The sequence below is a fragment of the Rhea pennata genome, chromosome 5, assembly GCF_028389875.1.
Source record: "Rhea pennata isolate bPtePen1 chromosome 5, bPtePen1.pri, whole genome shotgun sequence".
Lineage (NCBI taxonomy): Eukaryota > Metazoa > Chordata > Aves > Rheiformes > Rheidae > Rhea > Rhea pennata.
The window spans coordinates 62,041,560-62,183,987 of NC_084667.1; the positions used below are offsets into that span (position 1 = coordinate 62,041,560).

Consider the following 142,428-nt stretch of genomic DNA (forward strand, 5'->3'; position numbering starts at 1 on the left):
TGTTATACAAGTGCTATTAGTTTAGTCTGTACTTTATACCCTTTGCATGAGCTTGGTCTTTTGCACAGCCGTATTGAAGAATAAGCAAAATTTAGAAACGCATGACTTTGACAAAACAGGGTGTCTTTCTCTGTGAGTCAGAACAGTACAAAGGATGAGATGCATTGAATGTGGAAGCAATGAAACTGCAGATTTTGGACCAGATTATTTTCCTGGCTTTGCCAAACTCATTTATTGTGCAACTGCTCCACAGAACTACATGTATGCTTGAAATATGCCTACTTACAAATGAGACGCAGCATTTTCCCCTCTGACGTTTACTTTATTTCTTCAGGAAATAAATATATATATATATATAGAGAGAGAGAGAGAGAGAGAGAGAGAGAGAGAGAGACAGAGAGACAGAGAGACAGAGAGACAGAGAGATCCACTGGAGTCAATGGGAAGTCACCACTAGTTACAACAGGACCAAAGTTTCACTCTTTAGCAAGTAAAATTCAATATACTGAAAATAAAACTGAAGTTATTCTTTGTTTTATAAACAAAGTAAATAAAGGTAAGAAATCTGGCTCTGAGTGCTTTAAGTTTTCTGGCTTTCATGTTTTGGGGGTTGTTTACATATTTGCAAGGCTACTTGAAATCTTCTTCTTGAAAATCTTTTTCCAATCTTCTAAGTAAATGTAAGTTTCTAGTCCTTTACACATCCCATGTAATATAAGTGCCCATACCAAGAACCATCTCTATTTTAGGGAAAAATAAAAGGGGGGGGGAATTCCCTCAGTGTTAACCTGTTCACGTCAGTAATCCGCGCAGCACGTGAACTCTCAGCATCTGGGCAGGTATTTCACCTGTGTGCCCTCTCTTACCCTCCGCCTGCCCCACTCCGAACACAGAGACACCAGCACAGCCCAGAAGCAACCGAGGCGAGGGAAAGGCCAGACGACAGAGCAGACACAGGGCAAACAGGCTGCTGCGTGCATCTAACTAAGTTAGCTGTGTAATACGCTTAAACAGACACTTGAGAAAGACAAGAAATTGTGTTTTAACAACCGGGAAGCGACACTGAAAAATCCTCACAAAGAACTGAAAAGCAAAGGAAACTCTGTGGCTAGGACAACTACCAGTCAGTTAATAGAAAATATAGTTAACCCTAATTCATAGCGATCACAGCTGCTTCCTAATCCTTATCATCATCCCGTAATTACAGAATTCCAGGTAGAAATACAGTGAACCTCACAAAGTATTACAGCTCGCAGGAACAACTTTTCACTTGCAGATGATCTACTGCCATTCACAAATCTATTTATTAGCTCCTGGGGGAAAAAAAAAGAGAAAAAGTCACAGTGTCTGCTCAAGCTCATGGTACACTGCAATACAGTCCAGAAATTAATGGACTCACCGCCGTGAAAAGGCTGTGTACACAACACCAAGCCACCCGGGCTGCTTACACCCCTTCGAGATTTCCCTGAAGTAGTTAACAGGTGCTTACATCGCTATAATGGACTCCCGGGTCGCACCGTGCCTCTGCGGCCATTTACAGAAGGGCTGCTCAATAAAGTTTAAGTGGTTTGGAATAATTTGAGACAACAGCTGATCAAACAAGGTTTTTACAAGCCTCACATTCCCCAGCAGCTGCTTGCCGCAGCAATGTGATAGTGAGTAGAAGCCCAGCAGTCAGGCAAACTAGCTGAGAGAAATACAAGTAGTAAAGCAGAGTTTTAGAACTCTACTAATAACAGATGGTAATTAGTATTAAAGAAGTTTATTTTTGTGGACTCTTGTAACAAAATGCGTTAATATATATATACTTCATGCATAAAAGTTTAAAAGAACGAGTCCTAGAAGTTCTCTGCAGTTTCGAGAAACGACGCTGCCGTGCCTGTCTGCTGTTTCCAAGTGTAAAACACTCCCCCATACTAAAGCGCAACCAAGCCAAAACAAGCTGCTGCTTTCCTTAAACTGCCCGCTGCTGCTGGGTTTTTCCCCTCGGAGGACACGGCAGGCTGAAAACGCGCATGTCACCAGGCTCTTCCCGCGGAGCTGGCTCACCCTCCGGTCCTCGCAGGGCCCCATTTTGCTCTCTGTATTTTTCCCTTTGGATAGGAAAAGTAACACTGGGTAAAAGAACGAGTCCGGCTTTCATACTAGCAGCCCAAGAACAACCCAGCAATTCGCCCAGCTGGCCACGAGCCGGTCTGATCGCCGAGCCCAGCCGCCTGGGAAGCGGGGCCGTTTCCGTCGTACTCACTTCCACGACGTTTGATTTCGGTGTCGCGCAGGCGACCAGCCGCCCCGCGTCCCCCACTGCTGCTGCCCAAACGGCTCAGCGCTACCGCCCGCGTCTTCCGAGCGAGCCCCGACTTACTAGCGACGCGCAACTCGGCGAAAACTTCCCTCCTCCCCCCACCCCTTCCTGCGGGCGAGCTCGCCCGCCCGCCCGGGCGCCCCGCGGGGCTTGCACCGTCCCCCCGCCGGGCCCGGCTGCTCGCCCGCTGCAGCCCCCCGCCCGCCCGCCGCCCCCCTCGGCAGTAACGCGGGCAGCCGCCGGCCCCGACCCCCCAGCCCGGCCTCGGAGCCCCCCTCCCCCGCCGCTACCGCCCCTTTACAGACAGGAGGGAAAATAAAATCATGCTTTTAAATACGATTTATTTATTACCAAAGTTTCCAGAAGCCAAATTTGGCATTTTTAATCTTTCGTAGAGATTTTCATGCATAACTTGAAACTTGTCAACTGCAACAGTCGAGTGGTTACTTTAGAAGAGACACTTAAACAGAGACAAACATCCAGCATACAAGTAGCTGCATCTGAATTAACAAAACTTCGCTATTACTAACCTTATAAAGCAGAAGGTGCCTTCCCTTTTATCAAAACCAAGCTGAAAGATCTGCCTTTATACACACCCAACAGAATAAACTCTGTTATTGGCAATGACGTTTTTCTTAAACGTTAAAAAAAAAAATAAAGCAGAGAACGGAGTGACTGTCCATAAACCAGTCTATACTTCAGTCCTGTTTAGTCTACTTCTTCAATGGTTGGGCCTCCAGAGCCAGCTGCCCCAGCCCCACCAGCTCCCTGGTACAACTTTGTGATGATCGGGTTGCAGAGTTTCTCCAGCTCCTTCTGCTTGTGCTCATACTCTTCTTTCTCAGCCATCTGGTTGCGGTCAAGCCAACTGATCACCTCCTGGCACTTGTCAAGCACTTTCTGCTTGTCCTGGTCACTGATCTTTCCCTTCAGTTTATCATCCTCCACCGTCTGCTTCATGTTGTAAGTGTAGGACTCGAGTGAGTTCTTGGCTGACACCCGATCTCGATTAGCTTCATCCTCCGCTTTGTATTTCTCTGCTTCTTGCACCATGCGATCGATGTCATCCTTGCTAAGGCGTCCCTTGTCATTGGTGATCGTTATCTTGTTCTCTTTACCCGTGCTCTTGTCCACAGCACTGACATTCAGGATACCATTGGCATCTATGTCAAAAGTGACCTCGATCTGGGGGACTCCACGGGGCGCTGGGGGGATGCCCGTTAGATCAAACTTGCCCAGCAAGTTGTTGTCCTTTGTCATTGCCCTCTCACCCTCGTACACCTGGACCAGGACGCTGCTCTGGTTGTCCGAGTAGGTGGTGAAGGTCTGCGTTTGTTTGGTGGGAATGGTAGTGTTACGTTTGATGAGAGCGGTCATCACTCCACCAGCTGTCTCAATGCCCAGGGACAGAGGGGTGACATCCAACAGGAGCAGATCCTGCACATTCTCAGACTTGTCTCCCATGAGGATGGCTGCTTGCACAGCAGCACCATAGGCAACAGCCTCATCTGGGTTGATGCTCTTGTTGAGCTCTTTGCCATTGAAGAAGTCCTGTAGCAGCTTTTGGATCTTGGGAATACGAGTGGAGCCACCCACCAGCACTATCTCCTGGATCTGACCCTTGTCTAGCTTGGCATCACGCAGGGCCTTCTCCACCGGCTCCAACGTGCCACGGAAGAGATCAGCATTAAGCTCCTCAAAGCGGGCACGGGTAATGGAGGTGTAGAAGTCAATGCCCTCATAGAGCGAGTCGATCTCGATGCTAGCTTGGGTGGAAGAGCTGAGAGTACGCTTAGCTCTCTCACAAGCGGTACGCAGCCGCCTCACTGCTCTCTTATTGCCAGCGATGTCACGCTTGTGCTTACGTTTGAACTCTTCTACAAAGTGGTTCACCATGCGGTTGTCAAAGTCCTCTCCACCCAGATGAGTATCACCAGCTGTGGACTTCACTTCAAAGATGCCATCCTCAATGGTAAGGATGGACACATCAAAAGTGCCCCCTCCCAAGTCAAAGATGAGCACATTCTTCTCTCCAGCCCGGGTACCTTTCTTGTCCAAGCCATATGCTATAGCAGCTGCTGTGGGCTCATTGATGATACGCATCACATTGAGGCCAGTGATGGTGCCAGCATCTTTGGTGGCCTGGCGCTGGGAGTCATTAAAGTAAGCAGGCACTGTGATGACAGCATTCTGCACCTTGCGTCCCAGATAAGCCTCAGCAATCTCCTTCATCTTAGTAAGTACCATGGAGCTGATCTCCTCCGGGAAGAAGGTCTTCATCTCACCCTTGTACTCCACTTGCACCTTGGGCTTGCCACTTTCATTCACCACACGGAAGGGCCAGTGCTTCATGTCCGACTGCACCGTGGGGTCATCATACTTGCGGCCAATGAGACGCTTGGCATCGAAGATGGTGTTTGAAGGGTTCATAGCCACCTGGTTCTTGGCAGCATCACCGATGAGACGCTCGGTATCGGTAAAGGCCACATAGCTGGGCGTGGTGCGGTTGCCCTGGTCATTGGCAATGATCTCCACCTTGCCATGCTGGAAGACACCCACGCAGGAATACGTGGTGCCCAGGTCAATGCCGATTGCCGGCCCTTTGCCAGACATGATGATAGGCTTCAAATCAGCTACTCACTCGCGTTCACTCCTCCCGCCGCTCCCACTCGCTGCTCTCTGCTGCGCGATCTGCCGTTACGGGGCCGTTTGCGCCTCTTTTATAGCGCGCGCAGTCTTCTTCTGGAACCTGCCAGAACCCTGCCGTCCAATCTAGCCGCCCGCCTTCCACTACTGACCAATCGTCTCCGCGAATGGCAGCGGAAACCCCGCCCCCTGCCTCCTGGCCAATCAGAACCGTGGCGCCCACCCCTCAGCCCAACCCTCTTCGCTGTACCGAGGTCAGAGCGCGTTTCTTCCTGTTTTTTCTCGATCCGTCTAGGACTCCCCCGTGCGCCACCTCCCTCCGCCAATCACCGCCCGCACTTCTCTCTTGCCCCGCCCCCTGCCCCGAAACTCTGCTAGAAAGTTCCAGTGGACGTTAGGCGCGGGGTGGAGGATTGACGCCAGCGTTATCCAATAGGGGCCGGGCAGCCGCCGGAGGGGCGGGGCGGCGGGCGGGCAGAGCCGTTGCGGGCGCTCGCAGCCCGGAGCGGCTCGCGTTCCCGAGGGGCGCGGCGCTGAGCACCCGCTCCCCCTACCCCCACCCCCGCCGCTCTGGGGGGCGCGTAGCTGTCGAGCGGTGCCCGCGCCTGCGGGGGCGCGCGCAGAGCCGCCGGGCGGGTGGGGGACGGGACAGTGAGGGGGCCGCGCCGCCTCCCCCCCGCCCGCGTTAGCAGTTCGCTCCCCAATGTTTGTAATTCCTGAAAGTTCAGTCCAACGCGGCCTGTCGTCTCCCAGGCAGCCGCGAGCGAGTGGGGAGTTTACCCTTATTTGGTCGCAGCGTTGTAGAAATTCATTCCTTCCCCCACCACCCCCCGCCGCAGCCCTCTGCCGCTGCTTGTCGGGGAGAAACGGCCGCGGAGCGAGCCGCGCCTGCCTCCCGCCCGCCGGCACGGACGTGCCGCAAACCCCAGGAAAACTCTCCGCGGGGCGAGCAACTTCGCACGCTCCCTCTATGGCATAAGGCAAGTCCCTCCGCGAGCACGGCTGAAGCCGTTTTTAGCCTTATTTTGGCCTGACTTGGCAGGCTGACAGCCCGGCTTGCATACACCCCCCTTCCCTGGCACCGCTGACTCATGCACCCGGCCGCCCTGCGTGCTGCAGATACACAGTTCTCCCTTTCAGGCTGCCCGCGGTTCCTCCCCTCGTCCAGCCGCCCTTCCCGAAACCGCAGGAGCGTATTTTCACTAGTTTTACTGCTACCAAAATGGTAGTTTAAACCGGCATGAGAGAGAAGGATACGGCACGTAGCTTCCCCCTCTGAAAGAAGCAGCATGGGCTTTAGGAGCCCTGTTGCTGCATATTGCTGCGTGGTGACCGTTCTTGAAATGTCTCCAAATTTTTGTCTGTTGCGCTAATATAAAATGTCGTCACGCCTACATTTAGCTACACTGCAAAAGCTGTGAAGCTGCTAACTCAGAGCTAGGCAAGCGCTTTGATGACAATATATTAAACATGAAAATCTGCTGTGGTTCCTCCAAATTACTCTTCCTTACTTTGAGACAAACACTTCAAAATATCCCAATTATAGTAGGGAGAGCAAAATACCACGTTGAAATTTTCCTTCCTCTGAGAGTTAGTGAATAGTTTCTTTCAGACAGCTACTTTAAAAGTGCAACCGAATTTCTGTCTGTAGACTTTGTGTTACATGAAAGAAGGTTTAAAAAATACTGTATGCTTAAATCATCTTTCATAAGTTTGGGCCCCAGCCTTTAGCATTATGTTACAGCAGTGCAGGTAGAAAATGTCTGCTGCTGCTGCACTTAGTGCAAATAGTCTAACTCACTTTTGAAAACATTCCTGTTTTAATTAGGGTATTTTTCAAAGCCTTTTTTTTTTACATGACATGAGAATTCTACCTCTTTTATGTAATATATGTATATATATATAGTCTTGAGACAGAATAACTTTAGTTTCTGCCAGTAAATGTCAGACATACTCAGATAACTAATATTTTTCCAAAGATCCTTTTTTTTTTTTTTTTTTTTTTTTTTAATAGAGAGGTTCTGACTTCGCAGAAATCCAGAAGTGGTCAATGGAAAATGGGAACTGTAAGCGAGCTCTCTGTAGCTACAGCACGAGGTTCTCTACATATGCTGTATGCATGTCTTTGATGGGAAGGGTGTCGTTTTCTCTTGTAGTTAGACCAGTGACTGACTCAACACTAAACTATCTCTTCCTATAATTTACTGCTCCTTCATTCAGTAGATTGTATCATATGGAGCAAAGAGAAATGCCAGGGAGCAACAGAGTGAGAGCTGGTGGATCAATTCAGCTTCAGTTGAAAATCTGATGTTATTTAATCTTTGTGAGGATAGTCCCTTAGGGACACTAGTAATGCACCGAGTAGATAAAATACAAGCTAGGACCATGTTATTCCGGAGTGAAAAAAGGGAATCCCTGCCTCAAAAACGTTACAGAACAGAAATGAGTATAAGACAGTATTGGTTAGCACAATAAACAGTCTCTGCACCAAAATTAATGTGATACCACATCTAGGTGTATCTGCAATCAAGCGTATTTTATGGTTAAATGAGATATGAATTTGTCCTGGAGTTTTTAGTTATATGACTTATCTGCGCATGTACAGAACAAGTACAGCAGCTCCAGACAAAACTTGTTTGGGGTGACAGTTTTCTTGGCCTGATAACTAAAATGGCTCCGGTACAGTTCTGCAGATACCTGGCAGCCTGGTGAAGAGCTGTTTGCTTTGGCTGGATTTATTGCTTGCCCTGATAGTGCTCCCTCCATCCTATTTATTTTATAGTTTGAATTGTAGTTCTGCTGTGGTAAATTTGAGGAAAATATCCTGGAGGAATGTTACAGGCATACCATTTTAATGCTAGTGATGTAAATGACACAACGAATCATGGGCATTCTCTGGAAGAATCAAGAGGTTTATAGACTCAGGCTATTAAATATTCCATTTATCCTGTTGCAAAGTTTGTCTTTTCCAGTTGATTACACAGGTGCTGTTTTCTCCTCATACAACTGTATGTTCATACTCAAAAGTTCACGTGATACTCTTGCCATCATCTCTTACAGATGTTCTTAAAGGAGGTCCAGTCTAAGTAGAGAGAACAACCCCTAAAATCTCATTAGACTTACTCTCTCTTCTCAGCAGAGCTGTTACAAAGCCACTTTTTGTCAGCAGTTCTCTTAAGGCTTGCAGTACAATTTGTGCACCAACTCATCTGTACAGTCATACTCTCTTACGGGAAGAGCCACATGATTTTCTTTTATGTTGCTTCATACGCAGTCATGCTACAGGTAAGCCAAACAGACTGGTTCAGAAATTGAAGAGTAAGCTTTATGGTGCATAGTTCAGCACAAGTCTGATTTTCCCTTTAACAAAACATTTGCTGTTGTTCCCCCATCTTGAATTTTTAAAACATATTTTGATAGTAACTTCCGGAACAGCAAATCAGCACTCTTGAAACTATGCAGGCCTCTTTCTGATCCATTTATTTCTGTTTAAGATCAATAATACACCCATGTCTCCCGTTTGTCAGTGTTACGTAATATGCTGTAGGCTATTCTCCGTTACACCACCCAGTCAGATAGAAGATGATACTTAGATTTCTTCAGTGAAGTAAGAGCTCAGTATCTGGAGCAGAACTGAGAACTCAGCCCTTATCTTTATCTGGATAAAAGGAAGAAAGTATTTCCACATATTTCATAGGGCAATGCAGTATAAAAATACACAAGATTTAATCAAACATCAGCTACTTGGGTCATTAAAATGATAATGTTGAAATGTAACAGCCTGTGATACACAGGATTTGAGATTTGATGATCAGAAGATCTTAGAACTTAAGCTCTGGAAATTGTTAGCCATTTGCCTAGGAAAAATATCCAGAAATTCTCTTAAATCAGATTATATTTGTGAAGATAAATGCATTATTGTTCAGTACATCAGTCACAGTTCAGTAAAGTCTAAGCAACCGTTGTTCTAAGTACAAATAATATTATGTCGCAATATCCTTTCAGCACTGAAACTATTCATCTAGTTTACATTTGCAGATACATGTATAATAATTGGAATTTAGATGTGAAGTATGAGTGGAATGAAAAAAGATTCTTCTGACAAGGTACTATTGTATTGAGAATTGCAGTGTGTTGGGTACTGTGTAACTTTGGTGTTATTTTATCCTTGTATACTTCCACTTTTGTGTACAGATACTCCCTGTTAATATGAAAGGTAGCTACAATCTTTCTTAAATGAGAAAAGTTCATTTTGTGTGGGAAAAAATCTACAATTTAGTGTAACATGTTTTCTGCAAATTATGCAAATGTGTGATCAATGCTATGCAAATATTCAGAATAGCAGAATATAGGGCACAGTAATTTGGTATTGCCAAACCTGAAGTTCAGAAATGATGAGTCAGACCTTCTAAAATTATAAACCTAGTGCCTAGTTAAAAATCGCAAGATTAAAAAACACATATGACGTTATTTGCCTTGTGGCTTATTAATCTTTTGCATATGTTTGGATTACACTTTATAAAGATTTTCTGTGTAATTTTAGGGGTTTTTTTAATTTAAAAAGTAAAGTAGTTGATGACACCATCACAAAACTGAAACAGTTTGCTTCAGATGGATTAGACTCAATAAAATCATTAAATTGGCAACACAGATTATGCTAACTCTTAGTGTTTCAAGGACTAATTGTTTTATGATTAAGTGGTTTTAGAGTGGTCTTATTTACATACATTTCTGATAGTTTGTTGAGGCATGATTAAAAGCTGAGGTTAGTATCACTAACTAGATAAAGTGGCGAGGTGTGCATTTTGTACCTTCCGTTCTTGACTGCCTTCTATAACTGCAGCCTCCTCTTACCACTGGTGCCAGCTCTACTGACAGTAGTAAATGGGAGACTTTCAAACAGATTGTCTGCAAGTAATTGTAGAACCGGATATGAAAGGCCCTTCAACAGGTCATTTAGTCCGCCCTTTGTGTCAAACCAAAATATCCTTAGTTGCATTTTAAGCCCATTATTTCTATTGCTATTCCTTGTGGATGTGGGAAAACATGTTATTCCTTTTTTCTTTACAACCATCTTTTATGTCTGTAAAGATCATCATGTTGCCCTTCTGCCACCTCTTCTGTAGGATTACCTAAAATCTTTCGATCTGTCATCAAAGACAGTATTTTCTAGACTTCTAGGCATTCTCATTGCTTTCTTCTGAGTTCTATGCACACGTTCTGTATCTTTTTTTCAAGTGCCATGATCAAAACTGGAGATACTAGCTCAGGCCTTACAAGTCCTGAAGGACTAGATTGTACTCCGGTTTAGACATTTCAGTTTTTATCTTTATTTGCAAGAGCATAGTGTTGCTGATTCATGTTTAGAGTTTGATACAGTGCAGGATAGATTCTTTTCAGTGGAAACTAGGCATACTTAGCTAATGGTTCCAACTTGCACTTGTTCTTATTAAGTCACATCTTAAGTTTTCAGATCCTGTCTTCACCTTGCCAAGATTATTTTGTATTTTAATCTTCTAGTATGAAGTCTAGCTCTGCTTGGTCTTGTATGAAAATATTAAAAGGATAGTCTCTGATGGAAGATGGTGATAAATGGTGATGGCGATGAATGGAATGAAAATACTGATTTTTTTTTTCTAGACCTGCTCTGAATGGGGTTAAACAAAATACTCCTGGTATTGACAATTACTACAAAGCTGGAAAATGGTGATAAGTCTTAAACAAGGAATATGATGTACTGTAAATACAGTCAAAGATCAATGTTTCATACTCACAAATCAATATAATTCGATTAATCACTTTGAATCACTTTAATGCTTAGTTTGAAGAACTTTGATGAAAAATGAGCTGTATCTGCTATGAATTTCTCTTATTTTCTCATTTTTACTCATCTCAATTTCCCCCCTTGTCATTCTTACTAGGTGAATGGGAAAAATTCAGGGGCAGATGAAGCAGATGCTAATTAGAACTTCACTCTTGTTGCTGGGACTTTTTTAACTCGGGCATAGGATGGAATTAAATGAGAATAATAAGCAGACTTGTAAGAACATTTTATTAAATATACTATACTAAAGCACAGGTTAAATTTTAAAGATAACGAAAACTAACCTGGAATCTCTTCACTGATATTTTACATAGACTACAAATAATTGCTAAGATACAAAACAGTCAGAGTCTGTTCTAGACTTCCTGTGCTTAAAAAAATATTGCTTTGGCCTAGTAGTTCTAGGCCTAACTTTAGGTGATACTATAAGCATTTTTCCCTTCTGACCCTGTTTTCATGAAGTTCCTAGCTGTTTTGTAACTTCCCTGGTCTCTGTGGAAAGGTCTTTCCATTTTCTGTTAGATTTTTCCAGCTAAATCGTGCCTTTTCCCAGAGTTCTCCAGGGTACCTGGCTGTTTCTCGATACTCACCCATTATTCACCTATTTCTAGATATTCAGCATTATTCTAGATCAGCCAACGTGACAGAAGTGTCAGCATTCCAGTATTGTATTGAAGGTTTTTAGAACGCCTGTATTAATCTTTAAGACATTATATGTTAAAACCAGTGATACCTTGAAGATCTATATGCTGAAATGTTCAGGGCTGTGTAATAAGATGAAATAACCACATTCAAAGATATCTGACCATCTTGCATTTATATAGCAACTTTATAAACTCAAAAGGAGTAAAGCAAGCAAAGATACATGCCCTATACAAGCTGCAGTACAGACAATATTTTACATACTTTATAACAACAATAACAAAAATAATGCCAATTTAAAATAAAATTATAGACAGGCTCTACTTGAGATAATAGTTATACTGAACAATGAAACATCCTTTTATAGTCATGACTAGAATTAGTAAGATGCAAAACTACAGCAGAATATAGTTCAGCATGTTTAGTCTGCTTACAAGTCTCAGTCTGATCCACTGTTGTCTGGGGGAGCAAAGGAAATTAGTACTGTTTTTTAATCCGTGCTGGCCCTGAATTTGAAACATTGACTGCCTTGTTTTGCCTTTTTCCCATTAGCTTAGCTGGAAATACTAGGATTCCTGAAATGTTCAAATCTGAACATAAATGCCTTATTCTCTTCTTCCAGCCAGCTTTTGCAAGGTTTAGATCCAAAACAAAGTGCACCCTGTGCCCTGTGAAGATTATTTCACATTTACTCATCTCCTTCGTGGTCACAATTTTTCACCATTCTTGTAATAAGACCAGAGCACCATTTCTTTACTCTCCATATTTAAGCACTGTGCTGCATGGAAGGTCCTCTTCAGCTTGCAAATGATGATGGTGGTGGCAAGGGGAGTCAAAGTCAGCTGCATCTTTCTCATCATCCTGTCCTCAGGGACCCTTTTTGCTCAGTTTTCAAGGTTTTTTCACCTTGTAGTCCAGACTAAAACAAATTACTTCTTTAACTCTTGTTAGTTTAGCATTGTAACTGTCTGAAAATGTGTAAGTTTTAATTCATCAGTATACACTTCTCATGTTTAAACTAAAAAGTCTGACCAGTTTTAGTCAATAAGCCTCATTTCAGAAAAAAGGGAGCAGTCCAGCATGATTAACAACCTTTGCAAACTCATTTGAGTGCTGCCCTTAACACTGGGCATCTGCCTCTTTTGACTATCTGCTCTGTGAAAGGAGACTTCAGTTAGTTTTTGACATATATAAACGATAGTCACAAGGAGGTAAGTTTTATAGTATAGAAAAGAGTCCAAAAGCACTTTTACTGGGTGTTCTAATTTGACTGCTTTGGCGCCTTTTGCAAGTGGTATGTCAAAAAAAGCAGTGATGATGCCAATTCAGATCTGGCACACAGGGTTCTGAGTTTTTAAGAAATCTTTTGCCGAACAGTTCTTCCTCATGTCTTCTTCAAACCTGGTTTTCTCAGTTGTTCAGAAGCTTAGAAGTCCCTATTTCACTACTGCCATGCAGAAAAGAAATGCAAGAAGAATATTAAAAGTCAGAAGCCCATATTCTAGTACTGTATTTGCTAGCATGATGTGGCCCCTCCCACCTCACTATGGTTTGGTTTTGCAGTAAATACCCATCCTCCAGTTATGTTCAAAGTGCCCACCAAGGTAGAGAACTGTGCTTAAAAGCCATAGAGTTCGTTTTCCTCAACCCCTAACCCACCAAAACACCAAATTAAACAATGTTCTGCTCTTGTTTCAGAAACTTCTCATTTGTTTCAGTGTTTCTTTCTCCTTTGCCTTCCATTTTAAAAACTACTAAAGATTCGCTTAAGAAAAACACCTCCAAGGCCTCCCAGAAGTTATTTTTGGTATATATTTATTACTTTCCAACAGCAGTTTATGGCTAGGTTTAGTGGATGCTCAAGCAGTTGCAAGAGCATTATTTCCCATCAGGCTGATCATCTCATAGCTTGGAACACCCACCACTCTGGAATGCTGCTTCATACTGCTTCATATATTCATTTATTTTTGTTGGTTTTCACTTGCCTGACTCAGAGATGACTGTTACATATTTACTTAACTCTCAAATTATTATTTTGGGTTAAATGCAGCCTAATGATACAAAAACATTTACGATTCCAGTACGTCTCTGTGGAACAAATCAATTTATGACAAACAGAGCAGTTCTGTAGCTGATACAAGCAGTCAATAACTTCGGGACATGTGTATGTAACACTTAAAAAGAATCCCCTCTGGTACACTACTTTTTTCCTCTGGGTATGTCAATCACATTGTACGAAGTATGCTATTGTAGTACTTACAGGTATCTACTAATTTTCACTTGATGTTTTTATACACATCATAGCATCATTGGCCCACATGGCTGTGTCTGCACTGCAGAGCAGGAAAGCCTTTGAGGCTGCAGGTGAAGCAGCTTTAGCAACTGTCTATAGTACTTACCTGCTGAGCATCCTCAAGGCCAGCTCAGGGCTGAATTTGCTGGCATACTTTTGAGGGGAAAGTCATGAGAGTGATGCTCCACACTTCAGAGAGCATTCTAGGATGCTCCCATCTGACATGCAGCTGGGCCCTTACAGCATAGGCCCAGAATCATCTGTATATGGTATCTACCTTTTATGCAGTGTCATATATTTGATGTTGGGCAAAGAAGTCATCTGGGAAGCCCTTTATTTTAAGGTAAAATGGCATCTGTAGACAGCTGGACTTGGGCTGAGTTGATGCTACCCAGGCGGGCAAAGGAGAAAAAAAAATATTCTAATCACAGTACACATGCAAACATTTTTCTTTTTTTTTTTCCTTTTAACCCAGTATTATCAGTGTTTAAAATCAATGTTTATTAAGTTACTGGCCTGCATTTTACAGTCAAAGATCTCTCTTATTTGCAGATCATACACAACTCATGAGGCATGACTGAGCTTCTTCTCTACATCACCACGCTCAAATACACCAACTATACTGCAGAGGTCATCTCTGAGTGTGGGAAGGTGAGTTGCCTTTGGTGAATATTAAATTAAAATTTTCTGATGAGACTGTAAAAATACTGTTAATTAGTGTCAGTGGTGGTGGTATGTTTCACATTGAGAATTGTGAATACAAATGAACAGCTGGCATTGGTAATAACTTTTAGTCCACAGTGAGCTAAATTAGAGATGAAATGTTGTGTCCTACTCCCAGTCTCTAAACTTGTCTAGTTACCCTAAGAACAGCAGTTGTAAAGGAAAGCACAACTGTAAGAGGATCTGCTCCTACAATCTTCCCACATTAAACTCAGCTAAACTATAGAACTGTTTCATCTTTTTAAATAGAAATACAGGTATTTTAAATTAGCCACCAGATGGAGCCCATACATCCCCATCACAGGAATATATTAGCATCTGCAAAAAAAAGTTAAGCATTTCATAGATGTTGCAAGAGATGCAGTTTCTTCCACTTCATAGAAATCACAGGAAAATTGTGATTAGTTGGAATTTTACAAGAAAGGAAGAACTGGAGATAATCCAGGATAGTTCCCTAGATTTGGCATAACCAGGTTCTTGTACTGCATGACATCTGCATGAGTTTGTTCCATTAGGTGGGTGAACTTGGCCTATCTCATAATGTACTAATAATGCTTTTTTTAATGCTTAAAGCATATATCAGAAGTCTGAAGATTCAGCCAGCTAAGGACAAAAAAGCCCCAAACTAGCAAGATTTTCCAGGCTCCACTTGGAAGAGGAGAATCCTTGTTGTTCTCACCCTGCTTTCTAGAATGTGAAGGGAATCAGGAATAAAAGGTAAGTCCTGTTCTGATGGTTTTAGAGCTTCAAGCCTAGAAAATAGTAGCAGTAACCCTCAAAGCCTATTCTTTAATGATTAAAGTAGATACGATGTTCCATTCATAGCATATATGCTTTTTATTAAGAACTTTGTAGTTCAACCAGGTTCCTAGTGATTAAGGCACAGCCCTAATGATTGGAAGAAAAAGCACATCGGAAAGGAAACATTGTGGTGAGTGAAAGGGATGAAGTTAATGTATGTGTTTTAAGGGACAGCTTTATTTTGACTCTGTGTAACAAACTAACAAAGTTTGTGAGGTCTAGAAGGCCACAGACTAGTTCTACTTTTATAGTAGTGCTCTGTTTGAAACTTGAATTTATATTTGGGGTCTAGATTGCATTGAATTTGATCAAATAAACACATTTTCCAAAGGAAACCACCTTTGAGCTATTTAACTATTTTGTTTTCACAAGCAAAATAAAACAGAACTATAGCAATTACATTGTAAGTTTTCTTGTGTCTTGTATTTTGTTTTTGTAGTTACTGTTCATCAGGAGATCTGTGTTTTGTGGCAGAAATGACCATGTTAGAACAAGCTGGTAAAATTTAAGTGAAACACAACCCTGTCCCAAAGCATAATAGGTGGGGCTTATTCTCATAATTCCAGACACCCAGACTGTAATTGGTGATGTTTTACAAATATGTTTTTACAGATATGCAAACATACTGGAATTAGGTTTAATCTACGCGATAGCAATGCAGCTCATAGATACGAACTCTCACCTGGGCTGTGAGAAATATTAAGTCCATTTCTTTGTCTACTCTAAGGGATCCTATTCTGTATTTCCTCCCTATACAGTACTATCATATCTACCCTGCTCCTTAAAAAGAGATATTCTAGATTTCATCTATTGAAATGCTTCCACTTTGTATAAATAATTAAATCATCACTGGCAAGAGACCAGAATCTCAGTAGCTGAGTGGTTGAGACTCTCTCCTGGGAGATAGAAACCTTGTAGGCAGCAGGGAAACAGAGGCACCATCCTGAATAAATGCTCTAATGACAACTTCTTGTGTAAAAGGAAGGAACATAGCAGACACCATTAGTCTGGTGTATCTAGTCTTGTTTATAGTTCACGTATCTGTATTTCCACAAAGTTTCATGGTCTTAGGGCTTTTGCTATGGAGAAGACATTACAATTACATTATTTCTCCCATTCATTTTTGAGGGAGTGAGAAGCAAAAGTCCTTCTCCCGACAACTCCCAATTTAGTGGGATGGTTACCTTATAAAAGGAGAGAGTAGGTATTTTTGTCCCCAACTCCCACTACTTTTAACATTTATATTTTAAAGCAGCAGGTTCAAATGAACATGTGAGAACCATTTAAAAGGTGAGGTTTTAGCCCTAGTCATTGCTGGAAAAGGAAGACAGCACATCATCACATTTCAGAAAACAGAAAGCAAATGAAGAGCCAAAATGATGAATTTTGAAAGAAAAAAGCAATCTTCTGACTTGGGGAGGGGAGAGAGGAGAGAGAGAAAAATACTGATTTTGGGGGGATTTTATAATTTTTCAGATTAGCAACACTGCTGCTGCAGAGACCTTGGTAACACACTAACACTGATGGCTCTGTGCCTTATAATAGGGACAGGTTGAGAACAGGTTGAGAACTCAGGCTTTCCGGAGTCCTGATTTCCAGTGGATTTCCCACAATCCACAGGGCTTCCAGGATTTGGAGGCCTGTGAGGAATGCGCTCTTCTCATTCCATGTCAGGAGTGTTGGGGGTGCCTACAGAACCACAAGACATACTGCTCTGCGATCATCTCTTATTTACACCTAAAAAATTAACATCCCAAAGTCTCATTGATGCCAGTCAGTTTAATTTCAGTAGAAACAATAGCAGCATCGGGACTTGAGAGGGAAGTTCTTTCTTGAGCAGCTCTGAAAGGGCTAGATTTTTTTTTCTCCCACAGGAAATGCTAGAAGCAGCATTGTTTTTGTGGTTGTTGCTGGAGGAAGATTTACTATAGTTCTCATATAGTCCTCTTCTGTGTCAGAAGACACAGGAAAGGATTAAACCATTCATTTTCTCTAAATTGTAAGGATTAAGACAAGTTAAAATTGCATTTTTTTTCTCCATGGTGGAACAGATGAGTATTTTATAAAAAGATTATTAATACGGGGCATGTGAAAGTACTTCACAGCTGCTTTTCAGAGGCACTTCTCTGACTTTCACCAGCATCAAGGGCACTGAACAGGTCTAAAATACTAGGTTCTGAGGACGAGATGTTCCACGCCACATAGGCAAAACAAATGGGTAGTAAAAAGCTGACCTTTGTCTGACTATGTGCTGATTTCTCAGCTCATAATTTTATTATTTTCCCTTGAATGCATTCATATGAAACTTAAAAAAAAAATGTTTTCAACTACATTTTTCATAGGAAATGTGTGCAGATTGCTGGAAACAGCATCTCTGAAAGTATGATGCACAATACTGTTTTCCTACAAATTAAAGAAAAAAAACTGCAAGACATTTGTGGACAAAACCAGTACAAGAAAAGTTCTGATAGTATTTCTCTTGTAAAGTTGATATTAGTCATTCAAGAATGCAAAAAGGAACGCAGACTGTTTCTTTCAGGGCTGAACATTTATAGTCACAATGAACTGACTCCTGAGCTATGTGCTCTATTCCACTGTAACAAATTAAGATTTGTCTTTCTTCTTGAAAAAATAAGGTCACAATTAATTCCAGAATTCCAGAAGTGTCTCTGTAAAAGTGGCAGAAGAAATTTAATTTATAAAATCTGTTTTCTAGCATCTTCTCCCTTCAAAAATCTCAACCTAATAGCACGTCTCAAGAATATACTTCATAGTGATATTTTAGGAGTTTCTTTTGAAAGTTGGAAGACAACTCAAAAAACAGGTTTACAGATACTGAGAACTATACAAGTGTCAGCGTTTAAAAGCATGTTCGTAATTTTTAGCCTTCAGACTTTTATAAAGTCAAATTAGTCATGCTTCGTCATGTAGGTCTTTAAGTCTATGACAAGCTTCAAACCAACTGAGAATTGAGGAAGTCAGAATATTTGATTCTTAACCCTTTCAGACTGGGAAACACCTAAAAGTCAGAACCAGACACACTGGAATATTAACAGCAACTACTAGTAGCTCCTTAACTTACACGAGGTTCTCGTGAGCTTTCACTATTAGACCAAAACGAGATGACTGTCCCCTGTTATCATAAAATAAATACACGTGCTCGGCACGAGCAGTGGGGCTGGGGGAGCAGGGCAGAGGGTGAGCAGAGGCACCACTGCCCAGTGAGCAGCAGCCCAGCTGCAGCCGGCCAGAGCTGGAGGGTGGCGTGACGGGCCAAGGTGGGAGCAATTACTGGTGGCTGGCCGGACACAGGGCCCAGCTCGCGCCTGGCAGGGGGCCCAGGAAACCACGCTAAGTCACTAGTATGGAGCGCTACGCAGTCTATTTCAAGACAAAGAAAGCTCCAGAGCATATTTGAGGGGTGAGCTGAATACAGGAAGGTTTCCAATTCTCATAAAGAGGGCAGATAGCGTCGATGTGTCTCATTCGTATGTGAGAGGCTGGGCTGCCTTTTTTCCTTATCAGGAAATAGATGAACTTAAGAACACAGCTTCCACGAGGATGCTTGGGGGAGACAGAGACTGAGCAGCACTCAGGCTGTGCTTTGACTTCTGGCAGTGGCTGTGCTTAAGCTCATTTAAGCCACTCACTTCTGATCCAGCTGAAAGATAGCCCCACAGGGCCGGGGAAAAAAAGTCTGTTGTTTGATCCCAGTCATTGTGAAGCTATATAAAAACTTGTGTTGGGACAACGAACGGGGTGGCACACAACGGACAGCAGAGCTAAGCTAGCCAGGGAGGAGGAAAGAGGTGCCAGTGCCCAAGGTAGCACTAGCAGGAACTCACTTATATCCTATCAATAACTGAGCTATCCTTGATCTTTTAGCACTAGTGTGTTCAAATACAATAATGTAGTCCAATTATTCACTTTTATGACAATACATTTTTAATATAGTCTCAAGGGCAGGTTATTTTCTGTCTTCAGCTTTGAAATAAAAAATATGCAGCATTGTATTTTCTCCATTAACTGAAAATACTACATGGAGAACACCCTTAGTAAAAGTTGAAATTCTTATAATTCTGAGTACTGTGATATTCTAGTCTATTCAAATCAAGATTTCTTCACAGATCTGTTAATTACAAATATTATTATACACAAATGTGAATAGTCTTTGAATTAACTACTTCCCATAAACACTTACAAGTATATATAATTTTAATATTTGAAACTGCCCCTCAGATGCTGAAAAAGCAGCTTGACAGCTTTTGTTATATTTTAAGGCTCATTCTAAATCACTATAAATTTCCTCTTTGTAACTTTCGCCAAATCATGAAAGCTAAGAGCTAGGCAGGCTACTAATAAAATATTTTGCAGAGCTGTAGCCTACACCACTACCAAAATGAGAAAAATAACAGAACAGAAAGAGATCCTCTACCAGTAGGAATAGCAAATCACTTAAAAAAACATGCGACAAAACGTCCAGCAAATCCTTGCCTCTTTCTACCTATACCTTGTAAAAATTTAACACTTAAATGTCCACTCTGAAGGATCGGTAAGTGCTTTACAGGATTTAGAATGTAAAGCTCTGCCTAGCCCAAGAAGGAGATACAAAGGAACTGTGTTAGGATGATAGAAAAGTACAAATTTGTTAGAGGAAACAGAACTCTAAATGAAGTATTTTTGCTTTTCCTTCACTACCTTTCAAGTAACCGTAAGACTTCTAGGATATTGTAGCTGTAATTGTTCTTTCAGGTCTGCTTTTCTTCTCTGTCTCTGCAATGAATAATTTTTTTAATGCTGTCACAATAGGAGAGCTGTCATTCTGGGCTCCTGCAGGCATGCTGCCACTCTGGGGAGAGCACTCCTGCTCCCGGAGTGCCCAGCACCAGGCAGGCTGGCACCCACCCTTTTCTGGGGTCTCACCACCCAAATTCTTCCTGCCACACCAGCCCTTTTCTTCAATATGCCAGTGCTGTTCCTGTGCATGCTTTCAGGTCACCATATATATTCCCCTCACCTATTCACAAGCCAGGCTGTATTGTTTATTACTTAATATCTTTGATTTGTTCTGAGGTTTTCTCCTTTATCACTTTGGGGCTATTTCAGTTATTTTGTATTTCTCTGCCTACAAACAAGGAGATCCACTCTGAGCTTCCCTGTAGTGCTGTTCATGCTCTTTTTGAGCATTAGTCTGGACACTCATGCATGTGAACGCCAGGGAACTGTTGTTGTTTCATAAGACCGGGAAAAACATTAATTCAAGTTCAGTAGGGAAAGTATTAACAAACCTTAGAGACAGCTACATCAAACCCTCCTTGAGATGGGAAAGGTTACTACAACATAGCTTAAAATGGAAAAAGAGAGATATTCCAGAGTGTTCATAAAGAAATGTAATACATACAAATACCACCATTCCTAATTCCTCAGTTTAGTTTCTTTAGTTGGCAGGCCAACTTGCACTCAGAAGTGAATTGTTTTTGTGAGTTTGGGGGTTTGGGGTCAGTTTGGATCAATACATTTTAAACAAGAGCTCTTGACTCAGAGTAGAAGTGGCTATTAGCCCTTGACTGTATTCTGGAAGATCTCTCATTTTGCAGAAGTCACCTCCTCCTTTTCTCTAGTCCTGCATTCCAACAAAATCTTTGATCTCAACTTTGCTGTTCTGCTGCAGCACCTCTAGCACTGGGCCAGTTCACACTCTGTGCTGGGAGCTTGTGCCATAGCAAGCAGAGTCCCGTCTGCCAGCTCTCCCAGGCGTACTCACTCTGTTGAGGTATCTACAGGACATTTTATCCACTCCACCAGGCTCCCTCTCCATGCCACCTTTGGAAATTTTCCCCTCTGCTCCCCACTGCACGGCTGTTTTTTTCTTCTCCTAGACCTGCCAGCCTTTCCCCACCACTCCTTCTCTCACCAAGCTTCCCAAATCTCTCAGCCCACCCAGTGCCACAAGGCTTTCCTGTCAACTCTCCTGCGCTCTCCAGTCCTCGCCCTTGCCATCGTTGGCTGCTTGTCTGCAGTTCAGCTGGAGTTGGTGTCTGGAGAGGTAACCTGAATGTCAGAGAACTGGTATGTTAAGTGCATTAACCTCCCCCAGCTCCTGCTACAGCACTTGCCTTGACCAACTATTCAAAGACCATCCTAGTAGACAGTTAAATATTTTGTCTTTTGAAGCTTATAATCACCTCCTCACCACTGATTCCAGTGCTAAGAGAGCATTAAAATAGCCATTCTGATTATTCTTTGAACACTTACATCCTGAGCTTCAGTTCAGTTCAGTTTGGAATGGGAAATGTGGCCTAAATCCCTTGGAAGTGAGAAGCTTTGAAATAACTGAAATGCTAGTGTGCATTAATGTCAGTGGTGTTTTCTGTCCCAGTGTTACTTGGGACTTTGTTGGCTTCAGCCCCATCAAAAAAAAAAAAAAAAAAAAAAAAGTAGGACTGAGCAGTTAGGGCAAAACGCTAAAGGATCAAAATGCAACTGAAGCACTCTTCTCAGGGCCAGCTGCAAGTTCAGAACTGAAGTCTCATCGCTGGGCTACTCCTTTCTCCATCACTGTGCCTTACAAGACATCCACATCTCCAACAATCACAAGAAATTCATATGCACATTTAAAAATGAATAAATGTAAGAGAATTGTTGCTAATTTAGATGATTATAATGGAGATAATCCACTGCTTTAGTTTCTTTATATAGTCTAAAATCTTGCTTTATGAGCTAGATATCCCTTGTAACTGAAACAGTGAGGTGTCAAAACTCAATTCTAACAGTGACAATTAGTGAAAGCCCTGGGCTGAGCTTCTACTGGCTTCTGCTCTCAACTCCACCACTGATATGCAAGGTGATCTAAATTACTTTTCTCTCTCCATGGCTCGGTAGGGGGACAGTGTTATTGCCCTCTTTGATAAAATGAGATCTACAAGGAGAAAGTATTGCTAGGTTTTATTTTTTAATAGTTTTCTCCACCACTTAATACTAGGATGCTTTTTCCCCCATTAAAAATCAAGCGCTTGGCAAACATTTAGACAGCTGGTGCCTAATAGTCAAAGCCAGTTGTTCTTGCAAAGGCCAAACAGCCTTGCTGAATTGATGTCAGCTGACACACAGTAGGACTTCTAAGTTCAATTAAATTAAGTGACAAGCTACAAAGATTAGGGCTATGCTAAAATCAGAAAAAAAATCTTTAAAAGGCATAAAATGTCTTTACATTTATTAAGCAAACTCTGCAGTCTTTTCTCGTTATATTCTTGTTGAAAAACAGAACATTCAGAAAGTATCATGAAAACAAGAAACAAAAAATCTAAGGTTCACATGAGCCGCACTCCCCTTTCCCTTTCCCTCCCCCTCCCCCCCAAGCAACAGAACTATCTTCACACCCATCCCACTTTTAACTTTCCAACAAAAACAGCAAGGCACCCATTTACAGCTAGGTTGAGAAATGCAGTCTTCAACGCAAATCACAATTCTGCATTCCTAGCAATCCACCATAACCACTCTTCCCTTGGATATTACGATAAGCAGATTATATATATATATATATACCCACACAGGTACAGATAGAAAACAAAAGGCCAACATCAGTTGTTCAGCAGAAGTGCCCGTTACAGTTCTGCCAGAATTTCAAGTCTGGAAAATGACCAGTCAGCTGGAAATTCCTTGGTTATCGTGACAGTCATTAACTCCCTTTCCCTTCGTGCACACCAATCCAAGCCTGCAAGGTTTAACTGAGCCTATGTGCTCTGAACAGTGGGATGCAAATTTCCACAAAGCCAAGAAGCAGAGGAATGGGACAGCTGGCACTGCCCTTACAGCAGAGTCAGAGAGCAAAGGATTATTTCTTGGCATTGTTTCTAATTTTCAAAATTAATTTGAGGATTATGAACAATTATGCTCTTGCATGTTAATCACTGTGATCTAAAATTTGCACATGAAGAAACAACACAGGGAAATATTAAAGCACTCATCTTATGGACATGGATCGGAGAACTGTTTAATAGCAGTCAGTGAAGGGGTAACATTGTGCTTTTAATCTACAGTTTAAAAATAATGATTTGTATATCTACTTAGTAAACAATAAAATTAAGAACAGAAACTGGTATTAGGAAACAGTGAAAATGTAATAATTAAACACATGATGTTTTTCAAAGCTATATACTTAATGAGCCTAAATAGACACCTATGATTAAGAGGGTCTTAAAAAAAATAATAAAAAAGAGACTTATTTTCAATAATTTTTTTCAATTTCTGTCTACTATACTGTATGCCTTGCTTTGGTGTTCTCTCTGCTGACAACTTAATGCTTTAACAGTATGTTTATGCTTATGTTCTTTTCAAATGCTTGGCATTATAGTGAGATCTCATATCTTTTCTCAAATTAAATTTTGCTCCACATACTCCACATGTATACAGATGAACATCCATGTGCTGCTCCAGTTGCTCATTATTTGGGAATATCTGAAAGCAGACCTGGCATATAGTCTCTCCAGCTGATAAGTGAGATATCATATGCCGTACATGGTCATGTTTTCTGAAGTTTCCTTGATCACAAATGGAACAGACATACCTGGCCATTCCTTTGTGCATATCATTGTGGAGCCGCAACTGGCGTTCTCTTAAGAACTGCTTCCCACATGTCTGACAAACAAACTGTTTTTCCTTGGTATGAACAGTATAGTGTTCCCGCAAGTGACACCGTTGATAAAATCCTTTCCCACAAAGATTGCAGAAATGCTTACGCCTGTGATCTCTTTCATTCTCTTCCATAATGGAATTCTTAAACAGATCTTGCTCTAGGCAGTTTGACATATGTTCAACCACTAGATTTTCAGTTTCAAAACGCTGACCGCAATTAGGACATCGGAAGGGACACGCAGAATGCTTATATAACTGTTTTTTTTGAAGACTGTTCATTTGGAAATGACCGTCCCTGAAGTCTTCTAGCATCTCTGCAAACATCATGTCCCTTATTTCTGACTGTTCCTCAGCATTTTCTTCTAAGTCCATTTTTTCCTCAGAATTTCTTATACCATTCATGGTCAGATCCTGGGGTTCTCCGCAGGTCTGTGCGTGATCCTGTAACTGTTTACCTTTGACCAGTATTTGACCACACTTGCCACAGGCACATATATTTTCTATGTGTTTGGATAAATAATGAGAGGATAGATCTTCCTCAGTGATTGTTAGCCCACAAAGTTCACAGGGAGCATTCTCCACATCTTCCTGCACTGAAGGAGCTTTCCTGCTAAGGTGCCGTGGACTTTTTAAACACTTTCTTTCATCCTCATCCATGGATAAACGGGGTTTTAAAGTCTTCCGAGCATTTCTCTTTTCCCTGATCTCTTCTTCAACATAGTATCTGTAAAGCGGCTCTTCCTGTTCATCATCAAGGTCATCATTGTCAGAAGACTCATTGCAGTCTTTATCTGTCACTTTAATAATATTAAAATCTTTCAGCTCATCTGCAGGATTGTCCTCTGGTTCCATCTTGATAATAATCCTCTTCCTCTCAGAGGCCCTACTTCCTTCTTCACCTGATGTCTCTGATGCAACTGTGCTGCTTTTTCTGCTTGTAATGTTTGACACAGGAGATGAAGAATCATCAGCAGCTTGGCTTGTGTCCCCCTTATATTTTTCTGTTTGTCCAGAGAGTATTTTAGAAGAAGAGTCTTTTTCGTTAAAGTCAATTTTGTCAGCACCATAGTACCTGGCACTTTGGTAAGAATGCCTGTTAGTGCATGTTAACACGTGCTCATCCAGTAACTTTTCACAGCTAAAACTAAACCCGCAGCTGTCACAGGTGAAGCTTCTTCCAAAACGGCGTGAATGGGACACGCGATCTTTTGTGTGAGAGAATTTAGACGTGGTGCTTTTTTTGCAGACATCAAATAGTTCAGGGAAACTGCCTAGCTGCAAAGCTTCTTCATCAGGTTCTTTGTTATGGGACGTATTTACTGTTGAACTTGGCGGCTCCATGCCCCACCTGTTTACTTCACTGCCATTTCTAGCGACCGTGTCTTCATACATTCTTACGCCAAATATCATTTTACTATTCTGCGTGCTAGAAGCAGAAGATGAACATTTTAAACTAGACGAGTCTGTATCCTGTATATCTTCTAGACATTCGGGTACATTATACAGCTGTAAATAGTTCATGGCCACTTTAAATTGCTCAAAATTGGCAGGGGCTGTCATAATTTTTCCTAAATACATGAACTGTAAAATGAGATCAAAACATTCGGCACTAATCTTCATGTTGCTTAGATTCAGCTGGGCTGTAGTGTGTTGATGGTTCATAAAAAACATCCTAAAGTAAGAGCTGCAGGCAGCAAGGACTGCTTTATGTGCTTGAAAATAAATATCATCAATAGCAATACAGCAGTCACAGAGAAAGCCCCACTCTCTTTGGTTGTTTAGCTGCTGAAGGACATAGTTGCTGTGGCTGGTTCTTGCCATCTTGTGCTTCAGTTATAGCCCTGCATAAAGAAGAAGACATGTTATACCATGAGCACACAAAGCAAAATTTATTTAAGTGTAGGCAGGAACTGCCATCTTTTTCCTCTCTAGATCTTCCTATTCTCACACTGTTTGTGGTACAGTTTACTATCTGGAGGTCTTTGTTGGTAACTACTTAAGAATACTGATGCCAATGAAAACATCTGTAATTCCATGTTCTCACAATTAGACTTACAAAACTATTAAGCTAATAAACATAACCACCACATATATGACAGAATAATGCTGCTAGAATATAATTAGCAAATATAGCTCAAAGTTTTACAGCCCAGATTTTCAGATATGAATTCTGGATGCAGAACTTCAAAAACTGAGTAAGGTAGACATCTGTAAGATGCTCCCAGGACAACGCCTGTACAAGCGAACTCTAAGAAATTGTTGTTTAGTCTCGACTTGCCTTTTTCACCTGTCAATCTAAGGGATGTGATGGAACAGATTATTGGAAAACTGCAGCTCAGGCACACCCCCCGCCTCCCCCTTTAAGGAAACTAAACAAATAGTGAAGCGTCCACAAAGGCTATATCCACATACTTTTTGAACTTTAGGGCAACTCAGAGACATTCTCAACTTTATTTGGTAGGCATCTTGCAAACTAGAACTGCAAACAAACGCAGTCTCGTAAACACAGGGTAGACTAGATCCCACATGCAACATGCATGGTCACCAGGCTAGCTGTGCGACAGCCACATGGACTGCAGAGAGGCAGGAAGTGGTGCACGCTGTGCCTCTGACTGCTCTCAAAACCACTCCTTCAGAGCAGTGTAACACAACCAGAGCGTTTAGATGGGAGACTGGACAAAGAGAAACTCAACAACGGAGGACCATGAAGGTCTGCAAGCCAGAGATGGAGCCACAGGGAAATGAAACCTTGAAAATCTGCATAGGCTAGAGGGAAAGTTCATTCAGTGCTGAAGAGTGTTACAAAATGGAAGGACTAATTTGGCCTTAACAGAGAAGAGAAAGAAAATGTGTTGTTCTTATGTTAATAAAACTATCCAGAAGAATGGTCTTGTAAACAGGAGGTGTGCATTTGATTTACAGGAGGTAAACTGTAACCACGTAAGCCAGCTACGGTAGCCAGTCACTGCTCATTTTCAGAAATCTTTACTGATGTATATAATCCCTACCAAAAACACGGAAAGCAAAAGAAGGTATAAAAAGCACTCTAAATGAAAAGAAAAGCCTAAAGCAACACTTAGCATTCTCAACATTGTGAAAGGCTATTTAAAACAATAGAAATAACTGTAGGAGAGCTGTATAAAGTACAAGCTAACAAACAACATATGAAACACAGTTTAATATGCTTCCTAATGAAATGCCTGGTTTGCTTTGTGACAGGAATATTATCTCTCCATTCTCTCAGCTGTCCAAAATTAAAACAAACAAACAAACAAAAAAAAAACACACAGAAATGCACCCTGACTTTTTTCTTATTCCCTCACCATCATCGCCCTGACAGCTTACATCTCCTAGAGGCTTGGATACGGGCAGAGAAATCCAGTTCCACAATTACAGCACTGAATTAACAAGCCAGGTGACACCACAAACTTGTAAAGCAGCAGACCTGATATTAGTCATTATTCTCTTTCCTCATTTTATAGGGGACAACTGCGGAAGCAATGCGTTTGGGCTTTCTAGACAAGAAAGCACTCACCCCTGCCCAGTCATGTTCCCTCCTGCCAATTCATACAGCAGTATTTCTGGATCGTTACCAGCACACGACCTTGGCTGGCAACAGGAAACTTAAGACTTAGGTTGAACCCAATCCTCCAACCCAAAAACTCAAAGTGAATACCCTGCCACAGTTCTCTCACCAGCTTGGCACACTATGTCCACTGTTGAAATATAATTTGCTATACAAAATTCATTAATTGGTTTTCTTACTAACATGCAAAAAGGTGGCTTTGTATATACAAAAATCTCTGAAACAATTTCTTGCCTTTTCTACAGAAAAATCGATTCTAGTCCAAGTCTTTGCTAACTTCAGATGCTTCTGTGAATAACAACAAAGCTCTCAACATCAAGCAATAATAAAAGCCACTTCACGTGTTTCCAAATGCTAAAGTGTTTGGGATTTGAGGTAATTCATCAGATACCTGACACATTGAGTTACATACAAGTATTAAGAATAACAGCTGAGTATTGGGAAAGAACTGATTGAAAAACAACAAGAAATAGTGAGAAGATGCAGTCTAAGACACTGCTGGCATCTTGGTGCGTACTGCCATCAGTACAAGAAAAGGCTCAGGACTGCTACGGGGAGAACGTGGAATTGCTAGTTTTAATCTTCTTCTTCCCCTACAATGGCAGGTTTGATTTTTTCATTTAAAAAAATAACTTTTGTATACTGAAAGTATTCCACTGCATCTTCTAACAGAAAAACAGCAGTACAAGCAGCAAGCGTGCACCAAAAAGAAGGTCACAGAGTATCAGCACGCACCTGCACATGGGGGCATGTCAAAACAATGGGAACGGTCTGGCAGCCGGCACATCTTTTCTGAGTTTCCTTCTTCTTTGAAAAAAGGCAAAAGGCATTTCCTTTTCTGACAGAGGAACTCTGTAGAGCTTTCAGCCCTTGAGTCCTGATATACAAAAATGACACACTGGCAATGCCTATCTCCTACCACCGCTCTGGACAGAACCAGCCTGAGCTTCAGCCTGCTCAAACAGGAAGGTAAGGTGCTCGGATATGTACATGGCCTCTGCCACAGAGGTATGACAAGCAAGTATTAAAACACAAAAAATGTTCAAACTTATCTATGTTAACATAAGTACTGACATCCTCCCTCTGGATTCTCTGTTAACCTGCTGTACGTAACTATGTATTTATGATTGCCAGCACTTCCCATTACGAGAGCCTGTTTTGGCCAATTTAACTAACACATTTCAGCTAGCAAAGGCAAAAACTTTCCTTGAAATTGTCTGCTTCAAACTGATATTTTTTCCACAAAATTTCACTCAAAACAGTTCCAAGAATGAGGCTAAGGGAAAGCTTTTGTATGTCTACATTATTAGTTTCTTAAAAAAAAAAAAAAAAAAAAAAACCCTTCAGAAGCCTTTGAAGAGAGACTTCATATGCAAAGGGGTGCCGAGTGTTAGGTATGTTGTCACAACATGAAAATCTGCCTAAATTTGGCCAAGCTATAAGCCTGGGGTGGGGAGGAAAAATGATCAATTTGTTTGCACTTCAGACTTGCTTTGTTAGTAATTAAAATCTCAGATTTTAGCCTTGCTGGGAGCATTTCATCATTATGCAGCTCTCCTTGGTATACAGGGGCTGCCTGAGCCATCCCACCTAGCGCGAAAACACCTCTTTCACTCAGACCTCTGCTTCGTGCCACCTCCGCAGAGTCACGAATTGATGCAGGGCTTGCTAAGACGGCTGAGCACCACAAAACCGAGCACGTGCAGAAAATCCCTGCTGCGTTTTCAGCATTCCTGCTGGCAGTCTGAAGGAAAAGACGCTGGTTCTGGTTGACGAGCCAGATCAAGTAGTCAACTTAGTGAAAATACGTGGAGACTGGGAACTGTATGAGCAGAGAGAAAAAGCTATGGGAGTTGGGGGCCAGGATGAGCCAGGCTGCGTGGAAATACTGAGGCAAGAGGAGGCAGCGATGGGATGAAAATACAGGTACAATGAGGATCTAAAACAGGGGAAGGAAACCACTTGGGTAAGGGATCAGGAAAGAGCCAAATCACAGAATCTAGGGCAGAAGTGGGGTGTAGATAAAAACAATAATTTGACTGGAAAATGGGCAGAAAAAAAATCATCACCTGCTCAAACTGGAACTGAAGTCTGAACTTGCCATTCAGCCATTCCCTCGCAGTGGTCACCAAACACCACAGGTTTACTGACAAACTCTTTCTCATTAAGAGCAAACCCTCACAGAACCAACATTTACCATTATTTTGTTACTTCAATTGCTAAAATGGCAGAGATCTGCCTTTATCACCCATGTGGGTGGTTCAGTGTTGCAAACTATTTTGAAGTTCGCTTTGGAAAGAAAAGCAAGCATTAGAATAAAAACAGGCCCTTGTATAAAAACAAAACAAGGTTTCAAATTTAAGTGCCACAATTAAGCATTCCAATGCAATATTAATTCAGCTACCTTTTACATATATATTGTAGTTCAGTGTTCCAATGCTCCTTTTACCAAAGGCTACCTTCCTCACTGAGCACGCACTCTGGATCTGTCCAGGGACGGAGCAGAGCAGTAGCGCTCTTCAGTTAACAAGTGAAAGACTCCTGTACATTTGGTATAGAATTTGGAGGATGTGAAGTGAATGAGGCTGTGGGAAGAAAAGGAGAATCTCAATAGGAAAAACACTGCCCTAAAGAACACGATCCCATCGTTGTCAGCACCAAGATAAAGTCATTTCAGCCCCCCCCCCCCTTTTTTTAATAGATAAGTCTGGCTTACATTTTTTTTGGATGTCAAATTTGTTAGTACACAGGAGCACAATTAGCGACTGAGCTCAACGGAAGTTACCCTCTGTGTACATTATACGCTGAGTATCTTGGAAAATTAATGCTCGGTGCATATCAGTTTGCCCATTCAAAATTTGTAATTACTTCTGATCCTCTCTGACTTGGTTTCCTATTTCAAAGCAATGATAGCCCTTTGCCTGACTAGCTCACTACATCTGTGAAGCACCCAAATGCTGTAGTCACAAATGTCACAGGAAAGTCCATGAGGAACTTAAGTAATTTCATCTTCAGCAGTGACTGATTTGTGCAGTAAGCCCAAAACTGGCCATGCCATGAGCAATACTGAATGATGCAGAGGTGTTTTGAAAAAAGTATGCTAGAAAAGCATGATATTAAGGTAAAAAGTGAAGATACTTCAGGCAATTTCATGCTAATCTTTAAACTCAAGGTCACTATATGCATTCTGTTTTTCTAGCAAATATTTAATTTTATACTGCTAGGCTTTGATTCAAACTGCTTCTTTTGACTCACCACTCATATAAAATTACTACTCAGATATTATCATCACCAAGGTAAGCTGCACTAGTAACACTGTCTAACCAAATATATTGTTTAGAAGCGTGCTAACCAGAAAGAGCAGGCATTTACTATAGTTCCATGCTTTTCTTCCATTCCTCAAATTTAAATCTTTTAAGATGTTTTAAAACTGAAGAAGTAAAAGCCCTCAATCTTTCTCTTTTCTTTCTTTTTTTTTTTAATCTCTAAGAGACACTGGTAAAATTCTTTTGTTAACTTGCCTTTTAAAAATGTACCACAATATTCAGGATTTAGGAGCCTTTCAGCTCCTAAAATTAGTAGGTGGTTTTCAAAACCCAGCATTTCCACTGCTGAGCAGGCAAAAACGGAGTGCTTACACGCATAGTTACTGGCTGCTTTTCTTTGGAAACCGAGAACAGACTCGACAAAAGTATAATAAATGAGCAGAGAATTTGGCACTAATAGAAAACAAGACAAAAACCTCAAGAAAACAATTCCCAGTTATCCAAAGAAACAAGAGCATGGGCAATGGAGACCAAATTCCCCATCCATTCTGACACCGTATCTCACCCCGACCTTGGTTCTTGAGAACTTCTCCTTAGAGTTACTTCATCTTGTATGGATCAGATCCAACAAAGAATCTGGATTCCTAACGACAGCATTTAGCCGCTCAGGAGAGACGCCTACATTGCACATCTAAGCTCTATGTACAATAGATGAGAAGTTTAGGCATGTAGTGGAGTTCTCAAGAGGCAACACATTTCATCTAGAGATAACCAAGAGGAAGCCACTGAGATTGCTAGAGTCTGAGGAGGTGGCTCAGTTTACACAAATTTTGCAAATAAGGGAAAGAACTTGCGGACAGATGACCACTGGATCAGGTCCACCTCAACAGCATGTATGGATAAGCTGCAATTTGTTGTTGCAGGTTTAGCCTTGATAATGAGTTAGGACATTTACAGGAATTCCACTTCCTGCCAAGGAAAAACTACACATTAAGCTCCATTATTTGAACTATAAAGGTCTGAAGGTATAATTTATCCTCCTCCCGTAGTGCTTCCAATCAGCTGCCTAGAGGCACATGAGTTACAAAGCTGTTTGCAATGATGTAGGTACTAATTTTCATACGCATCCCAGTGGCTGAATCAAATAATTTTTACGACACTTTTTGCTATTGTATAGCTAGAAGTTTCAATAGATACCTGGCTTAGATCTGAGTGGGGGAAAAATAAGGTGCTCAAATTTCTCGGACCGCTAGCCACCGGAGCCATTCAATCCCACATCTCCATGCAGGGTCGTCTTGCTGATTCAGCATCGATTTCCACAAACAAGAAACGGCAGTTGAAATTTAACCAGTCAAGATTCTCAGCTGCTGAGAATTAGTTAAAATACGTTATATATTCTCAAGTAAGAACTCCTTGAAAGATGTGGAATAGGTCAGGGGAACATGAGTGAATAAATTAAGAAAACAAAGTTTGAATTAAAGCCCTCAAAGTCACCATCCACTTGCAGCATCTTTAGATCCTATCTATGGAGTAAAAAGTATGAAAGCTTGCTTATACAGTGTTTGAGAGTAACTTTCCAGCCACCAAAGATTATTCCAGAAATAGAGTTCTCATTTATCTGACACCTTTGCAGTTGCAAAAACTTGTCAGGCAATGTGGTAGTGATATATCTGAAAGAAAGAATTAGTGGAAACAAACTCCAACACCAAATTTTAGCCTTGGAACTGAAGGATGAGCTTTCTTTTTTTTCTTTCTTTTTTTAATCTAGCTTCTTCAGTCATCCCAACTTTCAACTTCAAGAGGCAACTTGGTGGTTTAGCCATCTCTTGAGACCTTCAAATTATGCTTCGGCCTACCAAGTTATTGGAAGCACAATAACCTGTGAAACACAGGTCAGACTACATATTTTATTTACACTTTCTGGTCTTAAATGCTTCAAAATTTACTTGCAGCACTGGAAAGTATAAAGCCACTAAGGGCCACATCAAATGAAACAAGTTTAATGAAGAATTGCAGCAGCTAGCTAATTCTAGACAGTTTTGCAGTGCACACATACACAAAGAAAAAGGCACAGCATATACAAAGAAAAAAATTGCCAGACAAATCTGAGGTTATAAATGGTCTTCATGCAAATTTTGTCAGCTGCTGTGCCCACATAGCACATCTGCCGTCTGAACCAGACCTGCCTACCTGAACCAGGGCTCTAGTTGTGGACCAACACAGCCAATTCTGCATTTCAGTAGTGTTCACCATGCTTAGGCAGAGGAAGGGCAAGTAACCCTACAGCTGGGGAACTACTGGTCAAAATGGAAGATCTGCACTAGTTTGCTGACACTATGTACACGTGAGATCCAGAAAACCTCCAGTGAGAAGTCCAGCTGTAACAACTAGGAGGAAGGACGCTACAAGTTTGATCAAGAAACTTTCACTGCCTCAGTTCCAAGGAGTTTTTTTTTTTTTTTCTTCCATGAAGCAGGTAATTACTAAGGCTTCATCCGTCCTAGACTTTCAGGACTTTCCGTTGTTAATAGCAGTGGAAGTCTATGAATGAAGCGATGAACCTCACACATGCAAGTTGGAAAGCATCTAAATACACAAGGTCACAGATTTATATGAGCATTCTCATCATCATTACTGCAAATTCCTGCGCCAGTGACAATGCTGGTTGCATTTTGTGAAAAAAAAAATTGTGCAAGCAGAGCTGAAGCATCTGTTAAGCCTGTGATCTTGTTCTGCACTACTCAAAACTTTCCAGCTACTGAGGAATAAAGGCCTCTATTACTTCTCCCTGCTTCCCATGCAGCACAAATCCACATCTTCTTTACCCAAATTACTCCTTCTGCAACCATCCCTCATCCATCCAACTACCCCCTGTGCCCACCTAATGCCCTCTAGTATCTCAAACAGCAGCAGAGGGCAACTAACGTGACCTGTGACTTCCAAGTTTCCCTGACTGGTCAACCAAAATTCTCTCTGTAGAGATTTGTCAAGTCACTGTGCTGCGGCTTAGGGAAAAAAAAAAAAAAAAAAGAAAAAAGAAAAAAAATCTCTGAGCAAGGGAGGCACCGCTATGGTCTGCCAGCACTGCAACAGTTCACATTTGGCCAGTTTTTTATATAGCCATATGGTCTAAACGCTTCTCCCCCGCTCACCACAAAAGCTTATGATTGAATTCAGCAGAAGTCAGAAGCCTACATCCCCTTTGCTCACTACCGATGTGTGGGTTTTTCCAAGAGCTGTCATGAGGAATGTTAAACAAACACCTTTAATTAAAGGAATGTTTGTTTAATGTAATTAAAAGCCTGAGGAACGCACCACTGTTTCGGCCCCGGACAGTTTTGCACTACGTGCTGTACCTTGTGATACTGTAGTGCATCAGAGAAATAATGCAGGCAAATTACATAACCTGGCAGTAAACATCCAAATATCAAACAGCATCCAAACTACGCTACCCATTTACCAATGCCTACGTGTCAAGGGGAACAGGCACTCGTCTATCAGCCGGTGAGCAGGGCAACCTTGAGAACCTGAGCTAGTTACAGTCCTTAAAAAAAAAGAAAAAGAAAAAGAAAAGAAAACAAACTCAAAAAGCCACAACAAAATTTGGAGTCCCATCTATTCTTTTCACTACCTTTCTGCCTGGGGAGGAAAAGGAGAAGATTGCTTTTAGGAAATCAGATTTTTAACGCTGCTCCCCGAGCAGCAGAGGGCTTGTTTTCGCGTGACAAAACTGCTCCCTTTCCTCCCCAGCTGCCCCCAAGGCAGCGCCGAGCGCCGCCGGCCCCCGCTGAAACCCAAGTCTCCGGGCTGGCGGGGTGGAGCGTCCCTTCAGGCTTCAGCTCCGCTTCGCCTTTCACTGAGCTACTGCGACAAAACTAAAGTGGGAGGGAAAGGGGAAAAAAAAAGAGAGAGAGAGAGAGAGAGAGAGAGAAGGCAGCTCCGACCGAGCCCGTGCGCTCGGGGCAGCGCCCGCGGCGCTCGGCGCGACTTCGAGCCTGGCAGCGGCCGGGCCCTTCCTCGCCCGCCGCCCCGGAACAGCGCGGCGGCATCTCCCGCCCGGCGCCGCTTCCGCAGGCCCCGCCGCGCCGCGGCCCCCGCCCGCCGCCGCGCAAGGTCACGGCGCGCCTCGGCAGCCCGCACCCGGCCGCGCCGGCCTCCCGCGCCGCCGCTATGGCGGGCCGCGCCGAGCCGCGCCGCGCCGCGCCGGGCCACGCCGCGCCACTTCCCACCTCCCGCCGCCGGCGGAGCTGCGCCCGCCGCGCCGCGCCGCGCCGAGCCGCGCCGCCCCCTTCCCCCCCGGCCGGCCCGGCCCGGCCCGGCCCGGCCCGGCGGCCCCCGGCCCGCGGCGCGCCCCCACTCACCCGCGGCGCGGGGGGAGGCGGCGGCCGCCGAGGGGGAGCTGCCCGCGCCGCTGCCGCTGCCGCCGCGGCTGCAACAAAGGACTTCCGCCGCCGCGCTGCCGCCGCCGCCGCCGCGCCGGCTCCGCCGCCGCGCCGCGCCCCTCCCTCCCTGCCGCCGCGCCGCGCCGCGCCGCGCCGCTGGGGCCGGCGGCTCCGCGCGCCGCCGCTGCCAGCGCTGCTGCGCCGCCGCCAACGCCGGGCGGCTCCCGCCGCGCTGCCCTCTCCGCCCATGCCGCCGCCGCCGCCCCCCGCCCCGCCGGCCCCGCGGGACCGGCCCGGCCGCGCCGCCGCCGCGGGAGGCCGACAGCAGCGACAACGGCGGACTAATAATAACGATAGTTAATAACGATAGTAACGGAGCCGCGAGCCGCGCCGGGGGCCCCCCCTCCTGTCGGGTTGTCCCCCCCGCCGCGCGCCCGCGTTTCGCCGCGCATCACCGGGGCCGCGCTGCGCTCCCCCCCCCTTCTCCTCCTCCTGCGCCTCTCGCGGACGGGTTTTCCCAGGCCTCTTCCCGGGTCAGCGCCCCCGAACCGCTCCTGGCCCCGCAGGCAGCTCTCCCCGGGCTGCCGGGGCCCCGCGCCTCCGCTCGCCCCTCGCCCGTTCCGCCCCGCACCGGCGGCCGTCACCGCGCGCGAGCATCAGACGCTGTTCGAGACCTCTCGGCACCGGACAAGCTGAAGGGAAAATTTTAATTGGAGCAAAGTTAAGGATCTGCTTACAAACTTGAAAACGGTTACCAGCGAACAAGTAAACAAATAACCCCTCACGGCCTTAAGATGTACCCGCGCGGATCCCCGCTCCAGGGATCCCCGCGGCTGCTCCGAGGCATCTTGCGGCTCTGCACAGAAACGGGGCCAAACCAGATTAATCGACAGTCCTGGCCTCCACGTGGGGCTCCCTTCCTACCCCCCGTGCGCGTCCCGGGCGTTTCCAACCGCCACCGAATAAAAGCGGCGCTCCCAAAACGCGCCCCGGCCCTGGCCGTGGCACAGGGCCGCCTCGGCACCTCCCTTCCTATGCGTATATATATGTGTTTTTTTTTTTTTTTTTTTAATTTGGGGGCCCCCATGGACCAGTGAGCAGAAGCGCTCGTCACGATTGCCCTGATTACATCCCGGTTGCTCTTCCAGCTCCGTGGTGTTGGCCATGTCGGCCGAAGTCCTTCGAGGTGCATCGTACCGTCCGCTGCGTGTTTTAAGGCGAATACTGCCACCAGATTTCAGTTCTCGTTGTAGCTTCCCTCAACTTGGCTCAAGTTTCTCTGAAGCTCTTTAAAGTCCTCTTTGGACCAGTTTCAACCTAAATAATGTGTAAATAATTAATCGTTTAAATAAATAGCACGCTCTCCGCAAAGAGCGACTCACCCCATACACAGGTAAATAAATATGTTAAATATCACAAAACCTGGAGCCACCTTCAGCTAACCTTTGCTGAGGAGAAAAGCAGCTACCGATATTAATAGCAGCGGCAGGATCACAGCTCCGCCGAGCCCCAGTCCCGCCAGCGGTGCAAACCCAGGACTGCAGGAGCAGGATGGACCCCAGCGAGCTCGCCGCTACGCTACGGGAAGGCGAGCGCTGCGCGGTGCGGCTCGGCGGCCGCCCCGGCCATCCGGCGCCGCGTCTTCCCTCCATCCTGCTTTGCAACCTGACCCAGAGCAGGTCCCATGAAGAGAATCGCCGCTAAGGGAAGGCAACGGGAAAACGAAGTGCAAAATAGCAAAGGCTCGGAGAAAAACGGGAAGGCCGATCAAAGGCAGAGGATGTCTTCTGTGTAGGACGGCACCAAGCCAGGCGAGAGACCACTGCAGAGGTGGCTGCCACAGATCCATGAGCTTGCATGAAAAACACGGAGAAAGCACGTAGGAAGTGCCTGTTTGTTGCCTTTTCTAATTAAAAAAGTCTGAGGGACAAGCAACGCATCTGGAAAACCAAAACGGAAGCTGCCCTTCAACACTGCCCCAGCAGCTGTGGAGGTCCTTGCTGCCAGACACAGTGGCCACCACAAGGTTGAGCAGGTCTAAACAGCAAATCACCAAATACATGGAAAAGATGCGTCGAAGATGCCTAAACACGGGCGCGCAGCGAGGTATCTCCGCGGCTGGAAGAGCATCCTGCGGAGAAGCGGGATAAACCCAGTGCGCTTCCCTTAAATAACTGACGTTGTGAAAACTCGCAAGAGGCCGCAGGAAGCCCTGGAAAGACTCTGGGGGTCCCCGAGACTCGGCTGCGGCTGGCGAGCGCCCTTACGGCACCGACGGGGACGGCGGGGAAAGGCCGGGCTGCAGCTTTACGTGCGTTTTCCCATGCGGCGGGCAGTGGTGGTGCCTGCAACGGGCTGCTTGCTTTCTGGGTCAGGAGAGGAAAGGAAAGGAAAGGGGAACGGAAGAGAGAGGAAAGAAAAGAAAAGAAAAGAAAAGAAAAGAAAAGAAAAGAAAAGAAAAGAAAAGAAAAGAAAAGAAAAGAAAAGAAAAGAAAAGAAAAGAAAAGAAAAGAAAAGAAAAGAAAAGAAAAAAGAGAAAAAAGAAAGAGGAGAGGACAGAAGAGCACCCCAAGATCTGTACGGAAATGGAGGCGGGGGCGGCACGGCCAAGTGGCCACAAGGCAGCGCCGGCGGCCCCCGCGCAGCGCAAGTCCCCGCGCGGCGCGCAAGGCCGCCGAGGGCGCCCTGCCCCCGCCGCGCGGGCGGCGGCGCTGCGCGGCTCCGCGGCCGCGGGAGGCGGCAGGAAGCGCGGGGCCGCCGCGCCCAGCCCATCCGCCGCGCAGGCTGCGCCGGCGCGCGGGAGCCTCCGCGGCGAGCGGCGCGCGCGGGCCGCCCCCGCGCAGCCCTTTCGGGAGCAGCGCGGCTGGACGCGGGGGCGGGGGCCGGAGCCAGAACCGCGGGGATCGCTTCCTTCTTCCTTTCCCCTTTCTGGTTGTTTTTTTTTTTCCTCCTCTTTCCCCCCCTTTTCTCTGCTTTGAGCTCGCGGCGCGCCGCCGCTCTCCGCTCCGCGCGGGGGAGGCGGCGCTGCGCGGCGCTGCGCGGGGCGGCGCAGCGGGCCGGGAGGGCGCCGGCGGCGGCGGCGGCTCGTGCGGATGAGCGCGGCGGCTGCGCGGCTCGCTGCGGCGCGCAGCATGGGCGCCGCCGGCCACAGCGGCGTCCTGCTGCAGCAGCTGAACATGCAGCGCGAGTTCGGCTTCCTGTGCGACTGCACGGTTGCCATTGGCGATGTTTACTTCAAGGCCCACCGAGCGGTGCTGGCTGCCTTTTCCAACTACTTTAAGATGATCTTTATTCATCAGACAAGGTAAGGACGTGCAGCTTCTCTTCCTGCCTTTTGACCGCTCTGTTCCACTGCTTCCCCCCCTCCTTTCTGAAGATACTGTGCTCTGCAGAGCCTCAGCGGGGACGCTCGATGGCCTGAGATTATTTTCGTAGGCCAGCGCGTGCCGTGGCTCTCTGAACATTTCCAGTTTGGGATACAGTCTCGTGCAATGTGTTAAAACCACACTGGTTAAACTGCGTAAACGAACACTCAGGCGGCACGTTTTTAAGATGAGAGACGTTTGTGTGACCGGAGAAAACAAACACGCGAGGACCACAGTCCTTTCGCAGTAAGATCTCCCAACTCTTTAATCCAAGGGTATGCATGCACCTTTTGCAGCCATACGGCGTGTCTGTTACTCTGCATTCACTTCTGGACAACTCCTGTTTTAAGCTTTGCGTGAATCCGGAGTTTGCAGGCGCCGGCAGTTTTGCTGCCAGGAACCAGATGCTGCGTTTAGTTACAGCCTAACGCAGCGTGTGGCTGCGGAGGGGACGGTTCGGCCGTGCCCCCGCCACGGTGCGAGGGCTTAACGGCCTCTTGGAGAGGCCAGCAAAGTCCCGTCTCCAGCCTCGCTCCGTGCTTGTCACCGCTCCGGCCGCCGTCCGAGCGTCGGGGCGGCGCTTTTGCCCTCGCCTTGGGCTGCGCGGCGCAGCCCTGCCCGCGCTCTGCCCACGCCGTCCCAGCCTGCCTCCCCAGCGTGGTCTGGACAGCGGCTGCTTCGACGTTATCCCAGCAAAGGGCAAACCGAAAGCTGTTCAGCCGGCCGAGTTGGCCGGGCCAGCCTGCTGGGTGGGACTGCCCCTTTCGGCAGGCTCTGTGCTTCAGTGGGTTTAAAGCGACCAAGAAACCGTAGCCTTATCGCAGCTCAGGGCTGCAGACTCCTGCAGATAAGGGCCGAGACTGAGACTATCAGATTGTTCCGAGCTTGGCTCCGTCAGTGAGGCTGCCGTTCGGGCGCCTCGCCTGGGCAGGTAAAATGTGGTTTCGCAGGTAGAATTCAGTTGCTGCCGAGTTTTTGATCTGGCCTCTGAGATGGCGCTTGCTGCTGGTAATTGATGCGTTTCGTCTCGGTTCACCTCCCTTCTGGCGGAGGTGAGGACCGTCAGCACCTCTGCGAGGGGCTCGTTAGCCCTCAGCCCTTTGCCTGCAAATGAGAAGATTAGTTCACTTCCTTTCTAATAGATACTGTTTGCTGATACCGCAATGTAAAGCTCGTAAAGGTTACACAGTAGCAGCAGCTGCTGAATTTATTAGCTGAGTGCACAGATATTCTTTGCCCTGTCTTACTGCGACGGCACACGCCGCCCGCGTCTGTAACGCGCGGGGCACGGCTGCGGTGGCCACGATCCGCTGCGCGTGCGCGTGCGCACGGCGGGTGGACGGCCCCTCTCGCCGTCTCCGACCGCGTGCGCACGGCCGCGGTCCGGCGGGCAAACACGTGCTTCAGCGCTCTGCTGGGCGCACGAGGCACGGGCAGTCGTGCGAATCGTGCAGTGCTGCTCACTGTGCGCCTGGAGCCGGTCAGCAGTGCACACGCTCTAAAAGCAAAGGCTAGAGCGAACGGACGGGCAGGTAATGGGTCGGGACCGTGATCTGGAGCAGCATGTGTACTTAATCGTCTGTTTTGTTTCAGTGAGTGCATAAAGATTCAGCCCACAGATATCCAGCCTGACATATTCAGTTACCTGCTGCATATCATGTACACGGGGAAGGGGCCGAAGCAGACCGTCAGCCAGAGCCGGCTGGAGGAGGGCATTCGGTTTCTGCACGCGGACCACCTTTCCCACATCGTGATCGAAATGAACCAAGCCTTCTCCCCAGAGACGGTGCCGTCTTCCAACTTGTACGGGATCCAGATCTCAACCGCCCACAAAACCAAACGTCTGGAAGCAAAGGAGAGCCTGGCGAACGCGGGAGGCAGGCCCCCTGCCCAGGGCGATCACCCACAGCTGCAGCTCTCCCTCGCCATCGGGCTGGACGATGGCCCGCTGGACCAGCAGGTTGCTCGTCCCTCTGCTCAGCCTGCTGGTCCTGTCAAGCCCACCGAAGAGCTTCCAAATCTCTCCGTCTCAATAAAGCAGGAGAAGTGCGATTCGGAGCCCGTCGTATCCCAGAATCGCACCCCTCCTTCTCCAGGCATAGCGAATCCCATCTTTGCTAAAGCCAGCCACAAGGTGCATTTGTGTCACTACTGCGGGGAGCGTTTTGACTCGCGGGGTGGGTTGCGGGAGCACTTGCACACTCACGTCTCGGGCTCTCTCCCGTTCGGTGTGCCAGCCTCCATCCTGGAGAGCAGCGACCTGGGGGAAGTGCAGCCGCTCGCTGAAAGCAGGGAGGTCGGTGAAGGTCACCGGCTCGGGGCCTTCCTCCTGAAAGATGATGAGCACCAGGTGGAGCGTCAAAGCCGCAGCGACCTCGAGCCTCTGCAGATCGGCCAGCTCTCGCTCATCTCCAAGGACCACGAACCAGTAGAGTTAAACTGTAACTTTTCTTTCTCCAGAAAGAGAAAAATCAGTTGCACCATCTGTGGCCACGCTTTTTTCCGGAAGAGCCAGTTGCTAGAGCACATGTACACGCACAAGGGGAAGCAGCACAAACACAGCCGCTGCCAGCGGCTGGAGAGCCCCATGACCCCCAGGTTTCACCCTTACTGTGACACCGAGAGCATGGGAAAGAGCTCGGGCTTATCGCAAGAGCGCTTAGATTCGTGTATATTGGAGTCTGATCTTCTCCAAGAAAGTGTCGATACAATCCTAGTAGAGTAGTTCTCCTCCTGCAGCCTTTAGGTGCCGGAAGTGTCAGTGTTTTGACATTTTCCGTTTAGTGAATGACTCCTCTCTAGAACTGATCGTCCTCAATTCACCGCTCCCGTCTCCTCTGAGATAACTGTGAAGATCTATATACTTTTGATTTGTGTGTCTACGTTTTTACTTCTTTGTCTAACTTTTAAACACAAACTAATTAAAATCAGTGTCCCCCTTGGAAGCCTCTGTGTACTTTAGCTGTGTTTTCATAAACATAATCTCAACTCTGCTATGCTTTACTGTAGTTAAGATTGTAAAAGTTGCAGGGTGTGAGGTTTAAGCATCATCTGAGTAGTGTCTAAGACTGTTTGTATCCTGTAGAATTGCTCTCCTGAAACTAGAATAAGGAAAATGTAGAGGGAAATGTATGTTGTTCTTTCCAAATAACTTTGGTTTTAAGTCAAAATAAATATCTCAAGGAAATAAGTCCTGAAGTTCATGTTGTATAATTGCGGTTACTAAGTCTCTGTATAAATACACGTGGGAGCCTTAAGCTTGATCTTTTCAAAGGTATTGGTGGAGCTGGTTGTAGGGGTGGCAGCCTTAAATTTGACAAGCTGTGGAGTCACTAATCAATAGACTCTTAAATATGCTTTTAGATGTGTGCTTAAGGGATTTTCATGCATTTTGTCTCAATCCGGCTCCTCCATTCTCAACCTGTATGAATCTCTGTATGAAGAGAGACAAATTTTGATGCTGCTATGGGGTTGCATCCCAGTGTCAGGCCCTCTCCTCTGCAAGGAGGAACGTGAGCAGCAGGCGTGCTTCGTGGTCCTCTCCTCTCACAGGTTGCCTGGAGAGCACGGCCTCATCTAACGTTTTACAGGATTAAATACCACACAGGCTTTTTCTCAGTGGAAGTGATTTCTAACTCTATGAACAGCTTGGGATAAATACATTCTTAAATTATACAATATATATATTTGTTAAAAGGAAACACATACATAATGTGTTATTTCTTCTCTGCTTGTGGAACAGCCCTAGAACTAGTAAAATACAGGGGTTTTTTGCCTTTGATTTGTCATTACTTGATACCTGGAAAATAATAACTTACTTGAGAGGCATTTAAAATTATATGGCTGCATTCTTGGATTCATGTTTTGTCCTTTCAGTTTTTCACCTGAGCTTCCTACCAGATGGGATGATAGAACTCATCCCTCAAGAGCATGCTCTTAATCCAAATGCTCTGATCAGCCACATGAAGTTCTCACAGCCCAAAAAATCTCTCTTTTGCGGTGAACGGACGAGGCCTCGCGAGCTGCTCTGCTCCCCTGCTCCAGTAATCTCATCATCGGGTTTTTGCGAAGCAGGATGCTGGAGGCACCCTGCCAGCTGAGGTGGGACTGAGCCGTATGAGGAGAGGAGCAATATGAACAGCACTGAGGACAGTTCACTGTCAGCATGACTGGTCCAAATCTCCTTTGCAGTCAGGAGCCTTGAGCTGTCTTTGAAACTGTCCTGGAGCAAGATCTGAAATCAAATGACTGCTGCCCTAAAAAACCATCTGAGGTCTTTGTAAGGACTGCTGCTGCTCCTCCTGGGCAGTGAACCGCACGCTCTGGGGCATGGATCAGCCACACAGAGCTGCCAACTTGTATTTTAAGACGAAGAGAAAAATCAAAGAGCTTTTGAGCCTGCACGTATGACGAGCAAAACGCACGCTGCGGTTTCGTACGTGCTCGGCTGTTAGGCTGGGCGCTGTGCCTGCTGTTCGCACGCGTGAAAGCTGTGGGTTGCTCTCGTCTCTGAGCCTGGTGTGAATGCTCAGCTAACTCTGTTAAAAATGTTTTCTTTAAACAAATAAACGAAACCCTCCTGACAGCTAGGCCTTCAGGTGCTGGATGCGACCGCAGAGCAAGTCACGTGAAGCATTCGCAGAAGGGAGTGCTCTGGTTCATCCGAGGACTGACAGCGTCAGTGAGCTCAGGTCCGGCGTGAGACTTTCCAACTGGGGCAAACGCCCTCTGGGACCTACTGACCCTCCTACAACACGGATTAAAAAGAAGGTGGGGGCAGGGGGTATTTTATGATTATTTCCTATCTGTGCGTGACACTACGTGGTGGGCAGGCTTCTTGGCGTGCTGCCTATGTCACTTGTACCAGTCTGTCATGCTTCAGTTCCTATATGTAATTTAAGCTCCGTTGGGAACACAGAGGCCCATCTACTGGGTAGGGACGCAGCTGCAGAGGAGAACTAAAAGCAACGCCGTTTTGGAGAGCGTTCAGTGAAGACGAGCACCTGGGCAGCTTGAACTACATGCCTAATTTGCCTGAACTAATTTATATTGAAAAAGTCAAATGGCCCTTGAGGTGTTTGCAGATCTCTTCCCAAGAGTAACGAGATAACCTTATCATGAGATGGGTTTTTTTTATATACAAAGGCAGTATTAAGAAAACTCAGTGTCGAGGATGGCCGGGAGCCAGCCAAGGGCAGTGCCTGGCGGTGCCGCTGGGAAATACTCCTTTCTCCCCCACCGGGGCTGCAGCTTGTTCCCTGCTTGGCCAGTGAAGGGGAGCTTCGCCGGAAACTGCCACCTCGAGTAGAAGTCAGACCCACAGGTGTACCGGCGATGATATGTGGCTGTGTGTGGCAGTAGTGAGTCCGTCGTGCGGAAACCAGCGCTGTGTTCATGTATCTATCTTCGAAAATTGGTGAGTGTAAACAGCTTTTTTTTTTTCTTTTTTTTTTTTTTTTATTGTTAGACCCTTTATTAGGCCTATCCTTTGGTTAATCTTTTTGATACTGAACATCTGTGGCTGAAAGGCATTTTTTTCATCCTTTGCAACACACGAAATGTGTGCCCAGCGTTTTTCTATTGACAGTGTTAAAGCACTGCACTGATTAACGCAGGAGAAAAAGCTTGAGAGACAGAAGCCTTGTCAGAGCTGAGTTACGTTAACACCCCTTGGAAATACCATTCACGCCGCGTCTCGTGAACAGAAAATAATTTGAGAGGACAGTTGCATTTTGTAAGCAAGGGCAGCCGCTGCTCCTGGGTGCATAGTAAGGCGTCGTGTTGCTGTGCGTCAGTGATGCTTGGCTTACTAAATGCTGAACTCCTGCGCTGGTGCATGCTTGAAAATCTGCCTGCCGTGTACCGCTGCACGTGGTAATTATTCATTTCTCCTTTTTTTTCATGCATCCCCCCTAGCCCCCCCAAAGATTTTCAGGACAGAGGTTACCCCACGCATCTGCAAGCCGGGCGGGCAGGCTGCTCGCCCTGACACCTTCGACCAGATCGGCGCGAAACAGGGTGGCTTCAAAACCAAGGGGTGCAGGAAGAGCAACTTGCTCTTCCCAGCGTTTGCGCATGCTGCTGACGGGAAAACAGATTTGCTGCCATGATACAATGGAAGCAATGGACCATTACAGTTAAAACCATTAAATACTGCTATCATGAGCTTTCCAGAAACAGAATGATGTAAATATGGCTTGTAGTTTTCTAATATTTTGGAGACAGAAGATACAAATCTTGGGTAAACAAAGCTCTCAGGAACGTAGTGAAAAGTGATTTCAGCACAAGCACAGGCAATTCAGCTTTATTTTCCATTTCACCTTGCTGTAAGGGACACGAAGAACTGGGGAGAAACTGCCTCCGCAGACTGCTATGAAGAGCGATGCAGCCCCGACCGGCGCTGTTTATTAATGCTGCGAGGACACCACTGCTGTGCACAAGGCAGGCGACTTGCAGCGGGCAGAAAAGCACGGGCAAGGTGCTGCAGTGCTCCCGCTCGCTGGCGGTGCCCCTCGACAGCGCCGCAGGAGTCCGGGCGCTCGAGCTTCCCGCTCGGCTGCCGTCACAGCGTCCTGTCCCCCACCGCTGTGGCACCAAGGCTCGTTAATGAGGCAAGCAGGGAGGGTGAATGCAATGGGAGTGGCTATCATTAGACTTCAGAATTAACATTCCTGCTGGGATTAAAATTTGCTTTCACAGGGCACTCCCCAAGAGCAGGAGATTTTTCCTGACAGCTCTGCTCCAGTACACAGAGGCAGGAAAGGCTGATTGCCATTAATGCCAATTTACTGTCTGACCGGCGACTAGGAAGTCAGCTCTGGCTATAGACGATACTTCCAATTCAGCAACTTCAAATGCACGATGTGTCTCTTTACCATCTTCCCATTTTGTATCCACCAAGTTTATCTTTTTTTTTTTTTTTTTTTTTCTGTTGCAAAAACCATCTGAAAAGGCTGTTTTTGTGTATTTTAGCTGAAGTCCACTTTCCAACTAAATGCAATTTCACCTCACTGCAGGAAAACTCTGTCTTTTAGCAAAGAACTGCACCCATCACAATTTCCTGCAATAAGAAGTGTGAAAGTTGATTCTCCTAATAAACATTAGCCTATAGCATCACTTAAAGAAATGTGTAAGAAATAATATATCCTATGGTTAGGTTTTGGAAAAAAAAAATCACATTTAATGTAAGCATTTTATCTGGTTGCAAGTTAAAATAGCTAATTATTTCAGTAACACCTGATGAGAGCAAACAAGAACCATTTCTTTGGGAAACAAAACTACACAGGTGAAAAACTATCGAAGGAAACTATTTAAATCAGCCTGTTCTCTTGGAGCAGCTGATTATTTTGGGTTACCCTGGAGGAAACCCTGTATGCGAGGAGCAATGTTGGGACTTCGCCGTCCCTAGTGTGCGTCCATGCTCGATGCAGAGCCACCAGCGGCCGGGAAGGCAGCAGGGTCCACTCGCCTCTCTCAGCAAAAACCTCCTCTTCTCCTCTTTCTTACCCCAAAAGGCTGCCGAGCTTGATGTGGGCTCTGCTCCAGGACAAGGCGCAGAGAGCCGTGGGTGCCCGCCTAGGGCAGCACCTCGTTCCTTCTCGTGCATGCCTTTGCGAAAGTGCGCTTGGATTTTCATTTTAGACCTATTTTGTTCTTTGCTGTTAATAGAAAGAAAAAGAGAAGTAGGAAATGAAAATATTCGAAATGCCCCAGCAAAGCACGGATGGGCGACATGTTGAAAATCAAAGCCGAGCTGTCCCTGCCAGGAGGAGCGCTGGAAACGCCGGGTAGAGAAGCAGCCCCAGCTGGGGGGGGGAGTGAACAGAGGAAGAGCAAAATTTTTCTTTTCCAACCCCGCTGTGGAGCGATCCCTTCCACAACGCAGCAGCGCCACGAGCTCCTGGAGGAGACACGCGCCGGCGAGCGCAGATGGCACGCGAGGCCGCCTGCAAGACTCGGATGTTAAGCATCGCCCCAGCTGCTTTCAGCTGCCGGCGGGGAAAACAGCCCTGAAAAACATCCACACTCAACGTGCTCTGGCGCTCTGCACAACCAAGCGTGCGTGCGTCCCCCTCCTTTCTAGCCCCATGTTTCTATGCAATAGTAGATCTAATCGGCCTTTCTCCAGAAGACTGAAGTTCTGCTAAATGGTTTATTAGCCTTCAACTCGCAGAGTCATTAAGTCATTAACGGCTCATATCGTCTATATTTTCTTCTGTAAATCTGAAAGAGTAAATAGCATTAACACCATGGAAAGCAGTAGTAATTTTCTTCTGTATTTTCTGCATGCTTATAAAGGGCCTTGAGAAATTATGCAAAAAACGTTAAAAAAACAAACAATCAAAAAAGCACACCAGGCCCCAGGTGAGCAGCACCAGAAAGTGCTGGTCCGTCGCCACAGCGGCTGCTGCCCCGTGGCTGCGAGCGGCAGCCCCTCTGCCGACCGGCGGTCCGCGGGTGGATGCAACAGCCCAGGAAGCAGCAGGAGAGCCGGCAAAAAAAAAAAAAAAAAAAGCACCGGCGAGGCGGGAGCCTCCGGAGGGTTCAGGTCCGTGGGTGGCTCCGAGACCTCTTTCCGCTCCCCGCAGAGCTGCCGGGAATTTCTCCCGCCACGTGCAAAAGCTCTCCGCCATCGCCCAGTCAGGCACAAGGCAGGAGAACCACAGGTACCTTCAGCTTCAACGGGGCAGCCGTCGGGCGAGGAACAGCGGGAACGGGGAGGAAAACCAGCTGCGCCAGCGGCCGCGTTCCCGCCGTTCGCCTCCTCCCGAAGCGGCGGGCCGGCATCCGCCGACGCTCGCGTCCCTTTGGAAATCGCGGCCTCGTGTCCGAAAGGAGCAGCACGAAGCACGAAGCCATCAACGCTGCAAATACACTGAATCATCAACATCGGATAACTTATTCAACAACCTCACAAGGGGGAAAAGGAAAACAAAAAAAAAAAAAAACCCGGCGGTTTCGGGGGACGGGACGGGTCGGGGCGGACGTCCCCGCCGTCACAGGAAGCTGTTCTGCTTGCGCTGCTCCAGCGCCATCTCGTTGAGCAGCTGCTCGACGGACGCCTGGATGGCCGCCTTCACCAGCGAGGACGCCGTCTCCACCAGCAGCCGCTCGCGCTGCTCGGCCGCCCGGCCGCCGGGCCCCTCGCCCTGCCTCTGGCCCCCGCCGCGCTCCTCCTCGGCCCCCGCCTGCCCGCGGCGCCGCAGCGCCGGGGAGGCCTCGTGGGCCGCCGCCAGGTCGTCCTTGTCGTCGTCGTCTGACTCGGCGGCGGCCGTGACGGTGATGACGATGCCAGCGCCGGCTGCCCATGGTGCCGGCGGTTCTGCCTCCGCTGCCTCCTCCGCGCCCACTCCCGGATCGGCCCCGTCCGGCGGCGCCACGTGGGTGGCAGCCATCTCCTGCGTGGCAGCCATTTCCCGTGTGGTGGTGGCAGCGGCCGTTTCCTGCATGGCGACGGCGGCCATTTCCTGCGTGGTGGCGGCCATTTCTTGAGCGGTGGCCGCCATTTCCCGCATGGTGGCCGCCATTTCCTGAGTGGCAGTGGCCATTTCATGAGTGGTGCCAACGGCAGCCATTTCCTGCATGGCGGCAGCGGCCGTTTCCCGTGTGGCGGCTTCAGAAGCAGCCTCCTCCGCGTCCTCGTCTCGGTCGGCCACGTTCTGGCATGGGCTCCCCTCAGACCGTTCCTCCTGGGTGGCTTTGCTGGCTGCCGCCGGGTCGGTGGCACCTGGCTGCCCGACGCACTCGCCAGGCCCGGGCTCTGCTGGCGGCTCGCTCTTCCCAGCAGCGCCGGCACTTTCCGCAGCCGCCTCCATGTCCTCCTTCCCCATGGAGAGCTGCCGGGGGCGTTCGGCCACGCTGCCTCCGGCCGGCTGCGCTGAAGCTGCCGGCTCGCCGCCGGGCGTGGGCAGGTTGCCGCTACGAGCGCTGCCATCCGACTCCTCCGCCACTTCGGAGGCGCTCGGCGTCTCGCCGCCCCTGGGGCGCCGCCGCAGGCAGGGCATCGTGCACCCCGAGCCGCCCCGCGGCCCCGGCGAGCCCAGCGGCCCGGCCTCCTCCTCCACGCCGGCCGCCGGCGCCTTCTTCCGCCGGGATTTGCTCCCCCTGTGCCGAGGCCGCGCCAGGCTTTTGAGAGCCGCCCAGGCCCCTCCGGCCGACCGGGAGCGGCCGGCGCCTTTCGCCTCCTCCCCGGGGTCTGCGCCGCGGTCGCCTTCGCTCGCTTCCAGTGCCCGCTTGCAGGACGCCTTCCGCTTCTTGAAGCAGAGCACCGAGGGCTTTTCTGCCCCTTGCTCTGCGGCGGAGCAGGCGGCCGCTGCGCTGGGCGCCTCTGGCTCGCCCGCGCTCTCCATCTGGATCTCTCTAGCCGCCTTGGCCATGGCGGCGCCTCGCCTCCCGCCGGCTGCGCAGCCGCTCTTCCCCGTCAGCGCATCAGGTGTCGGACCGGCGGAGAAGCGCGCCGGCTGTTCTTCTCCAAGCAGTTTTCCAAACGAGATCTCTGCACTTTGGTGAATGGATGCGGCATCATGCGACGAGATGGTCCTATGACACTGTTACAGTAGCTTCGAAATTCCCATTTGTCTTTTATCCCACCTGCTGGTGCCGCTCCGGAGGGTGCCTGGCGCCTTCGGGAAGAGGCTCGCCTCGCTCTGCCACCCAGCTCGCGCTGCCTCCGGGATAAGCCCCTTCACGCAGTGCTGCTTAACTGGCAGTCTCATATAGATAGCTGTGTACACAAATATATTTTTTTTCCCTGAAGAATGACAAATCAAGCCAGGAGTTGATCATTTTTATTCACCACAGGGACCTGGAAAGAGCCTCTGCGTCCGAATCCATCGGCAATGTCACGTTGCACGAGGGACTTGATTGAAGCAGCAGTAAAACGAGAGCCGGCGAGCGGCCGCTTCCCGCCCTGGCGGGACAGGGCTCGGGGGCTATTTCAGCTCCTCTTTGCTTTCTGCTGCAGCTGGCGGTGCTGGTGCCCAGCAGCGCGGCAGCCCCTCGCCCCTTCCCGACTGCTTCTCCGACATCTGCAACAAGACACACAAGCGGTAAAGAACCACAAGGCAAAAACGACGGAGTATTTAAAAGTTTGGGGTGTTTCTTTTTTTTCTTTTTTTTTTTCTCCAGACTAGCTCATTTGGGGAGGCAGACAAGGCATGCTAACACAGCTCTACCGCTCCATGTGCCATTGCAGTTTTTCCATCAATTAACATCAATATCCAAAGGCAAAACAAGACCACCTGTGTGCCAGCGACCTATGTTCCAGCACAGAAAACTCTCTGCTGTGTGGTGAAAGCGGAATTTTCTTTTTATTTTTTTTTAATTACCCATACTACAGCAAATATGTAATACACACACACACAGTCACATGCATATATCTTCTTCCCCCACGGTTAGCTAACTCTTTTCCTCACTGCTGCATATGCACTCACAGTTCCAGTTAAGGAAATTACACCTCGAGACAGCAGATATTTTTATCTTTAATGCACTGTATGACAATATGCAAAACAATACAAAAAGAGGCTTGTGCAATACAAAAGAGAAATCACATGGCACAAAACAAGCTTATTTATACTACGTGCATGTTTTCCATGGCAACCTCAATTAACACTGCATGTGTCCATCAAAAGACATATGTAACCCTTTAAAATATACTGCCGCAAATCATCAGAACATTTTTGGAAATAAAGTGCAAATGTGTATTATAGCAAATAGACCAACTTCTTGGTGGAAGTCTCAGTGATTTCAGGAAATCCTTTATCAATATTCTCTACTCTGCTTTTAAGTAGATTAAATCCCCCAAAATTATTGCACCTAGTAGCTATGTCACGTCATGCAGCCTGACTACAGAAAGGCAATAAGGGAAGAAAAGCAATACTTCGGTGGGCTCTCTGCGAAGCTCCGCTGCTGCTGCAGCGATCACTTCTCGCAGTGGCACAAAAGACTTTTGCAACGATCGTTTTGTCGATATTTATTCCTTAAATTCCCACAGGCGCCGGCGGCAAGGGGTCCCCGCTGGGCATCCGCCGTGCGCGGGGCGCGGTGCCGGTGGCGAGGCAGGGACCCTCGGCAGCTCGCCGACGAGCAGGTGTCTTCTCCACCATTGCCGGCACGTTTCTGGCCGCGGAGCAGCGGGCGCGCAGGGCCTGCCCGGCTCTCCGCGGGCGCGGGGGGGGACCGCGCAGGCCGGCTGGGGGCGACCGCACCGGCGGGGCTTGCTCCCGTGCTGCTCCACCGTGCAAGCGCGGCATCTTCTGCAAGGCTTTTTCCTTTTTTTTTCTTTTCTTTTCTTTTCTTTTCTTTTCCTTTTTTTTTTTTTTTTTTTTTTTTTTTTTTTTTTTTTTTTAAGCAAAAAATTAACTAAACTCCCCCATGCCCGCGCTGAGGAGGCTGAAGGTGCCGGTGGCGCCTGGAGGGAGGCAGCGGCGCCCGGGCTCCCTCCCCACGCCCAGCCGCCCGCCCGCCCGCGCCTCCGCCTCCAGCCGCGGAAGTTTTGCAGCCCCCGGAGGCGCCGCCGCAGCCGCGCAAGGCGCCCCGGCTCGAGCCTCCCGGCCGCGGCCCCCCGCGCTGGAGCCCCCCGGCCGCAGCCCCCCGCGCCCTCACCTGCGGCGCGGCCCCCGCGCGGTTCCGGCGCGGCCCCTGCGCGGCTGCGCTGCCGCCGCCTCCCCGCGGCAGCCGCGCCCCCCGCGCCGCCGGCGAGGCAGGCAGGGGGGAGGGCGCTGCCGCCGCCCGCCGCGTCCCGCCGCGAGGGGGAAGGGGCTCCCGGGGCGGCACTGCGCGCGGGGCAGCGCTCCGCCCCCGCCCCGCGGGGCTGCGGCCCCCTCCCCGCTCGGGGGGCAGCCTTCCCCCCCCGGGCTGCGCGCAGGGGCAGGCGCACAAGTTGTCAACTCGATGCAAGGCCGAGGTCTTCCCAGGACCTGAGCTGTTTTCCCTTCGGAAGATCAACCCGCAGCCAGATGCGCGGCAGGGGAGTAAAAGCGTGCCCAGGAGGAAGGGACCCGCTGGGACTTACCGTCAGGGTTTTCCCAGTAGCACAGGTCTTGCTCCTGGCAGCTGTTTGTTGTCCTACCTGAAACCTTCTGGGCTGCTGTAGGTGGTAAGGGCAGTGAGGTCTTGGGTTTAAGCTAATCCTTGCCAGAAGAAAACAGACAAAAGTCTCACTTTTATATGGGCACTTTTTTCTCTCCAGAGCATCTGAGATCTGACTTGCAGCTCCAGCTCTGGATGCATCTCCAGCTGTTATGATTGCTGGACTACCAAGTGCAGCTGATGAAGTACATGAAACCATAGTTTGAGATGTCTCAATGTTCCCATTCATCTCATCAGGCAGCTGACACCCACAAAGTGTTTTAAGGATTTTAACTACTTCACAGCACATTTGCACGTAAGAAACCTGCCAAAGCAACACACTTTGAACCTGCAAGGGGCTTCCAGTGTAGGTCAGCCTTAGAAAAACACACATCACCTCCTTGCCGGTGTTCACTCAGGACAATAAGCTTCATTTGGAAACGGCTCCGCTCCACGGGGCACTAAGTGGATTCCAATTACGACACACTTTTGCACTGAAGAGTGTTTTCCCCTATTGCAGTCCAAGATAGGAGCAAGGGAACGAGGGAAGCAGGTGGCAACAATAAGGACTGCAAACTTGGGTGCATTACCTCAGGGTTGGCCTGAGGGAGGTAGGCTCCAGTTGATTCTCCTTGAAAACCCATTCCTACCATTGCAGAAGATGGTGATATCCAAAGGTATGATACAAGAGAAATGAGGAACAAGGTGCAGTAGAGAGCAGAGGATCTAGTCAGAAGATACATAAGCTTTCATGCTTCAAGCATAGTCCTAGCCGATCTGTAGGCTCTGTTGCTCCTTCTGTGCCTGCACCAAAACATTGGTGATGTGCACAATCTCTTCTGCTTTTTCTTTTGCCCCTTTTGTTAGCAAAAATCTGCATTATTAAGAAATAAATGTCTTGATGGAAGATGCTCGTTATAACACAGCTAGGGGAATGGATGACCATAACACCAGCTAAGGGCTCTGGGCCCACAAATAGTCTGCAGAGAACAAATCCCTATATAATTAGTTTTTCCCCCAGGCAACAGGGAGAGGAAACAACCTTCCTGTACTGAGTTAAGAGAGATTAAATGTTATATTCTGTGTGTCTTATCTGATAGGGCAAGAACTAATTGGCGTATGTCATAGCAAAGGAGAGAGTTAAGAATAAACAACCTATTTATAAATCAGTCTTTTAAGACCTGAAGTAGAGACACTGCAGAATACACTTCCTACTAGGTTCAAAGTGCAGATTAAGAAAGCATTTGCCAATCATCTCTAGAGATGCTTAGGGTGATTTTTCCATGTTATTTGCTGCTGACCACGATGGCCTGTTACTGCTGGACTACAGATCTCCAACAGTCTTTCTCAACCACATCTGAAATCTCATACTAGGCTAAAAGCAGACAAATCTGAGCATAAATTTGCACTTCTCCCATCTTTCATAAGCATAAAATGAAGGTGGAACACAGAGCACTTGCAAGCAACGCAACAGGGAAGCCTCTGCAAGATGAAAGAAGATTAAATGTAGGAATTGACAGCAGCCTTAGCAGCATCAGCTCTAGCAATCTGCTTCAAGGGAAGGCTCAGCCAAGGTAGCCCAGGTGAAGAGGCACTTCCATCAGAGCATGTGGTCTGATGCAGTAACTGGGGAAAACTTTCTGACCCCATACAAGGGACCTGTGTGCACTCTGGAAAACCTGACTGCCACTAACCCCTCAGCCTAATATCATCAAAAAGAAAATTTTAGGAGGCTGTGAATGTATCTGAAGTGCTCTTACAACAATTTAAGTTATTCCATCTTTGCTTCTGTGACAACCAGGTAATTTTATACAGTTATTCTCCCCTCTTGAATAACTTGCTATAAATAGTATCTGCGTACTACAGACACACCCTTACATTGGTGCACATCTACACCACGCTTCTCCCAGTTCTTACCAAAACCAATGTTTTTAGATTCAGTTTTGATGCAAGCAGATGAGCCTTGCAAGTCACTGTGGAAAGCAGAAGCCAAAAGTGTTTGGCCGCCAGCAGGGCAGTCACCAAAATTAACAGAACTAGTGCCCTAATGCAGGTCTTTTGCAGTCAGCTGTGAGCATTTCAGACCCACTGAATAATTCAGGTGGTTTATTTCCTGTAGGTAACACGTGCCATCCAGGAAGGGAAACTATAGTAAACACACAGTGATGCACTGCAGACAACCTGTTACTGCAATAACCACTTCTACTTGCCAATACTGCAATTGCTGCTGTAGACACTTCATCACAGAAGTAACTTCTACTTCATTAATCTCAGTGCATATATTAAAACTCAGAAAGCACTTGAAGGTTTTACCAATTTATTTGTATTAGTTACAAATTTGGCAGCAATTACATGTTTATGTTATAAAATGACTTTTGGCGTGCTATGACAGTATCTATTACAAGTGACTTTATCACTACTCTTGCTGTCTCTGTTCACCAAAAAGGTATGTTGGAAACAAGGCTTGTGAATAGTGTAACAGTACTTATTGTTGAATAGGAAAAAAAAAGTAGTTCAAAAGACGCACTTTGTACAAGCTTCTCTTTCTCAGCATCATTTCACAGCCACAGATGCAGGCCAGAGACCCAGCCTCTAAAGATCTGATATCCAGAGGTTCAATTTCCATTAATAATATAAGATGGCAGTCACAGCTGGGCTTGCTAAAAGGGAAATTTGATATGGCTCAGGTGTCTGCAGGAATAATTCACAGCAGAAGCCAGGGGTGAAAACTTATGGAGAGATGTGAGACGCAAAGGGATTCTTCCTTGTTCCCCACTTTTAACTGAAACTGCTGCAGTCTCACAGCACACAGTTCTACCATTGTGCAAGAAAAGAACATAGAATTCAGTATGGCAAGTAGGCATATACAGTGTAAAGACTTCCAAAAATAATGTATATCTATGCCACAAAAACCCAACAAATTAAGGCAGTTAAGCCTCAAGGCTGTTCCAAACAGCTCCAGCTTTAGGATTTTTTCGTTATTAAAATCATCTTACTGAATCAAAGGACATTATTAAAAACAAGTTTTTCAGCTACAATTATGAAGCAGAACGCTTGTGCAGGATGTATACTTTAGACTTAGTTTCATCAACTAGCTTGTAATATGGGAGTTTAAAAATTATTATGGATTAAAAAAGTGTTTGATTCTTTAGCACTCCTCCTCCCAGTCACTTCTTGCATTATGTTTCTCAGTCATATCTTGTTTTGATTAATATATATATATATATATATATATATATATATATCAGGGCATAGTTCCATTTACATGACTCATCAGGTGTTCTTCTGGGTGCTAAAAAGAAAAATAAATTTAATTACTATTATATAGTACTGCAGGCAACTTTCAGGCTGAATTATCATCAAATGCCATGTGGAAACATATGGCATTATACGAGATTAGTATAACTCCACTACCTCAAGATTAGAAATAAAGCCCAAACAGTTGAAAATCTTCTAACCTAAATAAGGCACCTACCTTTTGCTAGTAATTCTTTTCAAAAGAGCCCATTTACTTCTCCTGACACTGGGTCTAAGTCTATATCAAAGAAACAGGGTCTTGTCGGAAGTCCTGGCATAGTGCTCATCTGGAAGCAAGAGATAAATTGTTAAAATGGCAGCAGCATAGCTTTGCGTGGAAGATCTAATACTTAGAGATTATGACTGCAACCGCTGATGCAGCTTCTCGTACGCAAACAGCTGGTCGTATACCATTTTGAAGCATACTGCAAGAACCAGGAACTCCTGAACTGCTGGCTCAGTAGACAGAACTGTGAGTTTTTTTTTTTTTTTTTTTTTTTAAATGATGAGTTTGGCTTCTACCTCTGCCAGCGACTGACAGTGATTTGGCGAAGAACTTAAACAACCTGCTGACTTCAACAGCTGTTAGATGAATGTTTATGGAAGTTGCCGTGCGGACACAATGACTGATTTCGGCAGTTTCCTGGTGATTAAAACGAAGATGCGTTTTTGAATAAAACTCCCGCTAGCTAAAAAATCCCAGTTGATTAAAATTCTTTAAGATCTTAGAACTAGAGCTGTTAAATAAATTGAAACTATTATCGTTGAGGGGAGGACGGTTTTAGTATTTTTTTTTTTTATGGAATTAGGCTTAAATACAGATGGACAAGTCTGTTCTGACTGGAATCGCATAACCTTTGCAACATTTATGAGACTTTTAAGTCAGAATGGTTGTGCAGTGGCAGAAGTGAAGCTTGCAGAACAGCTGCCTGCACTACACCTCTGGCCAGTCCGCTGAAGTTGTCCCACTGTTGAGTGCTCATTATCAGAGTCACAAAATGCAAGGCCAGTTGGGACTACATTTGGTACGATTTACTGATGCAGATCATTTCTCCTTCCGTAATTCAGCATTCAGCCCAGCAGCATGCGTAGGCTGACACTGATGCTCTACAGAGGTGGGCAACTTATGATCATGCTTGGTATTTTGCAGCAGTCATCATTCACTCCACAAATAAAAATCCAAGGTCTCATTTTCCATCTGCATCATCTGGCCTCAGCTTCTACAATCAGTAATTGTTATGCCCTTTTCCATTACATTAAAGAGCTTTTGAGCAACCTGGTATTTTCTCTCTGGGCAAGCGTTTTGGATACTAATCAAATTACCTCCAAATCTTCATTTTGATAATAAGCTAAGCAACAGAGAGGAAAAGCTTAGGTTAGGCATTTTCTGCAGTTCTCAAAATTATTCCAGGAGATTTTGGAATTACCTCTCATTTTCCTAAGTCACTTAAAAGTGGTAACACCAGATCCCCCATGCAGCATACCACTGCATGACTCAATGCACATGTTACGTGGAGGTCAAAGTCACTTGCTTTGTGCTGTATTTTTGATATATTTTAAGAGCTAAGGCGATAAGAGATCCAAAGTAGCCTAGAAGGATTTCCCTGTTCTCACCACTACTATTGCAGAGCAAGGAACCTCCTATTTATTTATGCATCACTGAAGAAATGCACAGCTTTGCATTGCAGATCTCCACCTACAGATTCAGAGAGCCAAGGCAAGAGTTGAGACAGTGACATTCAGTACAGCAGGAGGTGCCATATTGCTAAATATGGGCCTAACTTATTATTTCTTGCACTTTCTATTTTGAAAGGAAAGGTCAGTTTTCCTCCTTTCCTAATCACAGGGCAGCCCACAATAGCTACTCTAGAAACAGAGGCAGAATATTTTATTCCTGAAATTTTATACAGGAAATAATAATCTCATATTAGGCTAGAAATTTTCTGTACAAGTGTCTACAATGCTTAATGCATCCTGTTTTTCTCAGAGCTAAAGACATGGATTTTTCCTCCACCATTCTCCTTCCCTTCAAAACCACATGCACTGAAAAAGAAGGCAGGGAAAGTCTCACTATTTACTTACATTACAAAAACTAGACCACATGAATGTGATCAATCCCCTTGCAGGATTTCAAATAAAACTAAAACTAACCAAGAATGTATTTGTTTCACTTGTGGAACTTCTAAAAACAAGTCATTTAGGAACTCAAAAAAACAGTTATCTGAAGAAATGATTTTTTTAGTCTACTAGCAGCACCAAAGGTGAAGGAAACACCGAACAATTTGAGTCGTGTGATTTATTTCACTTTCATTATTTTTCATGCTTAAAGTGAAATGTAGGTAATCTTTGAAATTGTTTTCTTTAAATTATAAAAACATTTCATTAAAGTGTAACAGCTTAAACTTTGAGTTAGACAGGAAAAATTCCCAAACTCAGAAGCTCAAAAAGTTTGAAGTGTGACATACCTTTGTGATATACTTCAGACAACATGAATAAATAAGTATGGGCAATTAATTTGAACTCAAATTTCTCATACAGCTCTAGGCAGTGGCTTTGCTTGCTGCATTCTCAGTTCACAGTTCAATGGCTGCTACTAAAAATTTACTTGGAGGCTAACATAACTTCTGCTTAAATGGGTTAAAAATTGTGGTCTGAAATCAGAATGGCTCTGGGTTGCTTTTCACAAGGACATCCCTTCTACAGCTTTGTAGGCAGGATAAGGAGTGAATTTCATGTCCCTAATCGAAAGACTTGCTGTTAAATCTGACAGAAGTAACATCATGATTAACTGAATGTCCAAGAAAGCATTAGAAAACTGGGAAGGAGCAGGAAGGAAAGAGTCCATCTTCACAGAGAACAAAGATACCTGAGAAAGAGCCAATTATTAGCTTAGATATCTGAAAACATCTTTCTCTTGTGTAGCTCATTAATGCTGTGCATCCCTTTCTTCTCCAGTGCTTATAAATAGCTAAAAAGATCATTGCTTGGATTAAATCTTGGCTTACAAAAATGTAAATAACACAACACGCACATTATCTTTCATTTCATCTCAAAACATACAGGGATCTTTATAAAGATGGAAGAGCTAGGCTTTCATCAGGAAGTGGCTATTTTACTTATGTAGGGTAATCTGGAAACAGCGTTTCTACTTTTTTTTTTTGGGGGGGGCAGATTAAAAGAAACAGATATCTACCGTTTAGCTCTAGGAGAGTTAGCATTTGAAGGAGGAAGGGACCCAACCCTTAAATCAGCAAATTTCAATCTCTGACCCTTGCTTCCTCAGTGCTTTTGAAAGATAGTGCCAAAAAAGCAAGTGTGTTGCCATGAAGACTTCAGGAAAAGGTGTAGATCCTTAAAATAAAATAATTTTAATTAAAATAAAGAAAGTGATAGAGATGCTTGCTCCAAACGCTCCATCCCCTGAAATAATTTAACAAGTCACTTAGCAACATTTGTCCAGACTAGATCTCCAGTGATTCCTTTCATCTTGACATTCTTTCTTTGGACACAAGCCTGAATGTTAGTGCATTTTGCAGGTAACTCCTTTTTTTTCTGCCCTCTCACTCATATCAAAGCTATTCCTGGATTTCACTTCCACTGTAGTTACTCCCTCTTCTCTAGGCTGACATTATACCGATCATTTCAAAGAACAGAAACTAAACTCAAGGGCACAGTGAAATGAACTACTGTAATCGATGCAGACTGAGCAGCAAACAGATGGTCAGCAAAACCAGGGGTACCAACAGGAAGGGAAGGCTGAGAAATGATTAATAGTACTGGTCAGCTTCATTTTGGAGGTGACTCATCAGAAGTCATTTGCTTTGTAGTCTTTGAGGGAGTTGTGTTGTTTAATCTGTTGGTGTATACAGCCTTCAGCTGCAAAACTATGAAGTGTTTTAATCAGGAATGCAAAGTCACAAATGCACTCAGGCAGGCCACAGATTTCAATCTATTAGCTATAGGACTCATCTTTTCCTCAAAAGCCAGGAAGAAAGATATGGACCTGGGGATTGCATGGAGGGCTGCTCATATATTCAAAGGGTCAGCTGGTCTATTTCAGCATCTCTCTTCCCCCCGAAAAAACCCTATTAAGGGCTTAATACCCTGATACTATTAAAACACTACAAATGGCATGGACTCTCCTCCTTTAAGATATCTGTTGTAAATGCTTACTGGACTTCAGACGAAAATTTTTTCTTTACCCCACAGTTTAGTGTTTCACTCAGCTACTTACCGTTCCTACCAGCGGATACAGAAATCCAGCACCAACACTGGCTCGAATGTCTCGGATTGGCAGAATAAAACCTGTAGGTGCTCCTTTTTGTTCAGGGTCATGAGACAATGACAAGTGAGTTTTAGCCATGCAGATTGGCAAGTTTCCAAATCCCTGAGGGAGGCAATGACAGGGACAGAAAAAGAGATGGAGAGAAAGAAACAATGTTAACCTTTCTTATACATAAACGTAACTGCTCGCTTCTGCCACTCTCTGGATTATTAGGCCATTTTACTCCTTGGTAGTTGCTTCATCCACAGCCTGTCAAGATCTGTTGCTCATTTTGGGATCCCTATTCCTTCTCCCACCTTCTAAGTATTAAACAAAGGAGGACCATGGCCCCCAGCAGAATCAGTTGAGGAAGAGATTAATAATATGGAAGTGTTAGATACATTCTTGATATCTAGCTTACTTTCTACTCTCTCCCCAAAATGTTAATTTAAATAGCTCAGAACTGAAGTTCTTGTTCAGCTGAGGTCAGTTAACTGGAAATGTATGATCAAACTAATTGCAAGTTGTGAGGAAGTTACAATTACATAGCTATGGTATGAAAGCCCTACAGAACAGTAAAGAAATATCCAAGATATATGAAAGGGAGAAACTACATATGCCAGTATAAAATAGACTCCAAAAGCAAAAATTATTCAAGTATACTGTAAACAAACAAGCACTGGTTCTCACACTGCCCTTCTCTTCAAAGTCCTTTACACACCTTCATTAATGCAGAATCCATCTGAAATGGGGGCAAATTCACAAAAATATCATGCCAGAGAAAGAGAAAATGCAATGCAAGAACCAGAAAGTATTGTAATTAACAACCAGATGTCAGATAGTATAAAAGTATATAGGATAAAAGTAAAAGGATAAGAGTGGCTATTTCTTCACAGAAAGCACTATATCCCCTGTGGGGCTCTTTCCCTAGCATATCTGTGACTGCCAAAAATTCACACGGGTTCAAAAAAGATTAGGGAACACAACAGAACAACAACAACAAAATCAGAGACTATTTAGCCACTTGTAGTCCCCTAATTGTCAAACCGCTGCAAGATGGGAAAGCACAGTAGAGAAATATCACTAAATCCTCATGCCTTTTCTCTCCATACGCTATTAGAGAGGTATTACAGTGGGCCAGACGTTATCATCTTCTCCACTAAAAGCCAGCATCAGTTTCTCACCACTTGTACCACTACCTCTTCCTCCTCTGTCAGAAGAGCATCTAGTAGGCCCTGGATAATATCATCACTCAGATGATATCCTCTTTATACACAGTCTGCACACCAATGTTAGATATGAACATTTTAATGAAAGCATCGCCGCATATTAGATGGCTTGGAAAACTCACCTGCTTAGTGTACAAGGTGACTTTCTCCTGTGCTTCTGGAAACAGCTCAACATCACTTGCCCCATAGATCTGCTGTGCAATAAGTCTGATCTTATCTATAATGGGGAGCTAGGGAGAAAAGAAGAGAGATAGAAAGCCATAACATCACAGTAGCTTAATGGCACTTCATAAATGTTGTGCAGTGCAATGTCTATCTGCAGCTTTAAGAGCTATTCCCGTTTGTTATAAAACAGAACTATATAATAGTTTGAGAATTTTCAAAACAGGTTTTGTTTTATCCTGTTGCAGCCGATTCTCTGGATAAGACGACAAACAAAACTAGTTTACTATAATAAAACAAAAAGATACACATCAATAGTTCTAATAAGCTGCTCTTACATGTTAGTTATCTCCCTAGAAGAGATATGTTAATTCTCTCAAGTCAAAAGCAGTTTCTGACGAAATACACACATGGTTACAAAAAATTAAGCACAAATAAGACAGGTTAGAAAGTATTTGTTAAGGAACTAAAATAGATATAATGATATGGCTTTGCACTTCATTACATTCTTGAATAGATGCTTGCTATTGAAGAATGATTCAAGCAATAGTCTGGCTGTCTGACAGCAAGCAAAAAGGTGTCTGGAGAGACTCTTCATTTGCATGAATCTCACCTCTTGCCTATGTTTGACCTCAGTGAAGTGATCCACAACTTTTAATGCAAATCTCTGATAACAACTTCCCTGAAGACGAAAATCAGGCTTAACCTGCTTTCCCCTTTCCCTTTTCCCCCCTCCAAGAAAAAGGGGAAAAAAAATCTGAGGTACTTGACTAAAGGCGCTTTCTGTTGCCCCTAGATTTTCATGGTTTGGCACTCAGCAATTTCTGACAAGGTTGGTCTTGTTAAGTGAGAAAAATCAAAGTGAGCTAGACACAGAAAACATGCTCCTTGAAATCACAGGTTGATGACTTTCTAGATCTCTTGGGGTTGCCATGCAAGCCTTCGAAAGTTTGTGAGTGTGAAGAGTTTGAGATTAAGAGCAAAGCAGACTCCTCAAGGTTAAGAGAAAAAAAGCCTTTGAAAATGCAAATGACAGAAGAATAACATTCCTATAAAATAGTCTTACAGATACTCTGCATATATGTTTTCAATTTCCTGTGTTATCTTCAACGTACCACTATTGGGAACAAGCAACTCCCATCCTTCCCAAAGTCCTCCATGATTATTTTGTAGCACAGAAGAACAAAACACAGTCAATTCCAGCTGGCTTACCAGCTTACCAGACAGGGTAATTCCATGAACATCAATCTGCATTTGCCTCATGCCCAGGCATGCCTCATGCCCAGGTTTTTGACTTGAAGAAGACAGTGACCCAACAGCCAGCTGCAGCTTGAATGTGCAAGAGAGACCTTACAAAGGCATAAGACACCTCAGACAACTGCTGTCCAAAGCAAAACTTCTCCCAAAGCTAAGTTCTCTCTCATGTGGACCTTCTACAGCCTACAAAATTACAAGCTGGTATTGAAGACTGTCCTTCTACTGAGGCATCAATGTGATCTTTCTTCCTGCTGTTTAAAAGGTTAAGCTCATATTGCAACTTGTTCCCTTACTGGGCTCCAGGCATTATTTCCATTGAACTGTCAGATACTTCACTACCTCCAAGTCCTCTATCAAATCTCTCCAAGGGCAAACTCAAAAGAAATAGACACACTCTCTTTTACTTCACCTGTGGTGTGTCTCTGTAAGCCTTATTTGCAAAGGAAAAAGAAAAGGTTAAAAAATGGACACATTCTGCTTTGGAGTATGGATACTCATCCTGAGCATAAAGCATACCCTCGAGCTCTCTGCTGAGGCAGCAAGTTCAGCAAGGTTTGTTCCAGTCCATTCTCTGACAGGAAGGCATGTCTCAGTTGAAGAAGTAAACTTCCTTGCCCTGAAATGTGGCTGCTCCAGTAGAAACTGGTTCATTACCTCTAGCACAGTCATAGTAACATCTTTCAGAGCCAAGAGTAAACAATATTTCACTTGGTAGTCAAAAAAACCACAAACTGACAGACTAGGTCTTTGAGGCTGGTAGAATAAGTTGTAGATTCTAAAAGCAATTTTCTTCTCAGTTCCTCACAGCAGAGTTTCAGGCCACCTATACAGCAACTTAAGCCTGTGAAACTAACTAGTCCTCACCTAAATGCAGAGTACTCCTATTCCACATCATGATGACTGATTGCACTTGAGAGCAAACTAAAATGCTTTCTTAAGCTAAGAGTGAAATGAAGGACAAAGTACGACCCTCTGTGACAGTGCAAGTTCTTACCTCCACGTTATAGAGGAACTTGAAGTTGCTGGGAGCCTGTGATGCTCTCTGAACAGCTTGGGCCAGTGCAACTGCTCCTTTACCTCCCTCTGCCCAGTGAGTGCACTCCACAGCATCGAATGCTCCTGCTTCCTTTGCCAGTTGTACTACAAGGGCCAGCTCAGCCTTTGTATCTGTTCTGTAAAGAGAACAATTTGTATATTTGTACCAGAATATAAACACAGTAAATTAGCTACTTGCTTTAACCATTCATCTCTCTTGTCAAACAAGACAAATGACAATCGAGTCACCAGGAAGCTATTTCTACATTTAGGGATTATCCATTACAAGTCTTTACCACCTCAGTGAAGGAAGCTACTTCACACAGGAGTAAGCAGCAACAGGTCTAGCTCTGGAACTCCATGTAGAAACCCATGACGGACCAAAAGAGCAGCATTCTACAATTTCTGACATTTCTGTCCCTTATCTGCAATGCAACTCCTGTTTTCATAAGTAAACCCCAATGGCAATTAGTGCTGCTGATTTAGAGATGCTAGGATGTGCTATATCACACGCATACCACAAGCTAAAAAGCAGAATTGCTCTAAATCAGCCAATACACATTAGTATAAAAAGTCCTTAGTTGCCTACTCCACTGCAATTGGTATCAGTTTTAACATACCAGTTCAAAGCTCTTCTGTTTGTATTAAAAAGAGACAACAACAGAATTTATTTCCTTTGTGGTACAATATGAAAAGCTCTTAATGCTTCTTAACAGAGTAATTATTCCACACAGCAGATCACTGAATGCTGTGTGGTCTACAGAACAGGCACCTCGTCGTCGTTTAAGCACTCAGATTCCAGATCACCACAGGCACCTTTTGTCCACAGTAATTTTGCTAGTCAGGGCGTGAGTGATGGCAGCTTAATATCACTGATCTTAAAATCCTTGCTTAAATTAAACTAAGGAATGCATTTGATATAACCAAGCAGAGCTCTCCTATACATTCTTTGAGCAATGCAAAATGCTGCTTGCTGCAGACAATACATCAACAGTATTGAAAAAAAAAGAAAGTTTAAATTACAATGTAACATACTTTATTCTCTCTACATCTCAGCTCACTTACTTGAAAGCATTCACAGCCACTACTACTGGGACACCAAACAGCCGGGCATTTTGGATTTGCTTGCTTAGGTTACTACAACCCTTTGCCAAGAGCTGAAGATTCTGTAAAGACGACAGTCAACAGAAGGTGCACCTTAGGAGGGGCAGTGAAACTTTTGCTCCAAAACCATTATGTCCACAACTAATGACAGAAGTGCCACAATGGGAATAAAAAAAAAAAAAAAGGTAATTTTTCACAATGTTGCTTTCTGAACAGCCTACCAGTGCAGCATCATCACCTTGTTGAATGGCAGACAGGAAGAGGATTGACTGTATCTAATGACTGCTGTTTTCAGCTCCCCAGTCAAGGTAGAAGGAATCACTTTTTACCATTATCGTTATTCTTAACTGCCTAAGTTAAGACTTATTCCCCATACTAAAGCCTCATTTTCCTCCATGACACATTCCTCTATGTATTAAACATCACTAGTAGTGAAATTTGCTTTTTGGCAACATCTTTAGGTTTATACATATTTACATTTTGCAGCATCAGAGATTATCATGGAAGTCTGGACATTTTATCCCTCCCTATGCAAAGCTTAGTTCATACAGAAAAAGCTGCAACCATATAAAGAGAGTAATACCAATTATCCAAGTGTACACAACCATTCAAAGAACAAGGTTAGAAGCTGAAACTTTAATTCCCTTTCTTCTGCTTGCAAAGAAAGTGAAAAAAAGTCTGCTGCTGGTGAGAGTAATTAGACAGGCACTCTGAGTATTTGAGACAATATTTCAACCAAGCAATTACTTTATACTGAGAGAGTCAGGGGACACAGAACAGATACCACAATGAAAAACCGAGCACACAGACAATTGTGTGAGCTCAGATGAAACAAAAGGCTCTGAATACTGGCTAGGTCAAGTAGAATAAATGCTTGAAAGAAAGACCAAAGCCAAAGGACCATCGTTAAAAAAATTAAAAAAGGATGTGGAGGGAGGGAAGACTACAGCCTGTATGAGGAAGCATATCCTCAGCAGCTAAAGAGAGGTTACACACTATCTATTCAGGCAGGTATTGCATGATAGTATCTTGAAATAACTGCAGTTCATTGATCAGCTATCATACAAATAGCTAAAGAACGTTACCTCTTCTGTGTACTCCTTTGGTAAAGGTACCCCAGCAGTGACCTGGAAAAGACAGGAAGAGGGAGAAAGATGGAGACAGAGAGAGTGAGAGAACCCCAGAAGATTTTTATTCATAACAGCAATTTGCTCTGGGTTGTTCTTAAACTGAATCAAGATATAAGACATTACTTAGGGCCAACGCACAAGTGCCCCTGCATGCAAACACTTCATTACAACAGTAACACAAGTGTACCATACTACATGAAGCACTTGCAGCCAATAGAGACAGATGGATTCCTTTTACAACAGCAAATCTCAGGACATTACAAGCCCACAAGCCATAAGGCTTTAAGTAGCAGGATTGGAAAAAACATAGCACCTCATAGGCCTAAAAATACCTTGCCTAGTACTTACTGTAGGCCCTCCTCCATGCATTTTCAGAGCTCGGACAGTGGCCACCAACACCACCACATGAGGCCGGAGACCAGAGTAACGGCACTTAATGTTGAAGAATTTCTCCATGCCAACGTCTGCCCCAAATCCTGCTTCTGTAACTAGAAGTGGGAAACGGAGGGAAGGAAACTTGTGAGAGGGTGCTGGGCAAGGTCAGTGTTCTGATTATATAAATCAGGAGCTTCTTCCAAGATGAAAACAAAAGACAGTCAAGAATAACAACAAAAAAAGCAACTCCCTCCCTGCAAAAAGCATACACTTACCAACAAAACCATCTTTGCCCACAAGCTTCAGTGCAATTTTGTCTGCCAGCACTGAAGAATTCCCATGTGCAATATTGGCAAAAGGTCCGGCATGAACAAACACTGGTGTTCCCTGGGAAAAGGAGAGAGAGGGTGGTAGGCACGGGAAGAGAGGCAGAGAGAGATAGAGAGAGAGAGAGAGAGAAAGAGAAAATCAAAGAGTAAAATTAAGTAAGTCTGCAGCATTTCAGAAGCTAAGCACAACAGCGTCTGAAGGTGAAGACAGACACTTTTAACAGACAGATCTTAAAGTCTTCCAGCCAAACATCCGTTATCAGTATTAATGACTATAGGGCAAACAGGATCTGCAGGAGGAGAGATATTAATCCTTTTAAGAAAAGGATGGCTACATCCCAGCAACTTTCCATCCTTCTCCTGCACTCGCACCAAGCAGACTCTCAAAACACTTCCTGGTACTGAAGACAGCAGAATGGAGACACAGTAGGATTCTTCAGGAACCATCCCACAAACCAACAGCACACCTGCAAAGAAGCTAGCTTTCCCTTCCAGCCCTGAACTTCAGGTAGGAAACCACAATAAACATGTCCTCCAACTCATAAGAGCAAGCCCATGCTGATTTGTGAAGAGTGAACTAGACTGGTTGCTTCTTGGCTTTAAGCACGCACACATAGCAAATACCTGAAAAGCCCATCTGTGCTCACCTCTAGTGTCTGCATGAGGTTTGGCTTAACAGCATCTTTCATCAAGACAGCCAGAGCACCAGTCACTCCCTAAAGGGAAAAAGAAGAGCAGTCAGTTCCCAGATTTGGTGAGGGCCTCCAGACAGTCCCTATGCAGTGCCAAAGCTCTGCTTTTGTTCAGGTGAGCTCTCAGGAACAGAATCAGCTGATAGAAAAGCTTCAGATAGCCTTTATTCTAGACCACCACCACCACCACAACCATTTCAGCATCTCGGCTCCAAATATGGGTAAATGTGCATAACCAGCTGCTACATCCTGCCCAAGTCTCCTGTGCAGAAATCTTTTGAAGTGAATCTTTGTGCCCGTGAGAAAGGAAAAGCTGGCATCATGAAAAGCAAATATTGGAGTCTGTTTCCTCTTAGGTGTAGCTCTATACCCTGCTGCCTCCTGCAAAGCAAAAGCTTGTGCCTTCATCCACTCACCCTAGGAAGGAAAAACAGTGGTTCAGTCATCCTTGCAACTGACAGTCCATTGGAAACTTAACTGGCTGCTTCCCACCGCTTCCAAATGTAACTAGAATTGCTATAATGCATGCTAGGCTAAATGTTCAGAGCAGTTATGAAAGTCTTGAACCATTATTTCCTTTCCTTTTAATTTCAACTGGATTGTAGCACTCAATTATGTGATTTTTTTTCTTTTTTAAGAAATTCACTGCTTTGTTTCATTAGTTTCAATCTTTCCAAAAGAAAGCTTTGTTGACATTTAATGGAAAAGCTTTAAACTTTAGTCATCTCAAGAATAATGAAAACCACAGAGCCAGATTCATTTCCATGATGACATTTCAAGTCTGTGTCACTCAGCTGCACTTCAATACCTCCCCACCTCTAAAAAGCCTGCATTCAGTTTTTGCTTCCACCTTTCTTCTCAGTTTTTTTGAGCTCCTGGTGACACAACCATGACATTGGTGTATCACAGAAGGACCTGGTCTTGGACATACCATTCTGCCAGTTTGGAACACTGATCAGGATAACCACCCTGCAGATTCTTCTGTCCCACTGGACAAGCACATTCAAAGAATACAAGAGAAACTTAATTAACACTGCATCATGCTAACTTGCCAAACCGAAAAATCTACTACTATACAGGACAACAGAAAGCACCAATATTTTTGCTCTATTAATCAGTGAAACAATCCTGAACCTGTTCTCTGTCTCAAGGCAAAGTGGCAGGGTACAGTTCACACACACACACACACACACACACACTCACATACACCAGTCACCCTTCCTTCCTCCAAATAGGGTTGCTGTCTCCGAAGCATTTATTGCAGGAAGTGCCTGGGGCATAGGCTGAAGCATTGTATTGCAGAGTGGTAGCTGACAGACCCTACAAATGTGCCAGGAACTGGGTTAACGATTATTGTACAGACAACTGCAAGACAGTGCTGCAGCTTGTGCCCTGGCCCTGTTCTACGTACCAGTAACAGACATCACCAGTTCCACTGCATTCAACATTTCGCACAGTGGAAATAAGGGATTTGTGTCTTCATCTCACGCCCTCCACAATTCCTCCACCCAAGACTGCCTTATGAAAACCTTGCACTTATTCGCAAAGAGTTCAGCTTTTATAACATTGTCTCCCAACAGAAGATATTTCATCATCTGTAATTAAACCTGCACAGGCTTTGCTTCTGCTCAGTGTTTTCCTCTCTCCAGGGAGTCTGAGAAATAGAACGGCCAGCAGGATGCATTTTGAATTCTTCCTATTCATATTTATTCTTGTTATTTAGATGCCACCATGAATTTCCCCATTAATTCCTATGGTGCTAGCTTCAACCTGACATACAGCACACCACAGAGCCCCTTGCCATGCCCAAAACACTCTGCATAAAGTCATAAATCTTCACTAAATCTAACAACTAAAATTTCACCTTTAGTCTTTGATATATTGAAGTCTTTTCTGTATGTAACCATCTCTTTACACTTTCCAACCCAAGTCTTTCAAATGCCATAGCAGGTGTTTGGCATGTAAGGACTGAATGACTCCCTTACAAGGTCATCTGCTGTAACTGGTTCTCCTCTCTTGCTGGAAGCTACTACCATTCTTCCCAGTCGTGTTCTCATATCATTCAACCCATCAGCGAGTGCTAAGACTGCCATGATTTCACTGGCCACCGTGATGTCAAACTGAGCCTGCAAGAGATGAATAAAGACTGTGAAAAGAACTCATCGCAATTCCCTAGCAGAAATCTTTACCTCCATTAAATCATTTGAAAAAGGCCGATTATCATAATCTTAAAAAATACACGCATACACACATAAAAGCAATCTAAAGTATTACTTTCAGAAGATACTTCACTTCAAATATGCAGCTTTAAGCTAGATTTTTTTCTGCAGCATGAAATAAAAACTACTTATTCCATTACTATTATGTGATAGCACATAGATTAGTGATTCATGGAAAAATGCTTAACATCAAACTATAATTTTGAAGACTGATCTTACTAACTCATTTGACCATCACTAAATAGTATAATATAGAACACCAAAATCTAGCAGATTCTTTAGAAAATGAATGGTAGAATTCATCTGACATAACAAAGACACCTCCATCTAAGCTAGGCACTCTAGGGACCTTTTCTAGTCAATAAAGAGGCTTTTTGAGCACAATCCATTTGAACTATTAATTTGACAGCTACTTAAGGATGAGAAGAATCACATCGCAGATCACCTATTTTTCTCTATTGATTATACAATAAATCTAAACAACAAGCTCAGATGCACTGTCTAGTTTTGGCCAGATGCATCCCACCCCAAGGGTCTGCAGTGGCTAAGGTTGCCAATTGCCACACATCGTATTTCCGAGCGATATTTGTGTATCACTGTTACTGTGCCACATCCCAGTTCAGGAAGCCAACATTCAGAACAGGGAAAGAGGGGAATGAAAGATAAAACTGAACATAGTAGCACTGACAGTGAATTCACCTGCCTGCTGTTAGGGACTGTTCTGCTTTCTCTTTAACAAGTTACTGGTAGAACAAGAAGATACCTGGAGTTAGGGAATCTTGCCTTAGGATCAAGTTTTTCTGTGCTTTTTAAAAGATGGAATAATGCAAGAGATGGGAACAATTACCGTTCGTGAAAATCCTTTTTCTGTTGGAGATTGTCCAATAGTGATTCTCCTAAGGAACCTGTCATTTGTATCCAGCACTGCAGGGATGCAGATAGAAACATGAGAAGTCACCTTTCAAGTCATATGTTGTATTTTTCCCCTATTACAAACACCAACTAGAACAGGTATGAAGATTCAGTCTAAGATACCATCCTGTCCCCAACAACAGCAAGCATTACTCAGCATCATTCTTCCCCCAATTCGTAACTGTAAGGATGTTAACATGCCCTTAGTTGCATCTTGCAGACGCTGCACTGAATCCAGAGGGAATCAACCTCCCAGCCTCTGCATTAACTATAAGGCACAAGTCTCCCCAAAAGCAGAGCTGATGGTATTTTTCCAATTACTTTTTTCATCTTCATTAGTCAATGTGAGATCAGAAAATTACTGCAGCCAAAAGGAAATAAAATTATCATTTTAAAAGTTAAATGATAAAATGGACAGATTCTATTCTTCTAGTGGGAACAGTTCTACTCAGCCCTGTCAACTTAAATCATCTTGGAAAAAAACTATCCAATATTGGCTTAAATTTGATGTTTCTTCCTACCTGCTTGAAATATCCTAAGTATTTTACAGAAATTTCCCACGAGACAGACTAAATTACTCACATTGGAGACTAAGAAACAGGTTTTGGAGAATATATTTCACACAGCACTTTCGTAAAAAGGAGAGAAAGCAAGACTCTTGGGGTCTAAAAGAGAAAGATCTGTCTATATTTGTAATTTCTTTTGCTAGTGAAAAAACTAATTCCGCCAGGCTGCTTCACCAGGAGAGAATAATCTTACTTTTAGCTCATTAAGAAAGCAACTGCACATCTCAGCAAGCCTCAGATTTCTGATGTGCTCTGTATTTTGTAATGTCCAGCCTAACAACATATCCCAGGGTATTCAAGTTTCAGCTAAGTGTTTGGACTGAAGATACGAATTTGGGAAGAGGACCGTGGTGCTGTTAAGGTGCTTGAGCTGTAATGAGCTTCAGATACTGAGGATGTTAGACAGTGGTGTTGGCTGAAAAATATCCTGAGTCATCAGTTTATCAATTCTGTACTTATCTCTATGCTGCTCTTGCAAGCAGGACAGCCAGTGAGGTACTAGACTCACCTCTCCATCAAACTGGCTAAAAATGAGACTTATGCAATCACACTACCTGCCCATTTGGCTACCCTTCCCCTTCCTTTTTGAATTTGCCTTCCAAGTTTAACTGCAGTTAGACAAAATGGTAGATGTTTCAACAGTTACTAAATGCCTGCAAGTTTTCCAAACAGCTGGGGAAAGGCAAGATGGGCTGCACTTAGTCCTCAAGAAGGAAATAGTAGGCAGAAATCAGTCATTATCTATTCCACTGGGCAACAGCTGGCCAGTCTGCAAAGATGTAATGAATAACAGGGGGAAGGTGACATTACTACAGCCAGGAAAAAAAAAGGTCAGGCTGGAGGGGTGACAGACAACTTCACAGGAAACCCAGGGACTTTCACCAGGTGCTAACATAGTAACTTGTTTAACAGGAAGCATTATATAAAACTGGGAAAATCCGTGACAGAAAAGCCTTCATAAAATACCTGAGAAATTCTACTACAAACACGAAGTAACATGGAATCCACATGCAGATTTTGTACTTGAACAGACATCGCAGGGCATATATTTTTCAAAATAATTTCTAGCTAAAAACCAACTAGACTGGCACAGACCCTAGAAGGTATACAAGTGCTTAGTATTAGTAGAGCTTATTCTCACACAAAAAGGAGAACCAATTGTTTCTTAGTACTTTTACACTTACTTAACTGCATTTGATGACCCTAGTGTTAAATATTGTAACAGGTTTAGAAAAAGTATAATTAGTGAAAAACATATAAAGCTTCCAATTTAAGACTGCAAAGAAAACAGAACATAATAGAACTTTAAAGAAAAAACTCAAAATTAAAATAAACAAAACTCAGGAAAAAAATAATGACAAGAGAGAAGTTTCTGCTACTGTTCCACGATAGACAGTCATCTTCAACAGTTCAGGATGTAGCTGACTGATGATGGGGGGGTAGAGAGATGGGAAATCAGCATTTGTTGCCAATTAGACTTCACAGGAGGCGGTGGACTCACTGCTGCTGCACGTAACATCCTTGCAATCTAATAATATATCCTAGCAGCACAGTGCGATACCACTGTCCTATCTCATACGCTTTACACACATGTAACGGGGACAAGCAGCCCATCACTAACATTACCCAAAGTGCAAAGTTTATCAGCTACTACTGCTTTCAACAGTAAAGCTCATGCCTGAGTGGTAATTTGGACTCCTAAAACCTATCGCTCATTACTGACCTCAGAGGAAGCTGAAAGAAATAATGCACCTCTGGTAGGTGGGATGAATCTGAAGCAAAAAAAAATAAAAATAAAATAATCTTTTTCAAAAATTTCAAAGGTATCTAAAGACATAGGTTAGTACTAGTAAAGATGGTACAAGCATTTGATTAAAATGATGTTTAATACCTGTTTATTTCCAAAATCGTGGAATATAAGCCCAATACACTTGTGTGTGCACAGCTCTTCCACTGAGCACCTACCTATACCTTCAGGTATCTTGTAAAAGTTTTACAATCTGGCCTTTACTTGCTGTCAGCCCCCAGCAGAGCATCTCAAGTTTAATGCTAGAGCAATGCCCTCTCAGTGCTCACAGCCTTTTTTCAAATAGTCAGGTAAAAAGGTTGTTGACTACTGTTACCGATCTCTGAACTCTAGAGTGACTGACAAAACCAGAAACAAAAACCTGCACCAATTAGAAGTCTGCTCTGAATTCACAAAGATTAAGATGCAGGCATCTGTGTCAGACCCTTTAGTAATGAAATTCCAGCTACAGCCTACCCCACAAAACACTCCAAAATAGAGGCCAGCCTGTCCCTCTCTCCCATTTTTTCCAAGAAAAACAGTTCCTGGTGCATTTACAAACCTCTTGTTTCACACACATTTTGTTACCTAATAATTCCTTCACTTAATGGTTCTTGTACCTCTTTGCCACGTTATGGTGGCCGGGTCAATATCCAGTCTCACAAACGCATTTATCTCTTCCGTTGTCAAAGCTGCAGGATCAGTTTTGTTAATGCCCAATTTCTAGGTAAAAAAAAAAAGAACAAAAACAAACCAGAACAGAAGAATTAGAATGAAAAGACTTACAGAAATGAACTTTCATTAAAGCAATTAGCCTTTGGCAGCAGCCTCTCCATTTTCAGAAATAAGGAGAGGATGCCTTTTTGCTGCCCCTTCTCTCTCCTAGGCCCCACACAACATAGGAGGATCCATATCAGTGTGTACCTGGAAGCAGAGTTTGCTGCTGGCCAGCTAGTAAAGGGCAATGCAGACAACAGAGCTCATTAGGGCAGGCTGTTACCAAGCTTTGTGTAAAGCATTTACAGAAAGAGTAAGAGAGAAAGCTCTGCAGTTTCTTACACGCCTTGCTCTAATCATTAGCCTCACATGCTTACATCCAGTTCTCATTAGCTTGCCTAGGGTCATTGCACACAGCCATACATACTGGAAGACACTGCTTTCAGCATGCTGGTTAAGCAGCACAAAGGAGGAATTAAAAAATTCAGTCACAAGGCTGTCAGCATCCCAGAAAGCTGATCTTGAACATACTAAGAGGATGAGCAGTTTGCCAAGTTGCTTAATTGAGAGAAAAATTATCTCAAGAAGCCTGACACAAGTGCAAGCATAGGAATGGGGCAAACAATTGAGCTGATTTATGAATGAGCAAGCTCATTTATTTATTTACTTTTATTAGAAAGCAAACTCCTCATTTTCTCCGGAACAACAGAGAAAGTCTCTTTTCTTCCTCTTCTAGCATTGTGGAGCATACCTTTCACATCTCAACATTCACTAACCAGAACAGTAGTTAAGGTAGAGTTCCCTCAACAGTCCATCAGTAATATCAAGCAAGATGATATAATTTCCTTGCTCAGCAGAGAAAGCAAACCACGCATTCTCTTATGGTTGAGACATTACAGCCAACTAGTAAATCAGAGCTTTAGCTTCCTAAGTATTGTTCTTAGACTGTTGCTCCTGATCTCCAAATGGGCAACTGATTCAGCTTGGAATACACTACCAACAGGTAAAGTACACAACTTGAAAAAGCCCTAGACAAAAGGTTTGAAGCCAATGAAAAACTATTTCTCTGTTAATCCTCATTTTTGCAGAAGCCAAGGACACACGCAGATTCACATTGATTTCTAAGGGTGAGAAGAGCTGCAGTCCACTCAGAGACTGCCGCTCATTGACAAGGCTGCTCATTTAACTGGGAAATGGTGGTGGTGGGAGGGGGAGCGTCCCATTTTCCATGTTTGTTCAATCTAAATAAGAGAATAAAAATATCTACCTTCTTTCTGCTGTACTCTAAATTTGCCTCTTTTGTGCTGCATTATCTCAACAGCTGTCACATACATAGGAAATATTTATCTTCATTTGTAACTGGGTATAAGGGACAAAGACTGTTTCTGGTCCTGTCTTACGCTGCATTAAAGACACCAAATTGACAAATTAACAAAATTAACAAATTGATCTCTCTACCTCTTCCCACTATGTTACTCATACAGCTTATGACAAATGGAGTCAGATCAATGATTCTTCCCCCTTGGGGCTGTGTCTCATTGTTACCCGTGCTAGAAGGGCTACCATACTTTTGCACATTTAATGTAAACAACAAATGCCAGCAGATTAATCTACAAGTCAGTACAGTGGTCTCTGCAACCTGCTTCTGCAACGGAAGAATAAGTGGAACAGAACCAGGAACCAACTTGAGACCAGTGAACTTACCTGCAGTCTTCGAATCTGAATGTCTGAGAACTTCCTAATGCCACTGACAGGAGGCACCAATCGGTTATAGAGCACCTTACAGAATGAAACACACAGTTAGTGAGGCTGGCATACCCAAAATATCTTGACTGAAGTGGGCTGGGCTCAAGCACATCATAAGAAAGGATCATACCTGGTCAGTCTGAGTTAGCTCATGGAATATACGTGCATCGACAGCAGCAGCAACCAGGTTGTTTGTCGCAGTGATAGCGTGGATATCACCAGTGAGGTGAAGGTTAAACTGCAGGATATAAAACACATCAGTTACCTCATCCTGCTGCAATTTTCATTTATTTCAATTCATCATAGCCAGATGGAAAGAGAAATATTAATAGTAATGTTAAATTGGGTGAGGGTAGAAGGGGAGAAATTGCTCAGTACAGTATGTGGAAGAGAGGAAAGAATTTCTCCAAAACAGAAAAACGCCTCCCCCACATTTATGTCATATCACAAACTTCCAGACAATGCCTCCACATAAGAAGATTTTCGCACAAAAACAGTTCTGCCAGTCTCCTTGATACCTGAGAAGACACATCTGTAATGAGACACCTGCATGACACCTCCTTTACCTTCCTTCTGACCCACTCATACTATTCGCACAACAGGTTTGACACCTACACTAGCTGAAGCGGCTGCTGCTCCCACGAAGATACCCAAGCTAAACTCAAACTAGCAGCCTTGGGTAGTGACAGCAGTAGAGCTGTGATTGCATAGAGCTCTGCATAAACTAACCACTCAAACACCTGCACAGTATCTTAGGCAGAACTTGTAGACTACATACTACACAGTGACACTGCAAGTAGGTTTCCTGGTTCTATCTGATTCAAAGACAGTTTGAGCGAGCTTGTCTCCATGAGTTACCTTGCTGCGCTATCGCTATGCTGACAGGAGACTTAGAACATATAGCTGACTTGGCAAACAAAAATTATGGCAGGGGAGAGAAGGGTGTGGCTAAAACCATCTTTCCTCTGGAGCAGTGTAGCAAAGAAGGAAAATGACATTAGAAAATGCCATATGACAACAGACATTAAGATACCACACACTTTGTCAGAGTCTTGCTACTGTGGTCTTAAAACTAGATAGTTAAAAACAGAATTGAACTGTCACATGCTAATTATCAGTCCTAATTGGCAAATCTAATTATTGCCCATTCTTATACATGCAACAAGAAACGATTACAATCATCTAGGTTCTGCAGTACTCACTTTAAAGTTTCTCACTAGCTAAGTATTTCCTGGGATGAAAGCTGCATACAGAAATATCCAATGATTTATCAAGGTCATTACTGTGACTAGTGACTCCAGACATTTGCATTTTATAAGGCATGCGTTGATTAAAACGCTCCCACAAGCCTACACTGGGCATATTTCTACCATGTGGGTCATGCTTAAAGAAAATCCTTTCAGATAGCCTCCTTCCAAGAGTCAGCTGTTTCCCACTGTTGCACAAAGTCAAGTACTTTGACTTGTCTTACTAACACAGTCACAAATAGGAGGAGGTTATTTTTCCCCTCAGTCACATCTAGCATTCACAGATCTTTTGCCACCTGACTAAATTTGCCACCTCCTTAACATTTTTATCTTTTATGGACTTGCCACATCAATCAGAACAAACAGCCCTTTGATCATTACTGCTTTTCCTCCTAGAATTGGGCTGCATCAGTCAGTGCACAAGAGAGAAATTCTACAAGCAGTTACACGAGAGTTGGGGGAAGCAAGAGAGCACGTGCTAGCTCATGTGCCTTTCAGTTCCCTGCCCCCAGACACAGGATTTTACTTATTACATTAAAAATATGCAAAAGTGCTAGTCACCTGCAAGTTGAAGTCCTGACATTATTGATTCTCAGCTTCCCTTTTTCCCATCACATATTAATAATCTAAAATATAAGTACACTGAAGTAACTCACAGAAAAAGTAAGTGACCACTGCTGTTGACAGAACTACTTAATATGCTTCCAAAACATAGTAAGTCATTACCATTTTCATTTCAGTGCTGAGAAAAGGAAGCACAGGATGTACTTTGCTCAAGGGTATGCAGTCATTCAGCAGTAAAAAAAAAAAAAAGTAAAAAAAAAAAAAAAAAAAAAAAGGGCAGGGAACAGAGATTCTGAATACCCAGTTCTATGAAGTATTCCCTGACCATGCAGACATCTATTGGAAGCAAAAGATGTTTGTTTTTGAAAAGTTTTCTGAAATCAAGCATCTGTTTTTAGGTACATCAGGCCATAAACAAAGAGATTTCATAAATTATCTGACTACAGTATCCTCTTGAAAGTCTGCAGGTTACTATGTACAATGAGGTTTTATATTAAAAGTTACCTCTTCCATGGGGATAACCTGAGAATAGCCACCACCTGCAGCTCCACCTAGAGAGACAATAGTCAAATCATGCAAACAAAGGTGTCCTTAGCCCAGAGTGATATCACATGTATTTTTTTAATGAGTTTTAAGAAGCCACCCACAGCTTAGTTAAAATCCCAGCCCAGCAGTTAGGGACAAGACTGAAGAACGTACCCAAAGTTTTCTTCTTTTAAAGAGATACAACCCTAACTGGGAACTATGCAAAAACTGTAAGAGCAGAAAAAGAAGAATCCATCTCTGACCGCCATCTTTTCCCATTAATTCCAACTGCAAACAACAGAAAAACTCATACCTTTTATACCAAAGGTTGGCCCCTGAGAAGGTTGCCGAACACAGGCAAAGACATTCTGGTGAAGGTGTGCTCCTAAGGCTTGAACGAGACCTACAGTAGTGGTGCTTTTCCCTTCTCCCAGGGGAGTAGGAGTTATTCTGCAGTAAAAAGCACAATGGGCACAATGAAGCCCTTGTGGTGGATAAGACTCAAAACATTTCCAAGGATAACACAGCCACCCGGTAGTGCCGTTAATGCCAACTCAAATTCTGGATTGGTTCAGACTTCAGCTAATTTCCAGTAAATGAAAACTGGAATGAGATTGGCAGATTATTACACAGCTTGCCTCTAAATCAACTTCCTGGTAACTGCTGGACTAGGAAGATTTTGAATACAATCCAGTCTGCCCTTCATAAATCTCACCTGTATAGCAAAACAATGAGTGTCCAGAAGATAACTGCTAAATTATGTTCCCACTATTTGCCACAAGAGATAATTCTATTTCCCAAACAGCTAGATTTTCACATTTGTTAAAACCCAGGGCACCTTGCAATACAGTGGGCAATACACTAGAGGCAATACAGTGACAAGTCATGTTGACAGAATTTGTTTTCACTTTGACACCACGTACACAATGTCTCCTCAGTGAGGAAAGTACCTACCCAGTAACAACAACATATTTGCCGTCTGGCTGGTCCTGCAGCCGTTTGAGAACCGACAGATGCACCTTGGCTTTAGTTTGGCCGTAGAGCTCCACCTCATCAAGGAGCAGGCCAACTTCTTTTGCAACTTGATCAATGGGCTTAGGTATGCAAGATTGCGATATTTCAATATCACTTAAAGGAAGAGAGGAAAGTCAATTCATAAAACAGACTTCTCACAAATTATCTGCTTCTGGCAGGCACAACCCACAAACACCCAATCTATGTTTTACAAGGGAAGCTTCACCCTCTCCTAGCTAAATGAATCAATCCCACCAACATCGGTAGCATTAGAATAGATGTACATTCAAAGCAGTGTGTGTGTGTGTGTGTGTGTGTGTGTGTGTGTGTGTGTGTGTGTGTGTGTGTGTTTTAAACAAAGAATGCCTTTTGGTAGATATCTTTTATGCTCCCTTATGGCACTTCGTATATTTTTAACTGTTCCTTGGGGGCTTTACACCAACAGCTCCTACATCAAGGTGCTATGTTTTTTTTTTTTTATTACGTCAGACTGAAAAGTTCCCAAAACAGTGCCTTGCTACTTGCTGAGTCAGCAATTATATAGCTGGCCCAAATAGTTTTGTGGAAGTCCACGTTTATGCCTTACGATATCCATATGACCTGAGCCTACACTTCTCTGAAGTGCAACATTAATGCAAAATGTTAACACATATCAAAGGAGCACAGCAAGTTAGTTCTGCTCCCTTAGGAAGGCCTTGCAGTGTTTTCTCATACCTCTTTTCAAACTTCAACACCTTAGTTGCATTCTGTGTAAATCAGTCTTGAGAGGATTCACATGGTTCTATGAAACTAAACAGCAGTCCTGCATTGAAGTGGGGCCCAGACAATCCTACCAGACTCCAGGGAGATGAAATCTACCCCAACACATTATTCTCTTGGGTCAGGCCTATAACATAGGCATCATTTTACAAAAGAAAGTAGTTAAGAACAAAACAAAAACAAAACAAGGTGGTTCATTTCCTAAATAAGCCTGCCACCAGTGTTCTCACGGATGCCCTGTATTATACAAAGCTTGAAAATATAAGCCAATACTGTACTGCATGAATACTCCCAGTGGCTTCACTGAAAGCGTTACCTCGGAACAGGCATCTTTAGGGTAAGCTGGTTATACTGGATGTTCCATTTTCCAGGCTGGAACTTCTCCAGAAAACGTTGTGCACTCTCCACTGTGCTCTGAAATGAACATGAGAATATACTATACCAATCACTGCTGCACAAACCATGATGGTTAACACACAGATGCTCAGAACGGATTTCGCCTCCCCTGTCTCTGTCAAAGCACCTTGTGCTTTGATTAAAGTCACTGCTAAAAATCCAGAATAAAGTTTTTCTTGTAATTTTCTTAAAAAGAAAAAATATATATCCTCCAGTGCACTGTATTATTTTTTATCCAGTCTGTGCCAGCAGGCTGTCCTGAGCAAAGCAGGGAACAAGATGGAGCTGGCTTATACTATTACACTCCTCTTTATCCATCATCTTGTGGATAGTTTGGGAACTACACACAAAGCTTTGCAAAACAAGCCATTTTCTTATAGTTTTAAGAGTCAAAAACAAAACACCCCAAACCCCGCTTCTGCCCTAAAGTTCCTTTAGGTACATCATCTCCCTCAGTTAACTCAATCCAAATTGCTTGAATTAGGACTTGGAAATCCTAATTGGTCTAGACCTTTATAAAGCAAGAAGGAAGCACAGTTGTTTTTAGCAGTGTGATAACCATCAGCTGCAACACATCCCAGAGCAAATCCAGAGGGAATGATCAACAGTCTCACAGGCTGTTCACATACCTGCATTAACATGGCCACAGTCATAGGCCCAACGCCACCAGGTACAGGAGTGATGTAGGAAGCTTTTTCCTTTGCTGTATTGTATGCCACATCTCCTACAACTCTCTTCCCACTGGCCTTTGTGCTGTCTGGGGATTTAAGGAAAAAAAGCTATACAAACCACATTTCATCAAAACAACAGAGAAGGCAGCACTGACTGATGCAGAAGTCTTTCCCTCTGTTGGAATAACCAAATCAGAAGCTGAGCCTCCAAAAAGTTACAAAGAAAAAAAATAAACAAAAGCATGAGACAAAGCTGTTATCACTAGACTTTATTCAGAACAGACTTTCAGGGCTCATGCAGCCAGCAGCCCATTAGACACCATTTATCCCCAGGTGAGTTAGATCAGAGGGTCTCTCCCTCCCTGAGGATGCAGGTACTTTCTCAATGGCATATGCCCCATAGGGCAGTTTGGGCAGCTTGAAGAAGATGCCAAAACAAATACAACTTTCTGGTAGCAGAGGGAACAAAACCACAGCCTAAGTCTCAGATCCGTCAAGGTGTAAAAAGCAAATGAGACATACAATAGAGATGTCATCTACACCATCCTCTCACAACTCCTGCTGTATTGCTCTGAAGAAACAGTACAGCTTCCAATTTGAAAGCAATATGAACCAAAGGTCTAGAAGACGTGAGAGAACAAATGTAGTTTGCTTATCCCAAAAACCCAGACTTACGTTTACATTCTTGAGGAAATCCAGGCCTTGTTATTGAATAAAATCACATGCCCTTACAGAAAGGGAAGGCAGAATGTGCTGTGCTTTTCAGTCACTCACTATCTTTCTGATGATGGACCAGTAAATACTGCAGCTCAGAGAGATCAGAGTCTCTTGTCAAAACAAATCTCACAGGCAGCTTAAAAGAGCTCCAGCAGAGTAACCTCTTTTCTCTCTGGTGAAAAAAAATGCCATTGCCTGCTAAGCTATGCAACCTGACAATTCAGAAGCAAATATAGCATTTTTTTTTCCAGTGGTGAACCACTCACTGGTGACGAGGAAAGTTCAGCCATAAGGAGTGAAAGAGAATATTCATTCGTAAACTGGTACTATCATCTAAGGAATTCAAATATTTATTATATTCTGCCAAAAATCAGTAAGTTTTTCTCCTAACGTGATATGTGAATTAAAAGGTCCCCTGGAGTCATCATAAGTGGTGTGGAAAAAAAATGAAGACAGATTTTAATGTTGCTACACCGAAATATTATATTGCATACAGTAAGTGGGTGTTTGAACAGAATATAATCAATAACATACATTTGGTGAGAGAGAGGAATGGAAGAGAAACCAAACTCCTGAACAGCTGATTACAGTAAAACTGAAGAGCAAACAAAAGCAGCTCCCATCAACACTAATTTTTAGCTGCATTGTTACTGACAACCAGCAGTTCGGATGTTTTGCTGCGCTTGCGTTTTAAGCAATGCTTTTTTTTTTTTTTCCCTCTCCTCTCTCTCTAAAGTTCAAAGCTTGAAAAACGTCACAGCTGTTAAGTAGTGTTTCTAGAGCAACTGTCAGCTTTGCTGCTTGAATTGCAGAGCAATCTGGCCTCCCTGCCCAGAGAGCAGTTTAATTAAGGATGCAAAAGGAAAATAATACAATTACATTTACTTCCAGGGATGTCAAGCAAGCTTACCAATCAACCAAGCCAGGAAGACTCCCGTCCTCAGAAGAAGAAAACAAATGATGAATTAGGCACTCCAAACACAAACAACCTGATATGCTATACTGACAATGTGATGAGCACAAGCCAAACAAATAAATAAAAATCCATGCCTCTGCTTCCACACCACATGCCAAGCACTGCTGAGAGAAACTTAAGAGCTATTCAATTATCTTTAAAATATTTTCTTTGAAGCAAGGTGCACATCAATAGTTTCTGACTTTTTTGATTCTCCTCAGTACTCATTGTCCTGCTCTTTTAAAAAGAAACTAGTTACTAAGCATCAGCAACACTGTTCCCAGAGCCTGTGTGTCTTCCTTGGTCCAGTAGGTCCTCTAGCCAGCTAGAACATATGATGGAGGGCATCCAGGGATTTTGGGATCAAAAGAAACAAAGGGCATGGGATAGATAGGTATGATTATCTCCATCTACCTCCAGAGATGGCTGCATGGGGGATGGACTGAATGCAGCTTCTGGACCACAGCTAACAACACACTCAAGTTTGGCAAACCAAGGGCTGGAAATGGCTTCTAACCAAAGTTGTTCCAATTTTCTCCCTCCTGCATACATGCACATGTAACACGTTTCTGGTGGACACGTGATTTCAAGGCCATAAGACTACACACGACTCATCTGCACAACATGAAGCCACTTGCTTGCTGGTAGAGAAAATGGGCTCCTGCTTTTTCTGGACATCAGTGGGAATGGTATTTCATGAGAAATTCAACACAGTCTGATCTTACAGGCCTATGAAACCAGATTGTTTTTCATTACATGGAAATCTAAACAGAACATTAGGTCAAGACTCCATGTCTTTCTAGTTTATCTGGCATTTGAATCACATGGCACAGACCTACACAGGCCAATCTGCTGCTGCTGCTGTCATATCCTAATATTCAAGGTTCCTTGCTGGCTAAGGCTACAAAATCCCATGGCATCAGATGATTCTGAACTGGGTTGCTTCCTTTATCAGAACTCAGAAAGGAACCCTTTGGAGAATGTCATCTCTGGAAACATCCTCTGTCTGCACTCCTCTCCTTTCGTATAGCAGAGCAATTTCTAAAGGCCTGGAATAAGGCATCCTGGACATCTGCTGGACTAGTCCTGGCTCTCCAATAGCAGCAGTAGGGAGAGAAAGGTAAATACAATCCAATTTGAGAAGTGAACATGACTCATTTGTCTGCTCCAGGCTTAATGTTTCAAGAGGTCCTCTCTCTGTCTATCCAGAGAGAACATGAGAAGTTCTGTTCAGCTGTAACACACACTTATGCAAAGCCAGACATAACCAAACTGGAACTGTCTACTTTAGCTTCCAAACTGAGAGCATACAAGCCAGCGCCCATTCAAAAGTAAAAACAGCTGCATTTGCTGCTGCTATGGAGCTATAACTTTTCTAGCTGCAACTTTGCAAGTCTGCATGAGGCTACTTTATGTGGACATGCCAAATCAGATCATCAGCACCAGCAGGATCACCTCTACAGGGACTCCCATTGCAAAGACAGGCACATCCAGAAATCTCCTTGTCCTCCAGCTGCAAATCCCATCTACACACATCCAGCTACAGTAAAGTGTAAGGCAGCTATGCTATTTTCTCCCCCCTCTGCATTCAAAGCACAGTCACAGCAAGTGGTAACATTCTTTCTATATAGTGTTGTACTTGGAGAAGCTAGCAAACTTGCTGCCATTCTCCTTGTGTCATTGTAAATCCCATAATTCTGGCATTGGCTTCCCAACGGATACCACCGAAAACTCTTTTGCAACCTATCAGAAAGGAAAAAGGGGCTAGATAAACTCAGCAGCTTCAGAAAAACCACAGAAAAGTCAGTAGCAATTGTCATTTTAAAATCTGACAATTTCCATGGTACATTCTCAGACCACGACCACTGAGTCTCACCATGCCACAGGCATGCTGGCATGTAACACTGACTGGGCTAGCTACACAAGAAGCTCAAATCTTAGAGCATTGCCCGAGGCAAGGGACTCGCAAGAAAGCAGGGATGTGTCCTCAAAGATGCAGTTCACATCAGGCCTGAAACAATGGTCATACCAAAATGTCAGAAACACAATGGTAGTTTTATTTGCAACATGTTAGTGAGGGAGGACCCATTCCACCCTGCTTTGCGCAAATCAGAGGTGGCCCTGCGGTTTTTGGCAAGTTGCCTAAGTTTGGGTAGGCTGGTACAAATATATCAAGCAACAAACAGCAACAGCAGATGACTTCTTTTTTAATTTTAATTAGGCAGAGGACTAATGTTTTTAAATGCAACTCAAATGTCATCTTTGAAGAACGAGACTGCTGAGCAGTACAAGAGAAATTTCTTTACGTTCCGTTAAATAATGGTAACAAAGTGACTGATTAATTATGAAAACTACCTTTTAAAAGTCTTGTGGGTGTAGCAGAGAGATAGCTGGATGGTGACTAATTTTCCATATCATTCAACATCTGTAATTTGGATTTAAAATGAGGTGGAAACAGAAATTGCCAGACTGTCTCCTCCTTCTTCACAAGCAAAAAGTAGCTAAGTGAAACCCTACCCCAAAATCCATTATGTTCAAATACTGCATTCTAAGCCACAGCCACTGTCACCAGTACTCTTGCAGAAGCTGTTTTGTCTCAAGACAACAGCCATTCAAGCCTAAGAAGTTAAAGTGTGGTTCAACAGATCCACAGCTGCTTTAGGAGACTGTATGCCATGTACGCGTTTCATAGAGAACAGCTTGATTAGATCTAACTGTGCAAACTAGTGACAGCAAAACTCCATGCTTACAAGTGACAACAGCAGCACAACTGTGCAGTTGTGGCAAATTATTTATGGATACTCTGTTGTAATATTTCACTGGTCTCCGCTTTGTCCTACAGATCATCAGCCACACTGAAGGTGGAAACAAAACTGCTGCTGATTTGCTTCAGAACAGTAGTTCAGACCAATCTTTTTAAATTTTTTAAAAATATTATGGGATCTTCAGGGGTTGCCATCATTACCTTAGCAGAGACTTAAGAGAATAAAAGTCCATGTGGAAGAAACACCAAGGAAATAGTATCCATGTACTCAGCAACTGCATTTATATACAAATAAACAAATCTCCACTCTTTATAAATTATCCACGCACCTGGCACATGGTTGATTCCACAGTCAATTACGATTGCACCAGGTTTGATCCATTCACCTTTTACCATTTCAGCTTTACCAGCTGCAACCACCAGGATATCAGCTTTAGCAACCTATAAAAAAGCCAAATAAAACAACTCTGTATCACATAAGCTGTGGAGAAAAGCAGGGCTGCTCCAGCAGCAGCTCAGATCAGCTTAAATTGCAGTGAAACTGTGGACTCACTAATTGTCATTGGAGGAATGGAGTGGCATTGCCAGCAATTAAAAGTAGCTAGCAGTTCCTTGGCAAGGACAAGTTCCCACAGCCAGAAATTACAGCCTGTACTCCTACCCTGAACTGTTGCTAGTCAACACTTCAGAACCTCCTATGAACTCTTTCATGATTCTTAAGTGGATCACACACATTATTTCTAGATTTCTAGATAAAAATGAAACTGCTCTCCATATTCTAATCTTCCTCTCTTCCACTCTCCCTGCATGTTGAGCTGCTCTTTTCAGTACCAGAAATACATACGGCACTCATCTCACAGCTGCCAAGAACAACCTCTGCACAGAACTCTAAGCTGTGCTTTACTTGCAGCAGCACTGTCTTTTGTTTTTTATGTTCAAGACTGCAAAACATGCAACTCCAGGGAAAGCCAATTGTAATTCAGCAGCAATATTTGTTTAGACAATACTTAGCAAGTTTGACAGATCTGGCCACGAAGCCGCTATTAGAAAGACTAGAGCTCATTGTCACTTCTTGGGCTGCTTCATTCATGTTTGTTTAGGAAGCTGCTATCCCATCAATTTTTTTTTCTTTTAATATGTGTAAAAGGAGATACGTTACTTCTAAGATTTTGTTAAGAATTAGCACTTCAATTGTTAATCAACTTAATGATATCCTGACTGAACAGCAACTCTATCGCATGAAGCTTTGCAGCATTTCTGATCTGCCTTGTGAGTTATATTCAAATCCACCTACCTCCTTTCTGGCTTTAAATACTTGCCTACAGAGCCTGGCAGTTTTGATTGCTCAACAAAATCCAAGTAGGTGGCAGCACAGCAACACATGCTATTTCTGTCATTCTCACCGCTAAAGAAGAAAACAGTACCAACTCCTAGTCATAGAAAAAGACCTGAAGGAAATTTGGAGAAGGCTATTTGGTCCAGTATTTCTCAGCCACTAAAGCAAAAGGCCACCTGCCCCCCCCCCCTTTTGGGGGAGGGAGTGGGGGGTGGGGGTGGAAACAGGGGACATATTATATTTTGTAGGCCACTACTGGAGATTAGGAAGGGATGATTAAACTCTCAGCACTTGCCCATATAAAACAGAAGTAATTTTATTACTACAATTACAACCTTCCAATTAAGCACCAACAATAAATCAGGACCCCTTGTTGCCAATAATCCCCAAGACACAGCCATCTACACCAAACAGACTTAAAATAAAGGCCAATTAAAAATTTAAATACTGCTCCCAAGTAAGCATTTTCTCTTGCATGAACGTAAGAGTTCCTGTAGTACAGACTGCTTCTGGTTTGAGTGCTTATGCATGAGAATGTGATGCATGCACACATCCCACCTTCAGTGTTTAACTAATGGAAGTCTGAGTCAGCACACAGTGTAAGTCTTGCTTCAACTCAGCATTAACCCTACTGCAGCATAAGCAATCATACAACCATGCAATAAACAGGACTGGAGAACTGTTTCAGATGAAAAACAGCCCAGGTCCAGCTACTTAGACAACACAGGGTAGTAATCTGCAGTTAGTAGCACTGCCTTGCAGCAGCTAAAACTGTAGCCTAACACATCCATCCTGTCCTTACCTCCTCAGCCAGCATCAAGGTCTTCGAATGGCAAGTGGTTACTGTTGCGTGATTCCAGAGCAGCAGGTCATGCATGGGAGCCCCAACAATCTTACTGCGGCCAATCACTACGGCTCTTTTCCCTGCCACTTGGATGCCTGTATCACAGAAAGTCAGTATTATGATAAAAGTAAAAATAGGTCAGTACGCATTCCAGCACCAACAAATTCAAATAGGCCTGGAGCTTTTGGTCAGTTGAAATCTGGCTTTGTTACCTCAGGATATTATTTTTCTCCTGGGCTGTGTGTGATAAGAGCTTTGAGAGTTGGGAGGGATGAAGGAAGAACAGTTTTAAAACCAGTTCTTTTCCTATCTGGAATAAACAGAGATGAAATGGAGCATCTCAACAAAAGCTGCCATGCAATAAACAAAGGCATCAATGTACCCTGCAATGTGCACAACTTCTCACTGAAGACTAGCATTCTCATGAATAAATAAAACATCCATACCTGTCTGCCTGATAAGTTCCATGCATCCTTTCGGTGTACAGGGAATAAAACAGTCTCCAAGGTCCCCTCTGGAAAGCTTCCCAGCATTGATGCTACTTAAGCTGTATGTTGAAAGAAAAAAGCACAAATAAAATTCCCAGCCTCATGATCACATAGCTTCCAAAATACCAATATTTATGTTAATCTACTTTTAAAATGTTTTAATTTGATTCAGAATTCAGAGGTCATGCAAAATTTTTTTAAATTCATCCTAGAGTAGCTTCATGCTCTCTGCCTTGTAGTGGTGAAGTCAGCTTACCCATCTACATCCTTCTCAGGTGCAACAGCATTGGTTATTTTCTCTGTATTGATGGGTTTATCAGAGTCGAGTGGTAGCTGCACTATAAAACCATGAACAGCAGGGTCTCCATTTAGAGAAGCAATGCACTTGAGCACCTACAACAAGGAAAGACCAAAAACCTAATGGACAATAGACTAAAATAAGTCTAAGGCAAGGGAAAAAACACACAATCCTCTTAACTAAGAGATACATTCAGTGTGTTTAGTTTCTCCATTCAAGAGTATAAATGACTTGTATTTGTTTCTTTTAAAAAAGTATACCTGTTAAGGTCTCTTAAAACAAACAAACAAACAAAAAAACCCAAATCCAACTGATTCCAGGTTTTGTTGTAAGTTAGAATTTTAGGACAAGAAATATTTTTTATAAAATCAGAGCGCAAAGATAAAGTTCATCTTTTTAGCTCAAAACCAAAATGAAGTATTCTTCATTACTATGTCACTTACGTCAGCTTCTGTTGCTGTATTTGGTAGTTTTATGTGATTGGCACTGATCCCAATCTGCAAATAAGAATACCCACAAGTTATGTGATTTCTGAACTGACAAGAGGGACTGACCTAGACATCGTCTCACTCCAGCCCACCCTAAGGTGCACTGTCTCATATTTCCCAGGTCTATCTCCATTTTCCGTGGCTATATTCCTATCATTTGAAAATACCATCAATGAAAGTAGATGAAAGATTAGAGCTTTGCCTAGATAGACTGGTCTGTATCTCTACTGTCCCATTCAACTTCTGGAATAAACATCATCCTGTTGGCTTAAGAGCATACTGCTCTCCAAGGCCAGCAGAGGAGATGCCAGCTATCCTCTAAGGAAACAGGGACTCATCTATGTTTCCAGTTGTGCTGTAGGATGTAATGTACCATTCAGCAATTGATGCAAGGCAAATGCAAGTACACATCAAAAAGGTATGTAGGGAAGATAAGCGCATGGCCATGCGTCAGGATAGACAAAATGGCAACACTTCAGGCATGTGGAATTTAAGAGCTGATTATACCAAACGTTGCACCAACCACATTGTTCTTATTGGAACAGAACTCATGACTAAGTCTCAGGTTACACATCTATACTCTTTCCTTATAACAAAGGATTCAGTTTTCTGAATTTCAGATTTCTGATACAGATAGAGCTTAAATAAAGCTATTCGACTATCAAGCTTTTTTTCCATGTTCAGACTGGGCCAGCCATAGGAGGGTTAAAGAGCCTGGGAATTACCTCAGCAGCAGCTTTCAGCTTCATATTAATGTAGAGGTTCGAATCATCCCGATTTCCAACCTAAGGTTGAAAAAGACAATTGAGTCACACTACACAGTAGTGACCCAGTCACAGGCTTCCTTTGTCTGAGCTACATCAAGGAGACAGGGGTATTCTTGAAACACTGTAAAACACACTGATACAGGCTTTAGACGATCAAGCTAACAAAGAAGTGTCCTTTCAGGTAAAAGGCACCGAAAGAGAGGCTATCTGATCTCCCAAATGAACAGCATTTACAGCTGTTCAAAATCCTTAGAAACAGAGGCTTTCCAAAGCAGGAAAAAAACTGCTTGCCATCTTTTCTGAGAGGTTTAAATGTCCAGTTAATTAACATGATCAGCAGGTGCTTGTAACATCCAATTATCTGGTTAAGATGTTCTGAAAACTTGGGCCTCTTTGATACCCAGGAATTTAGAAATTAGATACCTAAGAAAAACAAAACAAGAACAAAGCTACGCACAAAATACTTCAAAAGAAAACAGCAAGTAGAACCAAAGCCTGTAGTTTTTGGTAGTATTGGGTGATTATAATACCATCACATTTCAAAAGACTACTCGAATTATCTGGTATATTTTGTCAAAGGTAATACTCCTTGTAACCACAAGGAAATGAAAGACAAAAGGGAAAAACTTCATAAACGTACACTTGAAACCTAGTTCCCTCATACTTGGTAGCTATTCCTAGTCCCCATACAAATTACAAGCTGCAGAGGTGACTACATTGCCTTAACACTCAGCATGCACTGGTTCTTCCCTATGCAAAGGGGCTGTTTCCACTTTAGAGTCTGCTGTGTTTAAGAAAGAGTATACTTCATACAAGACAGAAAAAATGATAAATAGAGATAGCAGCAGGAGATGTCAAGTAAAAGATCGTTTATACTGTGCAAAAGAGGGAATATGCTTGACTACAGGACAAAATCCTAGATTAGCTGACCTATTCTCTCAGCTCTGAGAGCATCTGTCACATCCCAAGAAAAGGAAAGGTAAGTGTATGTGGTGCTATGTATCAAGAACAGCTAATTCTTCTGATTTAGATAGCTGAAAAATACATAGATGAGAATATCAGTATCAGGAGATAAGCCTCCCCAACCACAGACTGTTAGCTTGAGAAAGAGCTTTGGCTTGAAGAGCCAAATAGCAAATAGTTCACAAAAGACTAATTACTCTGAGATACCCATCATTGATAAGAACCCAGACCAATCAAAAAGAGACCTCAGTAACACTACCAGGAAGGCAGTAATTTATGAAGACAGTTTCTAGGGTCAGCAGTTCAGCAAATTCCACCAAAGCATCCCTTACTACACTTTAAATAAAAGACTTTCCCCCTTCCTTCCATCCAACTGAAGACAAGACATCTGTAGAGCTGATCTCCTTGAAGCTAATGGAAAAACAAAACCAAGAAGGAAAGTACTAAATTTGTTGCTGGCATTGAAGCGGAGTGTTTTCTTTGTACACCATAGTGGTCTGAGCACTGGAATACAGAGAAAGACACCAAGAGCTTTCCAGGAGCCCAAAATAGTAAATAAGAACAGAAGCCACTTCTGCAGTCTCTTTCGACCCATCAGTTCTCTGTGGCCACACAGTTCTTTCCTGCTACATGACACTTGCTACTGCTAGTCAGCTTCTGAACTAAACAGCTGACCAAAAAGCTTCCATTATTCACACTTGTAAGGAAAAAAAAATCCACTTAACTTCTGTCAAACACAAATCCTGCACTGACAAGAGTGTTTTTTTTCTCCCCCACAAGCATTTCTGCATAGATGCTAGCATTTAATCAAATTTATGACAAATATCAAATCCAGCAATGGGATTTTGGTTCATCATTGCACTCATACTCTTCTTGGCCCAGGCTTTTTTTTTTTTTTCTCCATGTTCTCATATAACAGCAGACCAAATGTCTTAATAAACCTCCCAACTCTAAGATTTCCAGTATAAACATGTTTCAGAGCTGATAGACTTTGGGGCTTACACAAATGCAAAGACTTGGAATAGACTCTACTAGCACTGCTTCCTGTTCATACGCAAGAATTTTCATCATTTCACAAGCACAGCAGTCCAAACAGAGAATGAGAAATGTCAGAGGGGAGAAGAAAGAAGGAAAAAAAAAAAGGAAAAGATTGTTTCCGGGCCCCAGTAACTGGCAAAAAGACATCAGAGCTGTGTTAACATCCGACAGGGAATTCAGCACTTTTGTTCATTATAAAGCATTGCCATTTTGCAAAGCAATTTTGGTGAAGCTGATCAGCTGCCCACTTACTGCTGTGAAGTGGCACAGATACTCAGTATTTATTGAAGAAAACAATACCTGTAGAATTGCGAGTCCTGGTCTGAAGCCAGGGAATTTCTCCTTTATCTCAGCAACTTGCTTCTTTAGTCTCTCTCTCACTTGTCTGAAGAGTGGGGAGAAAAAAACAAAACAAAACCAATGTAGAAGTTAGCCAAGGGTCTGAATTCTCATACAATGGTAAATCAGGAGTTGAAGAGTCTACATATGGGCAGACTGGTAAATGCACGCTTATGCCTTGAGTATACAAGTCTCAGAGATCCCCAAATAAGACGAGTGTCCATAAATCAAAGACACTTTCAAGTATCATCCAAACCATTCTTTATGGAAATTCCTGGGACTTGAAACTCTACTCAAGAGTGAATCCCCTTTCTGTACACACTGTATCAAGTCCACCCATCTGCCACAGGCACCAGTCACAAGGTTGCCTATATGCTGTCCTGGCAAAGGGACAACCTACAATGGCAAAACTCTAGAAAAAGGCTAAATAAGAGGTCCCCAAGGATACAACATTGCTACATTTGGCCAATACTATTGGTTTCCATTTTCTGTCTGCTTGGTTTAACTTTGCTGTGATGTGTTGCAGTCCCACAGTCACTCTCCTGCCTCCAGTCTGCTTCTGCACTTGCCAGCATGCATGCAGGACAACATCCCTACCCGAGTGCTTCCAAACATAGACAAGATCTTTCCATGTGAACATAGGGAGAATGGGGGAGAAAATGGATCAGTGATCAGTGAACTAAACCTCGGTACAAAGCTCAAGTTAACCCTTCAGTGAAGACATGTAAAGATGAACTTATTAAAATACATCTTCAAAATAGGAGCACAAGAGAATTCACTGATTAACTGATGGTCTCCTTGTGCTCATCTACCCTCAAAACAGTAACCACAAGGTCTGCCACTCCTCAAGTTGAACTAGACTTTCTAGACTGAAGAAGATGCTGTTGGCGCCAGCTGATTAAAAGTGCAGCAGGAATACTGGAACAGAGGAGGTAGTTGATTCTACCTGGGATACTGCAGTTCCTGCCATTTAGGGGAAATCCAGAGTAACAACTAGCCAAGCCAGACAACTCTATCCTGCAACTATAAGCTCCAAATCAGAGATGCTAGAGGCAAGATGAAAAGGAACTGATAACAGCAGGCTGCTCTGCTGCAACCCAGCTGCACTGTTGCCAGGGGACCATGTCAGCTGGCCAAGCTGGAAGCAGCCAGGAGGCTGCCCTCCCTCACCTCTCAGGGGAACCACCCTGCCGTCTGCTGGCCCATGCTGCAGCCCAAATCACACATCTCTCCTGCTGCATCCAAAATCACAGTCAGAGCCCAGTTGCATCTGACGTGCTGGTTCAGAGTATTTACAGGTGCCTGCTTCTAACCTAGCTGTTCAAATCTCTTCTCTTAACAAGAAGTTTTGGTAAAAGAGATTGTTCTTCATCTTATTTCAGAAATAGTTCCTAGAACTCATTTAGCTGTCACCTCTGTAAGACTTGACTTTCAATGACACCGATTTTTGAACTCATTAGCCTTGTCCTACTAGTTCTTCATGCTGAAGTGGCAAAAGATCATCTGTTGGGCAGCAAAAGAAGCTCTTTGCCATTCAGCTGCAAGACCCTAGAGGCACTAACACTACAGCCGCTGACATGATACGGCCAAAATAATGACACAGCCATTGCAGGCAATATCAGAAACCCACTGTGCGCAGCCTCTGAGCAGGTGCTGTGGGCCAGCTCTTTGAGGGACTTATATCCAAGAACAGCCACTGGTAACTGCATGCAGTGGAGGCAATGAGGCAAACAGCACTGCCCTGTGACCTGCAAACAAGAAAAAATGCAAACAGACATCAAATGTATCATGATTCACAATGTAATAAAGCTCTCACAAGGAACAGTCACCTGGAAAGAGTCTCAGATCTGGGTTTTACTTTTAATTTGGTCTCCTCTGTGCAGAAGCAATAGTTTAACTTAATGGTCTGGTTTCCTTTCTCTCCTCTGTGAAGCAAGGCTGTGATATGCTTTCACCTCCAGCAGCCATGACTGCTCACCTATTATATTACAGTCATTTTCTGTAATTAGGCACTAGCTCATTTCTCCTTCAGCTAAAGAAGAAGGGTAATAAACACAAGAAAAAGTGGTGCTGGCAGTGTTGATTTGGTTTCAGAGCCTTGAAGAGAGAAATTACTCGTTAGATGGCCACCTAGTGTTAATTAACTACCACTGCTTTCTAGTTACAAGAAGGGCCAAAGATAGAGGTTTTGAAGAAAATTCAGTTAAAAAAAGAAAAAAAAATCCTTATTTTTAACTCTGCAGTTATAAATACATTACAAAACAATATTTGTAAGCCAGCAGCTATTTAGTGATAGTTTGCAAAACAAGATTATGCCTAGTAAGTCTTCACAAAGAATTCATGTCGATAAATTATTAATGGCATTTCTATTATCAATACAAAACACTTCTACTTTTCAAACAGAAATCTGCAGTTCATTGCACATGGTGGTTCCTCCAAAAGCCTTCCCTCTGACACTAAGCCCCCCCCCTGTGTGCATACGTTGCTTCACAAACAAGCTCATGCTGCAAACAAGGGTCCAGGGTCCATCCAGGTTAAGGACAGCACACGACTCTGAGCATACAAGGAAAAAGTCAGCTCCAAAGTTAAAGAATCCATTGGCCCTTTTCTCCCTAAACTGCAGCAGTGAGCTGAATTTCATTTTATCAAGTGAATTTCCCAGCACAGGACAGATTACCTTCCTCCAGCTCTGCTCTAAGTGGAGGGAGGAACACAGCTCCCATCCCTGTACCTCTGCAGACAGACCCTGCTGCCATTCCTGGGGGCTTCTGTACGTGCAATAGCTTGGATGGTTAGGGTGTGAGCACCCCCCCCCCCCAAACTGAAGACAACACCAGGCTGTCCCATCTGTGTATAAGTCCAGGGCCTGTGCGAATATTGTTAAACAGATGAGCGAGTCAATGTTTCCCTTGGAGACAGTGATGCTCCAGAAGATGTCTGTCTCCCAAGAGGAGGGTTTGGCTTCCTCTCCTGCATCACAATCTTCAACAAAGGTTTCAGAGGTAGTTCAGGTGTTTCTTTTGCAGCCTCCCACCCTGACAGGGCACACGCTTCTTTCTCAGACACAAATCTCACTATTACAACCCAGACATTTATCAACTCTAGATTACAGTCTCTATCAGAGCACTTCAGGTTAAAACTTGACAACTCTGCCCTTTCAGGTGGCAGAGACTGACCTCCCAGTTTGCTACAAAACACCAAACTTGGCAGCGCATGCATCAGAAGGGGTCCTGCTGCAGCCCTCCAGAAACAGCTGTATAAAGCTGAGGGTATTTCCTAGGTCCTCCACCACCTTGGTCACGGCTGCTGACCCTCAGACACACACTTGTATTTGGGAAACAATACCACTTGTGCCACAGTGAGGGGAAGATGAAGCATACAGTTTGGTTTACTAATGTCCTCACCCAGGTCTCTGCAATCTGTAGCCTTCTGAGCACCAAACCATTAGTTTGAGAGCGCAGTGAGAGTTCCTCACTTCACCAGGCCACATCCTCCTAAAGTACACGCTCGGTGGCATCTGTTGCAGGTTCTCTCTTGTGTTCCTGTGGCTATGCCTCCTTACAGCCTGCAGCACTGCCCCTACTCGCTTTTTTGCCCCCAGGAAAGACAAGCTTCCCTTTCTCCAAACAAACATGGCAGGATGTCCTAAATAGCACGACAACTGCTTAAATTTCAAATACTGCAAAGAATCTATAACAAGCACTATTACTCTTCCCATGGTGCAAACCAGTGTGCCACAAACCAGCTTGCTGTGAGCTCAAAGAACAGAGAAAAATCTGGATCAACAGACTCTGTAACTCAAGACCAGTTCCCAGGAACGTCTTATCAGGGTAGGAGATTCACAGGTCAGCTGCCCCAGAGTGGTGCTGGAATGGAAATGCCTTAGGAAAGTTTTACCCAATTGCTGCTGGGTAATCAATAGCTCCATTTGAGGGGAAGACACTGCTCAGATGACTGAGCTGGAAGCAGCTGACAAGTCTCCTGATCTCATCTCAGGTACCACCACCACTGCATGACCCTGGTGCACTGTCATTATCTCACAGGAGAAGTATCTGCTTCTTTCTACAACTCTTTCACTCCCAAAGATTTAAACCACTCTTTTGGTTGTGTCAGCTCAAATACTTACACAGACACTCCTTAGGCTAGGAAAACAGATGAAGATGCCTTTTTTTTTTTTAATGGAGGTTTTTACATCACGTCCAGAACATTTGGCCAGGAAAGGCCACAAAACAGCTGACCTGAGGAAACAATAATTCATAGGGGTAGGGATGGAAAGCATATAAGGAACCCCTCAAATGTGGCTGGCTGCCAAAAGAACACTAGAGTTTAAGAATTCTTGTAAAGCAGAGTCTTTAACACTTACACAAAAGGGTTTGCCCCAAACCTGTTACTGTCTCTGATGGTGGACACCCCCGCTGCAACACAAGTAACACCAATAGGACCGCATCCCAAAAAGGCTACAAGATACAGCATCCAACAATTTTATCACTGCACAAGGATAACAGAAATAGATAAGGACTCAAATCATGTTTGTGTGGCTGCAAACAGTACTTAGGTCTTATATACAACGGTCTTTATTAGCAAAGATTGGTAGTAAGATTTTCTTCTTTCCATAGGCAGTCCCTTACATACGCTTTCCCCCTAAAGACTCACCCTATCCATGTAGTTTGCTGCTGATGTACAGAGATCACAGCACTGGGGCCAGCCGCCCATTAAGAGTTTTTTGTTTGTTTATTCATTTTTTAAGCTTGTAACCTCTTTCAAATAGGGTCCTTTTTTTATTTTGTGTTTGTACAGCAACTGACACAATGGGTTCTTACTCTTATCTGGGGCTGCTCAATAGCATGTGACTGTACTGGACCGTGCAATTCACATTAGCTTATTAAATCCAGTATGGTATCTTTAGTGTATGCCTGAAACCTTCTAGGTAGAATCTGATAAACCAGATTTAACAGACATGGGAGATTTTTTTCAGTTCACACTAGGCTTAGCTTGAGTTTCCAAAGCAGTGCCATAGAACTGTTGAGTCCCAGTCTGAAAAACTAAGGAGTTCTCTTTTTACCTCCCAGTATATTTTTAGCCTGATCATCACTGCTTCCAGTACTTTAATCTCAAAGCACTAGGTGACCTATCCCTAGGGGCTCAGTGGGATGTTCAGAGTTCTCCCTGCCATCACAATTTATCAACCACTAATCCAGGCAAGGATTGCTGCTCTGCTCCTGGTGCTATTCACCAATATAAGTCAAACCTAGGACTTTCAGAGTGGATGGGGCATTTTCTAAATCTAGGCTACTTTGGGGGAAATGACTGAACACACTGCTTACTGTAGCAGAGGTAAGCTTCAAGAAAGAGCTACTCCAATGGTTTGCCCTGAGCATCTACTTCAGATACAGAAGCAGAGAAGTTTTATTGTAAGGAAAAAAAAAAAAAAAAGGTTGAGCAGGTTGAGCATACATTTCCTCTAAACCCTCCACATTCTGTATGCTTAACGCACTGTCCTTCTGACTTAGACTAATCCACTATTTACTGTATCGTTACACAATAACTCACCTTTTGCAACTCATTTTCTTGTAAGAAAAACTGTACTTGCAGCAAAATATAAGGCTGAATTACTAAAAAGCTATTCAGAGCTAATGATCCAGCTCTCAGTATCTTTCACCAACTGTTCACGTATTAGAATCTGTTTCTACTGAAAGAAATGGCCTTAGCAAAAGAAGCATTAACTTAACATCAGAATCTTACACACACACACACAGCAGTGCCTGCTGTCCTATATGCTGTTCTCCCCATGTAGTAGCATGCATAGCATACAACTACACTTCATTCTCACAGATAATGCTTAAAAAAACCCACTACTGAATACGACTATTTTCTTGTGTACCTTTTCTGAGCCTTTCAAGACTTTCTATGTACAAACTAGCCTTATCTTCTCAGCAAGTTTTGCTCTTTGATAGGGATCTGCTGCACAGGAACAAGAAAGCACTCTGCTTCTCTCTCTCTCTGTCATACACACACACAATTTTTTCCCTCTCCTTAAATATGTTTCACAAAAATAAGTATGTCACTATATCTGATTCCCCCTCCCCAATAACTGACATGACTCTGAATTAGGAACTTCCTTCACATCTCTTTGGAGAAGAGGTGCCTGGTAGCAGAAGAAAGTTCAAAATACTTACAAGTTTTCATTTAAAACACACACCGAAACTTAGAATTTTGCACCTGGAACACTACTGATAGATTCACCTCACCTGTTAATAGTTGACTGACTTGCAAATAACCCATTTTACTGGTTAAAGGATAAAGTAACAGACGAAAAACATCTACAAGATAAGTCACTGAAGAAACTGTGCAGCTGACTATGAGGTCAGAAATACCCTCTTTATAAAACAGACAATTCAGCCAAAAACTCTTAGAAAAACCACATGCCTATCATTTTTTGAAAGACTCTTGGCCTGTAGGTATATTCTGGACAGTAAGAATTCTCTGGATCATTCTTTCTCTAGAGGACCAGGAACAAAAAGATACCTGCAGGGTATACAATTCATTTCCTCATGTATCTCTTTGAAGTACATCACTTGCAAAAGGAGAAATGCCTAGGGCCCAGTTTTGTAGAGCACGCATTATGGCTTTGCTATACTGGACATAAACATAGCAGGAGTAAAAAAACTCAAGGACAGTTGTACAGTTGCAATTATTTTTCCATTTCTTACGGTCTTCAGGGCAAAGACTCTGAGATATGCCTCTGACACATGTTTCAGCCAAAAACTTCAAAGTTTCACTGGAAACGTAATCTTTTCTCCTGTATGTATCTGTTAAAAGTATATACCTCTTCCCAGGCCTGTGCACATCACAAAGATCCTAATCTCTGAAGCTGCTAATATAATTCCGAAAATAAGCAGCAGAAGAAATATCTCCCCATTGTATCTACAAATACAAGCCCTCTCTCCCCACTAAAAAAAAAAAAAAAAAAAAAAGGCTGCCAAGGAAGATAGAAGTTTTATGGTGAATGCTTGGGATAACTATCAAACATACTTATCCTACCTAAATTACTACCTTTCCTGATTTCTAGTCAGTCTAAAATTGCAATAACATGTAGCTTGCAAGGGCCTACCACACTTCAGGGGCAGTTTCTATGCCAGAAAGGGGAAATCTGCAGTAAACAAATAACTGAGCTCTGCCAGTACCAGGCACATGGCATGCAGGACTTGCTGGCCTCAAGACTTGCCAGAGGCATGAAGGTCTAATGAAGCACAGAAGACTGAGACTAAAGTATCCAAATTATCATTCCAGTAACTGGCTCAAAAATTATTGGGTAAAAATTACTGGGCAAAAAATACATGAGCAGCCTTTTGTCAAGTATATTCAGATCATTTTAGGCCTACTTTCCAAACATTTTAGGCTCTGCTGTCAGTCAGAGGTAGATGTGTTGTACTCAGCAGCATCTAAAAGTACGCCCATGTTTAGTAGCAGTAGGAAAAATAAGTAAACTAAAACACAACCAGGCTTGCCAGCTGTACAGAAACTGAGAAACAGAAGGAAACCTTTCTCCTTGTAGCAGACAAACCCTCCAAATATCTTAGGCCATCTTAACACTGTCCAACAGGTGGATTAACTTATTTTGTTTTAAAAAGGCGTGACCAACGCTTGTATAACATGAAAACAGACCGTATCTAAACAAGCTCCCAACTCCCACCTGCAAAGGATCCTCAAGGCACTGCGCAGATACCTAAGGCTAGAAACCAGGCAGCGTTTCCATCTGGCCACAGGCCACCGGCCCGGGCGCCTCTGCCCGCGCCACGATGATGCCGAGCAGCCCCCAGGCATTCCCCGGGGCTGGGCCTGGAGGGGGCCGCCGGGAGCAGAGCAGGCGGGACAGGCCGAGCTCTCCGGGGACAGTGCGACGGTATTTTAAATACTGTTGAAGACCCTCAACATCCTGTTTCTCTCTACACTCCGTAGTAACTTGCCCCTGGTAGCGCCCCTCAAGCCCCCTCGCCCCGACCCGGGCAGCCGCCGCCGGGCGCCCGCCGCGCCGCTCGTTTCCCCCGAGCCGCAGGTTTCCTCCAGAAGCACCGCTATCCCGAGCGGGGGGGAAACTCCCCCGCCCGCCCTGGGCCGGGGCCGCCACGGCCCCTTCCCCCGCAGCGAGCCCGCCGAGCTCGGGGCGCAGCTGCTGCGGCGGCGGCGGGAGGCCGGGCGGGCGCGCCGGGGCAGCAGCTCTCGCAGCCCGCCCGCCCCGACGCCGCGGTACCTACGCGGAGACTATCTTGCCGCTGAGGACCTCGGCGGGGGCCATGGTGAGGACAGCAGCGACGAGGCTCCCGGAGCGAATGCGGGCAGCGCTGCCCCCGCTACGGCCCTACTCCGCGCCCCACGTGGCTCCAAACTTTCTGCGCCGCCGCGCAGGCGCCGCCCGCGGGGCGGTGATACCGCGGGGCGGGGGCTGTGCCGCTCACCTCCCCTCCCCGTCTCCGTGGGGCGGCCGCCCGGGCGCGTCCCGCCGCTGGGCCGAGGGGTGCGCGGCGCGGCGCCGCGAAATGGCCGCCGAGCCGCCTCAGAGGCGCCGCGCCGCGCCGCGCCGCGCCTTCTCTGAGGAGAAGATTTGTCCTGAGGTTCACGGGAGTCTTCATGGGTGGCGGGAACGAGCTCCTCGAGGCCTCTGCCAGGGGACGAGCTTGCCGTAAGCAGTCCCCTCAGGCCTGAGGGAGGTGCGGTTGCCCAGCGAGCAGGCCGCTTGGATGCGTGCAGCTCTCCGTGTCCACGGTTATTTCTATAACCGGTGCTTCTCCTTGTTCTGCAGGCTCGAGCAGACGTCTCAGGACGTTGCTGAGAGAGCGAGCTTCCAGTGGTGTTCTCCAGCACGCAGGAAACGCGATTATGGTCAAGGCAAAGTTGGAGATGGGAAGAGCAGTCAGATACCACGGGTGAGGCAGGCTTGCTCAGGCGGGGCGGGGTCAGGACCCAGAGACGGTGAGGAACCCGTCGCTTTTTACCGCTAAGACCTAGCACACGGTCAGAGAACAGGTCAGTCTGCAAGAAACCCCCGCCAGCCAGGTGAGGGGCAGGGAACTGGCAGAGTGCCCCCCATTAACTTAGGTTTTTGCTTTATGTAGGGTTTGAAAAAAGGAAGTTCTTCCAGAAAGTCTACTAAGAGAGCATTCAGTCCTGCCATAGGGTAATCGTCTCACAAACGGGGTTGGGAACTATCAGGTCCTTCTGCGTCAGAAGCTTTAGGATTGCTTCTCTGGGATGCCAGGAGGGGAATAAAATCCATACGTCGTTCAAAACTTATCTGAGAGTAAGGCTTCTCTCCTTTGATTTCCTTCCATAGCTGTGGCTTTTTTGCTCTTCTCTGTTTAAATTTCCTTTTTAGTAAGGAGAGAACTTAGTCTCTTGTGTAGTCAAACCATACGTTGCAATTATACGATTAGAGATCAGAAATTTTTCTTCAAAAGTGACTTGGAAAAGAGATAAAATTTTGTTTTTTGGAGCTTTTATTTGCTAAATAGAAAAAGCTAGAAATAAATCATTTCGTTGTATATTCCCTATATTTCCTGGAATATTCCAACAGTTACAGAATTATACAATTTAAACAGATTATACAATTAACTATGAGAAGGGATTTTCTTCTAGGCTACTTGAAATTCTGTTCCTTGTTTGTTTTTGCTGTTGCCTTTATCTGAGATTTGAATGGACTCTTGGGGGGGGAAAGCCCCGTTTTTAAAAGAATTTGAAAGATATGCTGCTTTAGTTAAGGACAGCAAAACTTCACAAAAATAACCTTTGCGAACGAAGATTTGACACTAAAAGTGATAGTACAAAAATATCAGGCAGGAAAAGAAAAGGAATAAATCCAACTCATTCAGATGACCTGATTTGCAACGTGAGAAGAAGCTGGTGCCATCAGGAGCAGTAGTTTCCTTCCCAGAGTTGCTAGCTTGCCTGATTTGTATGTATGTGTGTCTTAGGTCGTATGCTAATTTTCTTAGTGTTCTAGCTCCTGAAAAAATGTGTTCAGAAGAAATTTTAGATAAAAAGGTAATTTTCTAGCTCTCATAATGGCAGATAAATTTTGAAAGTGACTTGAATGTATTGTAAAGCCTAAAAAATGAGAAGGGAAGTAAAAATAACCCAAAGCACTTCCTTTTCTTATTTCATATTGGTGGATGAATTTTAAATGCTTATGCCAGAAAATCAGACTAACCTGCTTTCTGTTGTAGGAGAAATATCTTTTCCTAAATTCCTAATTTTTCTCTTTGTAGTCAGGCACTAAAGCACAGATTGGTACTCAGAAGTTGTGGGTATCATGCCTTTATATACACCTTCTTTAATATTTCATCTTCATTGTCATCCTGCAGTCAAAATGCTAGGAATGGAATGGGATTCTCTCCATGGAAAAGGGACTGCGTGATGAGAAATGGCTGAACAGACGCCTCTGTTCAGTTCAGTCAAAGCCGTATCCAGCTCCTAAATGCATAAGAAAAGTTGGAGCTACTTCATATAAAGGAAATCTCAAGGAAGTACGGTGGCAAAGGAAACAAACATCATGAAAATATATACAAAGTTGAGAGCAATGATTGCTATTTTATGCTTTGAATACGCTTCTTTTGATCATGTTAATGCAAAAATACAAGGAAAAAACTAAAGCCATCATAAGAATGGAGTGCTCTGAGCATAGTCTGTGCTGTACCAGAGCAGACATCCTCTAAAGTCTGTCAGGATGAAGAAGGATAAAAGCAACTGCTTTATGGGAGCTTGAAGCCTCAGGGTTTCTGAGATGTCTCTGTTCTGAATGCTGGCCCAGAAGAGTTGTTCTGCTTCCCTCAAATGCTAGGCATCCTTGGGTTTGATTAGGCAACTCCCACAGATTGATTGTTTACCTTTGCATCCACCCCCCTCTTACCTAACATGTCAAAAGTCATGGAGGTTGCTCTTTAAAAAAGCCATGAAGCCTGCAAAATCCGTGCCAGAAAGACTCCCACTGTTACTGGTGAGCTAACAGCTGAGCCTGTGATTGCACAGGGCCCCAGAAAGTGCAATTTGTTGTGAAGAACTGACCTTTTATCAGCAAACTAAGGAAGAACATTAGTTTGCTTTACCCATTAAGTAGAATAGTTGGGATAGGACATCTTTCTGCCCCAGGTGGATCACTTCCAATAAAGGAGGAGGAACAGAAAAGTAGATTAGCTTCATGAACCTAGGTAAAAAAACACATTTGGAGAAAGTCTGTTTGATAGAGGATGCTTCAGAAAAATAGTATTAGACTTTAATTATTCAAAGACTTCTGGGGAACCTTTTCAGCTCAGACATGTCCCAATGAACAAAGCAGGATTGGTTAAATGAATGAAGTTACTCAGTGTTAGAATGGGTTAGAACAGAACTTACCTACTATGATGTTGAACAGAGCTTAGTAGTGGGGTAATAGCGATACAATTAAAAACATGTGACTGGTCAACTCTTGCTTTGGTCAGATGACAGAACTCTGATGTAAGGCTTGAGATTGACCTCAATGTGCACATTTTGACATGGCCCTCATAGCTAAGCTGTGTTTAAAATTATGTTAGACAATGTGAGCTAACATTTGTTTCATCACAGATTGTTCCCTAAGGATTATTATCCCCTGATCCATTGAGCTATCTCACGTTCCGCATCATTCTTAGATGGGCACATCACAAAATGTAGCAAGTTGGTCATGCAGTCTACTGTCAAACAATCACTGGAGAAATAAATGGCTTTCTGGCTACCTGCTGGTGCCTTCTGCTCGAGGTTCCTGGTCCTATGCCTGAGCTGGCAGAACAGGAACTTGGAGTGCTCCTCATTGACTTCAGTGCAAAGGAAGCTGGATTAGTCAAATCACTTCCAAAAGCAGTTTTAACTATAGTGAACTGCTTTGCTATAAAGCAGGCAAAGGGTGCTTACATTGTAGATTTTTCTGGCAGAGATATAAAACTAGTTGTCTCCAATAGGGTAGCAACAGTAAATAGATCTGTGGTATAATTTATGACCCCTTAAGGTCTTAATGCCTTAAGCTTGCCCCTCAGTTGCCAACCATGCAGGGGTTTTGAGTGTGGCCATAGCTTGTCTGGCACTCTGAAGACATAGGTCAGAACTAGGTCAGGTGATCTCCAAACATCCACTGGAGTTCCTATGCTAGTGATATGTATTTTCCAATTTGCACTGTTTTTTATGCGAGTTTCTTTTTATTTTTTTTTCTCACACAACTTTGTGGTTTTTTTTCTTAAACAATTTTTTTTGTTGCTCTTTTAGCTAACCTCCGTTAGATAGACCACATTACCTTCATACAGAAATCTTCCAACACTTGTCATTGACCTCTCAGGAATCCTGCAGAAGAAGGATGTCTTGTTAACCCTTTGAAGAATTTTGTGTCACGCTTGATTCCATTGGGAATAGTGCCACAGCGCTTGATAAATTTGGGCCCTAGGTTGTCTTGACTCTTTGAAGTTAAGAGATTATTCACAGTAAACAAACCATTTTCTAAGGAGTCCTATCTTTCACATAATAACCATTCCTAATATTTGTACTGCATACTGTGGCACTCCATGCAATAAATGGCGTAATTCACTATCCCAGACCCCTTACAAGTAAAGTATTATCACATTTTCCAGATAAGATGATAGAGAAGGAAGGATTAAGTGACTGCCTAAAGCAAAATAAAAAACACAGGCAATGTTGCTGAGATTAACTGGTTGTCATTTCCGACTCCACTTATTCTCTGTGGCTAGTAACTTAGTTAATGGCTTGTGGCTGTATAAGACTTTTCCTTCTTTTTTTCCAACAGCAGAATTTCACCAAAAAAAACCTATGAAAAATGCTTTCACAATATTATTTTTCTTTAGAAATAACTGCTGTACCAATTCCACCTTTCTATCTGTATAAGGAGTTGTAGCTGCCACACTGCCACATGCAGGTGATAGGCAGAGAGAAAAGTGAGTTTCAGGACTGAAGGTAGGAGGAAGATGTCCGGAAGATAATCTGTCCATTACAATTTAATGCACACAAACTCCCAGACAATTCTGCAAGCTGAAGAGAGGACATCCGTGGCAGAACAAGATAGCATCACTCTTTGCCACCTCTGCAAGAACCTCTTTCACAAGGGAGCATTAGCTATTTCAGATGAGAACATGGTATTCTCTGATGCCAACAAGTCCTACTGCTGTTGTGTCCTGCAGAGAAAGGCTAGACAGATCCCGAGAAGCCTATGATAGCGGAAGTCCTAGGCTGGCATGAAACCAGCTTTCCCACAGACCATAATTTCAGCAAGTGAAGCATTCGGAGATAAATGGAGTTTCATATGTAAGACTTGGGTGATGCAGTATTTACTCGAAACACTTGGCAGTGTTTGATACTGATGTACACACAGTTCATAATATGCAGTGGGAGTAAGAAGTTGTACCTATAAGATGCTTTTACTTAAAGCATTCCTGATTCCACAACATCACTCTTTTTCTAAGCAATTGCTTCTAGCTCATAACACTGACTATACCAAATCTGACAAAAATTTTTTCCAGCTCAGGATCTTGGCTTTGAGATGGCCAACTGCAGATATGTAAGGAAGACTGTAAAAACAGGGCAAACATATGTGATACTGCTAGTCTCCAACAATTTGAGAAAGTAGGCAGAAATAGGGAAAAGTTAGGGACAAACAGGATAGGTTGCACCATGCTTGAGCCTTCCTGTGGCCTGGCCAAGCTTCAGTTGTTGTTTTTTCCCTAGGGCTGCTAGGCAGAGTTTCTGAGCACAGGCTCACAGTTAGCTCTGCAGAACTGTGGGGCTCCAAAGCAAAGCTACTGTATGTGCAACTGCTGTAACTGTGTTGGCTCCCACAGGCTGGAAATGCCAAAACATAGAGCTTCAAAATGGTGGCTGGAGGTGAGAGAAGACCAAAAGGGCCCTTAATATCCTTTTTGCCAACTGCAGCTGACACAGTCCATTGGATAAAACATAAGTCTGCCCTGCTGGATTATTTAAAGCTAATGGAGATAGAAGCAAGGGACAGGCCATTTCATGGCAAAAACTTTCTAATCAGATCTCAAGCTGGTTTATAAGTTGGAAAACACAGAGATACGTCACAGTAATAGACATGAGCAACCCTTGCTGCTCTTTTGAGTAATGTTTCTCCTGGAGATGTTTAGGACAGACACAAGGGCTCTGTAGACTTGTAAGGTGCCACTGTTCTTCTCCAAACCAGCTGAGCATATGAAAAGGGACACATTCCATAGCTCCAGGGCAAGCACTAGCCACGTTTCTGAATCTGATGTCTCTGCCAGGCTCTGCCTCATTTATAAACCAAGCAGTTCTTGTTTTAAAATACCAGACAAATCACACCACTCTTAGGCAAAAGTAAGGCCAAAAATGTGATCACCTGGACTGGAAGCTGACAAAGTTTTGGGATACAAGGGTTTGCAGTATGAGATATGTGAGCTGGGGAGATCAGCCCACATATATAGGCTTTTGTCAAGATTGTTCCAGAAAAGGTTTATTTTCCTGTTGTTAATGCTGTAAAAGAGTTGGAACAAACTTATAGCAAGCTCTCTTATGTTGATACTATTCAGAGTGAAAAAGCGTGAGACACCTGAACTGTTTGTGAGCCCATCCGTATTAAACTCTTCAAACTCTGCTCACAAGAAGCTGAAACTCAGCTCCAAATACTGTGATTATGAGATCTTCAAGGAAAGGAAAATCTTTTTGTTTCACAGGTGTGTGTGTGTGCATGTGTTTCTATATACAGCATCTCACAAAATGAACGAGCTGGTAGCTGATACTACAGTTTAAATCATTAATAATTAATACAAAGTTTATTCCTATAGTATATTGAGTAACTGGTATTACCCTATTTACTTTAACCAGGCAGGTCCCAGGAAGATGTTCACAAACCTACCCCCACTATGGCTAAGTTAATGTTTTCAAATGAATGCAAAAAACATTCAAAAAGACTCTGTTTCTACACTAATGATCTGAATATGACTGTCTGGTACCCAGAGCCTTTTGTTTTACAGTGATCCAAGGACTTTCATGACAATCCCTCTCCAGAAATGTAACAGTGATCTGTTTTTCCAGAGCAGTCAAATTAGGCACCTTCCTTCTTCAATTTACTGGTCCTTTATAAGCAGAAACAAGTCACCAAACAAGGACAATGGAAAACAAATAAATAAATTATGTAGCACCCCGGCAAAGAGATAATGAACATCAGGATGAGGAAATAGATCAGTGTTTCAGAGTTATAAAAAAACACATGCACATTAAGTAGGGGAAAGAATCATTCACTATAGCATGTGCCAATCATCATACCATATCACTGCAAAGACAGTATAGTCTGAGCTGCTGACACGGGAACCCACCTGGGACCTTGTCCTGGACCTTTGAGGTTTCAGTAGCATTGCTGGAGCTTTGTGGAAGGATCCAGTGAAGGAGACAAAGTTTTTCCCTTTTGTGAACTGTTTTTTGTATGATTTTTACAAATCACAGGATGATGGAACATTTACCCTACATGATGAGTGAGGAAGGCAGCCCATGTGTTTTCAGAGAAATATTGGGAGGCTACTTTCCTGGTTGTCCTGGGATCTCAAGCAGAGCACGTTGACATCTCAAGCAGGAACATTTTCACACAGGACTCCTTGGCATTTTTAATTTTTTGAAAGAAAATCTGATTTTGAGACAGCACACATGGTGTCCTTCACTCAGGAAGGTGTCCTTCACTCAGGCACAGCAAGCATGAGTGCTCATGGTGGGAAAACATGATTTCACATGAAGGATGGTTTCTAAAGCATGAAGAGTAGTCTTAAATTTTATTGCAGGATTTGGAAATGGGGCGACGTGTAGGCAAATAAAAAAGTATTTTTTAAAGGACAGTGTAACAATTTTAAAACCTTCATATTGATCTATGTTCAACTATTTTCAACTACTGTAGTGAGTAAAGAGGCTCAGATACACTAGCTTACACACAGGCAGAGAGGAGGAACAAGGGTTTATCTGGTTCAGTGCCTTGCTTTTTCCTTTAATTTGGGATACAGGTGCTGTTACCTGGAGATGATAATTAAAAGAGTCTGAACTCAGTGCACTGCATACATATGTGTCAATGACAGTATGTGCACGTGCAAACTTGTTTTTGGAACTAGGAAAACCGTGAAGACTGAGGGAACTTCGTAAAATCAGTCAATGGCAATTTTTGCTATACTTTCAGGTGATGGGTGATCCATATGATTGCAATATTTTCTCATCTTGTTCTTTACTTGGAGGTACACAGCTCTGCCTCAGAAAAGATGACACTAATAAAGAGGGAGTGATCTTCCACTGAGGCAGTGGTAAGTGTACTCTGGGCTGATGGAAGATGTGAGACTAGTTTGCTGTAATAACTGCTAGCTTTGGCTTTAGCTTTCGTTGATCTAAAATTTGGAGTGTTGTTGGCAGAAGTCCTTTTTAGGTTTTCACGGGAACATGACAAACATATGAAAATGAACCTGTATCATGTTTCTACAGTGCTTCCTATAATTATGCAATAGCTGGAGTCTGAGGGGAATGCATTAATGTGTGAGAGAATTAGACGGTGTGGTTATAGTTCAGGTATCCATCCATACCTGATACTTTCCAAGGAGGACAGGGCGAACTTTTCTCTGGAGTTCTTAGCACACTATTTAGCAGAGATTGCTATTGCACATTAGGAATTTGATTGCATTTGTGGTTCCTCTGAAAGCACAAACTGAAAATATCTGAGACATTTCTGTGAAAATCTTTTTATAGCAGTGGTTCCTGACCTTAGTTTAGGCAGGTCTTCCTAATACTTTTGCCTCAACCCTGACCTGCTGCCTTTAGATTCAGCTGACCTCTGCTGTTGTGCCACGTCCCTTATTATTGTTGCTTTCCCTCTTGTCTCTGCTATTGCCTCCTGGAACCCCTTCCTTTTGCTGGACTGTGCACTCTGCTCTGTCTGCCTTTCACACTTGGCTGTCTCTGTCCTGAGACACATCTCATATGTAGAAACCAGTGAGCCAAACAGAATGATTATCAAGACCACCGCAAGACCATATTCCTAGAAAGCACCTGTTCCTTTTAGTACTGCTTGAAAGTACGTTTGTACTGGTCGGGAAAACATAGCTTGTTTTATTAACCAAGAGCTCTGCCTATCAATTGAGAGTAACTTTTGTGCTTTTCAGCTGCAGGCAGTCTTCTCAGGTCCTTAAATACTTAAATGCAGTAGATGTCCTGAATGGCATCAAGGGCCAAAAGTCACATGGAGATTGCAAGTCCTTAAACAGAAGAAATCCCTTCTGCATCAGCCTTACAGAGTGAATGAACAAATTATGTGAGTACCTAATAAGGACTACATAATACCACCTTTTTTTTTTTTTTTTTTTTTTTTTGTGGAAAGGTTTCTATCAGTTGCTTCTTTAAAACTTTACACTTTTTCAACACTGTAATTTTTAGAAGTCCACAGCATTGTTTGTTTTCTTTTGCTGAGCTGTGTTACAGTTAGGTTGCATCAGCAGAAAGGGAAGACTAAAACCACCTTGATTAATTTTTAATCAAGAATTTACTAAAGACTTTGTACTCTCATGTCAAGTGCCCAATGAGATCTAGTATTTCTGATGGAAGGAATAGGGATTTTCACGAAGGTAGATGTAAAACACTGTCCGTCGTAGTTACTAAGTCACAAAGTTGTGTCTTGTACCCATAAGTGAGTACCTCTCCAATATTTCTTTAAGGCAGGGTTAAGAAGCTGAAATCCATATTGCCATTCAAACTAGGCCTGCCCAAAACTGCGGGCTAAAATGTCCCTCATTTGGTTTTTGGTGTCACAGTGCCATAGCATGTGTAATCATAGAGGATCCTGGTGTTCCTGTTATAGTGGTGCAATTGTACATACTATGTGAAATCCCAGTCCGCTAAAGTCAGTGGAATTTTGCCATTTGCATTATGACTAAATCAATGATGTCTTCTGTTATCACAGTTGATGCAATACCTATGATACAATGATACAAACGTCACAATGTGACCCTATGGCATAAAAGCAAACAGACAGTAACACTAGCAGCCAGCCAAGGAAAATAAAGAATTGGCAGAATATTAGGTGGCTAAAAATTTTTACAATTTTATAAGATTATTCTGGGTGTTCACAAAATTTCTATTTTTGCTATTAATTTGCTTTGAAGAAGAATCAGTAGATATTTTTTCAAGTAGTAGAGGGACGTAACTATAGCAGAAATCCAGAGTAAATGCTTCTCACACAGCAAGAATACACATCAGTGCTTTTTTCTTGGTCTTACAGAAATATAAATTTTATAAAGAGGTTCTTTAAGATCACCCTGTGAGGTCTAGATTGGGTTAGCTGTCAGCAATGTCTGTAGGCACAGTGCTCCCTGAGGGCTAAGCACCTCTGAAAGCCAAGCGGTGGGCAAAATGCAAACACTTAAGATGTGAATGGGTTTTAGACTCTGAACATGATTCTGACTCTGCATCAGATAGAGCAGATGCTGCATTCAGTGTTTGTGGAGATGATCACCAGATGAAAATCAACACAGAACAGAAGGGACATTTCAAGCTGCATATGGTGAATGTCACAAGCTCAGTCTCTCAGCGCTGTTCCACAAAAACCCAACAGCTGTATTTAAATAATCCTGAAAAATTGTCTTGGTAAAAAGTAGCACTGTCACTACTAGCTCTGAAGAGGGTAGGGAGCAGTGGGTATTAATTGAACCTCTTCCTCCACCCTCTCATGACAAGCAGCAGTGACAGCACATGCTGAAGCCACTTGGAAAGTGGCAGAGTTCCCAGTGAAGCGTGTGCTCCCCTGATAGGCCACACAGTGTTTTGCCTGAGGCCTTAGCAGCATTACAAGCCTTTTCATGTTCTTGGTTCTAGTCGGAAAGAGTTATTTATAGAAAAGCAGTGGTGGGGTCTCCCATGTCAATCTCTTCCCTGTAAACTATCGGCTTTTCAAGAAATTTTTAGCAGCACCATATCCCATAAGTGGGAACACAGTCAGGAATTTCCCCTGAAGGAGTCTAGGTACCTTCTGGCTTTGCTAGGGGGATGGAAAATCTGAAGTCCCCCATGCCATCAAAAATAATAATAATAATAAAAAAAAATACACCCCCCCCCAAAACTTAAAGCGTTAAGCTGAATTTAACAGGTCTATGAATTAAGCACAAAACTGCCACCCAAACTTGTTATATGAATATTTGCAGTATTCATTGCCTTGAGCAAGAACTACACAAATCTACCAGTGTTTTCTGATATTTTTACCAATACCAAAACCATTCTTGGAACAAACCTAGTAAAATCCAACGTGGTAGAAGACCAGTCTTCCGGTGCCTGGAGTGATAACAGGAGACTGAAACCACACTGTAGAGTTTTGTTGCTAAGTGACCTGCCTTTGGGTTTCTCCTTAAAACTGCTGGAACAATTGCAAAACTGGAACAAGCCGTAGACATTTCTATCTGACTGCTCTAGGTACTATGTTTTCACTGCAACGCGCAGTAAACATAGTCCATTATATACTGAGTTCAGTGACCATATGGCTGTTTTATGCCAGAATCTGGAAGACTGGACCCAAGGTAGACTGCACACAGTGCCGGTAATGCTGTTACTCGCACATTTGACGCTAAGGGGAGCTCTTGTAACAGAGAAGAGAAACATGCTGTGAACCTTTTCTAGACAGTGAGCAGGAAAGAAAGTGTAATATAAGGCTGGTTAGTGGCATCAGGTTAGGCTTGTGGCCTTATTTTGCAAAGTCTAAATATTTGTCTGATGTGTTGGAAAAGGGCTCTTTTCATGCAGGCAGCTAAAGTTCACACAGTCAGTGAAACAACAGGATATATCTGTATGCCCCTGAAATCCCCTTGAGCTCATATTTGTAAGGCGGAAAACAAAAAAACATTTTTGGCTGTTCTTAATCTTTTAGGCTTCAGCCACAATTCTACTGGCTAAAAAATAACTTGGACACTTTTGACTCCTTGCTTTGTGCCTAGTCTAAAGAACAGGGTACATACTATAGAGAAGCTTGTCTTCAGATGAACTAAAAAAAAATCTCATAGGTATTACACTTGTATTCTTAAGAGAGGAAATAAAATATTTTCGTTTTACTCATCTTGCTCTGTCTTCCTACAGACAGGATAAAGGGAACAGGAGAGCTGTAAACAAGTTTAAATTTGGGGAATTGGAGAGTCACTGTCAGGGAGCAGCAAGGGCTGGCTGCCTCCCCTGACTGTCCAAGTTGTTTAGGAAGATGCTGCTTAAGGTAAATAAGGTTATCACTGTCTGGACCAAAGATTTATATCAGGGAAAGATAAAGCTAGAGCCTTTAATCAACAAGATGCTATGGTTTCTTGTTTAATTAGTCCTGCCTTCATTATAGCTTTGTCTGCCATTTTCCTGTGGGTTTTTTAACTCCTAGGTTATGGCAGGTGGAACTGTGTGATCTGACAAGTACTGTGGTAGCAGGTAGGGGGATAATGATGTATGCATGAAAAACCAGCTGTTTCTCCTAGCAAATAGGAATTTCACCTTTGAGTAAAGTTGCTTGCACCTTCCCCATTTTAGATCTACATTTCCAGCGATTCACCTCTAGTTTCTGAGGCTAAGCCATGACTGCTTGTTCCTGTTACATGTATTGAATCTGCGTATTTAGACATTCAGATGCTTCACTTCCTCTCATCATTTTTGGCTCTTCTGCAATTTAGTCAGTCTTCTGCAATTTGGTAGGTAAGTAGCTATAGTGAGATCAAGTGAGCCATTTCAAACCCCCAGTCTCCCAAAACAAGTGTGTGTTTTGATACATTTGCTCATATCAGAATTTCACTGATTTCCTTTTTTGCTAGCCAGTTAGCTCCTCCATTAGATCAGCTTATTTTAAAAGATCCAATAGACTAGCAGATTTCTTTTAGAAACAGAGTTTTTGTTAGCTCTCTGTTAGCGCTGTTAGATCAATATTGCTTTTCAGGCCAAAAAGAACATGGAACATTTGTAGCCACTTGCTGTTTCCCCAGGAAGCATCTCTTGATAGATTTTATGCTTAGACTGGTTAAGGATGGTGCAGCTCAGCCAGCCAGATACAAAAATGATAATGAATTCATGATACCTATTAAATGATGAAAGACAGTCTGTTATGCTATGATACTGGTCAACTTTATCCAAAAACACAACCAGGAAGTAACTGGGAGCAACTGACTAGATTTTGAATTCAGGAGTGTGCTAAAATAGATTAAGACTTCAAAATAATTGTAGTAGTGTTGGCAGATTGATACTAGAGATGGTAAGAATAGGTACTTTGCTACGTGGGGGATGTACCAAGCCTGCCAAACAAATGCCCAGATTGGAACTCATTAGCTTTCACTCCAATGATTGCACCAAGAAAAAATCAAATAGATGGTGGTAGGGAAAACCACTACCAAGGATATCTTATTTTATTTTTATTTTTTTTATTTTTTTTTTTAAAAAAAAAAGGATTCATACCCATACCTAATCATAGTTTCTGAAAGGAGCTTTTTAAAAATGAAACTCTGATTAGTTTAAAGTACCTATCTCCTACTTCTTCACCTGTTTCCATGAGAACAGGAGCAGCAGCTAGAAATCACGTCATCAGAGTTCTTGTTGGTTGTAGAAAACTGCAAGTAGAGCACATGCAAGCGTTAGTACCAGTCAGCATAGTGTTATTAGGAGAATACTATCATTTTATTGTGTTTAAAAATCCCTTCGTATATTGCAGAACTCCTTACAGTTGATATTATTGTTATTTTTTAACAAAAGAGACTTTTAGAAGTAATTTTCAAACTGAATCAAAAATTACTAATCAGGAATAAACTTTGCTTTGGAAAACTATACCACTCAGGCATCTAATAACATTATGCCTTGAAAAGGAAGAATTGAATGCATCCACTTTATATCACATCTCTTCCTTAATGATATTCCATTGCATATAATTTTGATATGTGATACCAAAACTTCTTTTTATGAGTTGCTGGATCATATGCTTACTTTGCATATATTGCAAAGAGCACTCTTAATCTTTTATATGATCTGTTCTAATGTTCTGTTGGACCAGAGCAGTTTTGCAGTGGAATTCAAGCATGTGTGTTTCCTACTTTTTGGGTAATACTGTAAAATCTGGGAAGAGATATCTTCTTATAAAGGATGACACTATGGTTTTCTCTTCATTAGTATGAATGATGAAGGAATAGAAGCCAGTGGTGAACTTTCTCCTAAGGAACATAATCCCTACACATGAGGATTATTAAATTTCTATGGAAGTTGTTTTTCAGATGTCTTTCATGTAAAATGGAGGTGTGGCCACTGTCATATATATTAAAAAATAAAAAAACCATTTCAATAATGGGCAGAGAAGATAACCCTAAAGTGCAGGCAGATCTCTAGTGACTGCAATTGCCTATGAGTATATGTGAAACTTCTGCATCAGAATCTGTAGCCATCAAAACTCACCTGATCTCAAGTTCTATTATGAAATAAAAATTCCTAAATAGTCTGCAAAATTTCTGTGAATGTTCATAAAACTTGCAGATCTGAATAGCCCTGAAGTAACTATGACAGCTCCCTCCTCCTTCCACAAATTGACTTTTTTTCTCCTAATAAATATACAACCTTTCCTTCATCCAGAAAGTGGGGACAAAACCCATAATTTGTGAAACATATAAATTACCATGTGTTGTAGGCAAAATCGTCTTGACTTGGGAGATTTCTCTGAATATATTGCAAAATGACATCAACTTATAATTACTGATTCAGATACTGAGAGACAAAGAAGCCATAGGAACTGCTGCCCCAACATGAGTCCCACATGGGCTGCAGTCCCCTCAGGGGTGTCTCTGCCCCGACGTGGGTCCGCTGTGGGCCATAGTCCCTTAAGTGGGTGCTCCTCCTCCTGTGTCTCCTGCTTCTGTGACTGCTGCCCTTTCTTAAATATTTTTGAGCAGAGGTGCTTTGTGTTCCTCTAGTTAGTTGAAATTTCAGCATGTGGTGGGGAGGGTGTTTCCATCGATTTCAGAGCTGACTGGAACTGTCTGTGACTGGCACAGGCAGTTCATGGCCTCCTCCCACGTGGATCACCCCTGCAGCCCCTGCTACCCAAATCCTGCCATTTATGCTGCACAAATCATATAGGTTAGAGCAAAGTTCTGCTTTGAATAAATCTCATCTCTAGCAGTGGTCAGTAGCAGATATTCAGGGAAGAGCCTTCCTTGCTACGCCTAGCCCACGGATGGCAATTGGTAATTTAAGTTCAGATTTGTAGTATAAAAACTTTATTCCTGTATCTGGATTCAGGGACATCAATGTGCAGACTGCTTTTTAAGCCTGTTCTGAAATAAGCTGTTGCATGCCATATGCAAGAGTATGTATTTAATTGATCTAAAGCTAATGGCAACTTTTTTCTTTTTTTTTTAATGAAGGAAAAACCCACAAGAAAATAAGGAACAAAGCCCAGAGGCTGCAGGTAACTCCTGTGCATGTTACTTTTACAGGGAAAGATTGGACAGCTTATAGTTGATGCAATTTGTTGCAATAACAAAATGTTCCTGACCTTTTGTTGATCACAAAGCATACTTTTAGTATATCAAGTAAAATCAAATACCATTCCTTTTCCTCTCCTGCTAGTTCTCAATGATATGCTATATACTAGACTGCTTAATAAGAAATTTGAACTAAGTAGATTAGAACAGAATGTTATAGTTGAAGACCTTAATGATCACCAAACTGCTACCTCTATTTTCCTTTTTCAGGATTTTCTGTGTTTACTCAGTGAAAAGCAATTAGAACATACATGTATGCATATGAGAGTGAGGTAGCTTTCAGCATGACATTAAAGAACGTAACATTTTAATGGAGGGCATGTTTTGCAAAATAAGGATATTAAAATGGTTCACAGCCAATTTATGTTAATTGCCAGGCAGTTGCCACAACAGATGCTAATGGCCTGTCAAGAAATGATACTGCCACTGCAAGAATTAATCACTTTATTCTGCTTATTGGCACCTGGGGGTTCTAGTTAAGCAAAGCATAACTTTGCAAGATAGAAACCAAAGGACAAAGTCTTCAGTTTCAATAAAAGAGGTAGCAAGGGCTACCTAATGGCAAGGGGTAGAAGTCAGAGGAGAGAGGAGTAGCAGAAAGGACACATGGTGGAGGTCATTGCTGCTCTGTGCACTCGTCCTACCTGGGAGATGAACACAACAATAACTTTTATGGGAGGAGCCAGCTTTTCTGCATTGACCCTGACATGCCTCCTGTGTGGTCCTCACACGAAAATGAGGAGATAGCAGTGAGCAAGCTGAAACAACTTTATTTCAAATGTAAATTCTTTAGATTGACCCAAAACCTCACCAATGATTGCGCAGAGAACTAAACAGTGGATTAACTTGGATTTGCAGTGTGCTCTAAGCAAGTCTCTACTTGTATTCAGTGAAATATAAGTTTGGGGAAAACTGTACTTTTATAGTGCTGTAATGTTGGAGAGGCACTGAACATCTCAATTTTGTCTGAAAGTTCTTTCTGACCACTTGACTTTAGCCACTATAGAAATTATTTTAAAAGGTATTGAGTTTTGTAGCTGTCATGTAATTGTGGTGTGATTTTGCTGCTGTTTTTTGCAGTTAGTCTCACACAAAATGTAGTAATACCCAATAGAAAAAGTTTTTCATTTCTCAGCTGCCTTTCCCTCCCAGATTATAGATACTGAGCCAAGTCGACCATGAGAAGGTGAAGTTCAGTATGCTGAGAACAGGGAACAAGCAAATAGCAGGATCATAGCTCTGGACTTCAGCAGGACTTTGGCCTGTTCAGAGACCTGCTTGGAAAGATCCCATTGGATGTGGTTCTTGAAAGGAGAGGGCTCCAGGAGAGCTGGTTGATTCTCAAAGATCACTACTTCCAAACTCAAAAATGGTTGATCTCAACAAGCAGGAAATCAAACAGAGGCTGCAGGAGGCTGCATGGATGATTAAGGAGCTCCTGACTAAACTTGAACATAAAAAGGAATGTATGGGAGGAACAGGACAAGCAGATAGGAGACCCAGGAGGAATATAGAGACACTGTGCATGCAGAGATGGGGTTAGGAGAGCTGAAGCCCATCTGGAGTTGAAACTGGCAAGGGATGTGAAGTGCAACAAGAAGGGCTTTTACAAGTACGTGAGCAGCAAAAGGAAGGCTAAGGAAAATGTGGGCCTACTTCTAAATGGGACAGGGGCCTCATTTTGGCCTGAACAGGCCAAAGTCTGCTTTCTTCAAATCTAAGGTTGTGATCCTGCTTTTTGCCCTGCTCCCTTCTGACTGGATAGTGAACTCTACCATCTTGTGGTCACTGTGGCCAAGGCTACCCTTGACTTTCACCTCTCTGATCCATTCTTCCCTGTTTCTGAGTATGAGATCCAGCAGACTGCCTCTCCTTGTTGGCTCCTTGATCACCTGTCTTAGGTGGGATGATCAAACACTGGAACAAGTTACCCAAAGAGACTGTGAAGTCTCCATCCTTGGAGATAACCAAAACTTGACTGAACATGGCCCTGAGCAACCTCTTTAGCTGGCCCTACTTTAAGCAGGGGGGGTTGGACTCAACCACTCTGTGATTCTGTCTCTTGCAAGTACAGGTACCTCTTCTCCTTTTCTATCATCTTATTTCTGTGGTGCACTATCTCCAAAGCCAGCTGATAACCAAAAAGTCACCTTTGCAAGGGATGAAGTCAGAGTTAGATATCTACAAAAAAAGATCATTCTACACAGTCTTCTTTAAATGCAGTCCTTGAAAGCTCATGTCAAGTAGCTGAAAGAAATTGCTGCCTCTGTAACCATTGTTACAGTCAAATATCAGTATTTATACACTCTCTGGAGAGAACTAAGTAAAAGAGTCTGAGAATTGAGAAAGTGTCTGAAGTAGAATTCCAAATCCTTTTCAAAAGTGTCAGTTTTAAAGCTATTACAGTTGTTAACAATTTGATTTTAACAGTGTAACAGATGCTCCTCTAAATGAAAGGGAAACATGCTAGCCTGTCTGTCCCAGCAGAGACACCCATGATGCATCTCTGCTAGGAGTTAGAAGAGAGTTCAGGCATCACTTGACCACAGTGTGCATATGTTATGGGACTGCATGTAATCACTCAGGGATGTGCAGGGAAATGGGATTTGGAATATTATAGTACTTGGAGGACACAAGATATAGATCACCTAGGCTTTTACTATGATAAGTGCCCTGTTGTGAGCTTTGCTATAGTGCCATGGGTAGTAGTTATAGATGGGTGACATTTTTATTCTTTCATGATAGACAGTGTCACAGTGCCATTAAGCAGGGCTCGGTGTGGTTTCAGAGTAGGTGATGATAGGTTGGAGAGTCTCATACTGGGAGTCTGAGGCCCTTCCTGGGGACAATACTGTATTGGAGGTTGTACCATAAAATACAAACAGGGGCATTGGGACTCTTTCCACGATTTCCTTGTTGTACAGAATTCTTTACATGATCACAACCTCTTTTGCTCCCCTCCCCACAAATAATGCTGGCATCATCTGAAGAGGATAGGTGAACAGACAGTAGGACTGGGTAGTACTGAACAGAGTCAGGCTAAGCTATGAAAGGCAGCACAGATGGTCACAAAGATACTCCTTCAAATGCCCTCACAGTATGGACACGTCATAGATTTTTGTATTAATTGCCATCATGTGCATTTAAGAATCATGATGCTACCAGATATCAGTGGATTGTCTCTCACTGGTAGTAACGACTGTGAAAGCCATATGTGAACAGCGTCATAGAGAGCTTTCTCTGAGATTTAAACAACACAGTTAAAACCTTGACACTGCATTGAAGTCATGTGTCAATGAGCATTTTCAAGTGCAGTAATGAAAAAAAATAGCTATTATGGATTGTCACATATAGTTCTGTGTCCAATATGCCAAAATGCCTCTGTGACAATCTACCTGAAAAGATGTTCTAGCCGTCATATATAGGCTGTGCTGTAGCTCATTTTAAACAAAAGTAACCTTGAAAAGTTTTCCTAACTTAAAGCAGCTTTCTTATGTGAGAAGCCAAGAAATACCCAAAAGATACGTGCAGTCTTAACCTTTTTGATATGTGCTTATCCCTATGTACCATTTTCAGCAAATTTTGTTCTGAAGAGTGCTTATCAATATTTTTTTTCAGGATGTCTCTATAGAGAGAAGGAAGAGCAGAAAGATCTAGAGAAGAAGCTGAGAGGCCAGAGCCAAGTTATCCTCCTATATGACTAAATGACAAGAGGATCTGCTGGGGTTTCTACTAATAAAGGTAAAGAGTATTTGACTCTGTCTGTATTTGCAGAGGTTTTGAGGGGAATAGTCACAGTCACTTGGCATGTTACAGTTTTCACGGTTACACTCCTCTGCTGCCAAAGGAAAGAATCTTCTGTCTGTTATTTCTCATATTTAGAATCTGACCAAATGAGAATCTTTCCAGAAAGGACACTCACTTTTGTTCTTGTCTCTGATCAGATTCACTGACATTGATTTAAAAGGAGATGGTGAGGGGGCTTTTGTGCCCTACTCAGCAATTTCAGCAGGTATGGAGCATATTTCTGTGTCATTGGATGCAATTATCTCCAGCTGAGGCAATACTCCCTCAGAATGGCAAGGACTGAGCATACACTCTCTGCTGTGTGGCTATGAAGTCTAGTGGCTTAGCTAAAATTTACCCTTTCCCGGGTGAGATATGATGTGCAACTGTGAGTGATGTTCAGGTAAAGTCACGGGTGAATTTAAATTCACATGGTCCAGCTTTCTACTAAAGAAGGATAAACGTATTGATGGTCAGTAGGAGCTGAATGAAGATTTAAAAAGATGCTGCTAATCACCTCTCAACTGTTGTTCCAACTCACACCTGAGACCAGTACTTACTAAAGAGCACAAGTGGGCTGAGCTCTGGGCTAACAGAGCACATCTGTGTGCATATGCAACCTATCAGCAGGCATGATGTGTCTGGGTTCCCCTGGGGGGTGTGACTAGAGTCAGTAACCCTCCTTAAAAGTAACTAGTAGTGTTTCCTCTATAGATTTGTAATCACTAATCTCTCTTTGTTTTTGCCTGAGAAGGTAGACTAGCTAAATAAGATAGTGATAGGGCGCTGCTGGCACAGTATCTGTGATATATATTGTGCTTAAAGAAAAGATTCTAGGAAGGCATGCTGCTTTCTTTGAAGTGTTACATATTTGGGTTGCTTACTGGAATGAACATGTTCCTGTGCAGTGATTTTTTTTTTAGCTGGTGAAGTGTGCCTGGAAGAAACATCCTTACCTGCTTTTCCAGGTCAGAGTAACCAAAGGCATCGCAGAGGTGTAAAATGACTTCTTTGTTGACTCACTATTCATTTGGTAAGTCCATAAATACATCAGTAATTAGAAAAGTTTTGGTAAATAATGGAATGTATTTGCTGTTGAATGAGACTGGTGCTCCCACATTGCATTATTAACTCTTTATTACAGGTTTCATTCCCTGGCTTGAGCTATGACAGTAGAATGTAAGCGCTTTCCTCAGCACGAGCGTTTTAAAATACATTGTTCACAATGCTTTGGAAAATACAGAATGGGGAAGACAAGTACTGCACTCTTGAAAAAGCATTAACTGCTCAGGAAACAAAATTTAAATTTAGTAGAGAAACTAGAGTCACTTTCCTTTGAAAATATAGAAAAAGGAACAAGCAACAGTGTTTGGTTTTATTGAACCAAGTGATACCAAGAAAAGGTGAGGAATACTTCCTATATTTTTTCTGGTACCTATCAGTTGGCTAACATAGCTCTTCACAGTGATGCTATCTAGCAAAAAAGAACAGCAAAGTACCCTACTCATCTTGTTGCAAGAAAAACAGCATTACTTTATTAGATCCCAAACTATTACCTGTTGATACTAGAGCCTGGTACTTGCTGTTCTCATGTTCGACAGTAAGTTGCTTTCCCTTGTTGCTGAGCTTTAGCACACAAGTGTTTCCTGGTTACTAAGTTATGGAGGTACTAGATGGTGTAGGTGGGCCTTGAAACAAATTCTGCAGTAAGGAGGGCAAAGTATGGGTGCCATCAGACGTGAGCAGAACATTCTAGCTGTGGCCATGTCTTTAAATATATATATATATATATTTGTGAGGCTTTTCTCCCCGTCTTTCTGCACAGACAAATTCCTAACATACACAAAGTGGCGGATGAGGACCTGTGGGCAGTGGGAGCTGAGAAGCAGCCTGCAAAGCTTGCTAAGATGTCTTTGGAAGAGTTGAGGTGAACTAGCCAAGTTCTAGTCATGTCTACTTGTGCATAAGTCATCCATCAGTCAAAACAACTGGCCTTCTCCAGACTCAAGTTGGCATGTCAGGTAGTACGAAGGCAATGTGAACAATCAGATAATTGAGTCTGGTGGGCTTTAAGAACTGTAGGCTTATATCTTTCCTACTCTAAAATTCTGTCCAATGTTGGGTAGACAAGCTCCATACTCATTAATAGTTTTCTAAATTTTAACTGCTCCATTTGCAACTGCTTAATTTTGAAGGATTTTTTGCCAGTAGTTCAAGCCTGGCTGATATACATAAGTATGTAATGGGATCACCTTGCTTTAAATTACAAATGTTGTCTTAAAAACTATTTTTGCTTTGTGACTAGAACAATAACATTCACATTTTGTGAAATGTCATTGATTTTATTTTAGTTCTATCAGATTGTGGAAAGATACATTCATTAATTAAATTTTACCTAAAGGTACTCAGATGACACTTTTGTTAATAGCTTTTGGAGATTTTTTTTTTTCTTCTTCCCCATTGCATTATAAAACAAGTAAATGAATAATATAATTTTGATGAAACTATAATAGAGCTAACAATATTTAGCAATATTTTTTTGCCATTTTATCTATTACACTTACTCTTGTTCTCAAAAATTTCAAGTTAAAAACAAAATCCTGGCCAATTTTCAGCAAAACTTTAAAATAAAATGCACTCCTATACAAATTAGCATAGCATCTGTTGTCACTTAATTAAGTATAATGTAAGGTACTGGTATCTGGAAAGATACTGGCCATACTATTTAATATTGAACACCTAAGCTGAGGCATTATGGAGGATTTTTGTTTTCCTTGGTGTTTATCTGCATTGCAGATGGCAGCCTCTTACAGACCTACTAGAAGCCAGCTAGCTTTGGCATCAGAGAGGTAAGGAACTTAGAGAAATGAAGGCTGTATGAAATACCAGGTTGCCATGGTTAGATGCTCCTGGTAGTTGCACTTTACAAAGTTAGCTTGAATATCTCTTCAGTACAGACATTTTTAGATAGTCGAGAAATCTTTTGACAGGAGGCAGAAGAATGTACAAAATGGGCCATTGACTTCCCTGGCTATTGTGGACTGCTATTCCTAAATTACTTAACTTCTGGAGCAGCGTGGGAGCACTGTGGATGCTTGCTTGCTTCCCCTCACTGCAGATGCAGATTAACAGAGGCAGAGCATAGCTTTTCTATACAATATTTTTGTAGGGCAGCATTCTTACTTGCTGCTCACCAGGAGTCTGGAAGCAAATTGCCTGATGAAATACGGTCTCATGCAGGATGTGATGAATTGCCTGGCAGGTGTTGTAAGTCCTTAGTCAGTACGCTCTCTAGTTTTGTAAGTGTGAGCTGGATGGAGATGCACATGGGCATAGCCTTCTGCAGAGCATCCTCTGAACTACCCTTTTGGAACACTGTTTCTTGCGGCAAAGAACTCTTACCATAGCTGCTGCTGCCCTTTGCTCTTCCTGCATGAGTTTTTACAAGGAAGATAGTCTGTAAATGCTATAGGTGAATGCTATCAAAGAGAGATGCCAAAAGGAATTGGTGTGTCAAAGTACCAGAGAGGACTGATGAGCAGTCCTTTAGCCACCCTAGAGTGAGCCCAGCAAATGGCCACCAAGATGATGAGGTGGAAGAAGCACATGATATATAAAGAGAGGCTGAGCGGTTTTTTTCATCTCAAAGAAAAAGGGATGATCTGATTGTTTTCAAATACCTCTATAAACACCCAGGAAAACAGAGCCAGACTCTGCACATGCACACAACCAAAGGACCAGAAATAACAGAAACAAGTTGCAGAGAGGAAAATTCCTGTGGGATTTAAGGTGAAAAATTCTTCACTACAAGGGAGAGCCAGTACAGGCACAAATAGTCTGGAGAGGTGTGGAATCTCTGTTTTTGGTGATATTCAGAATTTGGCTATTGAAGGCCCTGAGCAGCCTAACGTAATTTCAAAGGACCCTGCTTTGAGCAGGTGAGTTGGAATGGATGATTTCAGTAGATGACCTTCAGAGGTTCCTTTTTGACCTAAATTATTCTGTGATTCTAAAAAATTCAGTCACTAACCTGTTGTTCAGAATAGCAGTGAGATCTCTGCTGTGCAGGATATAAGGAACATCTGATTATATTCTGTATGTCTAGGTGCTTTTCTAATGTGATATAACTGAATAAACAAGAAGAATCAGAGTGCTTCCATTTCTGGTGTAATGCTTTGGGGTTGAGGCTTTGACATTTTTTTTATAGATATGCCAGACACCATCACTGTCTTTACATAAGAAGTATTTGAGATTGTGAATGTTCTTTGTTCTTAAAGAGCACTAAGGAAGGAAAATGATAAGCAAATTTCTAACTTTACCACTGTTCTAGCCAAGATTACTAAGAAGTCAGTTAAGAGTCTACCTTTTAATTTAATGCTGTTTACTGTCATGTTTCCTATACAGCACTCATAGAAAGGAGAGAGAGATGCTGAAGATAAGGGAGTTGAGTTCAACAGAAATCTGGATTCTTAGTGCCTTCTTGGATGAAGGGGAGCAGTTCACTGAACAATACCAGAGCATTTCCACCAATACAAGATGGACATGTAATCTATGGGGAAGGTCAGTGTAAATTTTCATTTTCGCATTTAAAACCAACTCTGATTGATTCCTCCTGTTCTGAGGGTGGCTAATCAATATTACCAGGGGGCAGTAGCCTTGTGTCAGTTTCAGTGATTTTGCAGGAAGTCATGTAGGAATCAGATGAGGAAAAAAATATATAATACACTGAGAAATGGATTATTTAGCAATGGAATACTCATTAGTTGGAAAACAGAAAAATGCATTCCCCTTACAACTACAAACCCTTCCTACGAAGGGTTTTAGGTAACTTTAGAAATTGGTAACTTTTAATCTGCAGGTACACTATACACTGTTGGATGGCAAGAGTATGACTTAAAAAGGCAACAACATGTTACATATATTAAAGCAAGTTTTCCTGAAGCAAATTTCTGCTGAAAAATCTGATCAGAACAGATAAAGGGAGGAAGGTGAGGAAAAACAAAAATCTGCCTTTGGCAGCCTTATTTTGAGGGAAGGAGGGGAGCACATCACATGAATCTCTCAACAGGCCTTCAACAATATTCTTCCTGTGAGCTGCTTCATGGAGGAAAGCTGGATCTCTTCTTACTGTTTTACAAGAGGAACAGACTGCTTTTCACCCTTCCCCCTCCCCAAAATTGCTAGAGCACTAGAGCTTTTGCTTAAAAAAATTCTAGCGTACTTCCCAAACATCATATAAGTCATTAACTGTTACTAAAACAGCAAAATTATAAATGCATGAAAACACTTTGGAACAATAATATATATGCTGAGAAACAGCTGTGTCATCCTGCCCTTTCATTCAGACCTGTTCTTTTGGATGTCTTTGTCTTATGGGAGAAGAGATGTCAAATGTCAGCAGCAGGATTCCACGTATTTCATAGCATATGCTATATAAAGTTAATTTTCTCAGCATGAACAAAGTTTCCAAAGGGAGAAGAATAAACACGCAGAAGAGCAGATAAATTCAAGAAGAGCCTGAGAAAGAGAATGAGCAGCAACTTTGAATGCTGGAAGCATCTCAGAACCTCAAGACTGTGGGAGATTCTGGGAACAGCATAGTTAAATGAAGATGCCAAATCCACAGCTACAACCTCAGTTTACAACCTGACCAGGGAGAGGGTATTGCTGCAGATTTTAACAACACAGTAGCCAGGAGGTAGACAATTTTAGGCAACTGTTTTCAAGTCACATAAGTGAACAGAATGTTACCGAGTTACAGCAGAGAGCCCAAGCAACCAGCAGATACAGTTTTAATGTTTTAACCAATATCTGTATTAGCGGGAACAAGATGTCTCCATTTGCCCATGGGTGCTTTAAACATGTTAGTAGGTATATGTCTGTTTCTTTTAGCCCTTATGTATTTCTCAAAAAGTAGATAATCGTTTGAAATTTACCCCAGATTATTCTTTCCTCTTTCGTATGTTTATTGGCTTAATTGCACCAAAGATGTGTCTGAAAAAGGTACTAGTTTGGGGAACTTAGCTCTGTGCTCCCATTTCACATGTATTAATGCATCTTATTTCCTATCTTTATGAAGTACACTTTGCAGAACAAAATTATAGACTACCCCCAAAGAATTTTGGAAGGATTTTAGAGTACTAAAGAAAAAAGCGGTATCTGGAACGGTGGTCAGTTTGAAAACACTAAGTCTCCACAGACTATGAAATAGATTTAAAAAAAAAAAAAAAAAAACACAAAGAAAACAGCATATGTTGGAAACGGTTGCTAATGAGCTGTACTGGGCCAAAAGAGCACTTGAAGAAATCGAAAGACAAGGGGGAGGGGAAAAGCTAGATCTTTTTTTTTTTTTTCCTCTCTATTGCTATTAAAGCAAATCATTAAGGTCTGTTGAGAAACTCTTAAAAAGCTTATTAAACAGTTTTTGGTGGCTCTGACTAAACAAGTTGCCTATGTTCATATGATGGTAGCTTAAGGAGGTTTTTAAGAGGCTTCTTCAACAATCTGAAAGAATGATTTTTGTCACAAAGATACGATATATTGCAGAAGAAAAATACCTTCTGTAAGAGAGGAATCACAAGAGCTATATTGTTCCTTAAAAGGCAGTTAGGACTTGATTCATCCATGTCTTAAAAATGAACAGAGATTGGTTTTAGAAGTTTAATTAAGAGCAGTTTTAATGTTGGTATGCTTTTACTATAAAAATCATTCTAGTACAGACTTTACCCATCCATAACACTACTCTTGTTAACACATTGCTGTGAAAGTAACCACGTTGTGGTTCACTGCAGCTTGCTGACTTCACAGAAGCTATTATGAAGATCCTGTGCCTTAATGTAAATAAACTGGTTGCATGAGATGTAATCATGAAGTAAGTAAAAAAAACTCTTGAAATTAAAGAATGAGTCAGAACTCCCCAATACCTTTCAGGGTTTTCTTTAGCATCAAAACAACCTGAATTTCAGGAAATATATTCAATAAAATCAGAAGGGATGTGATACGATCATTTGTTTCAAGTGATTGGAATATGAGACTACATTCTATGTCTGACGCTGCTCTTGACTGCAATATACAGAGTAGCTCTCTTTCTTGTTACCTTTATATTCATTCATATTTTGAACATCTGCAGTCTTGATATGTGGGAGTTTTAAGTTAAAGAGAGAAAATACTTTGCCTAAGGAATCAGCAATCTAAAGAGATGAAGAAGATATAGCCTATGAGTAGGATAATTTGAATGTGTCTATTAAGTAGGGTTTTTTCCCCTCAAACAACTATCTGCTTTCCTTGCTTTTATAGCCCAGTTCAGTCTTACCATTTTTCCTATACCAACATCCAGTTGTTTGTTGCATAACTGCTTTTTAACATTCATCTTCCTCTAAACATACCTCATAAGCAAGACCAGGAAAGTAAATTTACAGAAAAGATACAATGGAGAAAAGATGTAGTTGTAGACCAGCCTAGAAAATATGTTCTACAGAAGGGAACTCAAGACCAGGGAAATAAAGCAAGTGTGCCAGCTTTCTTCTAAACTCTTCCTATCTTGTCTGACTGTCCAGGTCTAATTTTTGGAAGATACCTCAGGCCGCAGATACCACCAACAGTGATGCTCAAGGTCAGTGTCTCCTCAAAGTCTGCCAGCTTTCTTTAAAATTGTTAAAGAGTCAGTGAGGATGGTTCCTACTGCTGTTGAATCTGAACAGCTTACAGAGGAGGAAAAAAAGATTGTATTCCAAAAGAACAGCATGTCATGTCATGCCAAGGTAGAAGAATCTCTTAAAATCTCATAAAATGTTTAACTTCATTCTATTTGTTCTCATTGTTTAGGGCTTACTCATATTTCTGACCAACTTTAAAGAGAGGAATTAGTGTCAGGAATTTGGGATTCTTACTATGTTCCATTAACCTTTGGATGCTATCTTTTACTGACCAGTTGACTTGCAGAAATCTTGCTCTCCTGCTGTATTCCCCTATTTTAGATGGACTTCAGTCCACTGTCAGTTCTGTGATATCTGACTCAAATAACTAGAGTGAATTAGGTGTTTCTGATACTGCCAGTAGTATTTGCCCTTTTGACCCATCATCTCAAGAATATATGCCTTCACCCTGTGCAGTGGGGAATAACAGAAAACACTGTAAGAAGTATTTATTAATTCTTTTTGTTGTTTTTTTTGTGATTGGATTATTTTGACTCAGGGCAGTAGGAGCAAGTGAATGTCAAACTTAAATGAAAGAAAGTATACTTGTAAGCTTTCATTCATGTAACTGATGAAGAACATGTATTTTTATCATGCTTTAAATTTAATGAATGGATAGTCTTTGGAATTCTAACACTTCCTGGTAGATTCTAGCCTAGTAATCCAATTTAATGTAATGCAGTCATTAATAATTCTGTTCTTCCTATGTGTGACAAATATACCTAATTCAAAGCATATTATAATTTGGAGTATTTATTTTCCTTAATCCATTTGGAGTACAAAGTGTGAGAAGGATGGCTGTTTACTTGATAGCACTTCTAGAATTGCAATGCTAATCTCATCTAGATGCAGATTCAGAGACTTATTTTGAAGTACACTCCTTTTACTTGCTTATTGCATTTGCTCCATTAATTGAGTTCCATTTTCATTGTCATTCTTCCTTTGGGAGGCTAGATGATTAAATAAATAAAGCAAATAGTATTTGGAATAAAACCCCTCCTTTATTTCCCTATTTATCTGGGCACTTTTGTGACTCCCATTCACTGTATCCGAACAGTAGGTAGAAGACAAATTATCACAGGTGACCAGTTGCTAATCCAAAACTTTGACAAATATACAGGTAGAAATCTTTTATATTGTCCTTGCAGAAATATATATAGAATTGCATTTAGAAGCAAGTGTAAAACACATATTTCTGTGTGTGTGTATATACATGTACACACACAGGTATGTTTAAGTTGGGTGCATCTTCAGGTATGATCAGATAATGATGATTTTAAGAGATGCAAATTTGTTTCAAGTGTTCAGGAGCAACATCTTCTTTCCATGAAAGATGCTGAAAATTTTATTACTTATCCTGTTGCCACTTTATTGCCTTTCATTACACTTCTGGGAACATGACCTGCTGGATGAAAAGCAGTTAGTTATTCTAATTGTAAGCATACTAAAGAACTTCAAATTTATTATTGTAAAAAAGAAAGAAAAAAAACCAGGAAGTAATAGACTATTGGCAAGTTCTCACTTATTCCACCTTATTCACAGCTGTATCTTATCCTGTAAAAATGCATTTGGATTAAGGAACATGCCTTAGCCTTTGTTTCAGAGAAATCTAGAAACTATGTGGAATAATTTAGGGTCGCTTATAGGAGGCAAGCAAATGACCACAGTTTAGAAAGTCATTTAGAGAAACAAGTTTGTCTAGAATAAGTATCTCATATTCTAGATCAAGGGAAGTATTTACAGTGTGCTTTTCCAATTAAGATTTTATAAATTGTCCGAAGAGCTGTAGGCCTGATCCTCTTTTCACAATATAGAAAATTGGAAAGGAGGGAAGGCAAATGATGTCAAAGACGCAAAAACCAAGCTAGCTGGTGTCCAGAGAGAATTAGGCCTAATGTAGATAAGAAAAAATATGTAACTTTTCTTCCCAAAAATGTAACTCGGGAAAGAGTGGGCCAATCTAGTCTTACTGCCATGGTAAGTCATGGTGAAAGACTTACTTCCCCAAAGCTTAGAACTGTTGCTTTTATGGGAAAATATTTGTGCTGCCTTTTGATCTCCTGCAAGCTTCTATTGTTTTCCACATGTTAGTAGTATATCTCAGCTATGAATATCGTGTTTAATCAAGGCAGTTTCACTAATGAGAGTAGAGTTCGGCGTAACAGAGCTCCATGTTTGAGGAGCTCACTCTTTGCCATGTGCAGACCTACGCAAGAGGGCACAGTCCGAAGGAGGAAAGAAAGCTGGCATGACTGTGACTGTATAGTCCCCAAAGCCCCAAGATGGCTTTAGTTTTTCAGCAGGTCTCCAAATCAAAAACTCATGTGGTGATTTAAAAGCTCACTTGTCTCAGTGAGCTCAGCTGACTGGCTTTAGGACATTCAGGTGTTGAGAACTGAAGTATATCATTTGTGCTTGCTCTGTTTTGGTTATTTGACACAGAAGGCTAGTAAAGCCTAGTCAGTGAAGTCTGGGGATGGTTCTGAATTTTGAATGTTAACTTTTCTGCAGCTTAATCCCATACAGAAATAGAGATTTTGGCCCTGCTGAACTTAATGGCAATATTCCACTGACTTAAGCAGGGCCAGAATTTCTCTCAGAGACTGTATCTTTCCACCAGAGACAGTTTCACACAGCTAAGAATTGAGACAGGGCATGAAAATATCGAGAAAGGAGGTTCCTTTCGGGGAGGGGGGGTGGAATGAGAGAAATAGTTCTGAAAATCATTTTCTAATAGTAATAAAGAAAATGTAATAGACCATTTTTATGCTCCTGTCCTTAGGCTATGCCTTATACCATGATCAGTATAAAAGAAAATGATATTTCCTTGATTACTCATTGAAGCAGAAAATGAGTTCTGTTACCTGCAAATTTAGAAGTTCCCTGAGTAATTGGGTAGCCTTTGTACATCTTCAATTTTTGATGTTATTGGGTAGTTTATGGTATTTACTAAGATGTTTTAGCCTAATCATTTTTTTGACAGGATAAAATATCACTATTACAGCGGGAACATTTTTGTGACAGAAGAAGCTATTTAACAAATTAGATTCTGAATGAAATCTGCTGGTCAGTGATACATAGAGTAGACAATGCATGTACAAGAAATAGTTAGTTTCTGGTTGATATTTAAACTATGTAAATTACACAAAAGCACCCTTAATTGTGCTGGCTTTCTCTTTCTTCTAAAACTGCAAAAGGCATTGGCAGAAATAGTTTGAATGCCTCAAATACATTGCATAGAAGTCTGTCTGCTTCAGAATTACAGGCTCCTCTTTCAGTGCAGAACATACACACAAAAAAAAAAATAGTTTAATATTTGGAGGAGAGCGGATTAACCAGCAGTATTCAGGCAGTTCCTCCTCCTGCTTCTGGAAGAGCCTTGAAGGGTAGGTAACATAGATGGTCTCCCATCTTCCTAAGCATTCATAGGAAAGGTGTGCAGCCTTGGCCTGCCAGGACTTCCTTTTGGCAAGCTAACCCTAGAGTGGATTCTTGTTTGGGTCTGTGACTAGTGTATTACCCAGCAACAATAGCAATTCAGCAAGTGCCACAGAAGCATCTCCTGGTTCTTGCACCTGCTGAAGTTTCAATAGCAAGCACAGAGGCAAAACAAGAGATGGAATAAAGTACTCCTGTGTTTGCATCTCTGAGACTTGCTAAATGACATGATCTTCTGACAGATGAAATGTTTGCTCACAGTGGGAAATCAGCAGGTGACATGTTACTATCACCCAGTGAGAGACATGCAGGTGGTTGCAGCTGCTCTTCTGTAATGTGGAATATGTGCTGCAGTGAAGACTGTAAGGGAGAGCAATAGTTCCTCTCTACAGGCCTCAGTTGCCCAAAACATTGTCACTGTTAAAACTTTATGCTATATCTAATAAGTCTGTTTAGGCATTCTGAGTATATGCACTTCCAAATCTAGCTCTTTGAAATTTAACTTCCCCAAAACTAACAAGCACTTGAAAATACAGCTGAACTAGGTTTCAGCTTTGTTATATGGTGTCCCTGTAGTGCAGGCCTGTTAGACATGTTGAGGAACTGAGGTGAAAGATCATGAATTGCAGATCCTTGCTTGGCTTTTGCTTCTCTTCAGGAAGTTAGTTTTTCTTCTGCCCTCACAAGGGCAGAAGACACCCCTTGTGGGTATCCCTACAAGGACCGCTCTGGTGAGAACTGGTAAAAGCTTGGTCTTTGTATCTTCTCTAGTGGAACTGTGAATTGCATAGTGTTTTCTTTGTCCTTGGAGTAAGGAAGTGTGGTGGGCTGTGTGGAAGCCCAAAGGTCTCCTTAATATCAAATAAGCTGGAACTATATGTTTGATTCTAAATATGTTTGAACAACTCATGGTTGTTCCTCTTTAAAGTATTCAGGGACCATTAGATTGAACTGTTCCTAGAACTAGTAAGTATGAATTTGAGGATGCTACAGGTAGGAAAAGCAGGAGACAAAGAAGAGGAAAGACAGGTTTGTTCCCTAGTTCACACACAGAATCATAAAAAAAATAATAATAATAAAAAAAAAACCAAGCTGGTGAGTATCTTTGCCTTTTATCCGTATTTCTCCCTCTGATCCATTTCTGTGGTTTTTTTAATTTTTATTTTTATTTTTTTTTTTAGGCAGTGGACCTTGGCATTGCCTTCTTGGCTATTTCCTTGTTAGTTTTAGGTTGGTTCCATTTTTATATCTTGTTTTTTTGATTAGATCTTCTTATATGTACGCTTCTGACCCTTTATTCTCTAAATCTCTCAAAAGGTGTAACCTAGCCAGATGTTTGCATCTTACAGAGCTTTCATCTGCATCTGACTTGAATAGTCATTTTGTATCTTAACTTTGTTCAGACAAGTGCATCTATTGATAGATTTGTTCTATTCCTTCACAATTCCCACTACCACTGTTACTATAAATATTTCTCTTCATAACACTGCCCATGCAGAAATTAAAAGAATGGAAAATTGGTGGAAAGTCTCTAGTGATTTTTTTTTTTTTGGCTATTCAAGATAAAATAGCTTTAAGAGATGAGTAGGCCTGCTGCTTGCACTTAACTAAAGCCACTATTGCTTGTGTCTAACTCCCTCTTTATTACATTGAGAACTTGTGCAGCAGAAGTAATTGACTGCTGTCTCTGCTGTTTTTAGTGATCAAAATCCTGTGGATTTTGTGACTGCCCTTTCCTATCTTTCCTCATGCCTCCTTGTTTTCATATGAGGATCTCTCAGAGCTCTGTCCTTCATTTTGTAGATGAGGAAAATGACAGAAAAAGATTAAGGTTAAAATGTCAAAAGTTTCTATCAAGTTTGGGTGCTGATTTTATATGTCCAGGCCCTGATCCTTTCAAGTGCACTCAGCATTATTGGACTTCTAGATGGAAGTTGCCCTTTGAGAACTAACCATTGTTGTTTCTTGCTTTTCACATCTGTCAAGGTTGGGTAAAAATCTTCTTGAAGCTGATGGGTGTACTAGTTGCTTTCCATTCTGGCTGAAAGTGGGAACAATCATATGCCCCTTTGTTTAACAATAATTGAAACATAGGAAGCCACTTCTAAGACCACTCTGAATGCAAGTACAAGCTGGGAGGTTTTGATCTGCTTGTGGGTGTGTGTATTTAAAAGTAAGCAAGGAAAGAGCCAACTAAAAAGAGAAATGCTTCTAACACGAGCTTGAGAGAAAAGCAAAAATTGCTTGGAGCTTTTTGTGCAGAATATTTCAGGCAGAGCAAAAAGAACTATTCTGTCGATTGCTACTCTGATCAGAGAAACAGTGTTTTATATGTATTCTGCAAGTAAACAGTATGATTCAGTCAGAGAAATGACTGCAGGTCCCAGGTAGTATAAAAGCATGCGCTTAGAACAGGGGTTGACCAGGAACTATTACAAGAAAATTGCTTAATGTGCACTTAGGTTAAAAACATCAGGTGCATGGTAGTTAGGGAGTCCTGGGACAGAGCTCACTGGGACAGTCTTCACTTGAGTGCTGAGTATCTTAAGCATTTAATTTAATTAATGCTCTGCTGAGCCACATACTTCTTCCTTCCTGTCCCTGAACTGCACTCCAGGAATGAATGCAGGAGGAGGACTGAAAGAGGACGTTGGTTGAACTGGCTAGTTGCTGACCTTGCTGAATTAACATACTAAATGGCATAGAAAAAGGGCAACTTTGGGGGTGGGTGGGGGGGTGGGGAAAGGGGAGGTTAAGGCAAATGACTTTGGATTTTATTCTTCCAGAACTACTGTGTAGAGCTGGTGAGCTCTTTAAAGCAGAATGGTCCAGTTGCTTATCTGCTGCTAATCTTTCCCCATTGCTATCCCCTGCCTCTAGTAGGGACCCTAAGTCCCATCCTATCAGCTTTGAGGCAGCAGACAGGGCAGAGTTCAATGGAGCAAATGTGAAGCCACAGCCAGTCACCCAGATGATTATCCTTGTTGATCCCCGTGGCTGGATAGCCAAGATCCACTTTGGGATCGTAGGGTGCTTTCCCCCTCCCCCCCCCCGCCCTTGAAGCAGCAATTCAAGCAAATTGTAATCTACTACTTGCCTTTTCCTTGTTACCTTTTCTTTAGCAAGGTAATAGATGAAAAGCATGTGTTCTGGGCCAGTACTTTGACTGTTGTCTTCTCTGAACCTCTATTACATTTAAAGTTTGCTTGTATTTAGATGGTGCCTAAGTTCCTGGCGATTCTGGATTAAAAGCAAACCTACTTAGTCTTTGGAACATACAAGTTCCTCCATCCCTTGAGTTATCCTGGTTATCCTGGAAAACTAGAATTGCTTTCCTAAGACAATGCAGGAATCCTGTGTGTCCCTAATGCAGGGGGTTAACACCTCCCCAAGCATTTGGTTTCTGCTTCATAGCACCCAAGCTATAAAGCTTTCTGGTAAAACAGCAGTATACATTTTATTTACATTTTCTTCATACTCATTCTAAGACCCAAAACTTTCCTCAAAATCTTTTTAAGAAAAATTAGATATAAAGCAGCTTTTTAAGTTGTAGACTTCAACCTAAACAGCTGTAATTGGGCAAACTTCATAAGCAGGCCTTCCTGTCAGTTGTTACAAGGAATGTTAGTATAAATATTAGCCTTGCTAGAGTTATCACTGAACCTTTTTCTTGTTAATTGTGCACTAATACCATTTAAAGGGGATTTTTTTTCTTTCCTCTACAGCAGTTGCTCAGACTTGTTTAAGAGTAGTTGTCAGCAAATCATTTTCCTCAAATAACCTTGAGGATTTACAAGGATCACTTTCATTCTCACTCAGGCTTGGAATAGAAGTGCATGGCTGTCTGTAGGACTTACCTAGAACTATACAACAATTCTTGCGTTATTAATAAAAAGTGAAAAGAAAATCTATGTCTGTAAGATGTTCTTCTGGTGAACTTCATTTGGATCGTCTTTCTGATGCTTGATACCATGTAAAATTCTGCTAATTTGAGCAGGTTTTCTGTGCTAAGGGAATTAATAGCCTCTGCATATGTCAATAATTCATTCTTTGATTTCAGAGACTCCAGGATATTTGGCTAAGGTCACTAAATGGTGAGCCTGAGCCACAGGCTCTTGACTGCTAGTGTGGGAGGCCAGATCCAGGGTTAGTTCAGCACTGCTTAGCACAGAATAGTACTGGCTCCTGAATTTCTTACTGGCATCCTCCTGCTTTTACAAGAGTGTAGCATCCTATCTATTCCACTCCAAGGCAGAGAAAAGATAAGCCACATTGCTCTGCTGCATGTGACTGAAGCTGTTGGGAGGCTCCTTTTTTTCCTCTCTCTCTTCACATGTCCCTCATGAAAGAGGGAGGGAGAAAGGAGTATTATTTTACTGTTCATTTCTGTTGTTGAAGAGCTGAACCTTCAGCTTATTCAGACTTGAAGGAAAATGCAACAAACTCCTCAAGCCGGAGGAGTGGGGTTTGGGGTCTTGCAAGACTGAATTTTGGAATAATTTTAGTCTCAGCTTATGCTGAAAGCATCTTTTATAGTGGTAATTAGCACCACCGCAGCTGGGCCGTCAACTCAGAGGGAGTGTGTAGGGCACAGCTTCCTTGTGCCTTTTCATGTGAGTTGGTTCCCTTTTAAGGTGCTCCATTCTGCCTGTCTGCAGTGTGGCTTGGATTAGAAGCCCTGCTGGAAGAAGCAGCAGTCATGGCTTTTACCCTTCCTTAGACCCATCAAAGTGAAGCCCTGTGTGAGCTGCTGTTGCTTCAAACTCCACTGAAAACAGTGCTTTCAGTTTTTACTATTGCATTTATTATGGAGATCTATCTCAGGTTAGAATTCTTTTATTATGATTTGCTTAAGAATGTGATGGGTTTCTTGTTCGTTTGCTTTTCTAATTCCCCACTCTGATTTTTTAACCTGGATCAATTCTCTGGGTTATGGGGGAGAGGGAATAGAAGGAGAAAGACAGGCACTTCTGTTGGGAGCATGCATCCACTAGCTAGAAAGGTAAGGGAAGGACATGATTTGAGGAGTGGGAAAAGGCAGAATGAAACTGAAATGAAGAGGGTGCAGAGGTGTGCTGTAGGAGAACAAGCCATCAGCACAGGGTGACAAGAGGGAAATTTCAAACTCTAGAAAATACCTTGATGTTGTTTTGGTGACACCCTGTGCTGGCTCCAGCTGTCTGTCATCTTGCTTTCTTGTTGGATCTTATTTTTACCCAACCTTGCCCAATAGCTACTGCTATTGCAGACTGTTTTTGAAGGGAAATTTGGGCTAAAACTTGCTGCAGAATGAAATCTGATGCTGAAAACAGTGAGTTAAAAACATATTCAGAAAGAGTTGCCTTTTTTGTTGCATGCTTTCTGGCAAGAACACAGATGAAAGCGCTTGTTTTTTTTTTTTTTGTTTTTTTTTCAAACTAAAATTTTGTGGGTTGTTTGTGGTGGCTTTGTTTCTTTTTAAACAGACTACTTAAAGAGCAAGTTGTTTTTAAGTGTCCACATTGATCAAAGAATAAACTTCAGTTGCTTCAATTGTTGTAAATACTTTGGGAATCTTTCAGACACTTCAGGTGGCTTTGTAACTCTCTCTTCTCTTATTCTTCCACTGGCAAAATCTTCTGCATCTTGAACTTTGCTTTTCAAGTTAGATTCAGTTGCCTGCTGAGGGGAAAAAAAGTATATTTCAGTTTGCTTGAGTGTATTAGTTATATTGTAAAAGAGACTCTGAATTGAGGACAGCTGTTCTTGATGCCTGTTGAAATGCTGTTGAACAGGCAGTGGGTGTGACCAATTACATTGCATTCCCATACCAAAACCACTTCATTAGTGATTACTTTAAGCTAGCAGCCGTTCTCTACCTTGCCTAACTATTTTTCCCCCCTCCCATTGCCTACTTCCTAATCAAAATTGTTGCAAAAAGGAAGCAGTAATCATCTATAAGCTTAGGTTGAAGAGATGTAATAAGCAGGTGTATGACCTGAGTCATGTTATTCAAAGCATTTATCGTCATCTGTAACAACGATATGGAAACAGCCGTGTTTCATATCACCTTCCTTGTACACATAAGGTAGCTTAACTTTTCCTGCTTATTTTTCATTGCTGTAAAATAGCCCTCACTAGGACTTATACACCACAAATACTATCTGTCTTGTCTTCTAAACTTGGCTAATGAATTACGTCTAGCTAGATTAAATGAAGAGGAATTGATACTACCATCCCCAAAAGAGTTTTGGCTGCTGTAACTGTAGGCAAGATGGGAAATGCCTCCATAACCTTTAGCCCTGCAAGGCATGGGGAGGAATTCCTTTGGGGAGAAAGTAGCAGGTTGGGGCCCTGGAAGGTAATAGGAGGTAGGTGAAAAAGAGGAGAGGGAAGTAGATATGAAGCAAAATTCCCTATCCTGCCTTTCACGTGGCTGTGTATAGGAAGAAAGAGCTCATACTATAGAAAGGAATTCATTGGTGATATGTCAAGAGGCCAGCTTCTTTGGACAGAGAACGACTGGAGAAATGAAGAGTTTTATTGGTTTTGGAGGAGCAAGATTGCTTCCTTCATAGCATCAACATGAAGATGATTAATAGAAGAAACCAGAAGAAAATTAACATTTCTTTATAAAGAGAACTTAGTTGCTACTTCAGGCTGTATGAGCCCTGATTAGATGTGTTCTCCTATAGCAGTATATTCAAGACCCAGGCCTCCAAGGGAAGATACAGGAATATGCTGCAAGATCCTGGATGGTGGCTGGGGACCTATAGCTGGAAAGACCTAAATGAGGGCTGTGAAGGGAGTTTGAGCTGAGGTAGTAGAAGAAATGCTTTGGACCCAGCAGACAAAATCTCCAATTGAGTTATATTGTATAATGTGTGTGTTATACTGAGGCTTTTTGTTCATGTATGATTTTTGTAAAAGTTGAAGACCCATATTGAGTGTCTGGTTTTAAAAATAAATGAAAATTTCCTGCTTTTAAAATCCAAATTGAATTGCAAAACATATGAGTTGAACCTGTATTGCATGGTGTGAATTAGAGAAAGTTCTACGCATATGTGGAAGACTTTTGCATAGAATTAAGAACCACAAGTTTCATGGGCTCAGCCAATGACTTCTAGGTTTTGACTTCTGCTTGTCTGCTGCCAAGATGTTAACCAACTAAATGAAACTATCACAGCAATCTTAAATCCTAATGTATGTTGTGGTAATTGCAATAATTTAAGACTTCAGGTTTTTCTTATTTTAATAAAACTAGAAAAGGTTTTATTAAATTCCAGCCTGCTTGATGACAAATCTGCATAAAAACTGAAAAACAGAAGCTTCTTGGAATCCCGTGAAGAGCCCTTATTAGTGTTGGTTAGTGTTAGCTCTATAGTTCATTTGGTGTCTTCCTAGTGCAATGGCAGATCTGTTTATTACTACAGATGAACTTCTAAAGACTGGACCTGCATAAAGATTCAGAATTTGCATCCAGCATTGTGGGTAGGGAGCTGTATTGGGATGTCCCTGGTCAGCTTTAATTTAGGAGCCTCCAGGAGAAGTATTGTGGCTGAAAGCCAACCTGAGGTGCTGTGAACCAGGCAGCTGTTTTGAAAACTGGTGTTTTAAGGAAGCTTTTTGTGTAGTGAGGAAAAGAGCCTGTCTAGGTGTTACTTTTTTTTTTTTTTTTTTTTTCTTCCATTTAATAATAATTAGGGAATAAAGTGCATTAAAGAGGGTACTGGGATGGAAGGCAGGGTAACATAGCGAGGTGTGAAGAGGTATTCACCAACTGGATATTCATGGGTGATAAGCAGAATGTAGCCTTTCATCTTTTACTCAAGATAGTACAGGGATGAGTAGTTTCATTCAAATGCTTTCAGACATAGTCATATTTATTTCTGCAAATTTAGTATGTCATACTTCTCTTCCTTAAACTTTACTTCATTTTATGAATATGTGAGATACTGCAATAAAATTGTGTAGCTTCTTTTTAGTTTCCTACTGATGCCTTTAAGGAGAGTGCTACAGCAATATAATAATAGGCGTGCAAGAACATGTAACTGCCAATGAAAGCTGTCCAAAAAAAATTGCTTCTGCAGTTCTGTATTTTTTTTCCCCTTTGCTCCTCCTTCAGTGTTATCCTTTAACACCTTTGAAACCTGTGGGAGATAGTGAAGAGGTTCTTTACTAGGTGAATCCTCAAGTCAAACACTCTTTAAATTGCTTATATGGCTTAAATTTGCTGGAAGGTTGAGTTGTGACTGTGAGGCCTAAGGTGCTTAATGTAGTGGGACTGCTGAGGAGAACAGAGGTAGGTTGAATTGGGGTGGCAAATCCTCGTATGGTCTTAGGAGCTACCCAGTTTTGAACGATCTTGGATGGCGATGATGCAAGTGACTCCTCCTGTCTGAGGCAATACAGTTTATCTAGTGGTAGACCTGGGATTTCAAGCAGTTAGGATTACCTATTTTCTTTGTTACACTTTGTCTGAGGGATTTGCTTTTTGAATCTATTGACATCAGTGTATTCTCCTTCATGTGCTTGTATACACGGGGGAGCATACCATCCCGAGCTACACCTTGTTTGGATTATTTTTTTTTTCCTGTGTATTCTTAAGGCTTCTTGTAGCTGTTCCACATAACTGCTGCTCCAGTCACAAGCTGCTGTAGTTCAGGCTGGTCATCCCTTTCTATTCATGGAAACCCCTGTCTTGACAACACACACACAGACACGCATGCACACACCGCCCCAACCTACTAGGAAAATACATTGAAGACTTTAGGAAATGTTAACATTCGTTTTTTATATAAAAAAGAGAGAAGGAAACCTGACTTATTTTTCTTTATCTCTTGCCTAATACCAATATGTTCTTGGTTGTTTATCTACTGTGTGTTTATTCCATCTGCTTATCTAACACATGAAATCCTTACTAAAAACTTAATTTGTATTGATTGAAGATTTTTGCTTATATTATGCAGAATAGCTATAGCTCCCAACTGAGGGAAGTCTGGAATAGAAGAGAGGGACACAAATCCCAGGTAACTATTTAATGCTATTCCTAATGCTTAGTTCGAATGCATAATCCTTGTTCCTCTTTCCCCTTTTAGCCCTATGTTTTATAGACACTTGTGCAGAGGTGCACGTGTGTTGTTATAATCTTTATCAAGACTGACTGCCAGGCAGGACTTGTACATTAGCTTTTACATATGCCTCTGGTAACACATTCTGAAGTTATTGAAGGCAGTCAAATACAGAATATTTTCTTGTGTAGAAACCTGGTGTGCTATAATATAGCTGATGATGAGGATTGCTGTAGCTGCTGGGTGTATTGCCCCGAAACAAAGAGCAGGTGTCTGTATCACTGTTGACTCCCCTTGGACTTCATGGGGAGAAGACAGCCTTAAGGATCTTTTGAGGTTCTGTCTGAACCTCATCGGTGCTTGGGGTAGCATCCTGTCTGTGCTCTCTGCTTTTGAAAGCTTTTGCTGCCCATTTAGGGAAGTAAGGGATGTGCTAAGGGTTGAGTTTAGCCCCTTTCACAGGACAGCGACATAAAGAGCAGTCCCTTAAAAAAAGAAAAAAAAAGGAGGGGGTGAGGGGAGAGCTGCAGACTAGAGCAGGTATCAAGAGTAAAGGCACTCACAGGATCAGGGGCTGGTACAGGTGGTTTGGGGGCTATGCTTGGGCCTGGATGAATCAGGCCTGTGGAGAAAGCCCAGTCACTGATCTGACTCTGTACAAGCACTAATTGTGGAAAAAGTGCTGGCAGGTGGGATTTCAATCCTCTGTAGCTTTGCAAAAGGCGTTATCTGCCAGAATGAAGAGAATTGCTGGGAGCAGATTAAAAGCAGCTCCGTTTAGATCTGCAAAATAGTAATGAGAAGAAATAGGGAGGCTCAGGGAAAAGAACACAGAAACAAGACAGAAGAGCAAATCTGATGCTGAGGAAAAACTGCATTAACATGATGTGATTATGGCACGAGCTGAGTGGTAGTAATACTACCTTGGTTTAGTCCTGGTTGTGCTTGCAGAGAGGTTATTGATTGCAAAGGTGGCAGGACTTTCAGCTGTATGAGTTGACAACAGTTTGATTTCCTAATTCAGACAAGAGATTTCAGAAGTTGTATGGATTTGGAGGAATCCTTGGGTCTAAAATGCAAGTATGAATAATATCCAAGCAAACTTACAAACGTGTCAGCTTCCCGAGAGTAAATGAGGTCAATGCTGTGAAGCTAATGAAACATTCTGAAAGTGTTCTTAGTGTATAATTGAGAATTGGACCCTGCTGCATGTAGGTAATTTGCTGTACTTGAAAAAGTATATAGTTATATTTTTCCAAAAAAAAAAAAAAAAAGGACCCTGGTCCTTTAATATACTTGGTCTTCAAAAACAATATAGAGGTAGGATTTTTTTATTATTATTACTAACTATGTTGCCTGGAATGCCTGAAGTGAGAACACTGCAAGTTCAGAGCACTTGCTAGTTATATTTGAGATTTTCCTCTGGAAAAGATTTTAAAAGTTTGATTTAGCTTTTTAAAATTTCAGTTTGTTTGCATCCAGGCTTGGTGATTAGTTAATCATTCATATTTCTGTACTAAATATGAGAATGCTTGGCTTATAAAATGGTTCAATCATGTAAGAGCTTTAACTGCAGTGCACGACAAATTCAGAAGCTTGTTATGTCAGAAAGGAGGAGGAGGAACTTCTGTTTAGGTCTTGCCTTCACAGGGAGAGGAAACTGATAGTATCTGTGTAATCTTGCACTGATGAGCTGGCATCACATTGCTTTGAAAAGATTGATATTTCAGATCTGATGACTAAGTGGTGGTGGGCACAGCTGCTTTAGAATCTGAGATAAAGGAAAGAAGGAAAACAAATCCAGAATTGCTATGTGAAAACCTTGCTGACATATAATGCTGTCAGAACACTTATAAAGAGCAGAAACCCTATTCAGTGTCAATCAGGTACGTGCTATATTGAATGAAGTATTTATTATTTTAAATGTTGCCAAAGCTCTGCAATTGATAGCCACTAGATTTTGGAACAAAAACCTCTCTAAATGGAATGGGATGGTTAAAATATCGAGAGATTTGTTTTAATTCCAGTACACATTTGTTCTTAAATGCTAACAGTTTGTGCAGATAAAATGATCTTTCAACAGGTCTGTGTTCTAAAAATTATTTAAGGCGCAATCAAATTGTAGAAGTTTAATGTATTTTAAAGACTTGGGTTTAAGAAACTAATTAGAATGGGATTGCTGCACTAAAACCAGAAGGAATATTTTGAACACACATTATGGATGATATTTTTTTCTTCTAGTTTTTGAGAAACTGCACAAATAAATATGCTAATAAAAGGCAAAAGCCACTTCTTAGCATCATTGTATTTTTAGGGCCTGATTCAAAGCACATTGGAGTTGTTGGAAGTTTCCTTATTGACTTGAATGGACTTTGGATCAGGCTCTTCAAGTTCCAGATCTCATACTGATAAATATCTCAGTTTTTGTTCTTACAACTGCTGTGTCTACTTAAGTAAATTTCCATACTAAAGTCAGTGATTCAGGCTTCTACTCTTTAAAAGAGAGATTCAATTTTGAAATGCTCCTTCCTAATTAAACAAGAAGATACAAACTTGTTTCTTAAGGTTACTTTTGAAAATGCTAAAAGGTATATTTAAGAGGAGCTGAAGATGGAACAATGTGTACATACCTCTTTATCAAATCCATCAGGACCTCTGAAAACTAGTAAAGTTTTTTTTTTCCTTTTGTGTAGCAGTGACAGGTATGATCTGGTCTTTTTATCTTCAGTGTTTTAAAAGTGAGGTTTTATTAGAGAAAATAAATCCCAATTTGGAGGGAGCGGGGGATGAGCAAATTATGCAATTTAAACCTTGGAATGGCTGAAAAATGTGCTATTTTTTTGGGGGGGGAGAAATCATCATACAGAGAATGATGAACAATTACCTTTTTATATGCAGTAGAAGTTTTGATATGCTTATGAGCAGCATAAGGAATGCCTTTTAGACATAAAGTCGTGTAGCGTTTGATTCTGATATGCTGAGTGCTGCCAGCAGTATGTTTCCTCATCTGTATCCTTGAAATTCCTTTCTCATCTCTTGTCCCCCAAGGGGAGGAGAACCATAAGATAGAAGTATTGTGCTTTTTACTTAACAAATATACTTCTGATTTCTAATACAAAGCTTTGGAACTTATATTTGCTATTTCAGGACTTGATCAAAATTCCTGCAAGTGCTTTGAGATAAATTGTGAGCAAAGTTCAAACATAAATTGCCCCCTATCTCTCCTCCTTTTTGCTTTCCTTTCTTAACTTTTCTGTTTCTTTTAAAATAAAATGTAACTTACATTTTGAAAGCGTAGTGACTATAACACAGTGTTAGAGGAGGACAGCTCTAGCATCCCCATTCTTGGGCTGGTAACACTGTGTGTGACTGAACAGTTCCTTGGACTTTCAAAGGAGAAATACAAATAAAAATCTTAGACCTGAGGGGATGGAATAAATCTCATGCTTCATTACAGAGGTTTCAGTCTCTGAAATGCTCCAAATCACAAGAACCGGTTAACTTGTTTGAACTACAAGAATTGCTGGAGAAAGTGGAATCACGAGAATGTTTATATCGTGGTGAATTTAATTGTTGGTGACGTGACATACTTAAAATGTCACAGGAAGAAAATATTCACTGTTTTAGAGAGACTGTCCAAAAATGTTGCAATTGCAGCATTGCCTTCAATGAATGTCAGCCCCTGGGAGTGTCTGTAAATGATGATGCTCTGATGAAGAATGGATGAAAAATTAAAACCATTATAAAGCCATGTTATTATACGGTCTCTTTGGATAAACTTAGTGTAGTTTTACTGAGTGTTGTTGTATCAAGAAAGTAAAAATAGAAAAGAGTTTTCAGTGAAAAGGGATGATTCCAGGGGGCTGAAAAGATTTTATTTTATAAATACACACACATACACACACGTGTGTGTATATGTATATGTATGTATATATATATATATATATATATATGTATATCACTGTGCTCTTCAGTTATCTGTAACAGGCTTTTGCTAGCAACAGGAAATGCTAACATAGAGTTTGCTGGCCCACTCCTCCAGGGACAAGAAATATGAAACTCAGAACAGAAGTCCCTGAATAACTCCTCAGATTTTATTTTTATAAGACCAGGAGGCTATTCAGATTTTGTAGCTTCATTTCTTGGTTAATATATGGAACAAACTTTCACCTGTGTAAATCACCAACAAAATTCATACTGACTCAGAGTCAGGATTTTACCCACAGTCAAATAAAAGGCTCTCTTTCATGTCTAGTTTAGTAATGAGAAAGATCTGGAACAGTTTCCTTTTTCCTTGAGATTAAAGCATATCCAACAACTTTTGTTTCCTCTAAATAATGTTAAAATATCATATCTGATTTAGGATTCCATATGGTATTGTAACAATGTTTTATT

General features: G+C 42.7%; 5 protein-coding genes across 11 annotated transcripts; 1 reads left to right on the forward strand and 4 right to left on the reverse strand.

Annotated features, from left to right (window-relative positions):
* Positions 1 to 2,629: 2,629 nt before the first annotated feature.
* Positions 2,630 to 5,010, reverse strand: HSPA2 (heat shock protein family A (Hsp70) member 2). Its single transcript, XM_062577193.1, has one exon. The coding sequence runs from the start codon at positions 4,916 to 4,918 to the stop codon at positions 3,014 to 3,016; it is 1,905 nt and encodes a 634-aa protein (XP_062433177.1). The 5' UTR covers positions 4,919 to 5,010; the 3' UTR covers positions 2,630 to 3,013.
* A 6,541-nt stretch (positions 5,011 to 11,551) lies between these two features.
* Positions 11,552 to 35,169, reverse strand: ZBTB1 (zinc finger and BTB domain containing 1). 6 transcript variants are annotated; one of them, XM_062577223.1, is made up of 4 exons: positions 31,918 to 32,635; positions 29,859 to 30,039; positions 23,801 to 25,709; positions 11,552 to 12,864 (listed from the first exon to the last, which is right to left on the reverse strand). In XM_062577223.1, exons 3-4 carry the CDS (start codon positions 25,687 to 25,689, stop codon positions 12,828 to 12,830), a joined length of 1,926 nt encoding a protein of 641 aa, XP_062433207.1. In that variant the 5' UTR covers positions 25,690 to 25,709; positions 29,859 to 30,039; positions 31,918 to 32,635; the 3' UTR covers positions 11,552 to 12,827. The 6 variants fall into 6 exon arrangements, with proteins under 6 accessions (XP_062433207.1, XP_062433201.1, XP_062433204.1 ...); XM_062577217.1 differs by lacking the exon at positions 11,552 to 12,864 and adding an exon at positions 35,082 to 35,158 and having other exon boundaries at positions 22,420 to 25,709; positions 31,918 to 32,084; XM_062577220.1 differs by lacking the exon at positions 11,552 to 12,864 and adding an exon at positions 34,181 to 34,212 and having other exon boundaries at positions 22,420 to 25,709; positions 31,918 to 32,018.
* Positions 35,170 to 38,198: 3,029 nt separating this feature from the next.
* On the forward strand, positions 38,199 to 41,657 carry ZBTB25 (zinc finger and BTB domain containing 25). Its single transcript, XM_062576961.1, has 2 exons — positions 38,199 to 38,406; positions 40,061 to 41,657. The coding sequence occupies exons 1-2, from the start codon at positions 38,234 to 38,236 to the stop codon at positions 41,190 to 41,192; spliced, it is 1,305 nt and encodes a 434-aa protein (XP_062432945.1). The 5' UTR covers positions 38,199 to 38,233; the 3' UTR covers positions 41,193 to 41,657.
* A 5,806-nt stretch (positions 41,658 to 47,463) lies between these two features.
* AKAP5 (A-kinase anchoring protein 5) lies at positions 47,464 to 48,843 on the reverse strand. Its single transcript, XM_062577703.1, has one exon. It carries the CDS (start codon positions 48,841 to 48,843, stop codon positions 47,464 to 47,466), a length of 1,380 nt encoding a protein of 459 aa, XP_062433687.1.
* A 4,992-nt stretch (positions 48,844 to 53,835) lies between these two features.
* MTHFD1 (methylenetetrahydrofolate dehydrogenase, cyclohydrolase and formyltetrahydrofolate synthetase 1) lies at positions 53,836 to 98,924 on the reverse strand. 2 transcript variants are annotated; one of them, XM_062575963.1, is made up of 28 exons: positions 98,784 to 98,924; positions 90,490 to 90,574; positions 88,147 to 88,206; positions 87,377 to 87,430; positions 86,892 to 87,028; positions 86,594 to 86,694; positions 86,106 to 86,242; positions 84,297 to 84,408; positions 79,490 to 79,617; positions 78,781 to 78,878; positions 77,646 to 77,819; positions 77,005 to 77,141; positions 76,671 to 76,717; positions 74,486 to 74,593; positions 74,314 to 74,388; positions 72,513 to 72,615; positions 69,476 to 69,552; positions 68,395 to 68,535; positions 66,365 to 66,433; positions 65,664 to 65,775; positions 65,362 to 65,501; positions 64,969 to 65,010; positions 63,845 to 63,945; positions 62,739 to 62,916; positions 60,448 to 60,555; positions 59,067 to 59,219; positions 55,011 to 55,119; positions 53,836 to 54,827 (listed from the first exon to the last, which is right to left on the reverse strand). In XM_062575963.1, the coding sequence occupies exons 1-27, from the start codon at positions 98,822 to 98,824 to the stop codon at positions 55,030 to 55,032; spliced, it is 2,808 nt and encodes a 935-aa protein (XP_062431947.1). In that variant the 5' UTR covers positions 98,825 to 98,924; the 3' UTR covers positions 53,836 to 54,827; positions 55,011 to 55,029. The 2 variants fall into 2 exon arrangements, with proteins under 2 accessions (XP_062431947.1, XP_062431948.1); XM_062575964.1 differs by lacking the exons at positions 87,377 to 87,430; positions 88,147 to 88,206.
* Positions 98,925 to 142,428: the final 43,504 nt, after the last annotated feature.

Coding starts and splice junctions, on each gene's coding strand:
- HSPA2 (XM_062577193.1), bottom strand. CDS start 4,918: ATGTCTGGCAAAGGGCCGGCAATCGGCATTGACCTGGGCACCACGTAT.
- ZBTB1 (XM_062577221.1), bottom strand. CDS start 25,689: ATGGCAAGAACCAGCCACAGCAACTATGTCCTTCAGCAGCTAAACAAC.
- ZBTB25 (XM_062576961.1), top strand. CDS start 38,234: ATGGGCGCCGCCGGCCACAGCGGCGTCCTGCTGCAGCAGCTGAACATG. Junction 38,407..40,060: donor ATCTTTATTCATCAGACAAG/GTAAGGACGTGC, acceptor GTTTTGTTTCAG/TGAGTGCATAAAGATTCAGC.
- AKAP5 (XM_062577703.1), bottom strand. CDS start 48,843: ATGGCCAAGGCGGCTAGAGAGATCCAGATGGAGAGCGCGGGCGAGCCA.
- MTHFD1 (XM_062575963.1), bottom strand. CDS start 98,824: ATGGCCCCCGCCGAGGTCCTCAGCGGCAAGATAGTCTCCGC. Junction 86,695..86,891: donor CCTGAGAAGGATGTAGATGG/GTAAGCTGACTT, acceptor TTCAACATACAG/CTTAAGTAGCATCAATGCTG. Junction 74,594..76,670: donor AGGTTATCCCCATGGAAGAG/GTAACTTTTAAT, acceptor TATATCCTGCAG/TTTAACCTTCACCTCACTGG.